Source organism: Dufourea novaeangliae, unplaced genomic scaffold (assembly GCF_001272555.1).
Source record: "Dufourea novaeangliae isolate 0120121106 unplaced genomic scaffold, ASM127255v1 scaffold99, whole genome shotgun sequence".
Taxonomy (NCBI): Eukaryota; Metazoa; Arthropoda; class Insecta; order Hymenoptera; family Halictidae; genus Dufourea; species Dufourea novaeangliae.
In genome coordinates, this window is record NW_015373982.1 from 1,110,331 (window position 1) to 1,253,532 (window position 143,202).

Sequence of the window (143,202 nt, forward strand, 5' to 3'; positions counted from 1 at the left end):
CACGCGGGGGGGCACCGTTTGTTCGCTACATTCAAGTATTATATCGATTAACTGTTGGCAACAGAAGAGAGCCAGAGGAAAGCTTGTCGGAGGGTAACGTGGCTTCGCTTGGCTTTCCTATATTATTAATCTCTCTCTTTCTCTCTCTACGTCTCAGTGATTCCCTCTCTCTTCATCTCCGTTCTTTCCCATTTCGGTCTCTACTTGATTCCTTTCTGCTGAACAGATGGATCTGGCCTGGTCTCTTCTGGTCGTTCGCGAGCTGCCTAATTCATTACGCGCAGCCGTCACGTGTCTTGTCGGTTTACGCGCGTCAAAAAGAATCCAGAGTCGCGATGGAATTGCTTCTTCGCTGCTGGCCACGATCGTTTCGTTGCTGTCGTCGTCGGTATTCTCATTGGTCCCCTGACGAAACAATTTTTTGTCTAAATAAGTTTTTTAATCCAGAAAATTTGATATACATGGACCGTTAAGGAAGTACAGTAGCGTTTTGAGCACAGTGTCTTCGTTACCTTGTTACTAGGGCTAGTCGATTCCCATTCGATTCTTTAAAAGATCGATTCCGTTGGGTACATGTCAATGGCATGTACAAGACATACACTAACGGCCAAAAGTATGGGGCCAGGTCTGAAAAATAAAGAAAGAGGAAAATATTATTCAACAAAGGATTTTACAAAAGTAATATGCTTAAAGTAATTATAAATGATTTGCATATGCTCTGGTACCACAACTTTTATTTTATCGTAACGGAATAATGTCACTATTCATCATCGATAATGAATTCTAGTCCCTTACGTAGGTGGGAATGACGTCTGAACATTCAGAGTCGAGGAGCCTTCGAACACTCATCGATGATTTACTGTTTACGCTCCACCGTGAAATTCCCTTTGGACTTTTTTCCACGTATCGTCGTGAATTTTCATTACCGATACGACACGTTGTAAAATTATCCACCTGGGCAACGCGTGACGCACGGAACGTCAAAAGCCAGCTTCGAATTCTGCGCGTCTGGCCGTGACATCTTGGTAATGAAAATCGAATCGAATCTTTGTCGATGGCTGTTCCGATCCTGTTAGTCGACGAACGTTCTCACGGTATACACATACATCCCCGTGACGCAAGGGTTAACACATGCAATCGTCGAACGTATACAGGGTGACCTACCTAACGTGAACACCTTCAATAAGTCACTTGTTTTCTACTCTGACAATACATCAACTTAAATACTATGACGAGCCTACATTTTTTCGAAGGTCATATTTTTCGAAATTTCAAGGTCATCGATGTCTTTTTTTTTTAAATTGGGCTACATATCTTTATCAGCGTGACGTAATGGTAGAGATCAAGACCAATCCAGTGACCTATAATAGTGTGACCTTCATGTGACTTTGAGTACAAACACTCCACAAATGCACGAGAGTAGATATAAATAATAAAATAACTAGGATAGAGAAATTAGTGCAAAAATGTATCAAAGCTAAAAGTCATTAATTTGTACATTTATTAAAATTAGTTCTATGCAAATTAAAAGCAACTGAGATATTACAGGTGCTCACGTTAGGTGGGACAACCATATATCTGTTCCAAAGAAATCAATTTAACTTCCAATCGTTCACTAATTTTCTTCAATGATTTCACGTCATGTGACGATGAATATGAGGGCAGAAGGGGGAGGTGGGAGGGGGGGCTGGTGAAACGGACAAAAGAGGTATGTGCGTGACATTTTTGTAATGAAAGCAAGCTAAAACGTACACGTCCGCGCGTTTCGCCCGCTAGTCAGTGTGTACGGCAGACATCTGGTCCGGTTGGCCTGGTCTGCTGCCTCTCTCGCGCCTGGCCGTTCTAATATTGGAAATTGCGTCTCCACCCCCACGGCCAACCTCCTATATCTATCCTTTCTCTCTCTCTCTCTAGCTCCGACAGGCACCGTACACCATGTGCAGGACATATGTATAAACATAAGCTCGGTCTGGCAACGACGACGGCGAGGCTGTTTCCTTCGAAACGTGTCGACGATCGATCCATACACGTACCATTACGCGGAGACTTTTTTTCCTGTGTACAGTAAATCATCGATGAGTGCTCGAAGGCTTCTCTGTGTCAAATCGACGCAAGGGACGGATGAGGGTTCAGTATTCGACTACTACTTTTTAGTAAACGAACATACCAGGAAAAGGTATACAGTAAATCCTCGATGAGTGTTGGAAGGCTCCTCGGCACTGAACATTACATATTTTATAAATTAAAGGCCTTATGTGGTTTAAACAAATATTACTGACTTCAGAATTCCAAGCTCTGTGCGAAACCTCATTAAAACATCAGCGTTACACCCGAGGACCGCTCATTGTCCTTGTCGAAGAGCTTTCGAGCACTCATTGAGGATTTACAGTACGTGGAGCGCGTTTCTTTCCGATCTTCTTTCTTTCTTTATTGATCAAGTGTCTGTCTATGTTCCATTAACTAGAGCGATCGAGAGAAAGGAACGCAGAGAAATTCCCGTTTGATCGTGTATCTTCAACGTTCGAGGGGAAAAAAGGCGCGGGCGTGAGCTCGCGTTTATATCCGTGCGCGCTTCACAGCTGCGCGCAATTACCGACGGTGGAGAGGCAGCCGTGGATTTTCCATCGTGGCACGTAGATCGTTTTCCAACGACTCACGCGCCTCTGTTTGCTTAACTAAGCGTCTTAACGAATTGCTCGGTACGCGCGAGTCTACCTAACCCCCAGGGGGATGTTTTCTGCTCGACAATCGATTGGCGATACGTTCAATTTTCCTTGTTCTTTAGAGACCACGAATGAAATTCGATCGATTATTACGTGTCGATACGAGTCTGTGAATTGTAGAAAACGGGAATATACAGTAAATCATCGATGAATGTTTGGAGACTTCTCGGCACTGACAAAGAGAGGTCCCCAGGTGTAACGTTGACTTTTTAATGAGGTTTAGCACAGCGATAGAGCTTGGAATTCTGCAGCTACTGATATTTATTTCAGCCGCGTATGGCCGTTTGTTTATGAAATATTTAACGATCAGTGCCGAAGAGCCTTCGAACACTCATCTATGATTTACTGTACTTGAGTTGGTGCAACAATGCAACGTGATGTGTCTTATCGCAAAGAATTTTTTTTTTCTATTAATTGCGACAAAATAGTTTTATTTTAATTACTGTTTATTTTTAGTAATTTCACGATTTTAAGGTGGCACGATTAAGGTTCCACTATGCACGTTCAGGCACTAGAAGAGTGGGCCATTTTTCATGTATCATTATGCTTCAAAGAGTTAAGGTGAATTTACACTTTTACATTTTGGATGTGCAACGTGGATAGTTCGTCCACAATGAATGTGAACGATGGAGCTGGGATATTTGTACTAGTTTAAAGCTCAATTAACCCTTGGAGTATGGTTCACGGGTCCAAATGGAGTTTAAAAGCCGTATCTAATGTATCGATTTATAATTATAATTTAAGCTTTTTGCTCACGAGTGTATATGCGACTGCCTCTTCACTAATATACCATCCATTCAATTCATCCAAAGTGGAGACTGACGTTACTTTGTTCTACTGGTCACTCGAGATGAAATGCAGATGAAAAGAATCTTCACACCTTTCCGTGCAGATGAATCATTCGCGTTGCACTTCCAAAGTGTAAAGTCTAAATTCCCCATTACAGTGGGTACACATACTTGGTGGTGACACTTGCGACAACCAGGCTTTCGCGAATTGCAGACATTTGTAACAACAGAGACGTACGGGCAATTAAAATTATTGTGGCCATCTGTAATAATAAAAGCCCCAGGACGGCTGCTTGGTGTTCCCGCGATAGTTTTACGAACGGTCCGCGAAAACCGTCCGCGGTGTCGTGTGACCGTTTTATTATTGCTTCGCGCGGCAAGATCGATGGAAACCGGCGCACACTGGGATGAACGTTTTTATATAATATAAAAAATTAAATAATAAATTGGTAACACAAAAAATTATAAGAAATTAGTTCAATATTTTCGTTCAAATATACTATTGTTCAGAAATTTAGAATTCGTTAGTTTATGAAATTTTACCCTTTGCAGAAATATTTACGTTTTTGTTGATATAATAAAATAGTGTAAAGAACTTTAAGAAAACTACCTATGCCACGTTAATCCCGAAAGTCTGTACTTCGAGAAACTGTAAAAACATTCTGGGACCACCTGCGACCCCGCAAAATAAATCGGGTTTGAATAAATGGAGAGAGGATATAACGCGTTCGCTGTTACTAATAGGGGATTATCCGCTGCCAGGATTATACATATATATTGTTATTAAACATTTTTTTCAGTAATAATGTTTGTTTTCATATCTGTTTAAAAAAAGAGTAGTTACATATATTCTCATCTGGACCTTTAAATAGTTTAGTATGATTAAAGAATTGTTTGCCAAACGTCTACTGGTTCAAGAAAACGTATTGTCTTGGTATAAAAACGGAAATTTCCGCGTTTAATCGATTGCAAATGGCGAAGTACTTTTATTTTTCAATCGAAACTTTTAAACTACTCTCGTTTTCTCTTTTCTTCGTATTATAATTTTATAATTTCGTAATTTAATTTCCCACCCTGTATATGTATACCAAAGATCTTACTGCCCGTTAAATAAATAAATAATAATAAAAGGTTGGCTGTCATTGCGTTAATTTCGACAAAATAGTGCATGTCGTTAAAGCTCCAGGCAATCCGACGAATCCGTGTATTTATCGGACGTTATTAAAGAAGTCAGGTATTTTGTGCCCAAGAAAAATAATAAATATCGTTCTTAAAGCTATCACGGCGACGTCGCACAGTGGTACAGAACGCCGATTTAGGAGTTCGGAAGCTTAATTTGGATGTAAAAATGGGAATATCAAAATTTTTCATATTTATTAAAAACATACAAAATTAATAATAATTTTTTTATAAACAATATAAAAACTTTTTTTACGGAGTTATCATTGTCAATCGCAAGTTCTCTTAAAAAAATTACTTATTAATTTTATTTTTTTCAAAATCAATATGAACATTAAATACATGCTTACCAAGTTTGGTTTTGAAAGTCCCATTTTTACACGCAAATTAAGCTTCTGAACTGCTGAATCGGCATTCTGTACCACTGAGCATCGGTCCGAACGTATTCGCGCGTTCGTTTATCGGCCCGTTAAAAATACGAAGGGCGTTTCGCGATGAAATTTTTCCAGTAAAAATTACAGCGTGATCTCGCCCGTCCCCGGGAGCCGTATTCTTGGACGAAACGAAGGGCTCGTTTGCATTTCACGTTAATAACGAGACCATGTGGCACCGAAGGCGGGCTGCTGCCGCTGCTGGCTGCCACGGGTGCGCGTCAATAAAATAAAATTCCGCCAGCAGGAGCCTCTGGCGCCACGTGGATCTCGAAGATTACTTCCCGCTTTCGTTCCATTTAATTCTCTTTCCTTGTAATATTGCCCCTGTGTCGCGATTGCTTGCTGGATATTTCTGGTTTCCGATGCTTTTCCCCAGGGATCGAGAACGTAAAAAATGTTCGATCAAAAAGAATTGGTTCCGAAGGGTCGACACGAAATTTTCCAAAAAATTCTGTCGACCACTAATTATCATGGATTCGTAATCTATCAGATGCAGGTGTTTAATTTGCGTTGACGATAGCACGATCGAACCACGGATCTCCCGTAAATTCGTAACCCCTCGACGTGTGTGCTCGTCGATATTCGTTCGGGACGCGACGTGGCCGATCAAAATTATTCGAAAACGTTCCCCCGGTTGTTTACGTATTCAGAGCGTGTCGGGTCGCGAATCACGATGGATTCCTTGTTGTTTAGTAAAATCGCCGCTGGCCACGGTTCCGTCGAAATCAGCGCGATTGGTATGCGCGACGGAAATTGCTGGTCGGCTCGAGAGAGCACGTAAACGAGGCAGTCCGGGTAGGTAGAATCGATCAAATATGAGAACCGTGATCAGAGACGATGACGTGCGCATACAACAGAGCTTTTCGATGTCGATCGCGGGAACATGCTTTTCGATTTTTTGGACGTCGATTCGCGATCGGGGTATTATCGGTGGAATTGATATAACGTGGTCGTAGATTTGAAAACGTTAAGGGGGAATTACACGTAGAACACTGAAACTAACCTGATTTGTATGAATTAATTACAAAAAAAAAATCTTTAATAAATCGTTATGAAACTTTCAGTACTTTGTATTTACAAAAATAATTTTCGTGTCAAAAGTGGAGGCTGTAAATGTCGATATTGAACGAAGTGCCTCGCGTGGCAATATGTTTAGTGGCAATATTGTTAGAGTCCACTGTATTCAAGTGCCAATTCTTATTGGACCACCCTGTATACTTCGTCGAAATCGACATCGTACACTCCTGAACGAAGCCCAAGCTCTGTGTCCACACGTAATGTAAAAAATGTTATTTAAAAAAAATTACTTACGAGTACCCTTAATATATGGGTTCCGCATACTGTACCAACCGAATAATCGCGGTGAATGGGAAGAGGAACGAATGAAAATTGTAAAAATGTGTTGAACAGGCAAGAAGTTGGGGCTTCGCGAGCATGAAAGTGGAGGGTGGAGTGGCGACCACGACGATCCTCCACAAGGTCAAGGTGAAGGAAGAGGCGAAGGAATGCTGCGGTTATCAGCGGTCCGCGTCGACGTCACCGTCGACATCGTCGACGTCAACGGGAACCGCGAGCATCGCGGTAACTGCGACCGCTCCGAGCGCAAGTATCGTGGCCAACGTGCCCCCTGGCAATAGCACCGTCAGCAATATAAATGCCAACGGCGTTTCGAACCCGACCACCGTCGTTCCATCGACGAGCACCGTGTCCAATGCGTGCCCCGCGACCTCAGCTATTATCTGCCATCCGTCGACCCCGGCCTCCTCCGTCACCGTCACCGTCACCGCCAACGCCGAACCCTTTCCGGTCGATCTCGATCTCAAAGCGAAGACAAAGGGTGCGTCATCAGCTTTTTCATCCTTTTTATATTATTTTACTGTCTTTTTCCAGCGTCTACATATAACGTTAGATTATAATTAATTAACTGTTCAAACAACGGTTTTGTGACACTCCTACAAAGTGATTTCCATATCGCGATCAACGACGATCGCTAACTTGGATATCGAGGAACAAGGGACGGATGAGGGTTCAGTATTCGAACCTTACTTTTTAGTAAACAAATGTATCAGGAAAACGTATACACTAAATCCTCGATGAGTGTTCGAACTCTTCTCGGTACTGACAAGGAGTTCTGTCTGTTTACGAGGTCTCTTAATGTTCCGTTTCGAGGAGTGTTCGAACACTCATCGAGGATTCACTGTATCGGCAACGAACATCGTTTTCGGGGGAGATATACGTGCATAAATTCCGAAAGGAGTAAAAGTTTCGTACGGTTAGGAGAAGGTACAGGCGAATCGAGTATATTTCCGCGCGAAAACGTTAGTTGCTAGCCGTGTGGGGGCTAGGAGGCGCATTAGTTTGGAATATTGCATGGGGGTACCCGTATATCCAGGCCCACGGGTACGCTCTCGTCCGAATCGTACATTTAGACCGAACTGGTTATCTGGACGGGCAGAAGCCCGCAGCTACCTTGGAAATGGTTACGGACAGAAAAAAAAAGACCGATTCTCTCTCTCTCCCTCTCTCGTCAAAGCCCCGTCATTGCATCCGAACCACCGCCGCCACCACTGTTTCTCGCCGGTGCCCCCCAACGATCGATTGGTTTTCGTTAACCAATTCGTCGCGACGCCGCGCCACTACGCTTTCTATCGCGACAGAATGTCCGTGGCGACTGCCTTTTCCTTAACAATTTCTGGTAAAAATATTACCATTTACTTAGAGGTGGAATTTATAAAATTGTATAAAATTTACTAGGTTTCCATTAACCCATTCGTAAATAGCATTTTAAAGGAATCATATTTAAGTACCCTTACTACAATTCTTGGATTTCGAGAACGGACCTTCGAGGGCCACAAGCATTTCCTTGAAGATACAAGTCCCACTCTGACAATAACCACGGTTACCACATTTGCATCCTCTTCTTTCTATCCTCGAACACAGACACACACTATCATCATAACGATCTTCTACACCGACAATGAGTAATAAGAGGAATGGGCTGATGGCAAACAGAAGAAGGGAAGTAAAAGGTGGCTGTAGTGCGCACATGGACGATGACGCGATCGCGGAATGCTCGACCCGTGGATGGGCGAAACTCCTCCGTGAACAGCCAGTCAGTCAAGCCCTGGTTGGGTCGGTCGTGGGGGCTCGGTGTGTGTTGGTTAGGTCGGCTTCGAGCTCTCTCTCCGGCTGACTGCCTGGACCAGACGCGATAAGGCACGTCCAACGCTTCCACCGGGATTCTGCTCGAGGCTGATATCATATCCGGTACACCCTCGGCATCCCCGACGTTCGAGGTACTATATTTCGCGATAGTCCTCCGGTGGTGTACCTACGCGGCATGTTTCGCATCGCGTACATTCTTCTCGGATCTGCTTACGACGACGGTAGAACGGGAACGAGTTCTACTAACTGCTAGAAGAGCATCGTACATCCTCCTTTTCGACCCTACCAAACCGTCTCCAATTTACCTCAAGAGTTGTAAACGCCTCGTGGGATCCCTTGAAAGGTGTGGGGGATTCATCTCTCTCTCTCTCTCACTCTTTCGGGCTTTTCGGGAAACTTTATTAGATCTCGCGACTGCAATTCCGAGAAATGGGTCTTACGTTAGACCGGTGATATTAAGCTAGCTCTTCTACCCCTGGAAATCCGATTGAGCACGCGGCAATATCTATGACTCTGCTCGCGAAACCCACGATTTCCCTTGGCTATCTCGCGCAACACCTTTCGAGAGGAATTTTGCTCGAGAACACCTTTTCTGGGTAGCTATCGGATGATTAAACTAGGTATACAGGGTGCCCCAAAATAGCTTCGATCTTTCCAGCGATTCGTTCCCAACGACAGTGTCGACTAATCTCAAAAGAAAAGCCTCCTAACCTCGTACATAGTGATCATTCATCGATCGTACTTAGATCTATTCAGTATCGCGAGAACTTAATCTATCAGATCGTTAGATTTCGCGATAATCGCGAGAGGAGAAGTAATCGCGTCACCGAGACCGGAAGGAAGCGTGCACCAAGAGATCGGAAATCGTGGACATCTTGCGAAAGGGGACGTTGTAGGTAGTGGTCGAAGGGAGAAGAAGCACTGTGAGATCAGGAAACGGACCAGGGACGGAAGAGGAGATGAGAGGGAAGAAGAGATGGCCGGGAAGGGATTGCGATCAAAGCCATCTGTTGCATTGTCCCGGCAATTAGGAGGCGACAGCTGAGTCCCAGCGTACTTACTTCCACCCAGGGACTCTCAGCCGAGTGGGAGCACGTGCGCTTTATCGATCTCTCTTTGCGCGCGGTGAAACGTCGTCTACGGGGACAACGAGCAGCTGCCTCCAACCGTTCCACCTGCACCCCTGTGTGGCTCCAGGTGCGCGTCAAAACCACCGTCGGTTTCGCGATTCGGGAACACCACCGCCACCCTATCTGTCGCTCGACACGTTCCGAACGAAGCTGATCAATTTTTCGCTAATTTCATGGAGCCTTTGATCGCCACTCGAGACACCGTACTAGGACAGAATGAAACAGAAACGAAAGATAGGGGAAAGATAATTGAAATTGCAAGAACATTCGTTCGAACGAAGGAACAAAATAACGATGGTAACAACGTTATTGTCAGCAGAGATAGAGAGATAGATGCAGTACATCCTCGATGAGTGTTCAGAGCCGCCTCGGCATTGACAAGGAGAGGTTCCCTGGTGTAATGCTGATTTTTTAATGGGGTTAGGCACAGTGATAGTGCTTGGAATTCTGAAGACAATAATATTTGTTTCAGTCGCGTATGACCATTTGTTTAGGAAATATTTAATGTTTTGTGTCGACGTAGCCTTCGAACACCCATCGAGGATTTATTGTAGTTTATCTGAAAGATGAATCATGGACGGTTCGAAGCATCGTTCAATCTCGAGGAACGAGGAAAAGTAAAGGAACGGGGCTTGATACCGTGGTTGATGGGCGGGTCGGTTGGGTGTAGCAAAGTTGATTCTCGATTGGAACGCCGCTCGCCCCCGGGGAGCGTAAGGTGCGTTCAAGGTGGAGTTTAGTTCGTTGAGAGTTCAGGTACAGGTAATTACCTCTTGGCTACCGGCGTCAGGTGGCGGTGACATGGTACCGCCGACCCTCCCACCTCTACTTCTTCTCTTCTGCGCTTATATAGCCGTGTTACGAATTCTCGCACGCCCCCACCGCGAAAACATCCGTCCGAACGACCTTTTCTTTTTTCTTTCGAGAATCCACTGTTTCTTTGTCTTTCTAATCGACTCTTTCTGTTTCTCCCAAATTGACTCTTTTTTTTCTCTTTCAAATAGAGTCTTTTGTTGTGTCCATGGGCGTAGCCAGGTTATCGGGGGAGATGGCAAAATCCAATTTTTTTTCCCCTAGGGGGGCATCCAATTTTTTCCTCTAGAGTAGTGCAGAAGTCATTTTTTTTCGTTCAAGGGGGCGGCAAGACCCCACTGGCTACGCCCATGGTTGTCTCCTAAATCCACTTTTTCGATTCGTCCAGGATTTTCCATATTCTGTTAGTGATATTTTCGCGAATGTTTACACTTTATTGAGTGCTAGCCTATCACTGGACCTACTAAACCTATTAAATAGCAGCCGGTAGGTAATGTGTTAAGCAGCAGTAATGGACAGCTGCGCCTTAACCCTTCAACTGTTTCATTTCATCTTGAAACCGTGCACTCGAGTGCTCAATTATTTTTGAACTATGACGAGTATACTCGACAAAAGTAAAGTAACTACATTTCCTGTAAAATCGAAGTAAATTCTAATAAAACGACAAGATTACTCTTACGACCTGAGCACCATCTATTGCCCCAAAAAAGTCACTGCATTATCAAACATTGCATTATTAATTTCTTTAGCATGTTTTCCTGTTTTGTCCTAAAATATTTTAAAATTTGTTTAAAATTACCAACACGTTTGTTGTTGTACCTAATTTCACTTCAGAGTGTCAAACATAAATTCTCTGCTTAATTACCGGTATACTCGCTGAACAAAAAAGAAGTACCATTTTTTCACGACGACTATACTCGACAAATACATCGAAAGGGTTAACGAGTCTATGATTCAGAGAGCCAGAGAAGACCTCAGACCGCTGGGTAAATGAAAGGAAACACGATATCCGCGTATCCGAAAATGGTTCCTGCGTGTAACATTTTCGTTATCGGCGTCTGTGTGTGTGTCTGTATATTCTATGACGTCGCGGCGTTTTGCCACGCATGCCACCAGGCCCGGGAGGCATTCCGCGAGATAACGCGGCATAGCGAGAGGGGGGGGAGTAACGCACACAGAGAATGGGAACAAGACAAGGTGGATGACACGGCCCGTAATTGCATGTTATCCGGTGCAGTCCACGCACAGAGGTACACACGTCCGTATTCGCGCAAGCGCGTCCATGTGTGCCTTTATCAGGATGTGTGTGTGTGTGTTTGTAAACGAGTGGCCGATTCGCCTGCCCGTTTCACGTGCTCACCGTGGTTGACGGCTCCTACCGCTCCCCATCCCCCAGATGTACAACCTCGAGTACAAAGGACGTTTGCGGCGACTGTGTCCCTTCCGTGTTCAACGTTCCTTTCGACTTTATCGAGAATGAATCCGTATATATTTTTATGCTTCAAATCGTTCCTTCCCCACCTATCCCCCACCCTCGACACTGTTCGACCTGTCGCCGACGGACAAAGCTATCGCGGCTCGAGTTACGAGCATGGCAGTTGGGAGCGTTCTAGGGGAGGATGACAGTAGAAAGAACGGCTTTTCGATAGCTGGGATTGATCAAGTGAATTCGACGGGCACGATCCTGTGTCCTTAGAGAACTGTTTAAAAGGTACCCCTGTTTCGGTAGCCGAAACTGTAATTTCAGACACAACCAATAGGTAACGAGTTATTGTAGATAGTAGTTCTTACCGACTCACCCTGTATGTTAGGGTCCCTTACGCATACAGCCCTTGGTGCAGTTACATGAACAGGCGATCTTACTAAACGCTTAAGTTTACGAAGACAAAATATCGTATCCGTCGACTGTACCACCTACTACAGTGATCCCTCGATGAATGCGACACGAACAACCGCGTTTTTCCCAACACTGGGGCTCCCCTTGTGGAACCAATTAAAACAGGGTAAACAGAAACTATTCAGGCTCGACTTCGTACAAAAAACAAATTTATGAGGGGCTGAATACTTTTCCGCCCTGCCATGTCGCACTCATCGAGGCATTACTGTACACAGGATAAAAGTTCGTTGGGTGAAACTAGGTAGAAACTCTGAGGAATCTGATTACAGTGGGCTGCGTCACGACGAGGGACAAGTCCACGCGGGAGGACAGCAAACCGGAAGTGCAGTCGCCTGGCGGTCATCATCAAAGGGTATCGACGGTGGTGGTTCCGTCATCTGGTCCACAAAATCACACAAACAACGCACCGCGTATCGAGCACAAGGGGCCAACAACCGGTTGCGCGAGATCCTCGGACAACGGCAGTCCTCTATCCACCCACATCCTGAAGCCCGAATTCGAGGATGGAATCGGTGGTTCTGGCGGCGGTAGCGGTGACGGCGGCGGTGACAGTGGGCCAGCTACTGTCAACTGCAGAACGGAAGAGCAGAACGATGTACCGACGGCGTCGTCGAACGGCACAAACGGCACCAGATGCGTCGCCGGTGTTTTCGCCGGTCACGGGATGTTCAAGAGGCTGCTCGGCACTCTCGTGCAATTCGCCACGGACATCTCGCCAGATACCGGCGATACCGTGCGCACCCTGGTGTTGGCGCTTCTGGTAAATCGATTTACGTTTTATTTATGTACACTGAGTTTTTCATTTTGAAAATTCTTAGGCTGCGTCTATACTGTATAGTAAAACAGTGTTAATTAAGAAATTGTTATGTAACTTTGCTGTATAACATGTATTTATACTTTGTTACAAAATTATGCCTTTTGGCGTCACACTTGATGGATCACATGTAACACGAAAAATATTGTTTCTGTTCTTCTAACACGTTTTATAACTTTGCTATATAACCTAGAGTATGATATACATACAGTGTAGACGCAGCTTAACATGCTATATACCACGATAAACGTTACGTAACATCATGTTGTACAACATTTTTCTTTCTGTTTTCCTATCAAGTCTTATAACTTTGCTACACAACCCGTTTATGATACACAGTGTAGACGCAGCGTAACGTCACTCCTCTCTCGCCCGTTCCCGTAATTCCGATTTCGCGCACTCACGAAACTCTTCGAACGATAAGAACAAGTAATGTACGTAACGCGTACACCAGCTGACGGAGTTCTAGCTCCGCATCGAGAACCGCGTACCGACGCAAATTGCATCATCCTCTTTGGGTTACACTGTTCCCTCGGACAAGAAGCCGCGTAATTCATTCAAGAAGCATTATTTAATTCTAAAAATTAGAATTTTTATGTTCAAACAAAAATGGCATTTTTTCAAATCTTTTATTCCTTATTCAAAAGTTCTCATCTAGATAATGATTTTGCCCATCTGTGCTCGTACATTGGCGGTACCATATGCCCGTGCAGAACGTGCCATCTGGTAGCCGGGTCTTAACCGTAAAACGATCGCGGCACGTGACAAACGCAAGAGCACGAAATGTATATCCACACGCCTGGCGTTGTTCTGTCTTCGGGGACGTGGAAAGAAAATCCTTCGAGATAACTTTTACGATCGTTGTGTATACAGAAACAGGTTATGGAAAAAAAAAACACGAGGAAGGTACATCGGGTAGTAGCGTTAATCGACCGGAATCGTCTCGTTTCACGTTCCAGAGCGGGAGCATGGCCGCCGAGGAGTTTCACCAGGCGCTGCAAGAAGCTACCAACTACCGTCTCAGAGGTTTTGTGTTACCGTACCTGAAGCACACCTTGCCCTCCTTGCAGAAGGATATAGGCAGTGCCGCCAGAGCATGCAACCAGGTGAGTCTATTCCTACCAAGGTTCGTCGACCTTCTTTGATCTAAGCTAGCAAATATTTTTATACTTCACGTTCAGGAACTACAGTCTAAGTGCTTCAGAAACTTGTAAAATTTCGTGAGGGAAAGTGTAATAGAATAAAATTATTATTTTTAATACTGAACATCGGAATCCAATAACCTAAATGTTTTCTTCGAATTTATTTACTAACATTATTATTAAAAGTCTGACGATATATGTATCGTGGCCCTGTCGAGGTGATCTTATCATCTGTCACTTGGATACCCTGAAATTCTACCTGACAGAAATTTTCAGTTACAATTTCACGTGAATTAGAAATTTTATTACGCGTGTACGTTCATTGAAATTTATGGAACGCGGCTGAAGAAAAGGACACGTGTCCAAGGGAAACGAGTAAAATCAACAGAGAACCCGGGCTGACCGGCTGTCGGTCTGTTTTAATTTCCCAGGTTACCCCGCGATCGTGGATGGAAGCCAGACACTGTTCCACGACTGGATAGATAGAGCAGAACTGAACGGAAAGGCTTGATAATACCTCGGAAACGCGGCTGGTTACAACGGAGAGATAACTACTGCTCGTTTATATACTTGATGGACTTTGTGTTCTTCTGGCCCCCGTTAAACAATCCAACAGTGGGCCTTGTTAACCCTCTATAATCAATGAACCACCTTTTTTTTTGAGATTTCGTTGTATAAAGGGAACAGATTGCTGCTATTCTCGTGAATCGATAATGGACAAACTGAACTGTTTGTTCTTCATCTATTTCAATGTTTACGTCGAGTATCCTCGTAATGGCTTAAAAATGATTAAACACGCAATTTCACGTTTTCAAAATGAAATAAAACACTTAAAGGGTTAACCCTTATTGGGATTTCCAAATTCAGATAGTTTTCTAGAACAATTATTTCTGGAACCAGTAACTGCAAACGAATGTGCAAACGTTTAGAAACTTGACGAAATACCAGAAAATTACATAAATTTACAAATAATTATATCAACAGGCATTGAATCTGCTTATTTTCAAAAATTGAAGAGGGCTACTGCGGCCCCTATAATTCGAAAAAGGGTTAAACCGCGACATCTCGTAACGAAAATTAGTACCATATACCTCGATTAGTGCAAAAACTTGTCTTTCGATCATCGAAACGCTATTATTTTCGTTCTCCGTCGAAACGGAGCAGAATTCGTGATTCCATCGGGAAAGAATAAGGCACGAGTCGCGGAATTAATAGAGGCTTTCCGGTTACGCCACCGCTTCCAGCTGCTGCCTGTCTCGAAAAAGAAGGAAACGAGGAAAGAACACACACAGACAGAGAAAGAAGAGGGTGGTTCCGAGGCAAGGAGAGACGAAAGACGGATATACAGGGTGTCCCAAAATAGCTTCGACTATCGGAAATGAGGGGTTCTTGAGATGATTTGAAACAACTATTTCCTCGGCAAAAATGTTAACAGAGGCTTTGTTAACGAGATATTAAGGAAAAACCCCGACCAATCAGAGCGCGAATCTGCCGGCCGAGCATCCGCGGTAGCGTTGGCTACCAATTGCAGCGCGTTCCCAATGATGATGGTGCTCTAATTGGTCGGTGTTTTTTCTTAATATCTCGTTAATAAAGCCTCGGATAACATTTTTGTAAGGAAAAAGTTGTTTCAAATCATCTCAAGCGCCCCTCATTTCCGGGAGTCGAAACTATTTTGGGACACCCTGTATAGTAGAAGCACGAGGGAACGGGTAGCAAGGCGGCTGTAACGAATTGCAAATTAATAGCGCACCGATTTACATTTTCTCGAGGCAGCCAACGGCGAAGGACTTTTCGCGACGTGAGATTCTTTTCGTAAAGGTGTGCATACACCGACGCACAGTGTGACGAGTATATGGGCCACAGGGTATAAAACAGGAAAATGTATATAAAACTATTTTCGACCACGCTTTTCGTCTCCGTGTAACTGTTGACTATTACAGCATTAAATTATTTTTTAACATTTTCATAGCGGACAGGAGTGTTACTGATACTTTTGCATAAAAAAAACTTCCATAATTTTCTTTTTCATTTTCACCGGGGATCGTTACACTGTGCGACGTCCCTGTTGTCGAAATTTAGGGGTGGATGCATTTGCACGCGAGGAAATTGACGGATCCGGTGGGAACGTCGAACACGATCGACGATCGTTAATTGAGAATCGGAGAACGCGGCCGATAAGTCGACGATAACGTTGGCCAACCCACCCCCCGCCATCCACGGAGAAACGGGCAAGGGTTCCGATACTGAATTAGAACCGATAAATCCCAGTCCGCCCGTGGTAGACTGCGCGGCACCCCCGAGGGGGTACAAGTTCGAAAAGTTTCGACGAAAGCTGCCAGTCGTAAAGAAGCCGACCGAACGAATATTAAAGATCGAAACTGATTGGACGCCAGATCGCGGGTTGACCCGAGGGGCTGTTCGTCGAAGTCTGGTTTTATAATATTTTCCAACGACGAAAGTGTACCTGCCCGAATGAATTACACTTTTCATCGCGAGAACGTTGTGTGGACAAGACACGTTGGTTCTGGAGAATTATTTTATTAGAAATATAGAGGATAAATGGTCTTCCTATTTTCTATAACCCTACGTTGTTACATTTGGTCAAATTGACCCAGAATTTGACTTTGAAGTACATAAACCATAATTTGTCGGAGTTCTTCGTTAATATCTCGTTAATAAATCCTCGAAGAACTTTTTCACTAAGGAAAAAGTTGTTCCAAATCATCTCAGGAATCACCTTTTTCAAGGACTTACGCCTATTTTGGGACACCCTATATACCGATAGCAACTATCTAAAGCGTATAGTTCATCATATTAGAAATTTATAAGAAGGTTAGAATATTCTAAAATAAATTGTTCCAAAACACATCCTAAATGTCCTGTCTGGACTCGAATACCACCGTCAATTCGATCATCAAAAAAATCGTAGGATTTTAAAGTAGTTAAGTAGATTACCTTAAACTTGATTTGTTTCGTATAATCGACAGAGTTCCGCGCAGTTCTTACGATCGAACGAGACAGCGGTGTTGGAGGCAGTCGGCTTGGTATCCGCAGGTGAGCCGGTCGAGATCTTCGGGGAGCAAGCTGCCGGTAACGGGTTAGGAAGTGGTAACGGAAACGGCGGCGGCAATCAGTGTTCCAGTCATTACGGGATGCGGTCCAATTCGAATCCCGACGTTGGTGCTATTCAACACACGAGCAACGCGACGGCCGGTTTGCACCATTATTCCGGGAACTCGTCCCACGCGCCGAAGCGACGAGCCTCCGATACTCCGTGAGTTGAACTTTGCAATACATTTTTTTTCTTTATATTGAATACGTTATAAATCGTGGACACGAATCATACTGGAGAAAATAAGTTTGAATGTTTTGATCGCTATGATTTAGATAAAAAGTACATATACAACCGTCTGTTTCTATACGAATAACTCAATAACTGCAAATATTGAGTTGTGTAATTTTTGCAGAAATTTAGCGACACACTTTCATGATTTGAACTAAAGTCAGTCAAGCGTTTCAGAGCGCATGAAGACAACTACGGCCGAAAACCACACGAACTTTTTAGTCGTTCCAATATTTCACACGATAACGACAGGCCACGCAACTGCGCGTACACGCGCTTGTGGTATATCCTGGCCACAACCCTCCATTCAGAAAAATTCTTGGCCATGGGCCTGCGTTTCTCAATATTGTTTATCGGGATCGTACCACCAGAAGAGCCAGAGTGTTAAATAAACGTGATTCGAAAGAAATTTTGACACTGACGTCGAATGACGTAGTAGTAAAGTCTTTCTTAAATAAGAATTAAAATAGTAAAAAAATACGAAAAATTTGATAAAAATTTGGCTTAAACAAGGTCTCGTCTCGCACATTGAAATATCCCTAATTCTTGTGATATCTTCAGCCCTAATAAATAAGAGTTATATTTATAATACAAAAATACAAGAACCACGAAACCACCACTGCTCTAGAGTCTGGAGTGGATACAGGTCTTATTATCGTCCCTTGCCTCGAGATTCAATGATATTCGACCACGAAACGGTTCTAACGATTGGCATACGCGTGGAAGACATTGGTATTCGCGATTAGAATACGACATGCGCGTGTACGCGGAACGGAAAGGGGCGCCGAAGCGAGCCCGAAGGCGACAATACGCGACGCGCGGGATGCTGGCAATGCCAGGCAGGTCTGGCCTTCTCTCGATACGTCTGCCAGTGACGTTTCCATATATCATCGGGACACCACCTTTCCCGAACACCCCTGACCGTTCTTCCCTCCCTCCTGCCCCCCTTCCCTCTCGACTCACACTGTGAACTTGCCTCGAGTGCTTATCGGAGGTATATCGCTATTAGGATCCTACGTCCGGCCTCCTGCTTCGACGCTATTGGGCTGTTTGCGTAACTGCAGCAGAGAACATCTACACGTATGTCTGTGACAAATTACAAAAAATCTTCCTATCCTCTTTTCTTCTCAAATCCGTAATCCACAGGCTTTATTGTAAGATAACCACAGAACTAACCACCGATTCGCAAACTAGTGTGAATCTTTGACCATGCGCGTTTATCGAGGTTATTCGAAACAAGCTGTAAAAAGGTGCAGTTAACGTGTACTTACGTTACTCGTGAAAATGCCGTAGGTACTACGAAAACGGAGTGCTCTTCGACGATGTGCCGGTGTACGGGAAAAGACTGTCGAATCCTTGGAGCCATCACCACTCGCAGCAACAGCAACAACCGCCTACCGACAGCTCCCCGTCTTACTGTTGGTATCATCCGCTTCACTCGTCCAGCGGATCGATGCAAGGTCACCGTCATGGTCACGGTCCCAGTCCAGTGCCACCCAGTCTCGTGCAAATTAATCAGATAAACGCATTCTCGGGGACGCACCATCTACCTCAGCAGCACCAGCACCAACAGCAGCAACAGCAGTCGAACCATGCTCAAATGCAAAACGGGAGTCTAGACGACGAGTGGAAGAATATTCATGTAATGTTGAATTGCATACTTGGAATGGTCGAGAAGACGAAAAGGGCTCTGGCCATTCTTCAGACACGTGGTTGCTCCAGTCCAGCAGCAGCGCCTCCGTTGGCATCCACGACCTCGATTGTGGCCCAAAATGGTACTGGAAACACAGTCACCGGAAACAATCCGTCATCGACGAACGGTTCTCAAGTAGAGTCCTCAACGGGGGATCGAGAGGGTAGCTTGAAGCGATTGTCCGGGGAGATCGTTGCCCAGACGATTAGGGCGACTGAAGATAAAGTTGCGGAAGTTAAACGAAAAGCTGGTCAGTCGTTGTTTCGTATACTTCCCGCGTTATCTGATACCATTTACCTGAACGTATCGTTTCGTTACAGAGGAAGCTGTACTGGAGGTAAAGAGAGCTGCAGTAGCCGAGGTCCAAAGAGCCGTGGCTGCGGCAGTCGCTGAGTCTAGGGCGAACGAACGTCTTCGAGTGCATCGGTTGCTCGATCTTCCGGTGTCTCAGAGAAATCACAGTGCACTTCGTCAGGGCTCGTTTGTTCGAGTTCACGGCAATCCGAACGCTGTAGACAGTAACGCGAGAACAGTCGCAATGCCAATCGCTAATTCGAACTCAGTGCCATCTACCATCGAGGATGAGAAGGACACACACTTGCAGACCATTTCGGGATCCGTGAGTATTTTCATTAAGGTAATCCGCCCTCGACGATTTCGTTATTTAATCGTCGTTTTTTTAGAATTGTTGGAATTGTGGTAGACCCGCTTTGGAGACCTGTGGAGGTTGTGGAATTGCCAGATACTGTGGTTCCTTTTGTCAACACCGCGACTGGGAAGCCGGCGGGCATCACGCGACCTGCAACAATGCTCCACCACGTGAAACTAGCAGGTCTGCGTCTCGTAGCCCGCCGAGAATCACAACTGGGAATCTTTCGTCGAACGTCAACGATGTGGATGTCGCCGCTCCGCCGATACCGATCACAACGCAATCCAAAGGAAAGTGACATCACGATGTAAAATATAGTCTTCACCGTCAATTCACGAAACCGATCCACTACGATTCGCGTTAATCGTTTCTCGAGTTGACACATCTTCCGTGTACTTTATTCGACTTTATTTACTTGAAAAGTTCGCGTCAACGTTGATCGCGTGTCGTTCACGATTGATTAGATGCGAGTGTGTGTTCGAAAACGAGACGAGATCGTCGAGGTTACGTTTGAATGGGAATTGGCGCGGGAATGCGTCCGACCTGCCGCGCCACTAAACGGCGAATATACGAACTTATGGGAACAGTGCATTATGTATGATGTATGTATGATGATGTATGAATGTATATATGCATGCATGTAAACCGCGACAAATGTTTACCCTCTATGATCGTCGTTGCACAATCGTTCGTCCAACTCTTTTGCCTAGCGTAGTATACGACGTATGTATATCTTGACGACTATGTCACTTTTCTTCTTGGTGGAAACGAAAAGTAGAGAGAAATTATCGAGGGCATCGGGGTATGTTTATATGTATATATTTGAATGCATGTATCTGCAGTCATCAGAGTATTCCAGATCGTAGAGGGTTCAAACGAGCAATAACCGCAACAGTATCAAATACCGAGTACAAGAATAACGATTACATATTCCTTTTATGAAAAATATCATGAATCAAAGTACCGTCGATTAAGATTCAAACGATCCGTTAAAATGAAGTCAGTATCGCGGCAGATTCTCAGAAAAGAATTAACATCCTTCCCATTTCTACAAGAGTACCTACAGTACCACACGTTTCCTGTATGCGTATGGGATATTGTAACCCTCAAATACTTCGTAACAACCAAAGAGACGATACTGTTGAATTGAAAGGAAATATACCGGCCAGTTAACTCATCGATATAATTTTAGAACAAATACCATGCGATACGAACTTCCCAACCTTTAAGGAAATAGACAGAAATATAAATAATTGTTTTGATACTTTCCTGAATATCTTCGATTTGGCATGATACTCGAAATACTGTAACGGTCTTGAGTTGTCAACAGATGTGGTTGTCACTCGATCGATATATCGCGCGGTCAAGCACGATAAATCGATGTTTTCCTAGTCAATTGATAGATTTAACCAGAAGATCGCAACGAGCCGTGTAACGAAAGCTGCTAAAACTTTCCCTTTGTACGCGTACATGTAATTATCGCATAAATTTAAATCTAGTCACCGTCGGAAGCTAATACGAATTTACCGATCATACACATTAGGAAAACTTTGCTCAACTATAGATTACGAATCATTGTATGTTTTTCTTTCTGGCTGCATTCTGTTGTAGGGATGTATGATGGATTCTATGAATTGTATTTATGAATTCACGAAATATATATAATTATCCTATGTCTTAACGCTTAAAGAATGAGCATGAACAAGCACTTTCTCTCTCCTCTACATAATAGTTTACGCAACAATAAAAATTTATTTACAGCAACACGTAGAATATTTTACAGGAAGTAATTTATTCGTTTCTCTTGGCTGACTCGCCGCCTATTATGTCTGCGAAAAGAGCTCTAGTCTTATCCTCCTTGTCTAAGGCTTCCGTCCAGTCTTTCCTACTTCTCGCGAACAAGGGAACATTCAATTTACTCGATATAATTTGTCCGGTTTTTGTGGAACGCAAGGATTCTCCAACCGCTGCTAACTCTTCCATGATTAATGTCCTCTGATTTATACGCGCCCACTGCCATATTCTCTCCAAACTTCTCGAACCGTGCGTACTGCGGGCCAATTCAGCCCAGTGGCCCTTCAACTTCTTCGCAAGTTTCTCCCTGCTTTTCTCACCGATGTACTTGCTATCCATAAAAGCATCTACGATACGACTACCTTTTGGATCGCTAAATAAGTTGCACAATTCTGTACCGTCTGTTTCTAACAACGAGTTGACAATTTTAATCGGCTTATTGAATTTCAGAATAGCCTGGACAATTAAGCTTCCGTGTAGATTAAGAACATAATTCGAACTATTCTCTTTTCGTGACTCTTCCAATTGATCCAATGGCTTTAAAGTTACTATACACAGCACAATTTTATGCTGCTCCTTGGACGCTTCGCAACAGAGCGCTTTCAAAATGTCAGTGACGAATGCACCCTGTTTAGTTTGTAGCCTCAAACACGCATTCCCTAAACTGACTAAAATGCCAGTATAACTCTTGCTGAGAATTTCAGAGAGACAAGCTGAAATTTCTTCGAATATTTTCTCAAGAATTTCCTTTGTACTACAATAATCTATCAGCCTTTGCACACTAAAGTTTGTACCTTGCATCAAAGACAATTCTTTCAGTTTATTTGAAAAATAATGTTTGTAAATTTTATCGAACAATTTTGGTTCTGTGACAGCTAAACAAGCCTCCAATAATCTGGACGAACATTCCGTGTCAAAAACATTTGATATTTGCTGGTCCTCTCTAGGTTTGAAACATTCTTTTGTAATCTTTTTAATGTATATTTTCAACATCTCCGGATACATATCTTTCAAAGAATATAAAATACTTTGTATCAATCCAGATGTAAGTTCATCGTTACCAAATTCTAGGAACTGGGGCCACTTCTGCAGTCTGTCACAAGTTTGCAATAACAGATCTTTGTATTCTTGTGTTACTGTTCGTCTAGCTCCATACACTGTTTTCTTCTTGTCATTGGACTCAGTCTTATCGATTAATCCACCCAGACATTCTACAACAGTCCTCAATAGATGGTTCGCGTATGTATCGAATACAAATTCCTCTATATTATTGACCAAGTATTTACTTAATTTCAACACAATATCATTATAAAACTTCACTTCCGATTCTTCTACCTCTATAACAGCATCTTTGCCTTGTTCAGAGTCCGATTTCTTGGCTGTATATCCGTTTCCTCTGTCTGCAGAAACCATTATAATCTTCTGTATAACGTGACTTGCGAACCTATCGCTACTGAGCGGTCGTAAAGAAGACGCAAAAGTGTCGACTAACCTCTGAATCGTTTTTAAATTCGTGTACTTTAAAAGCGAATCCAATATCCTGGATCCAATTTGATTTCGAGCATACTCGAGTTCGTGGCCAACGGTCTGCTCGTATACGTTATTTACAAATATCAATTTCTCCTCCGAAGTTGGAAACTCGCCCCTCATCAACTCCAAAATTCGTACCATATACTGATACGTGTCTGAATCAACATCGGAACCATGATTCCTTTGTCTTGCGAATTTCTTCGCCATCTGCATTTGAGATCGTTTCTTCTTCCTTTTTTTACCACTTTCATTGTTTCCATGTTCATTAGACATCCTTTCAAATAGTTCCTTAACTCTTGACGTGCCCAAGGCGCAAAACACTTAGCACACACGTGAACATAACCTCTTCGTAATAGATACGTGTGGAGATTGCACGGTAGCGACATCTGAAGGGAAGGGTCATTACTCTATCTTAATTCCGTTAAACTAGCGACATTTTCAAACTTTGAAGGACTTGTTGAACTGTTTACGAAAACAATATTTTAACTTACACGAAGTCTCGTTTTAAAGCAAGGTAGGTACGAACGGCCTAGTGTATACTCAATGTAAATTTTGCTTTCCATATTACAGCTCGTTTATTTGTACCTCGCGTTCTATCCTTTATTTTACACATTCCAATTAGTTTACATAAAATTTCATACGTCGTCGTTGTGCAACTCGACGGTTCCTGTTGATTTGTATCAGCGCATATTTATTATTTTCTTTATTTGCATTCCCATAAGAAAGGAAATTCTGCAATGGACGTAATACAACGATGGAGACATGTGGAAGAGAGAAGGACTTTTCGAACGCAGTTCTTTGGAACTCACTAGCCGTTTGTCGATTCGCGATTCGCAGGCTCGGATCCCTTGCAGTTGATATTCAACGAATAATCACGGGAATGCTTAATTCGCGCAAACGGTTATCTACTATAGTTAATGAAAGGCCCCTTCGACTGCTATCACAAATAGAAAAAAGAGCACGCGTTCAACTAAAGTAACTCTTATCGAGGATAATAGATTTCTTCCTTACCTAAATACGAATTATGCGTTACGCGGAGGATCGTTGTGTCTTCCTGAATCGATATCGTCAGTTTCTTTTTTTTTTTTTTTTGGTTCAACGAACGATGGCATGCGGTTAAGTAACTTGTATAACACTGGCCTCCCACTGGAGGTTGCTTAGCTGATCAGTCGCAACGAGAAACGCGATTTTCAACGAACAAACTTCGCAATGAATTTATAATACAATTCATCGCAGGTACCCTTTGAACAGCAACAAGTTCCTCGTAACAATTACATTTAACGCATTTCATTGCATATTCGTTCGATTCACTTGGATATTTCAACGGGAACGATTATTTGGCAGCCAACCAACAATCGATAGTCATTATCGGAATTATCCATTCAATTTGTCCTATCTGTTCAATTTTCCCTAAATCTGTCGGACAAGTAATGTGTTCTCCATACGAATATTCGTTCGTTTAACGATTCGTGTCGACTCGACCGACTTCATACGGCTCCGTACTCCTCGCTGGACGGTGATTCGTCGCTGGGTGGTGGCCTAGGCGGTCTCGGCGGCCTCGGTGGTCTGTGATGATGTACAACAGGAGCCGATCTTCTCGGAGGTGGTGGAGGATGAGTTCCGTAGGAGGTGTCGTCCCCTTCTTCGCTACTAGGCGAGGGCGACGGTGCTCTGTCTTCTTGTTCTTGCAGAAGCTGTCGGAATTCTTGAATGGATTCGTTCAAAGACCATAATTGAGAGAGCAAAGAGAGATCCAACTGTCGAAGTCCGAACTGCGAAGCAAATCGTTCACGAAGAATGATTATCATTGGTTCGTTCCTGAATTAGGAAAAACTTTCTATATATATTTTTTATAGAAAACAATTTCAAAGGAGCGTTACATTTAATTAATTTCTAATCGTCCGCCAAAGTAAACGCTGGTTTACGAATTGAAACGACGTGTATTTCGAACCAAGCGAGTGAGTAAGCAAGAACCAGCGGCTCGCCGGCCGTGGGAACGAAGAAAGAGGGAGTTGCATAGGAGGCGCAAAATGGGAATGGAAATGAGAGGTGTCGGCGTACCGGTGTACCCGAGAAGGAAGGTAAAAGAAGAGGAGAAAAGATGGAGTAGAGGCAGGGAAAGAACGAAGGTGAAAGAGAGCGGTCACAAAAAGGAGGTGAAGGGGGGTGGAGAGGGGGGAGTCACGCCTGAGGGAATGCAGCGTGGGAGCGGCTGTGCCAGTTCGCCTCGTGTCTGGATTGACTATTAAACTATTAGCCCAACTTCCAAGCAAAATCGTGTTTATGTTCTTGACGCCCGTTAATTACTGTTTTTCTTTACCACATTATCTACAATCTCCATCTCCAGTCGATTTAAAAAAAAAAAACCTGTACAGTTTCAGCATACAGAACACGATGATACAAACGTTTATATTTAGTCGTACCTTCCGCATATTATCCCACGCTACGAATACATATTCATCGCGGTTCCGCGGCTTACTCACGCGATAACTTGGGCCCCCAAGGTAACGAATCAGTCTGACAGTACCAAAGCGAGAAAACGAAGAAGAGGAAAGATCAGAAAACAGAACAACAGTCGAAAAACATTCGTGTGCGACATACATATGGAGAATTTTTTTTTACAAGGAAAAATACCGTAACAATCCAGACCAGACCTATTAAGATACGGTACGGATTTTGGTCTTCCGTTCATGGAAACTCGTAAATCGTAAGATTTGCCTGACAGCTAGTAAATACGACTCATAGGACCGCGAGGAACGAGATGACTAACGTTTCCCATTAAAGTTAATGCGTTTCATCCGAAAAATGCGTAAATATTTTTCTACTCGTGGATATTTGAAATTTCGAATTTCTTCATTTTCAAAGGAGTTTTCCACGACGGATATCGGCGTCTGAGCGGCTGAAGCGCGTTACGTAATATAAAGAGAAAACTGTTGTTTCCATCGCGCGCCGTAGCTGTGTCGCAACGCGCGCGCGCGCGCTCGCTTACTACTGGATTCCAAAGGAAATGTAATCGTTTCCTAATATCGATCACCATTCCTCGACAAATTGCCCGCGGAAAACTCGACGTCCGTGGCAACAGTTCCGCGGCGACAGGGTGGTTTGCAGATGCCATCGACGAGGTATAAGAATAGACTTTTCATCTTATGGGAGATGGTGGCCCACCTAAACTGTAGTACCGACACCTTAAAACGCCTATCATTTTAGCGACCTCTACGTTATGAGAACGGTGAATCTGCAGTGGGTAGTGACACTAAAATAGAAATGGGGTAACATAACCCCAGAAGAGTGGGCCGTAAAAATACATTGGATGAAATGTTTACTCCTATACCTCATCTGTGCAGGTGCTTAAGAAACTATTCGGCAATCACCATTTCTCTTCTGAGTATAGCCAGCTGAGTGTCCAGGGTGGTGAGCTGTCTGGCAGGTGGTGATGGTCTGGACGACGATTGAATGGTTGTTTTACCGCCTCTCTGTGCTTTGCTAGATGATCTGGTGGGCGGCGGCGGTGGTTCGCAACCCTCGCCCCGACCCCCGCTCAAATTGAACCCGCTGAGGCTCCTGGGTAACGGTGGTAGACCTTGTAGGGAAGACATCGCGATCCTCTCTTGTAGACTGGAAAGGGTGAAATTTTTCACATCAAACTACGAACCCGGTTTGTTAACACGTTCTATCAAATTCTATCGAACGGGTATCGACCGCCTGGAATCAATCGCAACTCGGAATCACGAGTGCGTTTCGAAAATCTTTAATGTAAGGAACAAATCTACTAAAAGGTGGAAGCTTCTTCTTCGAAGGATTATATCGAGAGGACTATCTTGAGTGCACCATGTTTACTCCAGGAAGTCGTACATCGAACCGTTTTCGTATGTTACGTTCCTGTATCTACCTTTTAATTGGTTGGACATCTATCCACCAAGTTCGTACAAACATCACGGTTTTCTTTGATAAGCAACGCGTTAGAACAGATTCGAAACACTATACATTCATGAGAAGTCAGCTGACATGGAATCACGACTTTCCGTTTCCTCCATTCAGAAGCGTACGAACGGAAGATATATACAGGGTGAGTCACTTAACTGTACCATAAATTTACACATAAACTACTTGAATAGTGACGTTAATAGTAAACCATTCATGTTTAAGAAATGAAATATCTTAATTGATAATGTTAAATTAATAAAGGCGACGATACTATTTTTGCACCCGGGCGGCCAACAACCCAGGAACGGCCCTGTATACATGGTATCTGAGCGATAGAAGAGAAACATAAACCAAAAATATCTTAACACGCAATCTTCCCGCTTTCCGTTCGCGATGGCGTTACCTCAGGAAATTAAGGTCACCGATTTTCTCGTTTTCGCATCGATCCAGCCCGTTAACACGATCCCCGTCGACGGCGTCCGCGTCGTCGCCAGACAGCGTGATCTGCGTGGACGAGTACTGTACACCGGCGTCCAGCCAATCCTGCCGATGAATGTTGTCGTTCTCGTTCTCGTTCGCGGTCCCATTCGGTTCGTCCACGTCATCGGCGTCGTTTGAGGAAGCTTTACGCTCTGGTTCGTCGATAACGACCACCGTTGCACGGTCGACGCACGAAATCGCCGCGGTCGTCTCGACATTCTCATTCACGCTCGACGAGCCCTCCTCGATCGCGGTACTCTCGAGTGTTTTCCTCGTCCCGTCTCGATTTTTCGTGAGGCACGATCTCCGAGTGGGAGTCGGACGAACCTCGATCGTCGCTCCGTTTCGGTCCGAAGCGCCGATTTTCTCCGTGTTCGACCTCGAGATTTCGTTCTTCGCCTCAGAACTCGACGAACATTCATCGGGTGTGTTCGACTTCAACAATACCGAAGACTTTATTCCCGTCTCCACGTGTTTTTTCACAGAAGATACCAACGTCTCGCCTCGAAACTCTTTCGGGTCCGTTACATTCTCCGCGTCGTGACTCGGTTTCGCGAGAGATCGAAGGAGCCCCCCCGAGTTACTGGTTCGTTCTTTAAATTCACGAGAATATCCTGGATGCTCGACACGTTGAGTATCGCTGCTGCGATCGGTGTCCGGAATCTTGGTGGAAACTTGTTGATTCCCGGTGGGCTCGATGGAATTTTCATCGACCGACCGGTACCGCCTTTCCAGTGGATTTCCATGTTGATCGTCCTCGTCCACGTTCCTTTCACCCGCGTCTCGAGCAGCTACGCGATCTTTGTCGCTGACCCGAACCGTTGCGTTCACGGAGGTGGTTTCGTTCGAGAGTACTGATTCCTTGATGGTCGTCGACTCGTATACAACCGTACGACCGACGGTGGCACCTGACACCTGTTTTCCCTGTTCCTGATCGGATCGCCAGGGTCGGGTATTGGGCGGCGGCGGGGCCTGTCTGGTCGGACAGGGCGGCCTTGGGGATCTTTTGAGGGCCTCCGCGACCACCTGCCGGCTCGGTCGCGGCGGCACAGGCGGTGGATGTGGCCTTTGTGTCGCTGCCAACTGCATTTTTTCGTCGTTCGAGAGCTATCACGGCTCCGATCTATCCGCGACGCGCGTCCCATGAAACGGGCATGGCCCCCTTGAGTTTATCTAGACGCCAACACTCGACGCAAGGTCATCTGTGATAACGCGAATCGATAGTATTTTCCTTCGTCCATCTCTACTCCACTCGAGATCGTCGTTTCGCTGCAATATCTCGTGATAGTTTAGAGGTACCATTCATCGTTATTGAGTCACAACAGTTCGTACGCGAAACGCTTACTGCCCGCCAGCGCGCGTTCCTCCTCCTCCAAAACGGTACCGTTTCCAGAGTTGTTTGTTAGCGTTTCTAGCGTTTCCACCGTTTCTGTAGCCGACGACTTCCTCCACTGGTACGTCGAGGACCGCTGTTGATTTTGAAAAAAACACGGCGGCAATTACCGATGGCGATACACCGTTTCTGTAGCCGACGACTTCCTTCACTGGTACGTCGAGGACCGCTGTTGATTTTGAAAAAAACACGGCGGCAATTACCGATGGCGATCACACAGAAAACTTAGATTCCTATTGAAACATATAAAGATCGAAAATCTACTTTCTCTCTTCTACGGTTTTAAAAGTCCTCTTTACGACAGACATCGAAGTGTTTCGTTTCCTCGATGTTCCTCTTCGCTTTCTTCTTTGCCATTTAGCCCGCAACGAAGCGTCTTCTCGCGATCGATGACATCGTGGAACTCACAACAATACCACTCCGAGAATCTCGATCACGCTGAAAATCTTCCAAAACTCCGAACGTTTCGTTCACTCACAATGTTTGTTCACAGTGCCAGTGTCCAGTTTTATCGCGGGCCGCACGAAACACACAACAAGCTGTCGCTACGCGGGCGAACGCGTTAACATCGGCGGAGGACTCGGTTGAAACTTGGGAGCGCGAGGTATCCTCGATCCACCTACCGCCACTCTATCCCCGTGTGTCTCCTATCCCCCCTCTGCCACCCCCTTTCCCTATCCACTGGTTCCTGTCCCACTGGTCGACCGCGGTAGCGTGTCCTCCTAGCTTGTGTCTCTTCCTTTCTCTCTGTCTTCTTGCCAGCTGAACGGATTGTCGCGAACTAACTTCGCGATCCCACAAACATCCTTCGCCCGTTCGGAGAGAAAGACCACGTGACTCGGGGGGCCGAGAGCTCAAGCTCTTCGAGGCAGCAGGTAGGCAGTAGAACAGGGTATATACACGGTCGGGCCTTTGTGCCTACCTACCTACGAGGAAACCACGATGTGTGTACGTGTATGGGTGTACATACGTGTGTATACGTGCGTGTGCACGATCCCCCACGTGATTGTGTGCGAGGGAGTAGGAGGTGAAACAGAGAGGGGCAGAGTGAGACAGAGCGGAGGTAGAATGGTATGGGAGAACGAGAGAGTCCGGGGGAACACGCAACGTGAACGAGACAGAGAACCACTGACCGCGCGCAAACGAGCGGTAACGTAGGGTATACCGAGTGTACACCAAGAGATGATCTGCTCCTGTAGAACCGCGAGTTGGCTCGCTGGTACGGTTCCCGCGAAATACGTTCGAAGGTGTTTATGCCTGTCACGCTTTTTAAACGTTTTCAGACGAATATTCATCTCGAGCGTATCGGGGCGCGTCGTTGATTAGGAGCGTGCTGGCAGACACGGGGGGATAAATGTTCGGGCGTGTATATTATTGTTAATTTATTTAACAGGCAATAAGCCCTTTGGTGTACATATACAGGAGGGGAAATGAGATACAATATTATAAAAGAAGAATTAATTCAATAATATACTTATCACGTCATAAGTATCGTAATTATTCGATGTATGTGGCCTTGCCCGTCAATTCTAAATAAACAATAAAAAAGTATACGCCTGGCGGTGCAACGAAAGAAGAGGAAAGAGAAGCCGGGCAGAGTGTATGAAAAGGAGGTCACGTGTGTGTGTGCGCCAGAAGAAACATCGATCGAGTATATCGAACAAATGAGAATAATACATAAAATGAATGGAAGTGGAGGAGATGCAAATTCGACGAGGGACAAACATAAACGTGCTACGAATTGTCGTGAAATAATGTAATGCGGTTGTTGCACGTGTATGGAAGAAAGAGAGGCAGAGAAGTCGTGAATAATTGGCAACGCGGTTCAGATTCAGAACGGAAATGTGACAATGCGCGCCGGGAGGCTCGTACGATATAATGTAATTTTTTTCGTTGAACCACTACGGAGAGAGAGATATACTGTATCGAGCCTCGGGATCGTCGTGATATCGCGTGAGAGTGTAACCTAGGGACGGAGGATGGGAGAGGGGAGCCACTAAGCGCGGAAGAAGGAAAGTGGAGAGGGAACTCGGTGGTGGAAAGAAGATAGAAAGAAAGGGAAGGGGCCCATTAAGTCTCCTTGCCTCGTTCAGCGTGAACTCCATCGCTAAGGTCTGTTCCTCCGTTCTCCGTTCCTCTAGTACCCGCTTCCCAGCACTCGCAACCCTTCTTGACCCGTATTATTATCATTAACACGTAACGTACTCGCTAAAAACGAGCCAATCAACGACATTTTGTCCGTTTAGCTGTCGTGTCCCTGAACGTTACTTACCGGAATCACTTTTTTCCATAATCAAAATAATCGAATAGGGTTATGTTAGTCATAGGGCTCGTTCGTCCCTATTAGACGATGAATTATTACAGTCCATCGTTATTATTCAAGCACCTTTGAATTTCGTTCATACTCTATTTCCCGACGCGGACAAGAACTGCTTGTTCTACTTTCACCCTAATTCGCCCGTCCGAAGCACAGATTAGCATCTTCGTATTGTGGTCCATCGACGAGAACGGATTCATAATTTCTCTGCTACACGTATGATTATCGTACCGAGAAATTCTAACGACGGAAAGAAGATAGAGTCATCACTCACGCGAACAAATATGTAGAGATAGGTTTGTTAGATCGGATAAGCGTGGTTGAGTCGACAATTCTCTAACCGTACGAACAGCATTCATTGAAAACGGCGTCGAATAACGCGTGCTCGACAAGCTCGGTGTCACGGCGTAACACGCTTTCCTGCGATGAGCAAAACCGCCGAGAAAATCTGTTACGTAAACGTACGCGATACGTGAATCACGTTAAAGCGTTATACCGCATTCCGTTACGTTTGTAATCCGGTACGAATCGACTGGATCAGAGTTCACGTCGTTTTCTTCTCTTATCATTGCACTCGTATCATTCCACTATATCTTGAAATGTAAACTCAAAAGCGTCAAATGCACACGTTCATAAATACGCGGTTTGTTCGAATGAGAATGCTGCGGATGACGTTCACTGTTACCCGCTGAGAAATTTCACCGGTGAAATTGCTCGCGATACAAGAGCAGCAGGTCATTTAATCGTGAGCCTCGGGAACTAAAATAGAAGTCATAGAAGTGATCCCCGTGAATTACAGGGGGAGAACGCTCAACTGTTGAGAGGAAATTTAAACCGTGGAATGCACACAAACACCGATTATACTTTCGACACTCTTTTTAGCTGTTTCTTTTCATTTCGAAACGAACGTAGAAAACGAGTCAATGTGTGTGTGTGTGTGTGTGTGTGTCCACGGAATCGAAGCTCTGGAAATCAACGCGTGGATGGAAAAGTCGCGTTGCAGCGGCGTCATCGATGCAAACAACGCAACGCACGATCCTTCGTCATCGTAAGTATCAAAGTTCGATCCGATCGAATTATCTCGCGGGTACGTAATGCAATGTACGAGCGTTACCTGATTATTCGTTGCGTGCTGACACCTGCGGGACCATCGGGAAACCAGTTACTCCTTGAACTTCCATTCCTGACGACACATCGGACATAGATGACTGGTTTGTTGAGAGTGCAGCCACTTCATGATGCAGTGTATATGGAAGCAATGCGAACACTGGCCCCAAACTGGAACAACATATTCGGTATCGTGGGTTCACGATTGAAATGTCCGTTTGTTCGAGTCAGCCGTTCGGTGGAACCACACGCGCAGCTTGCGCCTCGTTTAACGACTGTCAACCGGCGTTCGTTACATTTACATTGGCACGCGCGAGTACGCGTGCCCCCACGAACACGGTGGTGTGTGCTTCCCGTGCATTCGCGTAGTGTGCTAGGGATCCGTTTCGTTTAACACACCACCGATCGATATTCACATCCGCACCTGCGCAGACATCGCGGCGGCATTTTTCGAACGATCTCGCGCGATTTATTCTGTGGTACTAGTTACTGCACAATTTAAAATGACGGCAGAACAGACGTGTTTTCCCGGACAATTTAATCGACAAATGTCGGATGCAAATTTTTATACGGGATTAAGAGCCACAAAGTCTCCACCATTCCAATGAATCTTTTCTCTTTAATTGGGCTTAAAATAGTTTTGACCAAAGTAAAATGTGATACAGGTTGTGAGTCTATATCATAACAATAATTTTACTGATTTTTATTTGAGCTCTCCAGTAAATCTGAGTAACGTTTAATATTAGGTAAACTTTCCACATTATTTACCAGTTTAACAGCTGTGATAAAAATTGAAGAATCGATCAAAGTCAATGGTAAGTTACGTACCCAAAGGACAGTCATCTCCGGGAATTTTACAGTCTGGACAGCTGGCATCAAAAGGCATTCTACATATACCGCAGTTGTCGTCGTTCGCTATCCAACGCCAGGTGGCAACACCGGTCCAACCTAGAAAAATATGTACGTTAATTATTTGCGACTTATGTCGTAAATGTACGCGTTTAAACAAAAAATAACAGCGTGAGAGCAGTGGCCATACATGTATCATTAGTAAAATCTTTTCCACTTTTTTAAGTTAGGACAGAGAAACGTAAAATACAAGTAAACATTGTCAGTTACAGTATCGTACTCACTTTTTATTATAACTTTCATTTTGGATACGTTGCTACGTATTAGAGTATTAGAAATAGTGTTGGTCGCGATAACGTCTTAAAACGTACACACCGATCGCATGTAAATCATCAGAATGAGAATGTTTCGTGCGAAGAAACACAACGTTAGGTTGAAACGTCTAAACAAATGTGATTGACAATTGCGTTTGTCACGCCATCTCGAACCTTTCAAATGGCTACTGATCCCCAAGTTGTCATCCTTGTTTATTGATCATCTTTATAAGGCCCATATAAATTACTGTTTTACTTGTGTATTAAGTTCGCGTGTATTCTTCAATATTGTTTAGATACATCGAAAATCTTACTTTGATAAACGCATTTGAATAAAAGAGTAAGTACACTAACGGCCAAAATGATTATCCTGCCAACTTTGCAAATAAAAAAATAACCAGCTGCAATGTTGACCAAATATCGATTTAGGGAAATTCCTCAGATAATATAGGACTTTTTGAAAAAGTTTTAAGTCGCAATTTACACGATTCCTCTCTGTTTTTCAAAATACTTTACGTACTATTGAAAGATTGAATATCACAGCATAAGAGAGAGTTGGGGCCTGTCATTGTGACTGAACATCTCGACCTGGCATCGTGGGGTGGAAAATAATTTATTTAAACACATTTTCATCGCCGACATATGTATATAGGGACATGTGAAACTTTGTCGTATTAAAATCCTTTGACCTGTGCTATTAAAATGGCGGTGTCGGTCGTATCTAGTGTTTTGTGTCATATGAAATAGAAACTACTTTATTTACTGAAAGCCATATAAAATGTTACTCAGATTTTGTAATTTATGTTGTAAGAGTGTAGACTCCTCGTTTGTAAACGTTTCAAGGCATTATGTAAATACGTTTACTATCTATCTACTTTGCCGGATTCTTCATAGGTTAACTTTGCGTAAATTTTAATATAGGCTAGAGCAGCTACTAGTGCTCGAAGGAAAGAACAATTACACGTTGATGCAACAGAGGCTCAGAATAAAAAAATTCCGATTATATTGACCAGAAGGAAAGAGTACAATTTTTATAAGGGTCAAATGTATGGAAAGAAAGAGGTTATACCGCTACTTACCAAAGGATGGTCTCACCGTAATTCTAGAGGCGATCACTTCTTCGTCTATCCTTATGATAATGTATTATCCTATACGATAATCATCCGTTGCTAGCGAATTTCTCTTGTGATTATAATTTCTCTTTTAGGCTGTTCAAAACCAAACAGAAAAACAATATCAATTCGGTACCTTTAACGATTTTTGTTTGGATCCTTCTATAATCACTCAGTTGGAAAACTTGAACATTAAAGATCCTGTGGAGATTCAACAGATGGGTATACCAAAAATCCTTGAAGGTCATAATACATTATTGACAGCAGAGACAGGTTGCGGAAAAACATTAGCATATCTTTTGCCTTTGATTAATCAAATTATGGAATGGAAAAAAATTGGGCAAAGAAATAGGAATTGTCCCTTAGGTTTAATTGTGACTCCTACTAGAGAATTGGCAGTCCAAATTGCAGTTTGTATCAATAATTACATGTACAATATTTATTTCTCTCATAATGACATTTGAATCAGAAGGGTTGTATTTTTCAGTTAGAACTAATTAAATTGTCTAAATGCCTTGGTATTAAGACAAAAATGATCACGGGTGGAAAGCTAAAAAGAACAATTTTACATCCTCCAGTTGATAATGTGGATATCCTTGTTGGTAGCTTTGGAGCTATTAGTAAATTGTTCACATATGGTATCTATAATCGGAATTTTATACGATGTTTAGTTTTGGACGAAGCAGATGCTTTGTTTCATCATACATTCGAAGAAAAGTTGAAAGTTTTTCTGAATAAATTGCATGTACGTAATTATGCTTTAGTGTGTAGTGTATTCTGAAAAGACATTGTAACGTCTTCTTTATGTTTAAGCAGATTGGTTATTGTCAAGAATTCGATGAGAATGGATTTCCAAAATATGTTCAACTTATTTTAGCTTCGGCCACAGTACCTTCTCGTTTAAAAAATATTTTAAGTAATATCGTAAACGTAAGTTTACCATAATCTAAATAATGATTTTCCTAAGATGATATTTTAATACACGATACTATGTAGGTTGACTCTGTGGCGATTGTACAAACAGAAAAGCTGCACAAAATCCTGGTTCCACAGAAATTTATCAGAATGGGTCCAAGTGAGAAACCAGTCGAACTTTTAAAATATGTAAAACCCAAAGTAGCAAATAGGGAACCTGTAATTATATTTAGCAATACCAGTGGTACATCCTATTGGCTTACGTTGTTTTTGAACGAGTGTGGTATAAACGTTACGAATTTAAATGGTAAAATGCCGTTAAGCATTCGAATGGGGAAATACGGGCAATTTTTGAACGGTCACGTGATGGTGTTGTCAACGACGAATGCTGGTTCCAGAGGTTTAGATACAGTGACAGTTAATCACATTCTGAATTACGATTTTCCAGTGGACACGGCTGATTATATTCACAGGTAGATGATCGAAACAATTATCGGTGTGGATGACGCGCTAAAATAAAAAGTACTATATTTTCTTCAGGTGTGGTAGAACTGGCAGGATCGGTACAACGGGTGATTGCCGGGTGACAAATTTTATTTGCAAGCAGTGGGAAGTCGCTTTGGTTCAAAAAATCGAAAAGGCCGTCAGAAAATTAAAACCTATACCCATTGTCAACATTGCAGATCCAAACAAGGAATTAGAAATGGAGGATGAGGTGTTAGGGCCAGAGGACTATGAAGAACCAATAATCGAAGACGTGGATGATGTGGACAATATTCCATACTGAAACGTACAATATGTTTTACACGATGCGAATAAACAAAATGACCGTTAGAATTTATCATTTATATAAAGTTCGTTTTCATTTCTCTCCTATTTTCTGTATCTGTTTAGAATGTAGAAAGTTACTCTGACCAGAACAGTCTTCAATGAAGCCCTAGCAATGACACTTGATAGGATCAAAGAATGGATCGAATGTCGTCGCCCTTAAATCTATTCGTTTCCACGAAAAAGTTCAAACTCTCTTTTCGACAGTGTTCATATTTAACGGTATCCTATCGTGTCTTACTTCTCATAATTTTTTTATTAATGTTACGATAATTTTCATCGAAAAAAATTAAGAGGAAGAATCCCTAGAACTATTGCAAATGACCTTCTGATACAAGGATACACTTCATCGTACAAAATTTCCGAATTCTAAAGTTTTAGTCGAATAAAGGAAACCGCGACCCACACATGCCTGTCCCTCCATCAGGCAATTCACTATTCTGCCATGTCCGTCGGCACTCCCACACTGATCGCCTACGTATGGTAAATAGAACTTCTGTAACCCAGACCATGTGTCTAGACCAGTTTATTAGTCGCATTGTGTTTTAGTGAAATTAAAATCGTTCGCGCGCGCGGACGTTCGTGCTTTCCTGTACAGGGTGTGCCGACAATTTCTATATTCGTAATACTCGTGAGACTACTACCGCGTGCGTGCCTGTACAGTGGTCTAAAACCAATAAGTTTCGTAACCCATCGTAAAAATTGTGGCTTCGAGTAAGATGCTTATTTACTTATGTAATTTATTCGCAATACCTTTAACTCTTTACCTGCGTGAAAATCAGCACACTCGGAGTCCCCGATTCCCTTGTCACAGATGCCTCGAGTTCGTTTCTTTCTCATCAGACAATACGTACACGTAAGTTTCGATTCGACCTTAATTTTCGTTAAAGATCAGACGCACATGACCCGTATACCGTATAATTGATCGAATCACAGACAAAGAGAATCAGATCAGAGCGTTCATCGCGAGGGGTTAAATCGAGTCAAATACGAGCACGAATGAATGTCGATCTGAGCAGTCTACATCGATCGATTATCGATATCGATCTTTCAAAGGACGACGCGATAATTTACCTCGGATAGTAGGAAATTCATTTCTACCTATATAACACAGTAGATCGTTCTCTTTGTTCGTATTCTCGCGTTAGAAAAGCAAATGTATAATGCACCTGTATTATTCATTCGAACTGCTTGCAAGGATCCTCATGAGTATCCAACGCTACGCCACGCTATAGGCATCGAAGGCACGCGCGCGTGTTGGAATGGAGGGGAGTCTCGATGACCGGCCTACTAGAAGCAAACTCAGTAGAGTCGCGGCGTGCAACCTGTTAGCGTCGTTTCACCGTGTCCCGTTCCCGGCTGTGTATCACGTCGACTTTTTCGCACGATTTCTCCATTCAGCTGCTGCGTCACAGTGATTTACTCGCGAATACCTCCGCCTGTGGTTGTTTCTCGGATCAGAAGCAATCTAGAATCGCTGGTTGAACACGTCACAGAGGAGAAAAAGCGAATATAAAACCGATCAGCGAACACGGTAAGTCCCACCTCCCCCCCGCCCCCCGGGTTGACGAACCCTCTGAAGAGGCAAGGGACACGGGGGACACACGTCGTCGGTTCCCCTCCATGAAAATGCATTGCGTTGTTGGAACGCTGTTGGGATGAGAGGGCACGCGGCGGTGATACGTCTTTGCTTGCCGAGGACAATAGGAAAGTCAACGGATGAGGTAGGAGCACGAACAGGAGTGTAATACAACGCTTCGTCGACGGTTGTACGCCTCTGGCGGAAAGGAGATCGACTAAGACTGAAAAAAAAGGATCACGACGACAGTAATCGAGACGAGACGCGTACCGTTGGGCGATCGACGACGCCACCACGGGAGAGTTACTCATACCGGAGGGGTTCGAGCACTTGGAGAACGACTCGAATTCCGGAGCGGTTAATCATGCCCCATGAAGTTGCCCGCGATCCGTCGTCGCGCGACCGACAACGAGACACGAGTGCATAGAATTTCGGTGGATCGCAAATCGAAACGTGGATCGAACGGCTCGCGCGAATCCACCAGTGACGGAGGTGGTGGTGGTGGTGGTGTGTTGTGCGAAGAGAAATCGGGACAACAGGAAGGGCCAACAGCCGGAGAGATATCGGAATCGAAGGTGTGTGGTGTGTACGGGCGGTACGGATGAGTGGTGGTGATAGTTGCCGATTTGGTTTATTTTGTGCTGACAGAGGGTACCGGAAACCGCTATATTGGAGAGGAAACGGGAAAGCGGCGTGCCGCTATTCTGTGTACCACGGCAGAGGCGTTCGTCGCAGCCTGAAAATGTAAGTCACCTCTCGTTCATTATTCCACCGGTTTGGATCGTTTCGGTCCCTCGTGATTTCGAATATCTTATCGTTGTCCACGGATTTGTTCCGTACTCGACAAGAATGTTTGCTGAACGTTGACGAATACCGATAAGAGATGATCGCTGGTGTTCATTCAGTGCGAATACTTGTAGCATGATAGAGAATTCGCGTTCTACTAGTGCGTACTCGCTCTGCGATCACCATCGTGAAATTTACGCTCCGTTACCTTCCTTTTCTTTGCTCGTGGCTTCCGAGAGACTGTTAAGAGCTGGATTACCGTGCATGTTTATATGTATACGTATACGTATACGTACCTGTTTGCGTCAAACGGGTACACGCGTTTGAAACGTAGTTTCTGGGTGGGAACCTTTTTTCAGTGATCAAGCTCAATCTACGTCGATGGACAGCTTTAAACTAACATTTTCTTTAAAGTTTGAAACGAAATCGCGATTAATTGGGACTCGTCGAAAGTTTCGTTGAAGTCTCTGCGAACGTATCGGTTTCAGGCCTCGTATAGAACAATCGTTTAGACGTGCTACTGACCTTTTCGTGGGCGCATCGTGTTCACGATCGAACACAGACATTTTCTCCCATCCGTGTGTTTCTGTTACACGACTGAAAGGTTCGTTTAGCCGCATTCGGGAAATCTCGGAACCAGCCATTTCCATGTAACTCGTGCAGATATGTATACATACCTCAACGCTATTCTCGTACTACGCGACGTTCTTCGAATGCACGTAACCATTAATACCGGGATATAACTTGTAATTCGTCATTACGTTCGAACGTAATTTTCGTTTCGATAAGCGGTCGCGTGGGCCGCGAATACCTACCGCCCACGTGATCTCTCGACCAACGTGCCGTCCGGATCTCTCTCGAATTCTACTGTAAGGTTTCGAAGGGTCGATGGCGTCTACAATTTTACGATAACTCTATCCCTGACTTAATGCGCGCACTGTCCCTTCGTGAATTTCCGAACGGCGGAAAATTGGCTCGACCATCAAGATTAAACGGAATTTGTGATAGGGGAGCCTGCAGAGATGGGCAAATTCATTATCTGGATAAAGAATTCCGAATTATGAATAAAAGATTTAAAAAAAGGATTCCGCTATTTCTAATCGATTAAACAAGGTTTGGATAACGATCTTAGATATCACCGTTTCCCTATATTTATTATTCGAGTAAAATTGTGTTAAACTCTCTGGGTGCCTGCATCTATGGATCATCACGGGGCTATGGATTTCACAGACTTTCCGTAAGCGTTTCGAGAGAAAACCGACGCGCGGAATTTGTGCGTATCCAAGAGTGACCGTTATGGGGAGAGAGAGAGAGCGACGCCTTTTGTGTCTAGCGTACAATGTTATTGTATTCACGGCACGTATAGCCAATGGGAGTTCGTTATTACGCCTACTTCCGGTTGTTGGATCGTCGAGCGGACCTCGCCTCGGGTTTTATTGTTAGCCCGCGGTGCTCGAGCATACGAAATGTAAGTTTCGTCACGATCGAATCTCCCGCGGTAGGTAGGTACGACGAATTCGTTTCTGGAAACCGCGTGGGCTGCTGGGATGGCGGAACATTGGATTGGACCGCGCGTGATGTCGCAAGTTTTTCCAATGTATTAGGGGTACCCATAAGTAATGAATTATTTTCCCAAATGACCTCTCATTAGTTCTGTGACAACCGCACAAGTGTAAGCAGAAATTTTTTTAGTGTTATTCTTCAATCAGTTTGTTAGTAATTTATTCCCAACAATATGAATTTTTTTTAAAAAACGACAAAGTGAACAAATGTCGCCGTCGGTTCAGATTTTTTTTAAAATTTTATTTTGAGTCACGTCCGCCAGACTTTTACAAAAGGGGGATTGAACTTTTGCAGAAACGATGGCAACAAGTTATCGATAATGACGGTGATTATGTAATCGATTAAAAAATAAAAATGTTCTTTAAAAAAAAATTTTGTCTATGAATGCAAAATAATTGATTACTTATGGGTATCCCTAATATTTTCGGTTGTTCGATTCGAAAGGATGTGAACACAACAAGCAGCGTGGTATACAGTAGGATCGGCGTGGTTGTATAGTCTGAAAGACGCGACCCGATACTCAAAAATACCATAGGCGAGAGAACGGCAGTCCGTCCCGGCTGGAATTTTCGAACAGCTGCAGCCGCATACCTAAGCGATACCCGACCGGCCTCAGGTCTACAGAAAAGACCGCTCGTAAAGTCGACTCGAGGATATTCGCTCGCCTCGAATTCGGCTTGGATCGGTCTCTCGTCGAAATACCCCAATCGTCGTCCCATTTGACTTGTAATTTATGTATTTAGTATATGTAATGTAATGTCGACTACCAGCGATTTACGGTGACCGTGTACCCTCGCTTTTACCCTTCTTGGACAGCAATGCATTCGTTTGACGAACAACGCGTGGAACGTACGTAGAGTCGACTGTATGCGGAAGTGTTTCGATTTCAACGGTTTGTGGAAGTCGACGAACCAATAAAATTTAGTCGAGGTAACGCAGCTCGTAAACTTTATTTACGATTTCCACTCGATTGGACTTTCTGAAGGGACAAAATATATGGGGAATTAGGGAATTCCGACTGCAGAGGGCCTACACGTTTCTGACCAATCGGGTGAATCTACAAGTTTCGCAACATGTCGCTGCATGACCGATCAGGAAGATCTCCCGTTTCGATTACCGACATATTTCGCTGTTTTTAACCGACTTGAAAAATTAGAAGGTTATAAGCTTGACCTGTGTAGATATTTTTTGAAATATTGGTTGTAATAAGTGTGTTCAGGTATATTTTTTATGGTTACTCCAACAGTATAATAGGGAGAAGTACCGTAATCTAAGTAGCTTTCGTAATACCTACCGAATCCTCTCGTCTGAACGATAAAATCATTCGAACGATTCAAGTCGTGGTGAGAAATGGATAGGGCCATATGGTCGAACGGATTGAGGTCTTGAACTCGAAACCGTTTGTTTGTCAAACAACTGCCACGGGCGATACAGTTGCACGATCTGTCCAGGAGATTCTTCTTCCTCGGTTATTGAACAATTATAGCTGGTGACTATTAGACGATGCTCAGGGTGTACTGTTATATACCTGGAAATGTCCTTTCATGCTGCGTTTCGACTCGATGTTTTTGGAACGTGCATCACCGCGTCAGTCGTGAAACGCAACTTACTGAATTCTATTTCAATTTAATTGAATTTAGTTAATATAGGTAAAAATCCGATTCTACAGTATACGATTGTATTTTGCAATTTTATTTTGGAAGGTTTGTTATGACTGTAAGTCAGTATAGTTAGGTTAGAAAATGTTTCGATTCTTTTCTTTCGATGCTCGTCCAGGCGACGCGAGTTCCGTTTAACGCGCTGTCAGGAATATTAAGAAAGATCGTCCCGAGTCCAAGGAAGATGAGAGTGAAGGAGAAAGAGTTGCCCAACGACGAAAAGATTCGCACGTGAAACAGAACTAGCACGCTGAAACAGATCTTGAGCAAAGTTTTCGAAACGGTGGATTCATTTTTGTCACGGTCTCTCGACCAACCGGACAAAGGACGAGCGCCGCGCTAGTTTTGCGCGTCAACTCTTCGAAAGTGTGCGCAGTACCCCCTCGCTGGTATAATTACTTAGTGCTCCAATTACCGTTGTCGTAACGGTCAAGTTAACGAGACCTAGCCTATGACTCGTTGAAACGGAATATCAACGGTCACGATTCGTCGGCAGCCACGTTTTTGTTTTCACAGAGATCAGTCCATGATACAATCGATATCAGTCCTTGATACGATCGAGATTATTGAACGGTTAAAAATCTGCCGATATCGGCTCGAAACCGTGCACATTATCAGCCGACGTGTCGGCTTATTCTGTGATTAATCGAAGAAAACGTAAAGATAACAGGTATCACAGCAATTCATTTCATTAATATTTCTGCGTTTTCGTGACGAAGATCGTCGATCGACTAGACCATTTCCTGCGACAATAATAACCCCCTCTCTCTCTCCGTCTGTGGTATAAAATTATTGGTAGTGATCGTGCGGCGTCGGGTCGGCAGGATACAGGTTCTTTAAATGCAACCAAAAGCAATTAATTAGAGCCGGATGCGTTGATTGACCTCTGGATAAGTTTGTCAGGGTCCGAGCGGTTGGGGGCTTTAGCCCTTTCGAGTTTGCCTCCCGTCGTCGTGGCGGTAAACGAAAGCGAAACACAGACGACGCGCCTCCCATTTTCTCTTCCGAAACGACATCGTCGTCCCCATCGACACGATGAACTCTTTCGCCCTCGAAAACGAACGATGCGATGTAATTAGCGTTAGCGATGCAAACTAATGAACGACACCTTTCTTGGCGCTCGAAGTCTGTATAAATAAATATTTTCTGTTTCGCCACCCTTTTTTCTCGCCGTACGACCTATTTCGAGCTTATAAAAATATATGATCTAGATAGATGATAAAAATGTCAAGAGGACAGGGCAACGATCGTTTGTGGAACTTTCTTCGATGTGTTAACCCTTTGTTACAGACCATTCGTATTGAAGACGAAGATTTTTGAATTTTTCTTTCACCAACGCAATCCAGAGGAGAATTTTGGAAAAGTGTGATTAAATTAGTTCGGATTATTCGTATCGAAGACCGAGTCGTCTGCAATTAACGGCTAATTCTCCCACAGACGTAGTTAAATGTAGCTGGGAATCGAAGAATCGACGATTGATCGATTATCAAATTTCTGAGCAGGGGAAAGCTGAGAATGTCCATTCTGTTCGATGCAGGATCGTTCGTGCCGATAGGGCACAGTCAGAGACATCCCGCATTCGGTGCTCTTTACCGTTGCATTGTTCGCTCGTGAATGGTGAGGGCACAAAAGGAGGGACACATTGAACGGGAACCCCCTAAGAAGACGAATCGCACGAAGAATGCGGTGTTGCATCGCAGGCGTTAGGGTGGAAAATGCTGAGGGCTGCGCGTATTAATTTTTTCGGGGATGAGGATGCGCAGGCGGTGAATCTCGAAACACGTTTCGGAGAAGCAACCGTGGCGTTTCTTTGCGTTCACGAACTATCGTTTGATAGTTTGTTAACGGGAAAGCATCAGCAAAACAGTCCACGAGGAATCTGTCACGCGCTTTTCCTTCTTCAACGGATATCGCTAGTTTCGAAATCCACCACGAAACCAGATCGGCCGACTTCTATGGGACGCAAATCATGCGACCTCGGAGGGAATCGTTCCGGGAGATTCGAAAGCTCTTGGCGATTCTTCGGAACCAAACATTTGTGAGAAGGTATAAAATGGGAAATATTTCCAATAGCAGCGGGAAAAAAAGGTTCAGGTGAGTGACAGGAGTTGAACATTCACAAATCTCGTCTATACGCATCCATTTCGAGCCTATCCACGCTTTCGCAAACGTTTCACGACCATTTCCAAGTATACCAACGTGGTTAAACTGCATTTCTCACGAAATAGCTGCTTGTTACGATGGGAATGATCGAACCTCGTCTGTTTTATGACGCAGGCTAAATTGGGACACTAGAGACGATACGCGCCCGTTCCTTTCGTGGAATCACTCGTTTCGAGGTTATGTTCGCGTACATCCAGCGTGGGACGTTCGTAGGGACTTGGAACGCGAGAGACAGGCCTGGACCGTATTAGGTCAGTAGCATTCGGGTGTTCGCCCTCCGTGAAAAGGGGAATAATAAATACGAGTGGAATGCAGCCCTCTCTTTCCACGTCATCCTCGTTTCTTCGCCGGTTCTCGGTTAGGCTTTGCCCCGAGTGACTCTCCTGGAGTAACGGCATCTTGGATCCTCTTCCTCCTCCTCTTCCTCCTCGCTGCATCGAACTCCTTTCCCCCCTTCCCTATATACTCTTGTTCGCGCCACGCCGTCGCGCGACATTGCCTCTTCGAACGATCTCAACGTTCGCCGTTTTTCACAGACAAGAATTCTTTCTTTTTTTTATATTTCCTCCGTACGTGTATTTCCACAGTGATTACTTGGCACAGCTACCCCTTCGTGGGGCCAAACGAGGCGCATTGGAAGAGGTTGGCCACCACTGCTCTAAAGTTTCTGTCCATGTCCATTGAACAGAAGTTACTAACTACAGAAGATTCTCACCGATCACCCGTTTGTCCGTATAAACTTTCCGTGAATTTCCGGCTGAACGGTTCTCCTCGAAGGAACACGGCACCCTACATCTGTTTGCAGTCTCGCTCGATCGCGTCCACGGTCAGTTTTCGATGCGATAGTTGTTGTTGTTCGCGTGCGTGAAATACCTGAACGATACTGGTCTATGATGAAGAAACGATCACTCGATGAGTAATCGGTATAAAGCGGTGACGTCACCGGTTCCATCGATGGGAAGACGTGATTCCAAATGGTACAAGCGAATCGAACGTGGAACGGAACCACACTCGGATCCGGAATAATCGATCATTCGGTCGAGATCGCGACACTAAGGAAGTCGTAGAAACGACTAAGGACAGACACACGGAAATAATCAACTTATTTCTACCTTCGTGTCCCGTTTGGACTTTCTGGGTCACGGCACGGAGAGATGCTCTTCCTCCCCCGGCCTTTCCATATCGTTGGCTCTTGTGCTCTCCTGTTTCTTCTATATACGTTCTCGTCCTCGCAGCTCGCGCGTTACGCGATATAGTCTTTCTTCGAAACTCCTACCGGAGCTAATGTATAACCAGAACTTGTTGGAATTGTGTCTCACTGGAAACCTGGTAGGCATCGTGGAAAGCGTACATATGTTGTAAAATGGCAATGAGTTCAGAGCCCCCTCTATGCTAAGTTTTATCGTCGTAGCCTCAACCTCAGCGCCTGCGCAAAAGCTGTACGTGTGAAGTACGTGTGAAGGGGAAGTGCCTAGCGTGGCAATATATTTAGTGGCAATATAGTTAGAGTCCACTGTACACTGCGAAAGTTTCCCTAGTCCGTCTCCGATTCTCGCGGTAGAGCGTGAAACTTCCCCGATCGATTTCGGTTTACGATCGCGTAGAAACTCAGGAAATCGAGACGATGGTAATAAAGTGTAGCAGGAAGTCTGATCGGAAGGATTCCGACACACACACACACACACCGATCCCGGTATCCCTCGATCGAAAATTGTACGAAACAACGAATGTTATGCGATCATTGTTGCGTCGAGTACATATACATGTATACATATATACCGGACATGAATCGTTACGTCGAACCTTTCGTCGTTCCAGCGGTGCTCAGGAAGATCGCTGCCAGTCGATAACGAAGCAGCGGCGGTCGGAGAGCTATCACCGGAACGCACGCCTATGAATAAGTCGTTTTCCTTGCGCAACGTATCCTCGGACACACCGCGGCCGTTCGTCTTTCTTCGTTCTTTTTTCCGGGATGTTTATCACTAGATTGCGGATTTTACGCATTTATAGCCTATAGGTCTCTGTGAAATACAATGACATTAGTTTACGAAATATTTAATGTTCAATTCCGCGGAGCCTCGGAACACTCATCGAAGATTCCCTGCACCTCGACCATAATACGAAAATTTCACGTGTGACCGAGGGAATTTCGTCTGGTGATCTCTGGTTTCTTTCTTCCGGTATTGTGCTTTTCTCACAGTGGGAGAGGAAGAGCCTGAAAACATAGCTGAAGGAAGCCTTGGATCGCTCTCGGATCTGTTGACACGCCGGTACGGTCACACCGTCGCAGCCCGTAGGAATAGTAGCTTCGATCGAATTCGATTCGTTGAAAATTTTCATGTCGATTCATTCGAATTCGAGATTCTTTTCCCTGATTATATCACCATACGCGGTGCACGGTGAGAAATGGCTCCGTGTCGACAAGAGAAAAAGATCGAATCGAGTGGATGCGCTGTCGATCGAGCTTATTGTCGGGGGTGGGGAGGATTTACGTTGGATAGATAGACGCCGTAACCGAAGAGCAAGAGGGGCCGGACTTCCGGTGCTCAGGGACGTAGCCCTCGCTGCCTTTTGCTCGGTTCCCTTTCTCTTGGGCAACACACAAAGGATTCCTCGGATGCTCCCTGGCGGCGGCGGGGCCACGGTCTTCTCGTGGCAACAGACCGTCGCTAAACATGGGGGCGAAAAGAATCTTCTTGCCAGATGACGCGCTTCGTGAAAACGGAAAGACTCTTAACAGTCGTAAGGTAAATGTCCCTATTTCTAATCATATAACAGTTTTGCTATCGCAGAAATTAATTTTTATTATTTACTTATGCAACAATCGACAAAAAAACTTATTAGATATCAAATTTAAACGAAAGCATAAAGGAGTACGTGAAATGCAATAGAACACAAAACTTTTACACCATATTTAATCTACCTAATTGTATTCTAAATGCAATCAAAACTTTCCAGGAGCAAAAGGAAGTCTCTAATTTTAAATTCTGTCGTTGTAAATTATTCTATTAAATTTTATTTCGCCTAAAGATCCTCAGTCTAGTTATGTACTTCCCGGAGGAAAGTCTCCTCCACGACTTCCATTCGTCGAACTCTCAGACCGGCGTTGTTAACCTTAACCCCCTTCGCCTCCCTCGGACCCGATGGTATCGTCGAAGAAGTGGTAATCGCCAAGGCATTGTATTCAAATGTCCCACCGTGACAGAGAAAGAGAAAGAGCGTGGGAGGGGGAGGGAATTTACGGAGAAATACGAGGAGGATATCGCGACATTTGTTCAATCTTCTCGATTTTCTCGACTGTACGAACGAAATAACTGTTACCAATGCACAGGGAGTGTTTCTCTCATTTCGCAGCGGGAGTCCGCTGAAACCCACCGCTGCGATTCGAAGGAAAGGGAAAAGATGACGGCGGGAGCATCGCCGTTGCTTTCCCATTTATTTTCTTACTGAATTAATCGCATCCGTAGACCATCATCGTTTCCCATCGCCAGGAGCCATGCCTCCCATCTCCACTTTATGGATACACTAGCTTTTTTCCGAATTTCGGGATTTGGTAAAATTATTTTTCAATCAAAATTTTTAAATTGAACTGTAAACAAAGACGAGATATATATTTATCACTTTCCAGACATTTTAATAAGTAGCATTTTAAAGTAAAAAGCAGTGGGATATCTCGTCGAGACTAACAGACAGTAAAGATTCCGAGAAAATACATTTTACCCTTTTCCACCCCCTTAGGGGTTGAATTTCGAAAAACTAATGGATGCCTACGTCCTATAGGGAAGCTATCAAAACTTCTTGGTCCTAAGTTAAACGGTAAGAGCTGGGCGTTTTGATGAGTCAGTCAATCAACACTTCTTCTTTTATAATACAGATTAGAAGAATGTTATAGAGACAGTCCAAGCAAAGAATCAAGCGCAACGAAACGTTCATTCATCGTTTCCCCAGTGAGTAGCGTTATCGACACATATGTATCTCGCCGATCAAACTGGTTCGTAGCTCCCAGACACGCGAATTCCCATATGTTCCCTCTCTGTCCCTCGTGTTGGTTTAGTTTCCGTTCTGCGGTGTGTGTGTGTGTGTCTGTCCACGCCGTACGACGCCACATGGTGGCGTGGTTTTGACGAGCCAGGTATATACACGCAGCATTGTGGAAGAAAAAAAAGAAAGAAATGATTGCACGACGAAACGAGGGTAACGACCGGTAGGTATACCGTGGCTGAGAGCGTATAACGTAGTCGAGTAACACTACGCGTTGTACTGTTCAGCCAGCTCGCAGGCTCCACTGATCGTTGCGTGGACGGCTGCCAACTTCACCTCGCGATTGCTCGATCCCTTGGAACGGAAGGGTCAACGATCGAGTGTGTACAATCGTCTTTCGTCGCCAGAACGGAAAAACCGGCCCGATCAAGCCCATAGCGATTCTTTTCCTTACAGAAGGACACTGATTTCCCTTCGAGTCCTTTTCAAGTATACATATACCTACTCTGAAGAACGAGGAATAGGAGATCGTGTGTGGCAGAAGGATGACCGTGGATGCACGATCGAACTTTGAGTCTCACGGACTTATCGGTCGCGATAATTTACTCGGTTGTCGGGCTTTGTTTTGTAACTCTAAGCTCTCGCTGATGGACTAGGGCACTGTGGAGGATCCATTAACGGGGGACTCGCGGGGGATGTGTGGACTATAAAATGGTTTGGATAGAATTTCAGAGAGAGTAAGGAAGCTTTTTCTCCTGATGCAAGTTTGTCAAACCCAGAAGCGTGAAACGCGTTAAAGGGTTAGCCCACTCTGACCGCTTGAAAGTCATAGGTACGTTTTTGAATTTTTTTTCAATAGAATAAAGTAAACTGGAAATCAGTTGTTAAACTGATGAAAGCAACATAATTTTTTTTCTCATAATGGCGGTTAACGTGTCAACGAATTTTCCTGGTTCGATTCCAACGTGAGCAGAAACACAAGCGTTCTCCGCGTGGTCCATACGGCGCGAAGGTATTTATAGTTTAACCGTTAAAAACCGCGTAACCGAGTCGCGGCGGTGGCCACGAACAGGCAGGGGCCGTAGCACCAGGACCGGACTGTTAATCTTCTCTCGAAATAAACGCCCTCCGTGCCCGAGAGCCCGTGTGTTCGTCACGTCTCCTCGACCTGTCTGAAAAGCTCGCTTCCGTCTTCTGGACTCTCTCAGCTTTACTGGTCTGCTAACTCTAATTGACGCTTGTATCTGCGAAAAACCTTGTTTTGCGAAAAGAGCAATTTAGTACTTTAAATAATGTCAACCAAATGTTTCTTTTATAATAAACAATGTATCTACCTAGGCTAATTTTGTTGCGACTCAATGAAATCAGTTAAAGTTATTTGCATTTTTTTAATACGCCAGATTCGTTTGTCTTACGACAGCAGGTAAACAGTGGGGCATACATAAAATTCTCGTAGGCAGTTACAGTGTTCGTACCCTCAGTTAGCAGGGCAGTATAACGGACAACTTCTAGAATCCATAAAAGACGTCATATTTCTTAATATAGCTATTAATAATGTTTTTTATTCTTGCCCTTTTACTGTTCCTCTCGAATCGCCCCACGAAACGCTTTTGAATGCAACACATTGTAAGCCTTAATCGGGCGATCGACAAAAGTGGCATACTCGACGTGCCTATATGTATGGTAATAATAATTGTGCGGCCCGAGTAGGACTCTCAACCCTCCCGTCCCGAAGAACAATCGTAACGAAACCGATTGAGGGGCGTGGAAACGAAAGGGTTTGCAATTGAAATGAAAACATATGTCGGGGGGACTCCTGCGGAGAAAGACACACGGAGAGAGAAACGAGAGTGTCTATCGACATATGCTCGTCTGGGAGTGTTATTTAACGTCGTCGATTAACCCCTCAGAAACCACACCTCGCCCCTGGTTTTTTATACAAATATAAATATTTATGGGGATAAACTGCACAAACTGGAGTCAAACAGGAATTTGTTTATGTTATTTACTGTTCTATCAGGTTCCAAATAATCAACATATTCGGTACAGACTCCTCTCGATTATCGTCCCGAACTCGCGTTTATCTCCCAATAATCTTATAGGGAGGAATGCTTCAGACCATCGTAAATTAATTTTTTGGAGCGGAGGGGCAACGAGGGTGAAATTTCCTCAGAAATTCAATGGTAATAATTAGACAAAAGTAAGAAATAATTGTTTAACTATGAAAATTTGAAATGTGCTACCCAGATCGATTACCCCATTTGTACTAGGATGATGTTTAAGGGTTTAATAAATACCTTGTTTTACGTAGGTTTTCATGAAAATTTATCAATTCGAACGCCATGTTGGAACGCACGAAAGGGGAAGAAAAAAATTTTCGAAAGCAACTCGGAGGTTTAAATGCGTTAACAGCGAGATAAGCAAGATTTCGGATAAGAGATTAGGAGGTACTTCGTGTGTATACCTCTTTGAAACGTCGGTACGATAACACGGTTCTGTCGCATCGTGAACCGTAACATCTCACCGATTACCGTCGCCGTTTATATCACTCGTGCACGTTCTGCTCAATGCGTAGAATCTTATGTAGATTCTATTCGGAACAAAGGAACGAATTTCTTTGACAGGTGTCCGAGGGAATAGAACGAATGGAATCTTCGTCGAATCGATCGCGTTCCATATTCTTCAGGTGCTTCGCAAAGCCGCACACGGCATTGGGGTCGCATCTTTATGGAACGCGGTTGGACCTCGATGCAAAGGACTGTTTACAAACGTGTGTACCGTGACTAGGGTTGCCAACCATCCAGGATTGGCCTGGATTGTCCAGGAATTAAAGTTGCTGTACAGAATCCAGATTGAATGTCAAAATGTCCCGGTATTTCAGAGAAAGCTATCGACCAATGTCACCTATACTCCAAAATAGTTAAAATAAAAAAACAAAAACAAAAAAACTGTATTATAATTTTTTACATATTTTTTGTACATAAAAGAAATTTCCTCGGAATACTAGGTATGTTATGTTAAGTGTTTTCTCAGTGGAGAGTATTGTGAAATTACATATATATTCCTATATTTCAGTTTTAGGCAATATGTCCAGGATTTGTCTGAGAAAAAGTTGGCAACCCTAACCGTGACAGACTAATCAAAACCTATCCAAAACGGTTGATTACGAGGAATGACTATCACGAATTCTTTCGCGATAATCTTTCGCGATAATCGACTCGAATCCCTTCAAGACCTGTCCGTGTTTGCGCAACAATAATATATCTCGATCAATATATTTCGTGGCTGGCTTAGATTGGCCGTATTCGAAATGCCACAGCACGAAAAGGCACAAGGCGTTCTTTGTCCGTTATCTTTTAATGGTTTATTCCCTTTCGTTGCGTCGCGAATAACCGGGGGAACAGTCGACGCCCGTGAACATCACCGAGAAAGATTTTGACAAAGCGTCACTGTACGATCTCGGAAGAGAAATCATCGTGAAGCTTTTTCATTCAGTTACTGATTCGAGGATCTTTCCGATCTATCCCTAAAATTGGTCCTCGTCTTCGTACGTTAGGTGAACGTTAATGCGTTTATCATTTCTAGTCGATTAATTTCTGCGTTCGTATAAGGAGTCTCGTTCCCTGTTCAGATACTTAGAAAAAGAAAGTCGTTGACCCGATACGCCGTTGTTGCGTAACGAGTGCCTTAGACACGTGACCCGTAAGCTAATCGCATCTACGGATACCAAAGGAAAGAACGAAGTACGAGGTTTGATCGAAAAGCTCCGGGAATTTTTACTTATTTCGAAAGGTATTCATTTATTCATCGATATTGTTACGGTCCCCTTCAAAGTAGTCTTCATCGGATATAACACAATTATGTCAGGGTTGTTTTCAATCCTCAACGCACTTTTCGGTATAATTTTTCTTTTTCTCATCTTTGGGTCGCGGTGGGCCATCTCTGGGGAATACTACGTCTGAGGCGTCATTGCAGCGTTGTTCTTTGAGAAAAATTCACGAATATCTAGTGAAGTGTAGTGAAGCGACCATAGAGGAGATAAAGGAAAAATCGCTGAACGAGCTGAAGTCTATACTGAAAGGTGCGTTTCACGGTGTTTTGGGGATTGGAAAAAACGCTGACATAAGTGTGTTGTATCCGATTGGGACTACTTTGAAGGGGACCCTGTCAACATCGATGAATAAATAAATATTTTTTTAAATAAATCAAGATTCCTGGAATTTTTTAATCAACCCTCATAGTTTCGGTATTTGTCCCTGTCCTCGATGAGGCAAAGTGCCCCGAAGAACCGTGCCCCAAAATAAAAAGAGACGCGTAATACACTTATACCAGTTGGGGGGAAGCTTGTGTGGCCTCTTTGCAGGGAAGATGTTCGAGATCTTAATTCGCCTGGATGATTCGCCTCCTACTACATTCGTTCGAACTGGAACGGGGCCGAAACGATAACGTTAATGGAATTCGAAACGCGCGCGTCTCCCCCCTTCCCTTGTTCGCCTATTATCTGCATCGTGTCGCTGGGGCCCTCGGTTTTCCCTAATCGATTCAAAGTGTAGACACCTACGATAATGCACTTCTATGTATACATATACGCCCTGTTCGTTCGAACGTGAACCAAGTGATCGATGTTGTTCGATGAAGATCGAATTCGACGTATACAGTATTAGGTTCCCTTTAAGTTTCTTTCGACGGGGACATCGTTTCCATCCGTTTCACTTCACCTTCGTGAATACCATCGTTGTATACACATCCAGTTTCGATCGATTTTATCGACGTCGAACGAAGTTGGAAGCTCTTTTCCCCGTTCCATTGGTAAATATTTAATAGCCTGACCGATAAGCCGGTGATGATGGACGTTATTTATCGTTACCGTGTAGCCGTTTAAACCCTTTCGACGCGTAATACAGACGAGATTGGACGATGGCGATTATGGGATGGATCTCTTCGGGAAAATCGAGGTTTGTTTTAGATAGATAACAGTTGGAACGATCGTTAGGCCCTCGATCTCCTTCATTTAACCCTTTAACCACAGACTGTTGTCAGTAGACGACGAAACCAAAGGGACCGTTTAATTCCTTTTAGTTCCTTATACTATTCCTACTCTATTGCACTTCTACTACATCGATACTTTTTCTATAAAACAAGGTGAGGATGGAAGGGGATTCTCAGTTTGCATCCCCGTGTATAGCGTACGTTTTTCTCGGTCGAAACGTGTCCGAATGTCTTCGACGACACCGAACCTGCTACTACGCGCGTCTACTACCGTCGACCGGTAGATATTCCGTTGTTTGCCGTCGACTCGTGCCAGTCGAGCGACAGAACCCATGCAGAAACGGTACAACGTTGAACGGTGGTACGTAAACACGAATGTGGACGATGAAAATCATCTGTGGTCTGATCGACGCGATGATGCGTCTCACGCCGTCCCCGAGAAAACGGAAGGAATCGAGAAAACGGGAGCTCGCGAGACGCAGAACAATCGAGAGACTGTCAATTCGAGAGACGGGATCCTTCGAGTGCGAACAAGTGGGTATAAATTATAATCGTATACCTAAGAGGTGAGAACTTTCAACATTTGAATTTCATCGTTTGACGTCCAAGAACTCTCGGTATACATATAGTTAAGGTCGGTGCGAATTTCAGAGAGAGAATACATACAGTGGGGGACAAAAGTATTGGTACATCCTTTAAAACGGAACAGCTTTTTTCAAATTGCTTCGATTTTCGATCGTTTGTATCTCACAACAACGTTAACCGATTTTGATGAAATTTTCAACATGTGTATAACTACCATAAATTTTCGATATGTATTTATGAAATTTTCATTGCACTGTCAAATAAACAAGTTGTAAAAAGCAACATTTACTATTTTTATCGCGATTCGGATCAATTGCAACTTTTGCCAATTTGTTTTCAAATATCGTTTAGTAAACTAATGCTCCTAACTTCATAAAAGAACTCAAGTTACTGAGATCAATTTGAAAAAAGTTGTTCCGTTTTAAAGGGTGTACGAATACTTTTGTCCCCCAGTGTACGTACGGTGCAACCGAGAGTCAGTGGTTTCGTAAGTAGACTCCCTGCGAGATACGTTTTGTGGATGGTCTACGAACCGTGGACGAATGCGCGAGGGTGGCGGAATGGAATGCGACGCGTTAGCAGCGGGAGGAAGAGACTGTGTTCGTCGTGTTACGTAACGAAAGAAATATGTATGTATCCATGGGGCTGCGGGAACGTCGCAATTCGAATTAAGGCGGCTATAGCAGTCCAAGTAACATGTTGAATGATGATGATAATAATATTAATAATAACTAGACTGCGGATTTTGTGCATTTATTGCGTATGCGGGATCTGTGGAATACAATAAAAGACAAAAATTTTGTCAGATACAAGTTTTCTAGTTAAATTTGAACTCAATAAAAAAGAAATTCCTATAGTTGCTCTGGTCTGTATGAATCACTTTATAATAAGTTATTTTGTTAATAAGTTTTATTTATAAATATTAACAACAATCAATGGTTTCAACTTACCGTAATGTGGGGGTCACCGGTGACCGGCACTGGACGTGCCAGTGGCCATCACCAACATTAAGTAAAATATTTATATCAAGTAATTTGTAATATTTGTATAGACATTTTGGCTCCAGTTCCGAAAAGGTCCAATCTCCGATTTTCATAAAACTCGATGAAATCGTCTCAAATACTTCCAAATGAACATACGTAAAATGTGCAAGTGAAAGTTAACTGAGATAACGCTAAAACAATGGGTTAATTATTCATTGTCATAACAGATATGGTAATATAACGATAACAACACAAAAAGCGTGTTTGGTATCGCATTGTATGGATGGGTCATACGTACGGTAATTGGTTTGGGACAGTTTTAGAAAAAATTATTGCAGTAACACGTGTTGTGTGTTACGACTTTAGCTGCAAGGTGACTCGGTCGTTCGACGTGCTACGTCATTTCGTGTGTTTAGTATATAAATATATATATATATTATTTTAGCGTTGTCTCAATTAATTTTCAAACATTTTAGTATTACTCCGAAATCTCAAGCTAGAGTTGATAATCGCTACAAAGAATCCTCCCGGTTACCAAAGAGAGGTTATAAAAAATTAAAAAATTAAACATAACCAGAAAAATATCGATACAGTACTTACAGAGGATTAGACATTGCGTATTCGATCGTTCGATACTCGAATTCGATTCTTTAGCTAGACATCGTAAGAACAAGTGGTATATTATGGTTGTGTACGCCCGTGGGACAGTACAGAATATCGATGATCGAAAAAGAAAGCCTCGAATCCGGTCTTGTTCGGACTCCTTCGCCACAGCACGCTTCTCCTATTCCGTCGGGCTCCTCCAGCTGGGTCCCGCATTCCTCTTCAATTGTTCCAATTTGAGAGAATACATTCCTGAAAGAGGCTACCAGCATGCGTCGTCGGGGGTCGTGAACGCGAGAGGAATGTTTTCGGTCGTATCGCTTCGACGAGTCTCGGAACTGATCTCTCCCAGCGGGTTCCAACACACATCCCAGTATAACCGTGGCCTTACGGGAGGATCGCGTTCCCCAGAGAGAAACGGATGAAAATATTTTCTTCTAACTGAAATACTTTTGATTAGGTACCGTTACGTCTTCACTGTAAGTACCCACAAAGCTCATTTTGATCACTTTGTTAGTTCCATAGTTATGATTTATTGATAAATGGTTGACCCTAAATTTTAGACAGCTGTAAAATTAACAATTTAAAAAATTTTCACATATCCTTCGAGATACGTTTACATATAGCTAAAGACTACAATATGTCGAAATTTGAACAAAATCCGAAATGGTGATCCAAAAAGTGTCCGATTCCGCATGGAATGACCAGTTCCGTAAAGAGAAATGGATGAAATACGGTTTGGTTACCCCGTTCGTAACGCCACGAAAGAGTATCGTCGATGTTCCGGCGATAAATTGCCTCTGCCCGCGAAGTTTCCGTGGCGGGATCCCGGCTTATCGGCCGGTAATAATATCGCCGATAGAATTTATCGTCCCGGCGACCACCTTGTAACTACCGTGGCGCCAATATTTCGCCGTGTTGCGCCGCGTGAGACGCAACTTTTCCTTGGGTTTAACGATCCTACCCGTGAATTTACAGCAACATGTGGCTACCATGCGCGCACGGTAGCTTAACCCCTTCTGCGTTTCCTTCGTCTCTCTGTTTTTCGCTTTCGAATAACTTCTTCCTCCCTGCCGAGAACCGTGGGTCTTGGTGTTAAACTATAAAAAAAGGAAAAAAGCCTCGAATCGCGACTGGGAGTCTCGACGATACCGCAGACCTCCTTCGTGGACGATGCTGAGAAGATCTTCGCGTGTATACGTTTCTGACTTCGCCTCCACCTCCGCCTTCGACGTCCTCCTCCACCTTCTCCCCCTTTTTCCTTGCCGTTGAAGCCACAATGAATGCAAACCGTGTCGCATTAGCCTTCGTCTTTTCTCATTTTCCAATCGTGTTCTTATCCTCCGTTAATTCTTCGAAGCACAGTTTTTTATTTGAATATATTTTTTATCAATCCCCTAGTACAGACACGGCGGACCTATGGCACGTACGAAAACTTATTGGTATCCAATGTACAACAGCAAAAACTTCATTAACGAATAATTGATATTGATTTTTATTCGACAAAGTTTAGGGTTCTAAACCTACCAAAGCCTAGGGTCCTTCCAATAAATACAAAAGTTATAAGTTCATCTTTATAAAATGCTGTGTCAATTTTTAAAATTGTTTTGATAAATTTCCAAAAAGATGGGGAAAAACGTGAGAGAGCGTGGCAATATGTTCAGTGGCAATATAGTTAGAGTCCACTGTACTTCGATGTCTTCCGACAGCTTTCATCTGTCACAGAGATTCGAGCGCATAGATCCTCCTATGTGGCCCTTTATTGAAACAATCTTCTTGCAATTTTCTCTGCTTCATTGAAATAACGCGTGATGAGAATAACGTGTCAGGTTTCGAGGATTCGCTGTAACTAATCGTGTTCCACCCACTGGGTCTCGTCCGTCTTAAGAAAGCCCAGAGTGCGTTCAACTACGACGTGGATCCAGGCTACAGACGATCGTTTATAATTGCGGCATAATCAGTTACGTTCCCGATTGTAAATCGCGAACAGCCCACGGAGCCTCTCCTCGCCGTCTTGGGGGGAAAACAGTTAACAACGAGCGTTTGTTCCCATGCACGGTGGCGTGAATTCGAACGTTATATATATTCCGATGGGGGACGTTACATTACACACCTTTCAACCTGTGTAAATACCCACGGTAAATACATACACTGGTGTTCTAAAGTATTGCAGACCTACAAAAAAATGCATAGGAAGTGCATTAAATGTCATTAACCATCACTCGACAGCTCCTACTTTGTCCTTGCATTTATCACCATTTATCACTAGTATTCTATAATTGAAATTTTAATATTAAGTTTAATTAATATTTATATGTTAATAAATTATTTAAATTAAAGTTTTATATATGGAGTTTAACGCGTTAATATTTCGGAAATCAACTGGAAAATGCTTCGAAATGATCCGAGACATTGGGGAAAGCGTAAAAGAGACACTATCTCGCCCAGTCTACGAAACTTTCTTTCGTCGACTGGAATTCGCCCGATTATGGAAAAAAAAAGAAGCATAATTACCCGCTGGTTGCATAGAATTTCAGAGAGGCCGGAGTTGTGTTGCATCGTGGCTGCGATCAACGGGCGGAAACCCCGACAGAAAAACTGGTATTTTACCCACGGGTAATGGGCGCTCGATGTTATTACGATCTCTTGTGCCAACCTCGTTTTGCGATCCCAGAAAAGGGTACGAAATAATATTCTATCCAGACGGCGTGGCTTTATATGGCCACGCGTTTACGCTCGAGAGGATCCGCGAAGCGAGAAGAAGAAGAAGAAGAAAAAAAAGAAACATTATACGCGTGTGCCTTACTCCCTTCTACGTCGGAAAACTCGCCTGTATGGTGATCGCGAAGGATAGCGAAAAAAAAATGAAGGAATTGTGTTCGTCGGTTCCCAGAGGGGGAGAGACTATGGTTCGGCTGCTTAAGCATTCTTTACGAATCCACACACGGTCGCAATTAGCAGTTTCCTAGACGTTTCCACGGGGCTAGGTTTATAATCGCGGCACGGAAACCTCGAAGACAGTTTCATTCCCGAGCGTGTAGCCGGAAATGATGTTAGGGGGGGCCTTCCTGTTACAGTGGACTCTAACTATATTGCCATGGTCGGGGCTGTAGGGGAGTAAAATGGCAATAAGTTCAGAGCCCCCTCCATGTTCTATCGTCATAGCCTCGGCCTTAACACCTGCGCAGAAGCTGGGTCGTACTGGTGCACCGTCGTACGCAACGTGGTCGAAATCGAAAAAATAACGGTATTTACGAAAGGGTTTGAGAAGAAATCTCTCATTGATTAATAATAAGTTGATGTACGTTTTTCGGGAAAGTAATAGAAATTTCTTATCGACCCCATTCGACTTGTTAAATTTTCATTCTGGACCATTGTGTGTCGCTCGTGGATCGGCGTTTGAAAAGAAGAGGCTTTGCTCGCGGTTACACCGACAGACGAGGAATGCACGAAAGAAGAGAACGGGGGAAAAGAATCGAGAGACAGGACGTGTGTGTATGCGTGCCCACGGTTATTCTTACCGCGCTCGACGTGACTCGCGATACACTCGTAGATCGCGTCAAGAATGCAAAGCTATTTACATAACTAGTTCGGATGATCGGCGATCTATCGCGTTCCGCGCGCTACATGTAACAACGTGAAATTGCGAGGTATAACCTCGTGCAATCCAGACGACTGGAACAGTGGACTGTAACTATATTGCCATGGTCGGGGCTGCAGGGGAGTAAAATGGCAATGAATTCAGAGCCCCCTCCATGCTAAGTTCTATCATCGTAGCCTCAGCGTCTGCGCAGAAACTGGATCGTGCTGGTGCGCCGGCGTACGCAAAGTGGTAGGATAGCGAATTCGTATGCTTGTAACTCGTGAAGTATCGAAGATATCGAAAGAAAGTTTCGATAAATTTTGTATCGTTTTTAGTTGTCCGTATATAGGTAGAAAGAGATTTTGGAAAAAATTATTTCTCCGGATAATCAGAGTGGTTTCTCCCACAAAGTCAAAAAGTATCACCAACCAGTTACGGCAACATTCTCAGGTTGGTCCCATAAAGAATCGAGCAAAGTTCCGGAAAAATCGGCGTCTACCACTTCGCGAACATCCCACGCGTCGCGTAGCAATATGTTTAGTGGCAATATAGTTAGAGTCCCCTGTACTAGGGAAACAGGAGCACATTGTTACCATTCGCGTCAACCCTAATTGAATTCTGATCTGTCTCAGTAGCCCGTCGAATCGTAATCAAACAGGAAGGAATGCGTTTCTTTCTTCCCAACCGGAAGACTCCGAGTGTTTTCGGGTAGGAACTAGCTCGTCGTTCTTCGACACGAAACAGAAAGGGTAGGAGAAAGAGAACGGTGGCAAATTGGGGAACGAGGAAGTTGGATTACGCAGAGATCGTGCAGTCTACCTGAATGAGCGCAGTTATCGCGAACGGGCCATCCGTGAAACTTACCGAACCAGATATCCTATGGACAACGGATACTCGAATGTTGCCAGTTTTTATAGTTCGTGTAATGTTGGCATAGAATTCACAGGCTTGTCTTGAGCAATTCGAGAGGCAATTTCTTTCGTAGCATCTTGAACAAGTAGAACCTCTGTAGAACACGGTGTTTAGGCTATTAGAAATTGTCGCTTATAGGAAACTAAGAACTGGTATGCAGTCGACATATAATATCCAAGAAAGAGAGTTAGGTTGTAAGAACTAACGCAATCACACTGTTCTACACAATTTACTAACTGTGTCTATACGGAGGTCCCTCAATTTTCTGACCGTGTTATATGACGGATTCTTCCATTCTCTGACCGTGTTGTAAGAATCCCGTGTTATTCAAATATTTTCCCAATTTTCTACCCGTATTAGGGGAACGCCATATTATACAGTGATTGCCGCTATTCGCAAGGAACATCGCGAACCATTTCTTTCGATGACGAAAACGAGCTCGGGATCGAGTTCGGAAACGGGTGCATCATCCTCCTTGCACATGCACTACCGCTGACACAAACACACATTTCTTGATACATGAATCCGTGGATACGAAGGGAGGGAGGGACAGACGGACGGACGGTTACTGCGGTTGCACGCATCTCGAACGTTCCCACAAGAGAGACGTGTAAAGTCGTCGTACGAGTTCGATACCTAGGAGCACCGGCCACGACTCCGCGACGTCACGCTCGCCGATCGTCGAGGATGAGAGAACCCGATACACTGGACACCGATGAAGAAGAATGCTCGGGAGCAAAAAAAAAACCATTCCCTTTGGATCTTTCATCCTTGATCGTCGAACCGTTTCTAGTCGCGCGATCGTCCGCGAAATACGATGCGTTACGTATCTCTACTTGGGAGTCAATGATTGTCGTTCCACAGCACTATGAATAGGAAACGATGGAATGAAGGATAAACCTAGGGATGAGTTTCTCGAAACGTTGAAACTTCGAAACCCACGAAAGTTCCAAGAATTTTCCAAAGCTTTGCACTTTTTTTCTTGATTCGAAATTCTTAAAACCCAGGAAAAAAATATAGAATCGATGAATAATCATTGTTTGTAAGGATATCAAATATAAGCATGAGTAGTCAAGAGTATGTGATTCGTGAGACCTTGACTGCAAAATGAGCATAAACAAGGAGGGAACGGACGGACGGGCGTTGGTCTTCGGGCCAGAGTGTACTACTTCCGCTGCCGAGCGGTCTCACGGCTGACCGGATTTCAGGCTCTCGTCTCTTTTCCCTAACCTGTTTCAATTCTGTTATCTTGGCTCGCTACAAAACGGGAGGACGAGAGGCTTGATCGATTCGCGGATCCGTATCGCCTCGCACGCGTGTAGGTAGTGGTACGATGTTACTCGAGAATTTTAGCGAACCGACACGGCTGGAGGATCGAAGCCGCTTTTTAATTGGATCTGCTGATTCGTCCGGTGATTTCCTGCTTCTAAGCGAAGTTGTTACGTAAATCCGCGCTCGTACGATCCGCAAGGACGCGGATCACCGTTATTGGAAAAAATCTGAGAAACCACGGAACCGAATACCGGCTTCTCTGTTTTCTCAGGAGCGAACCAAGAGCACCGATCGACCGCAGAAACGACGTACCGAGAATTTATCGCGCGGTATTTAATTCTGTACCGAAGTAGAAACATCTCGAAGACGAGCATAGGTGAACAGTGGTATGGTTGGTAATGGATCTTAGGTCCATTGATCTAAGTTCTTGTAGATAACAGGAACAGGCATGAAAAGCACGGAGGCGTATTCAGCAGCAAAGTGATCCGTGGAATTTCAAGAATGTAACCGAGACTCTTCGTGTGAAATATCTTCGAAGCTCTCGGTCCTTTTAATCATCGTTTGCATTCTGACTGCACCGCCGCATCGGTCGTCTCGTCGCTCCACGCGCCTCGAATGCACGAAACGCTCGACATTTCTGGCCGTCGTCCCTCGAATTCGCCGACGTCGGACCACGTGTGCCATTTGAAAATGCGCGCGATTCGAAAACACCCCGTGACACGGTTCGATTACCGCGATTCGAGCCGCGAGCAGTTAACCTGTAGAGGACGGGAAGCCTAGATTTAGGTTAAACTTGTTTCAAATCACCTCGCGAGTCTCCCATATCCGGGTCCTCCAACATTTTTGTTACACCCTGTATGACACTACAAGAAATTCTGTAAATGTTCCAACTCGAATATACATAAAGTCACGAAAACACCTGCCCGTCCTCTATAGGTTAATCTCTAGGGGCATGGACTCGATCGTATCGTTCCAGGCGTATACGTATGTATACCGAATGCGGATACCGGTTCCCGAGTTAACAATGGAATCTTGCCCATTCACTCGACGCATTTCGAGAATCGAGCAACGGTACACAAGACTAAAGGCTGATTCATGTTAGTGTCCCGTGTATTATTACGGGACATGATCTTCACCGGTGTATGATTTACCGATTACCAACGGCGAAACCATATGCATACGCTTGTCCCTTTTCCGTCGTCTGCTTGAACAGTTATAGAATCTCAGATTCACCACTTGGCTTGTAAGTCCAGACATGGACATTAGAATCGACAAGGGGACTCTATAGTCAGTTCACCGAGGAGAGTCGATAAAAATAACCAAAACATTCGCGTGCTAAGCCCAGCTATTGGCTAACAATTGTTTCTCTGTTCCTAACCTGAAAAAGCTGTATCTTGAGGAAGATGGAAGAGGGGTGTTACTTGAAGACGCCTATTTTACAGCTATTTTAGGTCTTAGGCGCCTTTAAGCCGTCTTCAAGGCGTCATTAGGCGTCACGTGCTATGTAGGATAGAGAATTCGAGAATGAGAACACAATTATTTTTAAGATTTATTTCAAAAGATCAGAAAATAATGTAACAATATTTCAATGTAGAAATAATTACAAAATAAAATAAAACGTTATTTGAAATAATATTTCAAATAATATCATTTCAGACGTGAGACGCCAGTGTGAATCGGGCTTAAATCTCGCACGGTCAATCGCAAAAGCAGGCAGGTGCATAAGCGCGCGGCCGCGTCCCGGTTTTCTTCGTCAATGCGAGATCACGCGTGGCCGCCTCTGCGCCGCGTATCGCGTTTCAGACAACAATAAACGGCTTCGTGCTTCGCGGGCTGGATACCTCGAACGGAGTTAATTAGCATCTTTCTTTCCTCTCCCTTGTCCCTCATTCCTCTACCGAACAAGAGCCGTGCACACGAACGATAGAGAGATATTTTTTTTCGTAATATGAAATAAACATTGTATGTATATTTAAATATTAAAAAGAGATTGAATCTCTATAATATTGGATGAATATGTATTGAATATTTTGTGCTACTAGGGTTCTTCTCGTTCGTTTGGAAATAACAAGCACTACTTTTCTGACTGTTCACAGAATGAAGAGATGATCGCGAGCCTGTCTATACATGGCGGCGGCGGCAGCGGAGGGCCGAGCAGCCGCGTGACCCGCGGATTGGCCCTTCATAGATCGAACTCCAGCCTGGAACTTCCGCACAGTCCTGATCCTGGCTCGCGAACTGTAGAAGCGCCATTGAGACGGGAATATGGGTCCCACGGTAAGTGACACAAATACACTGTACTCTAACTATATTGCCACTAAACATATTGCCAGTGCGAGGCACTTCCCCTTTCCATGTACGTTTTGAGCACACAAATCCCCTCCCCACGATCCAGTTTTTGCGTAGACGCTGAGGCCAAGGCTATGACGATAGAACTTAGCATAGAGGGGGCTCTAAACTCATTGCCATTTCATTCCCCTGCGGCCCCGACCATGGCAATATAGTTAGAGTCCAGTGTATGTAAAAGGAGATCACGGAGTCGATCGATCGATCGCTCCACGAAGGATGTACGCGAAATTGTAGACGCCGATTTTTCTGGAACTTTGCTCGATTCTTTATGGGACCAACCTGAGAATGTTGCCGTAACTGGTTGTTGGTACTTTTTGACTTTGTGGGAGAAACCACCCTTATTATCCGAGAGCGTCTTTTTACTTATTCGCTTCTACGTTCGTTTTTACGTGGTCCCTGTTCTCGTAGGAAGCATCGACGTAGTGGCTCAGTCTGTGACGGTCGGCGAGAATTTGTTCGCGATGCTTCAAGAGCTCAGGCCATCGTCATCGTCGTCGGACCAACGGAATTCGGTTGGCGTCGATTATCTGAGACGCGTCTCAGTTCCAACAGACGGACAGACGGCGGACACGGACGAGGTCTGCGGTCCGACCGGTGGCTCGAGCCCGAAGTTACGACTGAAATTGAATAGATTGTGGGGCGCGAAACCGCCCCGAGCTATGGAGGAGAGCTGCAGCAGTCCGGTGGTTTCGGCGGACGTCGAGGAGAGGCACAGACGCAGAGCGTTCGCGCATTACGACTGCCAGTCGCTGACGGCGAATCTCGGTTACGCGGCAAAATTGAGGGGAATTCTGTTGGCCAGAAGGCGAAACACCGCGACTGGAGCTTCAGCTGCGAGTTCATTTAGGGCGTCCACTCCCGACGAGACGCCCGAAGAAGACGCTGGTGATGGAAAAGGTACATATTGTCAACAGCTGCGGACTGACCAGGATGTCAGCTTGCTGGAAAGTGGCCCCCCTTAACCCTTTTATTGCCAAATTATATAAAAATGAGCGAAGAAATATTTTGTGGTATTTTTTTGTACATACTAGGCGACATACCGGGTGAACAAGTTGCGTGGACCATCCTGTATAAATGATTCACAAGAACATTCTAATATTTTGAAACCATAAAAACAAATTTTATTCTCGTGAAATTTATGAAGTTAAGTACTCTAAGAAAATATTAAATTTTTGATCGTGTTTAGCGAGGGACAGTTCACGAAGTATATTTTTGAAATACTGAAAATTTTACTTTTTGTGACTGTGGTCGTTTTTTCCTTGAACTCTTCATATGTATAGTTATTGTTCCAATTTCCACTCGAACGATCCACGATCGTTGAGACATGGACTGCAGAATACCGTGGCAAGGCCTTCGAGTATATCTTGGAATTGATTGGAATTTTGTCATTTAATCGATCGCCGCAGGTAACGATCTCCTGGAATCCTGTCCCTTTTTCCGAAACGAGACTGGCGGCGAGGGCGAACGAGACGTGAGTTTGACACGGTGCTCCCAAGGCAATGGGGTCCATAGACCGCCTTTGTCATACGGGATCGCAGTTTTGGAACCAGTGCCCGGGGAAACATTGTGGAAGCATGCGTGTCCGCTGCAGAAGAGGCCGCTACCTATCGAGAGCGTCGATGAAGGCGCTCATTATTACAGGAGATATTTCCTAGGTAAGCCAAGGACCATCGATATGAATTTCGTTTGAATTTGGTTCGAATATAGTTTGAACTTGGTTTGAATATGGTTTGAATTAGGTCTAGATTAAATCTCGATTTATCCTGAATTTGTTTTGAATGTGATCTGTATTCGGTTTAAATTCATTTTTTATTTGGTCTGGAATCATTTTGGGCTAATTCAAACGCGACCTAACGACCGCGAATTTAACCGTGTTTCCAGGTCGGGAGCACCAAAACTGGTTCGGTATGGATGAGCAATTGGGCCCGGTGGCGATCAGCGTTCGAAAGGACGTCAGTCAATACAGAATAATCGTGCGCACCTCGGAACTGTTGACGCTTCGGGGCTCGGTACCGGAGGAGGCTCTCGGTATAAGGCCGCAGGGCAATAGACTACCAACCAGAGAGCTATTGGAACTGGTCGCGCCGGAAGTGCAGCTTGGCTGCCTCAGGTTAGGCACTCCCGCCGCTGAAGAGGCTCTAGCCAGATTGGACGAACAAGGGCTATCCAGCAGGTACAAGGTCGGCGTGCTCTACTGCCGATCCGGCCAGGGAACCGAGGAGGAGATGTACAACAATCAGCACGCTGGACCGGCATTTCTCGAGTTCCTCGACGCTATCGGTGAGCAATCGTAGAACACCACGAATATAAAAATATTTAAAAACAGTTCGTTGTTCATCTTCATTCAGTTATAACTTTTTTTAACAAAAGGGCATTTACATTAATTAAATAAATAAATGTAGGGGAAAGTTGTTCAAATTCGGCAATCTTCCTCTACGAGGATAGGACGATAGCAAAAAAATGTTGAAACATACATAATAATAGTAATAATAATAATGTTTACACGTTACGCGATAGGCCAAAGAATAAGACTGCGAGGATTCGAAGGTTACAAGGCCGGTCTCGACACTAGAACCGACTCGACCGGTACCCACGCAGTCGCCGCGACCCATCGAGGGGCGGAAGTGACGTTTCACGTGTCCACGATGTTACCCTTTACGCCGAATAACAGGCAGCAGCTGCTCAGGAAGAGACACATCGGAAACGATATCGTCACGATAGTTTTCCAGGTAAGAAGAGAATAATGGAGCGCGCCCCGGCGATAACTCGCAGTTAGGCTGAATTGCTTCCTGCCGGTTCGGTCGCCGTGCAACCTTTTCAATGGCAGACTCGCGCTCTGGTTGGTCGGAGGTTTTCGTTAATATCTCGTTAACAAAGCCTCGAATAACATTTTTGCTAAGGAAAAACTTGTTTAAAATCATCCCAGAAACCCCTCATTTCCGGGAGTCGAAGCTATTTTGCTACACCTGTATAGCAGAGCAGTGTTATATTAAAAATTGTTATACACTGCGTGGTAACCTCACGAGTCTCCCATTTACTGGCCCTTCAACATTTTTGGTACACCCTGTATATGTTCTGTTTCGTTCAACAGGAGCCTGGCGCGTTGCCGTTCAGTCCACGCAGGATACGCTCGCAGTTCCAGCACGTGTTTATTGTGGTACGAGCCACGAACCCGTGTTCCGATAATACTCAGTACAGCCTGGCCGTATCACGAAGCAAGGAGGTGCCCGTTTTCGGCCCACCTGTTCCACCTGGTGCCACCTTCGTCAAAGGAAAAGCGTTCGCCGACTTCATTCTGGCGAAAGTGATCAACGCTGAAAACGCTGCGCACAGGTAACACGTCGTTCTCTTCTTCCACCTTCTTTCTAATTGAGCATAATCACGGAGAGAGTATAAAGAATACATGCTTGTTCTTGTAGGTCGGAGAAATTCGCCACGATGGCGACCAGAACGAGGCAAGAGTATCTGAAGGATCTGGCGACGAACTACTCTTCCACGACAGTGGTCGATACAGGGCAGAAATTTTGTAAGTTCCTTGGCTGCCCCCTGTGTCTTGTATCTCTTGTTTTGCAATCTAATCAGCGATTAGCAATCACCCTTGAAGCCACGATATTCACGAGAACTGTTCTTTTCCGGCACAGCTATGCTGTCGTTCAGCAGCAAGAAGAAAGCGACCGTGCGACCGAGACTGTCCTGCGACGCTTCGCAACGTGGCGCGATATGCTGGCAAGTGATACTGGAGGACAGTAACCAGAACACCGACTGTTACCTAGGAATCAGTGTGGATACTATCGTTCTGATCGAGGAACATTCCAGACAGATAGTTTTCGTCGCACCGTGCGTGAGTGTCCTTGGCTGGCACGCTCAAACAAACAGGTATTATTTCTACATCCACGAACAATGAATTTCATTTTGTATTTCACTACAGTACTTTTTGTACTTCACCTACTTTTCATTCTTCGTCCTCGTTGCAGCTTGAGGCTTTACTATCATCAAGGGGAGTGCATCACCATTCACGTGCGCGGCGATTACGGCGAGAGGGACGAGTTAATGGAGATAGTGGCTCCCAGAAACAGTCTAGGACAATTGGGTTTCCACGTTCAACCGGACGGGGTGGTGACGCAGGTCGAGAGCATGGGACTCTCCTGGCAGGCGGGACTGAGACAAGGCTCGAGGCTTGTCGAGATCTGCAAAGTGGCGGTGTCCACGTTGAGTCACGATCAGATGGTCGATTTGCTGAAGACCTCCGCCCAAGTCACGATCACCGTGATACCGCCAAATAACGACAATAATCCAAGGAGGTAAGCTACATCCCCTGGACAGGGTTAGGATTAACCATTAGGCAAAATATGCACGTGATTAGGGTATTAAGGGAAGGGGGACAGAATCCAATAAACGAGTATGTGTCTGAATACATGTATTGTAAACGTCTTATTCATTCTGATGCAGAGGCTGTACGGTGCAAAATTGCCAGTACTTGTCGAGCAGCTACGAGGGAGACTACGAGAACGTAACGAGCCCGGATAACACGCCGAGTCAGCAGACAGCGATGTCTCATCAGAGGCGATACGAGCGTTCGTTCAGTCCGCCGAGATCGAGCAACAGTTCCGGCTACGGAACCGGGTCCAGTTCCAGATCGTTCAACGATCCCCGTTTCCCCATGGAGGGAACGATGACCAGCAGCAGCGGTCACAGCAGCACCGACGATCGCTGGTAAGAATAGCAATTTCCGGATCATCGATCTCTTTCACGTTGTATCTCGGTACGATATATCGATCATAAAGTGTCGCGCCTCGATGTATGTATTACGTGTCAGACTTTTCTCGCGGCAGGTACGAACTCCTGGAGCCCCAGGACCAAGAGAACGGGCATCGGGCGGATAGTACACCGCCGCCGCCTCTTCCAGCCAGACAGAATTATCAAGTGATCACGCCAAAGTCCTCTCAGAGAAAAGACAAGGAATCCCATTACGCGAGCAGTAAACAGTTCGCGGAGAGCTCGAAGCACCACGGACACGACAATTACGGGAAGGAGGGCAATTACGTGTCGTCGAAAGCGTTACAGGAGAGCCTCCGACACGAGAGTTACCAAAAACAATTGGAGAACGCTCACCGTAGTCAGGATCACGTCCCCTCCAATTACGTGAAGCTTCAGAAAGAGAAGTACGAGATCAAGCAAGAGAATCTATACGCCTCCCAGAGGGAACTTCACAAAAACGACGGGCATCACGTCTCTCACCAGAAATTAACCGCGTCCAGTTCGCTTCCTCTCGCCCAAAACACGACCTACAGTCTTCCAAAGTCAAACAGCAGCAGCGGTAACACCACCAGCAACAACAGCAATCTGGGTCGATACAGCGATTACGAGCAATCCAGCAAATACGATTGCGACGGGAAACCCGACAGATCCTCTAAATACGAAACGCAAGACGAAAGGATGATGGATCGAATGCCAGGGAAGTACGAGCAAGAGTCGCGTGTTCACGAAAAGAGGACGATCAGCGGCTACGATTATCCCGAGGAAGTGTACGAGAGGCGAAACAGTAAATACGACATGGATATCAACAAATACGAGATGACCGAGTGTCCACATAACGCGAACGAACGAAAGCACACCGATTGCGGCGAGCAAAGTCGCGATTCTATCAGATACGAGATACCGCACGAGTTCAAGGTAGGCGAGAAGGTCACCTGTTTGAAGACGACCATGACCGAAAGGCCTGTACCTCACAAGATAAACGTCGAGTATCGACAAACCAAGGACTTCACCGCCAGTCTACCGCCCGAGATGCGTATCTCTGACGCAAACTGTTCGGAAACGACCACCCTGCAGAGCGAGGACGAACTATCCACCGGTTCCGGTAGTGTCTCACCTAGACTCAGAAGAGCAAACAAACATCGAGGCGGGAATCTGACGCCGTCTAGCGGCAGCTCGCGAAATCAAAGCCCTAGACCGAAACCGGGCGTACGGAATTCACATCGGAATTCCGCGAACCTTACGTCCAGCACGCTTCAAGAGGACCTGATGAAACTGATCAATCCTGATTATATTGCCGACGACAGTCAACTAGCAAACAACAACCTGAATGTGACCACCTGGATCGGGAATCAGAATCCGAACAAGATCAACAACAATCTGATCGAGTTCCAGAACCGATGCAGATCCAGGGAGAACCTGTGCGGCAGCGGCGCCAGCACCCTGACCGTTATGCCGACAAACGGGCAAGAGAACGAGAACGGGAACAGCACGGGGGATGGGAACGGGAACGGAAGTGGGAACAACGGAAACGCCTCGGAGGTGATCCTAACGATGGCCAGACCGGCGACGGTGATCTCAAACGCTAGCACCGCGTCCAGTCCTGCGCCCAGCGAGAACAAGCTGTCGAAGGAAGAGAGGTAAAAACGATACGTAAATAATAGAGACGACGAAGAACGAAACCGAACGTATTGACGCGGCGTGAGAAGAGACGGGTCTAACGGTTAGAGTAATCTCTCGTCTGTGCGTTACACGCGTGTTTAGATTGTCGCCGCGCGTCACCAAACCGTCCCATTCGATGACCAAAGCACCGAGCAACTTAACGTCGATCAAAGACCCCAAGAATCACAACGACGCAGACGTAGACCGTTGGAAAAACCATCTCGTTGACGGTAGATCGAAGCAGCATCCCCAAGAATGGACCGACGAACGGCTCTTAGATAGATGCGGTGCCATCGCGTAAGTTCAGAACGTTAACAGAAACGGAAGTGTTCGATCGTGCTTTGGTCGCGTTGCGTTCCTCTCGCGTAGTACAAATGATCCCGTTACGGACCCAGTTCCTGATCACTTGCTATAAAGTAAAATAACCAATAAGCGTATATACCCGTTAATAATTGTAACAATACTCGTGAGGTGATTTGAAAGAAATTTTTCCTTAGCAAAAATGTTATCCGATGATTTGTTAACGAGATATTAACAGAAAAACCCCGACCAATCAGAGCGTGAGTCTGCTAGCCGAGTTCCCGCGGTAACATTGGCTACGCGCTGCGATTGGTATAATATCCACTGAATAGCTACTTATTACAATATTTAACAAAATTTTACCTTATTGTCAATATAAATATTTTATTGTTGTTACTCTTGAAGACGCCCATTTTACGGCTATTTTATCTGGGTAGTATTTGAAGATACAACCGTTAAGAAAAAAGAAACCAAAGTTCCCGAGTTAAGACTTAAAAGGATATTTGTTGTTTTCTAGGTTGAATTTTCATTTATATTACGGTGAATTTGTATTCTTTGGATCAAAATGGATAACCGAAATTTCGAAAAATCGGGCGACGATGTGTCTGTATATCATCCTCAGCTATCAAATTTTACATACATATTTCGAAATAGTTAATAATTATTTAGTAATTTTTAGACTTAACAATTCATCTTAATAAACTCATTACATCTGTATCTGTATACTGAACTGATCAGGAATTGGGTTCAGATCAGGAAATAGGTCCGTAACGATACTTTCGTTTCGTCGTTTCAGGAATTCCGTGACGGACCTGCAGTCCCATCTCTCCACTCTCGAGCTGAGGGTAGCCAGAGAGACGCGACGAAGGCTCTCGCTGGAGGACGAGGTGCGTCGTCTGAGGGACGAGAATCGTCGTTTACAGGACGAGAGTCACGCGGCCGCTCAGCAGCTTCGACGTTTCACCGAGTGGTTCTTTCAGACGATAGATCACCAATAATCGTTATCCGTTTCTTTCTATTTTATTTTTATCTTCAATTCCCAACGACGATTTAAGAAAATCGATCGTTCGTATCGTTCTCTGCACTCTTTGTCGGTCCCATATGGACGAAGTTTTACGCGTTTTTTCTTTTTCGATCGTCTGATTGAATTGTACGATCGCCTCGTAAGAGCAGTATTATAGTATCGCGCGTGTGTCTCTCCTCCGAGCATCGTGCCAGCGTAGAGATTTAAGGTGTCCACGAATCAAAGGTAATTTAGCGTAATAATATGCATAAACGATTATAATTCGTCGAGGATGCGTGTGAAAAACCGGTTATGTCTATATCCGTGGTACAGTCGAAAATTTTGTACGATAGAATCGACGTGTTTTATCAAACGTGCAGTTTGTAAGTTACCCGTCTTGCCCCCCTCATGCTCCGTTCGATTCGTGTTCCGAGTATTTTTTTTTCGAAGGTGTAACCGAGATACCTGTGGATTTGAGGAACGGTGGAATTTCGTTCCAACGAATAGAGCACGTTAGAGATATACGGTGGTACAACGTTTTTACTTCGAAACGACCAAATATTACTAGTTGCGTAAGAGTCACCCCTCGATTCATCTGTAATTTATTACGTATTTTTTTTTTTTTTTGTACGATCGTTCAAGGTATTTATCGCTAATCGAGAGCCTCGTACGCGTCGCGAGAAAGCAAAAGAAATAAAGAAAAGAGAATGAAACATTCCTTCCCCCATGAACGCGTTATTGTCGTCCGTCTTTTTGGAACGCCGTGTCGAGGCTCCTATGTTCATTATTCGCGATAAAACCGTTGCCTTTAGAAAGTACCGAAGACGTCCGTCGTGAAAAAGTCTGTAACTTGGAAAACAAAAATAAAGAGAAAAGGTATGCACACACACTCGAGAGGGAAAACGTTCATTTTTTTGGTTCATCGTGGAGAAAACGTGGGTGGATCAAGGAATGGGGACACAGGACGTTGTTGTTTTACACGAAACTAACACGGATAGAATAAAATAGTTTATTATAATCCACAGAAAAAAAACAAGACGTTTCGATGACGCCTGTAGACTCGCTGCTGCGTGTACCGGTTAACAATATAGCTGTGATTACACATTATCTCCATGTTCAAGACCCGACGGAAACGCGAAATCTCGTGTATCGTGTCAGAACGTCGAGGTGAGCAATACAGAGCATTCGTTTCGATAAATAGTCTACGAAAGAATTTCTTGTTCACGATAATTCGCTTTCTTTTTTTTTTTTTTTTAAATAGCGCGTAACAGATTCTGCATTTATATATCTATATACATATATATATATTTGTTTTTTTGTTCATGTATATACATATACACGTTATATATGTATATTATGTATGTCGGAATACCCGTTATAACGGAACGAAAAAACCTAGAATCGCTCTCACACAATACCTACATCGCCCACGAAAAGGCGCCAATGATCGTTGTCGCGTGCTCTCGAAACAAACATGGCCGCCCGAGTGTTCCGTCGCCACTGAACAAATACCGTGAATACATTCGTCTCCCATTTACGATATTCGATACGATCGTCGTTGTTTAAATTTAAAACCTTGTTGTGTTCCATCCAAGCATGTCACCTGTACGCAAAACACGCCTCTTGTATTAAATCGTGTCCGTCTGTCGGTTTGTTCGTTAAGTACACTCGAGAGAAAATGTTTGAATACCGATCATAGGAGCATATAGTATTCGTTACTCTCTGTAATCAATATATGCCCTGTGGAAGATCGATCTTGATCGAAAGAACACAGGTGCGCGAGTTATCGTTTTCGATCACGAGCGATCCTCGATAATTCGAATTACACGTAGTAATTTCTCGCGAACTGGGGCACTCACATCGAGCTACGATGCTCGCAAATATCTCCACAACCCGTGCACACAATAAATCGTCGATGATTCGTTTTAAACATTTCAGTGGAAACTGCAAATCGAGCATGAGTATATAACAATATCAGATGTAAACAGATTACGAGGACATACTGCAAAGGGTTAACACATCTCCTGCATTTTTCTTTCTGTCCATTTATTTGAGTACAAGGTTCGGCGCGTGGATATCGACTAAACAGTTTCTAAATGGAAATTCGTAGTCCCTTCATTTTATTCTCGACGCAAATCGCGAAGAAACGTTCGTTTACCGATTTTCATTCTATTCGGAGGGACCATGGATTTTCGGTATGGAATTTACATTTTTCTCACAAAACACTGGAGAAACTATATATGGTTTCGAGGAATTTTCAAGGTTCACGGAGCAAACGGTTGGAAAGTAGTTCATTCGAAGCAGTATTGATATAGAAAAGGATAACGATATCGTTTCGTGAGAGACGAGAATAGTTTAACATTCGTGAGAAACGAACAGAGAAATTTAATCTGTTGCGCGTGCAATAGCGTCTATGTTCTATCGCTTTCGCCAAACGGGAGTTTCCACATCCCCGAGAGCACCCTTTTCATGTTCGTCTCCGTGTGTTTTCTTTTTTTTTCGAACACGCGATCATCGATATTGTGAGAACGAGAACGGATGCTGCCAAACACTTTGATCCCTAAACGTTCGAATAGTACGAATAATAATAATTAATATCGGAGAGTAATATATCCCTCTGCGCCCATAGCTAATACAAAAATACTGTTTTGTTGCACCATATTTCTTCCTACTAGTCCTATTATCAATTACGCACAATAATCCCTGTAGTTCTTGAAACGCTCGTTTTATCGCTGACAAGGAAAGAAGGAAACATTGGAAATACCGTATGAGGAGTGTTCAAATAATTACCGATTGATTCAGAAAACCTCGTTTCTTTATCCCCCAACCGAAATTGTGGAATTCGTAATCGGTACGAGAACAACGATGCTTCGAAGAGAAGCTGCGGACGGGAAAAGAAACTTGAAATGTGTCAGTTTTCGTTTGGAAAATATGTATAAGAATGCATATAGGTTTTTGATACGATAAAAAGTCAGCCTCCTCGTAGTCGTACGAGCGTCCGAGGATTTACGTATACTTCTCGTTAACTCATTTGCGCACGTTATTCTCATTTGCGGATTCGTCTCCGCAGCGATCGATAAACGCGACGATATAATTTCTGTAGAACGAATTCACCGCGAATGCCGTAACGTGCCGCGTATCTAAAAGAAACAGATACCAATAGAGTGAAAACACGAACCTAATAAACGTCGATGGCCGATATTTTCGCGTAAAATCTCACAGAATTACCAGTCGTTGTGATATGCGCGAACGAGACGGGTTAGCAGACTATTTTTATACTTTTCCCCTTTTTCCTCTAATTTTTCCATATTCTTTCTACGTAATATCCGTACGATCGTTTGAATTTAATTAGAATCAAACACGGCGCGCAAGGGACTTCGTTTCGTTACTTACTACGATTAAACCATTTTACATTCACTCCCGTTAACAACATACTCTACAAACAACACTGTCTAAAACATTATATCCGAATAATGTAATTGCGACAATCGGAGGTGTGGCATCGCTGCCATTGCGTGTACACTGATCGGTGAATCGTGTCCGCGAACCTGGTCAACGGCAACCAAAATGGCTGAACCGTGGAAAAGAAGAAAAGTTAATCATCGGTAGTACGCGTCGGATACAGAAAACACACTGTGTGCCCGACAGAAACGATTATCCGTTAACAACCGATCGATAAACTCTCGTAGCAGCACGCGTGTACTCTAGTACCTATGTATACAGATATAATATATGTATATTACCGACAATTTCGTGAAATACTGCCCCACCCACCGGGGTGAACGCGTGGATCAAAAAACGTCAACGAACGTGTGCAGAGTTTCTTTTTTTTTTTTTTCTTTTTTGCGAATGCTCGGATAAAGGTTATCTCGTTACAGCCCTAACTCTTATCCCTCCGGTTTTGCAGTCGAACGAGTCACGAAGCGCGCGTTTAACTCGGAAAAGGAAGAAACGTATCTCGTTTCCACCGAGTGAAATATATAATAGACGAGCTCTCTACTGGCATCTTCGTTCCATACTGTAAACACACCGCGGAGGTGAATATACAACGGAAGTAACAAACATCTGGCTACGGAACCAATTGACGCACGATATATCGTTCCCTCGTGTTTTTTCTTTCTTCGTTACCTGAATTCAATGCTAACCAATATATAGATCGTTGGGAGGAACTGAAGTTTTTTTTTTCAAAAGACGCGCAACTGGTTAGCAGACCCGGAACAGACAAAAGATTTGAACCAGGGCTTGTAAACTGTTACGATATCGACTTAGGTTCTTCAGAACAGTTATTCAGAATAAAGATTTTTCATAACTAGACTGCGGATTTTATGCATTTATAAGCCTCCAGGACTCTGTGAAATACAATAGAAGGCAAACATTTTATCGGATCTAACGAGTTTTCTATTTTATTCTGAATCCAATAAGATACTCAAGAGGAAAAATAAATTTGATCCTGCCTTTATAAATCACTTTGGAAAATGTTATTTTGCATAAAAATCCGCAGTCTATTCATAACTGTTTCAGGCGGAACCTTTGTATAACAGTTCGAAACAGTTATTTTCGGGACCGTTTCAAGCCCTGATTTGAACAGAAGGGATCTTTGATCGAACAGCCGATAAATTTTTCTATTAAGTACAATGGCAAAGCACTCGTTCGGTAGCAGATCTTGAACAAGTGACACCGATTTTCTCTCGATCGATGGAAAAGTAACGCTTCTGAGAACATTTCATAATTCGTTCGTTCCACGAACATATTTTCAGACGATTCACAGAGCACGATCCTCTGTTCTCCTTCTGTTCACGCGATGACTATCAATGATCATTTAGTTTCAAGCCCGAATATTATAGGCCCTGAAGGACTAGCTGGATAGCGGGTCTACGCGCGTGTAAATTGACGTCGAACGCCTCTGCGTGGTACCTAGCTTTCGGTGGACTCTGTCCTTACACACACGGTTTCATTCCGATCTATATATCCGTTTAAAGTAGCGAAAAAATCAGTTCTAGAAATAGATACTTATAATTACTTTGAAAATAAATAGTTACAAAAATAAGCGAGCATTTTATGCTTAAAAATATACCTTAGGTAGAAACTTAATTAATTTGCACCACATTACGGAGTGGAATGTGTGGTCATCTAATTACTAGAATCGTAAAAAGCGTAATTCTAACAAAATCATCAACTACTACCTTGTAAAAAACATTAACGACAACCTTGTCTATCGTATAATTGATTCGTAGTGCGACAGCTCGATAGAAAAACAAAAAGAAGAAGAAAAAAAAATAATAAACACGTGGGTCAATAAATAAGAGTGCAACAAGAGATTAGAAATAGGATAAAAGTACGCGATCGAATCGTTGGTACGTCGCGGAATAAATAACTGTGCTGAAAAAAAAACCTGGTATTCCCCACGAAGATTAGGTACATTTGTTCGATTTATCGTCTTTCTTTTACCTCACGCATCCCTCTCCCTCCCACCCTCCCTAACCCCGACCCATCCCTGATTCCCTACCCATCCCCGTGTTCTCATTCACAGTTCTTGTACAGTTACAAGAAGACCGTGGAAGAAAGAAGACGTTCGCACGCTAGTATATTTTTCATCGTAAAAAATACGAAACGCAAGCATTTCACGATTTCGATAGTTAACCTAAAAATCGAGAAAACTGTTCTTGTTTTTTTTTTGTACTCTTCTACAAACTTTTTCGTGTTCTACTTTATCTACATCTACACGACAATACGCCCGTACGAGCGCGTAAACGATGCAAGAGGACACGGTGTGTACGCGCTGTGATACGGGGGGAGGAGTGTGTTTAAACGAAACGGCACAAAATTCATCACCACATGTGTGGTCGCCGCGCAACCGCGATCATCGAACCGCGAGATGCTGGAATCGGCAACTAATACCACTCGGAAACAAGAAAAAAGACCACGAGCGAAGACTTGAGATTCTAACGATATATATATATATGGAAAACATATTTCCATATACGGGTGGTTTCGTTTCCGTGCCACGGTCCTCTATCCCGGTGGCACTGTGTTCAATACTTCACGATACCGAAACGACGGTCGAAGATCTTATACTATTCCCGGCGCGTTCTTTTAGGGCGTTGACTGACACCAACATCGTCGTTGCCCCGCGACTTCTTACCGATTTGTACCTGACTCTGCGCGGTCAACTGCAACGAGATCGCGTGCGTGTTCAACTTCTCGGCCAGCAGCAGATCTTTCAGGCCCTTCATCTTTTGACTGTACAACGTGATCCTCGGTTTCTCGTTCTCCGAGTCTGTCTCCACCTCGGGATCGAGATTTTCCTGAGAAGTCGAGGGTGCCGGTGGAAGCGTGTCGTCAGGCGGAGCGACGAACGGTTCTCCGCCACCTTGGATGAGGTAATCTCTGTTAAGTATTTTTTCGCTGCACGCCGCGGTCAACGCTTGAATACTAGGATGCGTCGGCGCGGGGTTCGAAGGTACTTTGGACTCTAAGCTTTTGATCAAATCGCGGGCCGTGTTACCCCTCTCTTTCGTCTTGCAGTAATTATTGTTGTTGTTGTTCAACGTCTCCTCCGGGCTGGTTTCTCTCTTCTGCGCTCGTTCCTCCTCTTGCCTCGCCTCCGCGTCGTAACACTCGATGATCACCTGAGCGCGTATACCGGCGTCGAACTTCGAGATCGTGTTCACCAAAGGTCGGGCCCAGCCGATGTGCAGAACCGGCGTGTTCGCGCCTTCTTCCCACTGGCATATGCCGTCGTAAAACCTCAAAAGATACGCGAAACATCGTGGTTGTCTTAACAGACGTTCGTCGGCCCGTACCGTGTGCGGTATCAATTCGTTCGCTATTTCCAGCAGCTCCTTGTATATTTCTCCGTCGTCTCTCGAATAATCGTACCTGGGGCGCGTTAAGAAAAGCGGAGAAAGAAACCTCTATAAGCGATCGATCCCTGGTTACGTTTCGTTTACCGTTTAGATACTTACTTTCTCAAGACATCTGCCGCGTCCGCCCATGACGCTAACGCGTTCGCGTGGAGTCCGTGTCTGTACAGGTAACCACCTTGGTAAGTGTACGGATACACATGAGCGTTTCCATAATACTTTCTCGCCGATCGAATGGCCTCCTGGAGAAGTTGGAGTATCGTTTAAGAAAGGCAATCGAATGCAAGTATGCTACAGGGAATAGTTCACAATGTATACCTGAAACAGGTCTATGGCAGGCGGTCTGCCAGGTGTTGGCGCAGCCTCTTCTAAATCTCCTAAATTACCTAAAGCCATAGGATATTTCGCCAGATGACCTAAATCGTACAACAACCACAGCAGTTCCTGCTGCAGCAATGCCACTTCTGCGGCATCCGCGGTCGCGCTTAAACTAGGATTTATAGCTGACACTATAGTGGCTACTTCCATGGCCCTCGAACAGACAACTGCTTGTCCATTCACGTACAGCCATGACCTCGAAGCCACGCCAGGCTCGACAGGCTGGCCACGCTTATCTTCATTTCCCTTTCCTATAAATGCATAAATTCTGTTGTTATTCCAGTCAATAGGTTCACAGAGTTCAGTCCTCAGCACAGTATAGCATGGTCGTAAATTAACACATAAAGCGATGGCGCCGACTAATGTCAGTCATAACATCAGTAGTATCTTGGATCTAAATTTGACACTGTACAGCAGTGAACGTCGTTCGAGCCCCTTATCTCCCCATTTATCTTTTAAATAGTTGTTCCGCCGCTCGAAACACACATTTCATTCTGTGCCCGAATTATTTTACGACTACGCCATATCCTGGTGAGAACTATAACGGCCACAGTAAAAACCTACCGTGCCACGTTACTTCTGCCGTTTCTGTCCCATCCTCTCCGTAAACGACCCAAGCATGATCCTCTGACATAGCCAGATGCACGTCTTTGAATCCCAAGACCTGACAGCCAGCAACCACCGCGAATGCGACTCCGAAGCAGTCGAGTTTGTTTGCTGTCAAGTAGCTATAGAGACTTTGTAAATGCGCGCGATCCTTGTAGTAGCTTCTAGTGAGAGAATTCCATATCACGTCGGAGACCTTTTTGACGAGCTCTCTGGTCGCGTATTTGGTGTCGTAGACCGTAAGATCGACCGCCCCTTTGATCACCGCATGGAACTTTGTGTAGAGAGCCTCGGCGATGTGGAACTCGACTGCCGGCAGCTTCGGCTCGTCGTAAACAGTGGTCTCTTGCGACGCGAACGTACGGTTGCAGGTTAGGGAGTTCTCGACCGCGCCGACAAGGATCGAGAGCAACGCCAAGTCTGGCTCCGTACTGTTTTCCAGCTGATTTTGGAAAATCTGAACGATAGAGGAGATGCTCCGTATAGGAAACAGAGCCTTGTCCTCGTCCCGAAAACCCGCCATGTCGCAAGTGGCAGGCTACACGCGAACGGAACCGAGATCTTCTCTCAAACCACGAGTGTCATCCTGTTATCACTTTATCCTGACAGAAACCTTCGGCGAATTTGCGCGATCCGTTCGGTTCCCCCTTGTCCGGTTAACGTCGCATGCTAGTCAATGTCGTTTTTCCCGTTCTCAACCCGAAACTCTTACATTTCCGCACCATAAAACGTATCACAACCGCGTATCACCTAGCGGCGCGCCGCCACTAGGACCGTTTCCATTGCGTTCGTTCCGTACGTTCCGTGCTGTTCTCGACAAAGCGAAAAGCCGAGTTTCTCTGTGAGCGACGCGAGTCTAACGTGACTGTAAGACGCAACGGTTCCCGTGATGCGCGCGCGTTTTACGTTCGAGAATTTTCCAGAGTCATGGAAGCAATTATTTCTATTGCGTCGTAAATCGGGGAATCTGTTTTTTTGTTATACAACGCTTGAAACCATCGTTGTTTTATCGATTATGTACACTGTCCGTTGGAATACTTGTCCCCACTGCACTCCGATCAGTAAAAAGTCATTCACCAAAGCGACAGCTGGCTGTTACGTCGTGGATTTTCCGAATTAGATTATCACAAATTGGAATTACACAGATATTTCACTGAAGCAAGTAAGCAATTTTCTTTTGTGGGGTTTACGAAGGTATAAATCGGAACAATAATATCCACGGAGATGCACAAAGTTTGTATACAAATGAATTTTTCAAAGATTCTGGTAAATGCTTAAAGCGAGTACTCAATTGTTGAACTTTTAGAAGTTGAAACTTGCAAATACAGAGCAGATAGATATCAGCTCTATAGATAAATATACAAAGTAATAAATACGTTTAAATACGAATAGCAAAGGTTGATATAGTTTTTAGTATTTAATAGATTTGTATAACCACAGACAAGGTATTGGTTAGATTCACCATCGTATGGGACTAGCAAAAAATCTCTTATTTTTTGCAGGATTTGCGATGTTAGGATAATCTTACATCATGGCAGAATCGGTATTTCAGAACATGAGACACGAAGTCCCATAAGATGTTAGGTCTATTTTATATTTAGTTTGTGGTCAAATGTGATTAAAAAAAAAAATAAACTGGTGGTGTCATCTACGTTGAAGCTCACAAGCAGCTAGACAATTAGTGCCATTTCTTGTCCGCTAGATGTCGTTTTTACGTATTATTGTTGCTCGTCTTTTAGAACTTCAAAATAATGATTCATCGTAACTTTGGAATCTTAACTAATTCAATGAAAACAACGCAATACACGGCATCACGAAAACAATTAAAGTCACAATTGATCGTCACAAATGCACAAATCAGGATCGAGATATCGGTAAATTAAAAAATCATTTCTTATTCAGTATAATTATTGATTAATATTGCTCATCGTACACCTCGACCGTCATTTGCCAAATCGAACATACAAAGACGAATCACGTCTTTTCGTGGCTTAGAAAAAGAGAAAACCTTATTTTCTTCCAGTTATAATCCGAAGTACCTTAAGCTTATTATATCAGACATGCAATCAACCAAGAACGTTCTCGAAGATAACAAAATAAACGTATAAAAGGGATATGTATTATGTATTGCACTGTTAACACTTTCCAGTGTTACACATAACTTTTGTAATATGGAACTTCATAACGGTATGCACGTAATATGAAAGTCCTAAAATCTTTTGAATCCTAAATCTTTATTTCATATATTTCACAGTTGAATTGTAAACTTGAAACTACATAACCCTAAATTTACTTCGCATTCGTATAGGATTCATCTCGCACACCATTCATTTTCCAGCGAGAGATGCAATGACTGCTGGATCTATAGGGTCCTAAAAAGTAACGTGACTAGTTCAAGGTTGTTCGTTAACTTCACTTGATATTAAATTTATTCGTAATTAAAGACATATTACCGCATCTGGAGTAGGTTCGGCTGTAGCAGTGGCGCACATAAGAGAAATGGTAGCGATCGCCAAAGTGAGCGCAACGTTAAGCACGATTCTTGCAGTTCTCATGTTGCTGTCTATGTTTTGACTGTATCGAAATGAAATTTCTCAAGCTCATTTATACTTGGTCGGTAATCGTGTCAGTGAACAAACCGATCGTTAAAGAAGAATATGTAAAAGATAATCATGTGTATCGTTTTTTACGTGACTTGAACGCTATTTATTAACGTTCGCACGATTTTAACAGCACGTGTATCGTACAGAAAAATCATAAAATTCGGTTCGTTTATCTTTAGTTTGTTTTCCACGTTTATAGTTTTATTGCAAGGTCGGTTCAGTACAACCTGACATGTCGAAAATAATAGTAGTGTAGATCTTTGGGGTGAGAAAATCGGATCGAATCAATTTCAAAGTAAACCATTTATTTCAATAAATTGCTGTCATACGCGTTGGAAGCATTCTGCATTCTACTGAATCGAGAGTGCATAGGCATTACTTCACTGTATTTTCGGAAATATTCATTTCCCTATTCGAGGTATAAAGGGCGGATGCATTGCTTCGGCCTCCTGGGAAAAGAAAAAGTCTTACTTTATTCATTTTAGAATGCGAAGTACCTTAAGCATCTGACAATAGATCAATCAAGACCGTTTTCCAAGAGAACGAAGTAATAAAAGGGATGTTATGTATTGAACTCTTAATGGTTTGTTGTGTTATACATAACTATCATGGTATGGAATTTGGTAATGGCATATACGTAATATGTAAGTCGTAAAATCTTTCGCATCCTATATCTTTATTTCATATATTTCACAGTTGAATTATAAACTTGCAACTACATAACCCTAAATTTACTTCGCATTCGTAGGATTCATCTCGCACACCATTTATTTTCCAGCGAGAGATTTAAGAGCTGCTGTACTTATAGGGTCCTAAAAAGTAACGTGACTAGTTCAGGGTTGTTCGTTAACTTCACTAGATATTAAATTTATTCGAAATTAAAGACATATTACCGCATCTGGAGTAGGTTCGGCTGTAGCAGTGGCGCACATAAGAGAAATGGTAGCGATCGCCAAAGTGAGCGCAACGTTAAGCACGATTCTTGTAGTTCTCATGTTTCTGTCTATGTTTTGACTGTATCGAAATGAAATTTCGCAAGCTTATTTATACTTGGTCGGTAATCGTGTCAGTGAACAAACCGATCGTTAAAGAAGAATATGGATTAGAAAATCATGTGCATCGTTTTTTACGTGACTTGAACGCTATTTATTAACGTTCGCACGATTTTAACACTACTAAGTGTATCGTACAAAAAAATCATAAAATTCGGTTCGTTTATCTTTAGTTTGTTTTCCACGTTTATAGTTTTATTTCAAGGTCGGCTTAGTGGAACCTGACACGTCGAAAATAGTAATGCTCATAATATTTGGATCATGGTGATGACAAAAGGTCTGGTTGAATCAGATTCAAGGTTATCTTTTTATTTTCATAATTGCTGCCACGCGTACGTGGTGAAAACATTGTGTAGAATCGAAAGTGTTCAACGATTAGTTTACTGTGTTTTCGACAATATTCACTTGCTCATTCAGGGTGTTAATGACGGAGGTAGTTTCTCGACGTTTTAAAAAAAGAAAACGTTTTACTTTATTCACGTTAGAATGCGAATTACTTTATTGAGTAATCATTTATTAACACTTTACATAATTGCACCTCACTCGTCATTTCCCCAATCGGATTACTATATCCGGATCCTTTCTCGTTCCGTTCTAGAAATAGAGAAAACCTTATTTTATTCAAGCTATAATCCGAAGGATCTTACACATCTGACATGGGATAACAAAGGCTGTTCTATAAGAGAATGAAGTAATTTGTAGAAATGGTATTATGTATTGAATAATTAATACTATCGAACTTAGTAGCGGTATAGACGTAATATGTAAGTCGTAAAATCTTTCGAATCAAACATTTTTAACTAAATACATAGCCATGTAAACTTTGAATTACATAGCCATAAGTTCATTTCGCTTTCGTAAGATTCATATCGAACATCATTCATTTCCCACCAAATGCAAGGACTGCTGTATCTATAGGGTGCTAAAAAGTAGCTTGCTATTAGTACATGGTTATTCGTAGGGGAACGAATTATATATTAAAATATTCATTTCAAATAAAACCATTTATTTTTTAAGGATGATTGTTTCATTCTATGAAAATAAAAATTAAAAAATATGCCATTTGCATGATAAATGTAAAAACATTATTTACATATACATGTAGATATAAAAGTAAACACTGCATATCAAATTCTTAATTGAATAATATTAAATTAATAAGGACGGTGATACTGTTTCTACAACAACCCAAGAGCGGCTTTGGTTATTCGTTAACCTAACTCGACATTAAAGACAAATTACCGCGTCTGGAGCCGGTTCGGCTGTGGCAGTTGCGCACAGAAATGCAATGGTAGCGATCGCCAATGTGAGGGCCATGTTAAACACGAGTCTTGTAGTTCTCATGTTCGCGTCTATGTTTCGACTGTTTTGAAATCAAGTTTCGCAAGCTTATTTATACTTGGTCGGTAATCGAATCGGATAATATATCGTTAAAGAACATATAAAAAAATCATGTATGTATATCGTTGTTTACGTGACTTGTACGCTATTAACTACGATTTCAAGATTTAACGGTGCTCAATATATCGTAGAAACGGATTACAAAATTTACTTCGTTTATCTTTGTAGTTTCATTCGAATGTCGCTTTGGTGCAGTCGGACACGTCGAAAATAACAGTGCTCATAAAGGTTAAGGTTTTGGATCATGGGGATGACAAAAACTCTGGTCGAATGAATTTTCAAAGTAAACATTTTATTTCCATAATTGCTGTCACACGTTGAGTAAAAGATTCCACATTGTGTAGAGTCAAAAGTGCATGGATATTAGGTTACCATGCTTTAGTCAACAGTCTAGCTTCATTTGCAAGGTGAATTTTTTATTTCCATAATTTCGATTATACGTACACGAAACAGACTCAAAAAGTGCATAATTGGTTTACTCTTTTTTTTTTTCTGACATGGTTTATTTTATTTACGACCCACAAGGGATCCTAGGAGTTTCGGATTCAAAGGATCTGCGTTCTTGAAATAAAAGGAAAATTTGTATACATTTCAAATGAATCTCAGCGAATAATTCGAATAACGTTCATGTGGAGAAATATATTACCGCATCCGGTTCAGCTGCTGCATACGGAACAGACATAAATATAATCGCCACCGAAACGGCCACGGCGAACACCAATTTCATGGTTTTCATTGTCATGTATTTTCTCGTTGACTGTTGCACAGGGAACCATTCCGATGGTATTTATAGTTGAACAATAACGATAACTTCTGTCCATAAATACGCGGGAAATAAAAAAAAAAAAATTTTGTTACCCATATCCTTCGTACGGATAAGCGCAATCACGAATACTTTCGCGGTGATCGACAATCGGTAACGGTACCGTCACATTTGTTATAAATCACATCGATATGACGAATAATGTTCGTAACATATTTATCCACGGAAAGACGTAAAACGGGAAACGTTAACATTTAACGACGCATTAACATTCATTTCTTTCTCAGTTAGATAGGTTTCTCAGGACGAATAATAAAGTTCAAATTCCTCGTTATTACATTGAGAAATTACCACTTTGCTGGCAACAGAGTTTTTGCGTTTGCAAATATAGAAATTTAGGTGTCCTAAAATATTTAGAAACTACCGCATAACTTTTCTTTGTCAAACTTTACATTTATTTATTTATTTAGGGGTTAATTCCTATTAGAATAGAAGATAAAAAAAATGTAAATATGTTTATATAAAAGGAAGTTTACATATAGTTTACATATAGGAAACCGATTTTTCTCTATTTTTAACTATTCCAGTTCTTATTTAAGAAAGACATACCACTACAATAATCGCTTTTGTTTTTGGAAAGTCGTACTATAGTCATCCAACATTAAAGTGTTAATAGTTAACAAGTTAAAAGTTAAACTGTGTTCGCTTATGGGTTTAACGTTATTCGACGATGAATTATAACAAAAAGAACACCCGAAAGGATGACACGATCGGGAAGAATCGACGTAAACGTCGAATCGTTCGGAAAGATGGCCGCTGTTCGACACGGAGAAGAAAGCGTCAGAAAGCGTTGCTTTGCATGGATCGATGTTACTTTCGATTATCTCGAGGTTCGCCTGGGTGGTTGGTCTGGTTTCGCGTCGACGCTCTCTGACCCTCACGGCTGAAAACGGTTTTCCCACTAAGGGACGCGTCGTATTACGACGTACACGGGGTGTCTAGACTACGAGAAGTCGTTTGTAAAATATGCTAACAGAAGGTGAATAAAGTGGTTTTCCAAAACGACGAAAAATGTCGAGCGACGAGGAAGCCGAGGTGGCCACCAGAGGGGAGGTGGAGAAGGAAACGGAGACCGAGGAGGATCTGCGAATTTTCGAGACTCTCTGTATATCGTCCGCTGGAAAGGTCGTCACTTCCGTTCATCGCAGGCGAGATTTATCAAAGAGATCGAACACGCACTGATTTATAGCACAATCTCTATTTCTCGCAGAAAAAAAAGAACGCTTCCACCGCACGTATATACGCACACGAGTTGATCGTATCGAACGAACGTTTGTAGCTTTTATCAGCGTGGCTGGTGGTCTCGCCAGCACCGCTGGGTACATCAGTTTTCCTGTTCGAGGCTACAGTAAATACTCGATGAGTGTTCGAAGGTTTTTCGGCATTGAACGTTAAATATTTCATAAACTAATGGCTATATACGGCTGAAACAAATATCATTATATATCATTATTTTCTTATATTTAAGTCACTTTACAAAAGGGTTATTCCCGTTTATATACAGTAAAATATATAAATAAATGAATAAATCATTGACTTCAGAATTCTAAGCACTATCACTGTGCTAAACCTTATTAAATGTCAGTGTTACACGTGGGTATCTCTCCTTGTCAGTGCCGAGGAGCCTTCGAGAGCATTCATTGAGGATTTACTGTATTTGAAATAGGGTCGACAGTCGATAGTAACTGATGATTTCTATCTAATGACGTTTCTTATATGGGAGAAGATCGACGAACGAACCTTTCTCTATGCTTTTCTATGTTTCTGTTGGATTACATTCGATCATGAGATGTATCATGGTGTTCACCGTTTCCGTGGTATCGCACGTGCTCAGCTGAATCGAGAGGGTATCGACTCACGCGCAGAGTAAAGGCCTCGGTTGCCATAGCGTTGCACAGAATCGATTCCACCTGTCGTCGTGCACACCTTCCTGTCGCACAGTGCTTCGATTGATGTTAACTAGCCGTGCAAAACGCATAATTTATTACCGCCAGGAAAAGTACTCGATGTATTTTGTAATATCTAGACAATAAGGAACAATTGAATTTTATTGTTGGATTACCTAAAATTTCTGCTTTATCGATAAGAATGAATTAGTACTCTAAATAATACTTTTAATAGATTACACGAGCACCTCATAAGAGTTCTTCCTTAAAATTACTAGTGATGAATAGTATTAATTGAATCTCTGAATTTACTATAATTAACCTCAAATTTAAAATTTATGATGAAACCACCCGACGAATATATGTAGTATTATTTAGACTAATTTATTTACTGGAAGCTTTCAATAAACAACAATAAACGCGAAGATTGTTGTCACTGATATTAGAGTAGTATATATAATCATTCTCCTAGATCATAATTAATTTGAATAAAGGTAAAAAAAATAGTTCTGTCCAGCTAACATCTGTAATCGCAACACTGTGCATCGGTAGCCCTCCCCAACAACAACGTTCGACCTTTCACGATATCATCGTGTCGCGTTAAACCTTAGCAAATCCCCGAAATTTATGGTCCCGCAATGATCGATCGATCTCGATCGACTCCCAACCAGAAGCTTCTGTTGAAGAGACAAACAAATATACTAGTTTTACTCTTTTCAAATGTATTCTCGGAATTGTTCTAATCTAAATGGGGGGTTCCCTATCGAGCCAGAAATCGTGAAAAATTACAAGCACCCGCCACATCTACAGTTCGCGGTGTGAACGTGTTCTCTGGGTACATACAAGTTTAAGATCCGACACTGTGCCTTATCTTACTCGACGAAGAAATGATACGGAAACTCGATGTCAGAATTCGATTGTTACGTGGCAACAAGATACGATCGTGTATTTTCAATTTTTTTTATTGTCATTCGTGTCTGGTTAATTGCGTTACGGTTACAAATACACGATACGTCCGTGTATCGATGACGCGTGGTCGTCGACGATAATGGAAGGATGATCGAAACGATAGCATCGTTGCAAAGACGTACACCGTCCATGGTACCACGATCCTAGTACTAGATACAAGTGGCTGCTAAAAATTGCTAAAAGCTAAAAGAACAGAATATTTTTATGCAAGAAAATTTGTAATATCGCCAAATTTGAAGAAGCATAGCAAGAGTTTATTGGTATTACAGTGAACTCCTGATTATTGCCGCTCGATACACTGCCACGCGAGTCACTTCCCCTTCGCACTCTCGAAACATTGCCGTTTCTGAGAGTAATTCCTCTCTTACAACCCCAGCCGAGGCAATATATAAAGAGTCCACTGTACATATTCTTACAAATATACGTTGAAATCTCAAGCCGGAAACTTTTTAGCAGCCACTGTACATATGGTTCATTTGCTGAAAAAATTAGATAACTCTAAAATTTGCAGTTTTTGAGTTACTAGTGTAGAAAACACTATTAACTGTATTCTGTAAGTGAGCTTCGAAAACTTACCACGTCAGGACCGTCACTTTAAGACTGACAGAAACATTCAAAGTCCTAATTTTTATACACGCTATTATTATTATTATTATCGTCTTCTTTGAGCAATTATGCCATTATTGTAGCAAACGAGCATTATGTACCAGGTGAATTTTGTAGTGACCTTCGTACCTGGACGTGTCCCGATGAAGCCGAGTCACGTAAACCCGCGTCTCGTGAACCGACGAAACAACTTTCGACACGCTTCTGCTGGAATTCATGGAATCTTTGGAGTTGATTCGACCGTTGCAGTCGAATATTCCACTGTTAACGGTGACATGTCGAGCATCGTTGTCGAAAGATTCGGATCAGAGTAAATCGGGCCACTATCGGATGTAAGCAATCTAACACGCGTGTGTGTGTGTTTGTGGAAGTGTTCGAACGAGTCGTAATATCGATTGTTTTCACTTGAAATTCGATCCGACCCGACGCAACGTGACGCAACAGTGTGGAAGTTTGCTACCGAGACGCTCCACGACGTTCTCGATTCCCTCGATATCGGCTTTAAGTTAAACCGAACGATGTTTTAATCACCGAAACCTCTCGCGCGTGGGACGTAATTACGAGGCGACGGTATCATGCATGGTTCGTTGCAGCTAATGCCATTCATCGATCGAGACAGCGATGCGTGAATAAAAACGAATCGGGAGAGAGCAATTATACACTACCGTTCATAAATATTAGAACATCTGGTCAGTATGAAGAAAGTATGATGATTCGTGAAAATGATATATTCTAGGCCACGGTTATTAGAGCTGCAATATTTTCTAAACAATATTTATTTTAGACTTTCACCAATTTCGTAGTGTCTTGTAGCATTTACCGCATACTTTGGTCGTAGCACCTAACGGCATCTTAACCCTTTAACGCCCGTACCCTTATTACAAATGATTAGATTGATATATATGTTGTATCTTGTCATTCCGAAGTCGAAAATGTCGATATTAAACAGACGTGTTTTCTTCATTTTAACTTTTTTGTACAAAGGTGTTATTGCCCATTTACACACAATTAAATAAATAAGTAAATGTTCGATAAGTGTCCCAGTACTTATGAACAGGAGTGTACGTAGATGCGAATTTCTGTGTTCTCCCACTCTCTTTCGTTTTTAGTAGTCGAATAGCCTCGAAAGTGTATCATATGGAGATATGAAATTTCTTGCCTCAGGTCCGCCATGATGAAGCGATGACTCACGAGCTGACAACCACCTTGAGGAGCGAGCTGGCTGCTCTGGAGTACAAACGGGACCGTCTGGTGTCCGAGGTAAACCAATCCGCCAAAGCGAAACCTTTCTTCCTATCGATCGATCATGTTAATTCATGTGTCCACGTCGTGGTGCAGCTCCAAGAGATGAAAAGCCTCGTGAGATCGCGCGATCAACGAATCGTGGAGCTACAGATGGAGGCCGATCAGCTTCGGGAACAAGCTGCCCGACAGAACGCCATCGTGTCGAGTCTTAAAAATCGTATACAGGTTGCTCATTCCCTGTATCCTTTTTTTTTTTGTTTCTTTGTTCTTATTTTTCGATCGATTCTATGTAGTAGAAAAGATCTACAATCGTGTACCGTGATACCAGGAATTGGAGGAACGCGAGAGAAATCTTTACGCGACCCACGGCCGGCACGAGATCACGATACAGGGTTTGCAGCGTGATCTGAAGTATCGCGAGGAGAAGATACGGGAATACGAGAAAAAGATTCGTCACCTGGAGCTGAATATATCCGAAGACTCGTGAGGTGATTTGAAACAAGTTTCTCCTTAGCAAAAATGTTCCCCGAGGCTTCGTATAACGAGATATTCACGAAAAACCGCGACCAATCAGAGCGCGTGTCTGCCAGCCGAGCTTCCACGGTAGGCTTGGCTACGCGCTGCGATTCGTAGTCAACGCGACCGCGGATGCTCGGCCGACAGACCAGCGCTCTGATTGGTCGGAGTTTTTCGTTAGTATCTCGTTAACAAAGCCTCGGAGAACATTTTTGCTATGGAAAAACTTGTTTCAAATCACCCCACAAGTCTCTCACTTCCAGTTCCTCCAATATTTTTGTTACACCCTTTATATTCCTTTTGATTTCTCGACGATCCTTGGTATCGACCTTACTTACCGATCTCTTTGATACACTCGTTCGAAGGACTTTGCACGGCAATTGGCGCACGCGTTGAACCTCGAGTACTGCGAGACTGTTCATCCCAGCGTCGAGATGGTGATCCAGAAAGCAGAGGAACTGGTCCAGGAGGCGAATCGTCTTCGGGCTAAAACCACGAACGTCGAGACCCAATTGTCCACCGTTCAGACGGACTTCCGAAGCTGTCGTGACGCTCTGGATCGCGCAGTCGCGGACAAGGAATTGCTTCATCGACAGATATCCTCGCATTTGCTCGATTTGGACCGTTTGAAACAGGTACCATATGTTGGGGTAACTTTGACTCGGTCAGGATAACTTTGGTAATTATTCGGAATAGGTCAATCCTCACCGATTTCAATGACCTTGAGATACGTTGTCAAGGTCATCATTCTGAATAACCTTTCCCTATACGTGTTACCTTGACAACATATTTCAAGGCTATTGAAATCGCCGAGGATGCACCTATTCCGAATAATTTTCATAACTTTATCCTGAAGTCGGAAAATAATCATTTGCGATTTTTGCAGCTCTGAAAATTATTAAATTCAGTTGATTTTTACGTAAAACGGTATTTCACGTAAAAATATTAGATACACAAATTAATTAGTGGCCTTCTTTACATAGATTCGTTGTTTATTTATGAAATGCCAAAGTACAGTCTAGTCTTGAAAATTAATAGTTCCTATCACTTTCGACATATTTACGCTATTTCTGGGGCAGTTAGTTGAATCAAAATTCGAAAACATGTTCGCGGTTTTTAGTTGTTGCGACCCAACGCAGGTAACATAAATTTCAGTACTTTCCGAAGTACACCACTTTTTCCCCTAGCAGAAGTCAAGTTGCACGTCAGTGTACATTGCACACTCGAACTAGAAACATACATAGACTTCTTTTTACGACAGAACTCTCTGAAGTGTAACTGTTTAATAGGACAAAGAGTGCCTAGAGATGCAGTACAGAGTCGCTGAAAGGGAACTGAACGATCTTCGGGACAAACTGGTGAACGCGAACAGGAGCATCACGAGCGCGACCGGAAACATATCCAGCCAAGAAACGCTGATCTGCCAGTTGAGAGGTAAGAATCACCCTGTATAACAGTTATCCACTGGTACGTGTTTATTTACTGGTGCATCTCCATCCTATGCACAATGGATTGGTCGTCCAGTTGAACGCGAAACAATGCCAAGATTCGTCTGCGTTCGCAGATGATCTGAAGCACCGGGAGGAGAAGGTGCAACGGTTGCAGAGCGAGTCGCGACACATGCTCGAGTCGTTCGCGATATTGGTTAGCGGGCCGAACCGATACGTCGAGTCTCACGAGAACGCCATCAAGGATCGTATCAGGGAGATATTGGCCGAGAACAAGGATCAGGCTCTTGTATTTCGTCTTTTAATTATCCGTAACTAGAGACCCTTTAATCAGAGTCACGAAATCACGTCCAAGTTACGTCGATGAACGCCATTTTTGGGCAAGAGTGTGAAAATGTAAATTGCGGTATATGTGTAGAACGTTGCTTTGAAGCATTATAATTGCTATATTAGAAAAATAATTGCACGAAATTGTACCAATTCATCGCAGGAAGGCTATACAGTATGTCCTCGATGAGTGCGACACGAACAACTGCGTTATTACCACCATTGAGGGGCTCCCCTTCTGGAACCAATCAAAAAGTAAACAGAAACTAAGCAGAGGCTTGGCTTCGTGCAGAAGAAAAATTTATGAGAGGTTGAGAACGTTTGCGCCCTGCCATGAATGCTCCGAAGCGGACCCGAGTACGTCGCACTCATCGAGACATTATTGTATTATAAAAATGTTAAATGAAAATTATGTTATACAATTATGTTACCCGATGATAACAGCAATTAGCAATGAAATTAGTTGACAAGTTTAAATTATATAGTTTCAGTACAGCGTAATTCAGATGATGTATCTCAGTTTATTTCTGAAATAGATTTGTTTTGAAACGTGATTTCGTGACTCTGATTACGAGGTCTCTATCCGTAACGTTATGCAAGCATCGTAGATGAACAGAAGATTCGTGACAGGTTTCTGAAAATCTCGTCGTCTCCCCTCTCTGTCTTTCTCCCACATCTAGAATATAGAGAACTTGCGGGAGAAAGTGACCGTGGCGACGGAATCGACGAATCGACAGACGGAACTGATCGAGACCACTGTCTCGAAGATACGGAATCTGGAGGAGGAACGATCGAGCCTCGAGAACAAAGTTCGCAAACTGGAATCCGAATTGACCGGTTGCGAGTTATCGAAAGAATGTTTGAGCAGAGATAAGCAGGCGGTAATAAATCAGATATTACGTAAATATGTATGCATCTATATCGAGGTGTTCCACATTCTGGCGTTTATATGTATTACCTGACAGGGGAGGACGATTCTTCTCGAGCTGGACGTATCTTTTTGTAAATATTTCATACAGTTATTACTAGACTGCGGATGTTAATGCATTTATAGCATTCTTTAACTTGAAAAGTCCAATAAAATAAATAACAAAACAAATGTTTTTAAATAAATGAATAAAATTCAGATAAAATAAAGATTTTAATAACGTTTAGTACTATATGTATTTGTTATTATTAACGTAGTAAAGCCTTTAGTGCAAAATTGAAAATTTTGCTCTATTTGAATTTTTAAATATTAATATCTGAAATTATGAATTTACGTAAACGTACGCAGTCTAGTTATCACTGTTGAGGCTTCAAAATTAGTTTTTTCAACGTTTCGCAAGCATTGCAGCTAGCTGCATCAGGGGGTCGAATGACATACCGATACACAGCTGCAATGCTTGCGAAACGTTGGGAAAATAATTCCACTAGCATACGGTCCACATCCGAAAGTTATAGGAACACTGGGATTGCTCGTTGAGTTTAATTACTTACGAATTAATTCTTTATACTTAATGCGTAAAACTATCTTTTTTTTTAACGAAAGTCATGTTAGAACGAAAACTGTCTTTGGCTGAATTAATTTCTTACTGTATTTCAGTTCGCCACGTTCCTGGATCGACTTGGAAAAGCGATGCAAATGGACGAGATCTCCGAGGGTATGGGCCTCGAACTACAGACCGAGTCGCTGTTGGTGCGAGCCGAGCAATTGGTTCGACTGGAAACCGACAAGCTGGTGGACAAGGTGCAAATATAACGATTGAAATCCCTTAAGTTGACTTTCAAGGCGTCACACGGTCTCGAATATTGTTGTTGTGCACTTTTTCGTTCCCGCAGTATCCGTACTACACCACTCTACCGAGGATTCGACGCGAGCGGTCCTTCCATGAGCTTTCTTCTACGAAAGAAGTAAGCCTTTCGCGTCACGAAATCGCCTCCCATAATATCTGTGGTCGTTAGGAGAAACGCCGATATTTCGAGATATTTTCGTTTAATGTTCTGAACACCGATTCGTTTTATCAGTAATATTTCCTTGTTCGTTTTTTACAATATAAATGTATATTTCCTTCACTTTGCATAATATTCTTCTTTCTAAAATACAAGTTACACGTTCATGTGTCACGCGGTATGTAATAATGTGCATGAGTAATCGTCGTATTGTCAAAAATTTTTGGACTTACGTTGTTTTGCTAAATGCATATGAATTGAATATTGGACTTCGGTAAAAGTGCACTATTTCTTTCCAAGCATTTTTTTTTTTATCAATACATAAATCCTAAATTCTACAGCTCGAGTAATGCATGATCTGAAATTTTTGGAAATTGTGACGTTTTTCCTTACAGCCGCACGATATAGCTGCCCGTAATTGCCATAATTTCGCGCGATCCCATGGAGTTACATACGTAGATTTTTTAGAAACGTGTCAGAGACTGGCTTATCGACTAGCTGATCTTGTAGTCTCAGCTACGACTATAAGCAGTTTGCTTACAGTCGTCAGCGAGCTGTTTCTTTTTCCCTTTGTTTCCATGTCCAGACCTCGGTGGTCTATCAGCTGCAACGTCGCGTGAGAACGCTTCGGGAGCAATTGCAGCGCAGAGATCTCCATCTGGATCTTCTTCGTAGAAAGCTGTCGCTGCAGGAGGACAGCGTACGGATGAAATCATTGCTGCAAACCGAAAGGGACGAGGCGAACATTCGGTACGGCTTCCAATAAACACACACGATTTATTTTACCTTTCGTTCGACACTAGAACTACCAACACTGAACGTACACTAGAATAGATTTTTATAATACATCAATATCTGAAGTATACAGGGTGCTGCATTTAAGTTGACATATAGAAATATCATAAAAACAAAACATTTCATAAGAAAGTACCTATCTTAGACAAAAGTTGTTTGGTTTTGAGGGGGAAAGAGAATCACAGTATTTATTTTCAATCTGGTGAACGTTTTGAAGGTGATTTGATGGTCAACTTCGTTTTTTTAAATGGATAAAGAAATTTAACAAAAGTTCAGCCGTGAATTTTGTGTTGTTTAAAGGGCGAAGAAGCTGATGAAGCAGATCGATCGTTTGCAGGCACAATTGTCGGAAGAAAAATTGCGGAATCGCGAGCTGAGCTCGCAATTGACAGAGGCGGCTGATTACAAGGCGCGTATACGATTGCTTTTATCGATGTTTATCGGCTCGATGATAATCTTCGAGCTGAGACTGCATAGGCGTGTGTACCGGTGGTGCTTCGTGGTTTCTTAGAACGGGCGATTTCTCGGAACGCAGATAGCCGCTTTGGAGCGGAGCCGTAAGATAGAAGAGCTCCAAAAACGTCTGGTCGAGAGCGAGACGTTACGGACGCGTTCCAACCGAAAGTTGACGCTGCTCAAGGAGCAGCTTCGTAGCACGACTGAGACTGCTGACCAAGAGAGATCCATAAACGATCATTCGTTGCAGTTGCTTCGAAACGAATTGGCTCAGGTCAAGCAGAATCTCTCTGAGATTACCAAAAGGGAATCCCAAGTATGATTTTCGTGTAACGTAAAACGTGGAAACACCGCGTGAACCGACACGTAACGCACGCTTAGCCGTGGAACAAGCAAATCGTTCGCTTCCTGTTGCAGCTGCAAAGCTTCCGTATCTCCGTGGTCAAGTTATTGTCCGAGCCAATCTGCACGCCAGACTACGAGATAATTTCGCGGCTGCAGAAAATGGTCGCGGCGCATCGGGACTTCACGATGCTGTCGCGTAGATACGACGAACCATTGGACACCAGTCCGTCTAGATGTACAAGGTAACACATAACAAACGTTTTACCACCGACGAGGTATAAGAATAGACTTTTCATCTTATGGGAGTTGGTGGTTTACCAAATACTGTAGTACCGACACCTTAAAAAGCCCGTGACTTTAGCGACCTCTACGTTATGAGAACGGTAAATCTGCGGTGGGTAGTGACACTAAAAAGGAAATGAGTTAACGTCGCCCCAGAAAAGTGGGTCGAATAAATGTCTACTCCTGTACCTCGTCTGTGGTTTTACGTTTTCCAATTTTCCATATCGTTTCGTTGAAGCATATTTTTCACGAGTCCATCAATATTGGGATTCGGTTTGTTGTTCGTCTGGCAGCGTTCATCCCGTTCATCCCCCGAGATCACCTGGGTCACGATGCACCCGTTACGAGGACAGCGGTTTCGCGGACCCGCCGGATCTCCACGATATCGAAGACGAGTATAACAAACGACCGGTTCGAAGCAGCCTGCTCCCTTGACCAGACGATCCGAGAATTCGATTCCACGACGCTATAGTGCGAGATAAATTTTCGGAATCTTACGATCGAAATCGCGATCTGTAACGGTGTTACGTAAAGCGTCGCGTTTACGTTGCGTAAACGTGTGACTTTTACGTGGAGGGATGCAAAAAACACAATCGAACAAAGGATTCAATGACAATACATATATATATATATATATATATATATATATATATATTATTTGATCGGGCTTCTCTCGAAATAACCTTAATGCGAAATGGATAGTGTAGAATGAACAATTAATGGAGAATCTCAAGTGTATCGTGTTTCCTATCTTCTGTGAAACAAAAGAAGTGTTAAGTGTTTCACTGATATCCTTGAATCGGTCACGATTCAGTCATTTTCCCATCAATATAATCTGAACGATAGTTTTATTACATAGGTTGCTTATAAAAAAATAATACCGCTAAGGCAATTATTTTTAGTGGATTTTGCTCGGTATAGATATTAGGGTCGCGGGTAACGTCGACGTACACAGAGGAATGGCCTCCGCGTTTCGCACCTGCGACACGTTTATACATTATGGAAGTCGAATTGCGCCCGACCCAGAAATTTGTGCCGGAAGGAAGGTCAAAACAAATCCCGAAGCGGACGACACGAGTCCTCGAGAGGCTTTCTCCGTTGGAGCTTTCACCCGATTCCACAGTTCCGTTCCGCGAATCTCGTTTTATGGGTCAGACGTGCGAGAGGCGGTCGTCTGTATACTCGTCAGACGGAAACGAGACGGAGGTGTTGCTTGGTTGCTCTAATCGGTGACGAATCATCGACGAACCAGTTATGCAAATAATAACTGATTTCGATCGAACGATCATCCCCGTGTATTCTTGTTCGACGAACTGACGCGAATTTGTTACTTCATTAATATACATATTGGTTACCAATATCCGAACGAATGAATTATGCAAATTGGATTTAGTTATATTTTCCTTCATGCAACGATTCGAGGCCGTTTGTTATCAGGATTTTCATGCGAAATGGTATTTTCTAAAGCAATTTATACAGAGAAGAGCAAATGTAGGAATTTCTTTTCTTGAGTATCATATTAGGTTCGGAATAAACTAGAAAACTGATTGGATCTGATGAAAGTTTGTATTTTACTGTATTTTACAGACCCCTATAGGCTATAAATGGATAAAATCCGCAGTCTAGTAATCACAGACTTCTATATAAGTACTAGGCAGCTAAATTCCTTATATATCGCTTATATAAAATGTACCCAAAAAGCATGCACAACAGTATCTCATTCTGCTTCAAGTATATTTTCTTTGCTTTCCGCGGGAAATGAACGACGAAACGTATGAACTAGCAGAAAGTCCATTTTCATTATGGTCTGTGAAACTTTTAAAACGATTACGCTACTACGAGTGGAAAACCACGGAGAAATATTACATTCTTTTTGTACCCGAGGATCGATGGGGGCAACTGCATGAATGCTCTCGGAATTTTTATTTTCGTAACGACCACGATAACACGAACACGATTATCTCTGGATATCTGAAAATTGCGTATAGTTTCTTTTTCCTCGGAAGAGTCTTTATCGTTCTGGGAATCCTTGCATGCAACATATAATTTCGTTCGCTTTGCGTTCAAATAATTTCATTTTTATCGGCAAGATTTTTCGTTCGGAATTCGAAACATTCGACGGAGACAGAAATGGGGGACGATATTGTTGTTCAGTCCGGAAAGAATTGGCAAAACAGAGTGCAATTTAATATACCACCGTATTATATAGACATAGACGACTCGATCGAGAGTAGTAATTTTAATCGACACTATTTCGCTCTACATCGAACTCCTTAGAAGAAATGCGACAGAGCACAATTATTACGCGTGCATGGATATCTTATCATTCTGATTAATAGAATCTAGTTTATCAATTATATTCAAAATAAACTGTCCTCCGAGTTCATAGTTCAAGTGTACCACATTTTACTCGTACACGTACAAATCGATTCGCTTAGATTCCGAAGGAAGAGGAAAGACAAATATTTTGCTTCAGGAATGCTTGTATATTATCAGTATCATAAGCTTACAGTTTCGACAAATATCCTGGATTGCTTATCCCTTCAGTACTTTGGCCAGTACATCTTTCCATCCTGCTACAGGATCTGCGTCCTGAAGGAAGGAATACGACGAATATTACGAAAAAAATTCTATTAAACATCAACGAAGTGCTCTACTCACCGCATCTGGCGAAGGATCAGCTTCGGGCTCCGCGTTGGTCATGCAGACAAACACAATCACTAACATAACTGCGATGTTAAACAAGAACTTCAAGTCCACCATATTTCTCGTTGCTTCTTCTTTCGGTTTCTTGTTCTGCTCCTGATTTCTCTTTGCTTTGTCGGTGTTACCCGCGTTTCTAATATTTATACCGAGGAAAATCCACTAAAACAGTTGTCTTGGCAGTATTATTTTTTTACGAGCAACCTGTATGATAAAAATAACATTTAGATTGGATTTATGCGTAGATTACTGCGTCGTCACCGGTTCAAGGATACTAGTGAAACACTCGAAGATAAGAAATAAACTTGAGTTTTTTCTTTGATTCTCATTGCCATACTGTCCATTTTGCATTCCAGTTGTTTCTGGAACGGCCCACTGGTAATACCTAAAATTACTAAAATGGAGAAACGACAAGTTCCTGTTCGATGGAATACCGTATACTCGCGATTGAAACATTTAAACGTTCCGTAAGTATTTCCTCACGTCTTTTCACTGTTTTCTTCTAAGTTGCATCGACTTCTGAGAATGATCTTCCGGTTTGAAAGCTTCGAGAGAGGAATTGTTCACTATGGTCGATCTAAACAGAATGAAATGACACACGAGTTTCGAAGAATCAAGGAATGTCTGCAAAAAAAAGAAGATAATCGACAACGTTTAAGTGAGATTTTCCTGTTTTGCCTTCCCTGGATGATAACGACGGATTTATATTACATTGTTGAAAAGTAATTCAATTTTCTTCACGATAAAGTCTTCTAGATAGTTAATTATTTTTATCGGCCAATAACGGGTGTATCGATTGTATCTTTGTTTTCGCATTTTTTTCGAAAACGAACGTTTTGCTTGTCACGTGAAATTGCCGTTTACAAGAAGTTCATGCCTATTCGATGAACGATTCTTAAACGACGATCGAATAATAAAGATCGTATGAAAAAAATGTATCTTTAGACACATATGAAACCCGATATTGCAGTAAACGAACGGGAAGCTTGGTGACTTGATGAATATTCGACGAAACTCTCGATGTAAATTCGTGCTTAAACTTTCGGTCCGATTCCTCAAGTTTCCATGCTCACCGGGAAAATTATTCCGATTCACAGCGTATATTTCAATTGCAAAAGAAAATTGTCTTTATCGAGAGAATTATCTTATCGACTCATCGATGACTAGACTTTATTTCTCTAACTGGAGAAAACGCGATGGACGAGCAGAAACAGATAAAGGGGAACAACGGATCTACGATATCTGACTTTTTACGTACGCGTTAATCGTGTCTCACCAAGGCAATGGTATTGATTGGAGGTCTCTATTGAGATAAGTATAAAGTTTATCGTGATAAGCAAGGGAAGAATATTCCTATTTCGCGAATCTCCACCGCACTTGCGTATGGGCGGTCACGGTATCAACATTCATCGTGGCACGAACATTTGGACAAACATGTTCAACAAGTACAAACCTCTGGTATTCCTGGCCCTTATTGGACTTGTCGCACTGCCCTCGGGTAATGTATCATTTCATGTACAAATTTGTGATTCGACGCGAAATCGATCTAAAATCTAAATAATACTCTTCGATTGTTATGAATATCTTATTTCTTTAAAGTGTTGCGCGCATATTATGATAAAAAAATTGTTCGACTACATATCAAAGCGAATGCTATACGTACATTGGTATAATACACCATTTGAATTTGAATTCATTGTATTGTCCTTGTAGTGACTTAATGTATGTTTCTCTTGGTTCATAAAATTAGATGCAGTGTTACGTATGCCCGCCTGGGGAAGATAGTGATTGTACCAAAGTACAGGACTCTCAGGTTAAGGAGTGTACACCTGATATAATGCCTTCGACACCCACTAGTCCGACTTCAGAAACGTCACCCACTAGTCCGACTTCAGAAACGTCACCCACTAGTCCGACTTCAGAAACGTCACCCACTGGTCCGACTTCAGAAACGTCATCCACTGGTCCGACTTCAGGAACGTCACCCACTGGTCCGACTTCAGAAACGTCATCCACTGGTCCGACTTCAGGAACGTCATCCACTGGTCCGACTTCAGGAACGTCATCCACTGGTCCGACTTCAGGAACGTCACCCACTAGTCCGACTTCAGAAACGTCATCCGCTGGTCCGGTTCCCACCTCGGCACCTGGTAATTCATATAATGGTTAGAATATGAATAACATTAAATAATTTCAGCAATATTTTGTTCTATAAATATTAAGGTACTCCGAGGCTATTGAGTGTGTTTGAAAGTTACCAAAAGTTTAACGGCATTAGCACATGTTATTAGATACTAATTTATCGTTTGAATTTATAATTTATGTTTGACTTCGTTGAATCCGGGGCATTTTGTTATCGTTATTATTATTATTATTTCACCTGAGATTGATTTCAATGTTCATGCTTCCCGTCTAAGGTATAACATTAAAAGGATTTATATTGTACATTCAACTCGGTGTATCGAACATATCACGAGTAAGCGATTGTTAGCAATATGCGTTGTTACATGTTTTTTTTGATAATACGTATGAGTCGTTTAATACAATTTTATTTACTTGTTACACAGCGAGGGAACGTAGGAGCGTGTTGGACCGATTTTCACGAAGACAGCCGTTCGAAGCTGATGACGTATATTGCTTCACGCGTAAAGGTAAGTAAAACGTTGATCGTTATACATATAATGTTTGCTTCGTCTCTTCATCGAAGTATTTTTCATTTCCTTTGATCTGATTCTTTAAACAATTGGTCATAGCCGGATCATTGATTGTTGTTCTTTTACAGTTAACGACACGGTGGTTGCGAGAGGTTGCGGAAACAAGGACATGCAGTGCACCGATGGTGAATGCGTAAAGTGTACCACCGACAAGTGCAACTCCGCATCGTCTACCACTGTATTTACATCGATGATTATGTTTGTAGTGGTAGCCATATTTATGACAAATTAATATTACTAATTTATTCGTTCGGAGCGGAAACCATTAGAAGAACTAACAAGATCTTACGAATGACTTATTGTGTCCTGAATTCATTATCATTTGCCAATTGTAGATTTAAAAAAAAAAAGACGGCAAAAGGCTGAAAAAGTTGATATCGACGCTCCAATTAGAAACTGCAGTGTAATTACCGATTTTATATAATTAAAGTATTGAATATCATTAAGCGACTTCGGTGCTGTTAGTTCCAACAAAAATTTGTACACACACGGGTGTTCGTTGTATCGTCTGGAAAATATCGGGCCAATGAATTTCGTTCACCGCGATTATGACAACTACCTATTACAATTAATTTCGTTCGATTTTTTCATTACACTCGGTCTGTACAGTAAATCATCGATGAGTTTTCGAAAGCTCCTCGGCACTGAACATTAAATATTGTAGGAATAATATTAAAGTGGTGGTTGTATTTCGTAGAAATAAAAGGTTTATTCTAAAATGTGTAACATAAAGAACTCGTTAGGACACGCTTACAACACTCTAGCTCTTAAGACACTCTCGCTCTGACTAACCTACCTCTTATACTATATCTTCTTTCATACGCGGTCACACTCGGTCATAGGTTCAGAATTCCAAGCACTATCACCGTGCTAAACCTCATTAAAAAGTAAACGTTACACCTGAGGGCCTCTCCTTGTCAATGCCGAGGAGCCTTCGAACACTCCTCGATGATTTACTGTATGCATACATCCACGAACCTTGCGTCCTATGTTGTTCGTACGTGTTTTCTGTGGTCTTACGCGAAGAAGCACGAACAGTTTCGAATCGATTAAGATTAGATCATCCGAAAATATGCGAAAACAGTTTACGTGACCGTGAATCTTTCAATATGAAGAAATATCCAATACCTGTAGGAACGGAAGGCAGGGCAAAAGCTTACTCCTGTCATGGAATTCTCGTTATTTGCTGTGTTACGGTGAATCAGAGGTATATTGATTATTCTCGAGGGTCACGCACTCTACAGAAAGGTGGAAATGAAACGGTAAATGAAAGTCTATTCACGACGGTTAATTAACTGTTCGGCTAAGCAGCCAGAACGACGAGCCGGTTCGCAGTAAGGGTAACGAACTCGACGGGTACATATACGTGTATACGCGTTCCGGCCATTATCCGTTCCGTCCCAAGCTTTCGATGCAAAACTTTTCTCGCGCGCGTATGTAACGCTGGTGGTTCGTTACGCTTGATTTTTAAAAGATAATTACCCCGTGTCACGACACTGTTCGTCGCACGAGATTTCTTTTCATTTTCCTATTACGACCATCGGCGTTTCGTTAACGTTTCGCCACGATTCCTGGACTTTATTTACGTTCCTCATCACAAATAACATTTCACCTGTATCTAAAATAGATACAGGTTGAATAGTAATCCTCGAGACTCTCCTCATTCGTCATAGATCGATGAGAAAAATCTGTAACAATTACAGTGTAAACGATTCTGATCTTTCTTCTGGAAAGAGGGTTCGAATAATCGAATCGTATATCCAGTTCTGTACTCTTTCGATTTTTCCCTGTGAATCAGGCAACAGGTGGAAGAAGTTGGAAACGCGATCGGCGGCAAGGATGGAATTCGTTTGTCGATGTAGTGTGCGTTATGCGTATGCTATAAACGCATAAAATCCGTCCAAAGCTGTACTGAAACCGATACATTACCGAAAACCGAAATAAATGCCGGTATTTTTTCGATTTCTATAAGGGTAGGGCTTATATAGGATTATATAGGGCGAAGGTACAATCGAAAATACCGGTATTTTACGTTTCGGTAGAAGTATCTGGTCTAAACACCCTTTTTCTCATCGAACACCCTGTACGTGGTACGGGAAGGACGGTGCATACGGAGTTGCGCACAAATCGAATCGTGGCCCTGCCGGTTCCGCGGGTTCGTGGTTCGCGCGCACGTTGAACGGAGCGAGGCAACTCCATTCGCCGGAGTTGCGCCCCCCGAGCAGCGTCCTCGCGCGGGCTGGACACGAGCAACCGTCTCAGTCCAGTTTCTCCCTTGGTGCGCGTCGGTTCGTTTTGGGACGCGTTCGTGAACGTTCCACGGGGACCGTTTTGTTTCGCCTGTGACCTCGTAGCTGGCGACCAGACAATACAATCGAACAAAAAACTTTATTTGTTGTTCAAGTTAGCTAGAGGAAAAAACGGGGTTAACAGAAGATACAAAACTGGTGCGGATCGCGTCGATCGGTAATCAAGCTACACACAATGCTCTTGGATCTGCCCGTTTGAACACCACCACCGAATTCGTTCGTTTCGAGCCGTGGGATTTGGAGTCTTTCGAGTAATCGTGCCGATTCACGGATCCTTACGGAGAACTTGTGAGTACATATTTATATGAGTTTGTTTTATCACTCGACATTGTGACTATTCTGGCGGGAAGTACGATCGACGAATTTGTTCGGTGATTCGGTTAGGTATATGTCGTCGTTGAACTCGCATTACGGTCGTGCAATGGAGAAAGCTGGGTCAATCGACGATGTACGTAGGACGCGTATTCGTGACGCGAACACTCTTCAACCGACACTCCACGCGTTACATCTTCTAACCTATATTCCGTAAGGAGCGTGATATCGGAGATTCGTCGCGAGAGTAAAATCGCTTTCCACTTTACGATTTGGTATAACCTACGTTCGCCGTGAAAATCAGCGACACAAATGCTCCGGGCAATCGAGTCGTTCGAATGGTTCTGTTCCGTACGTGTTTCGATTCTCTGGAACAAGATCGACTAGCACTTCCGTTCCAGAAAGTTTTGTAATTGGCAGGCCTCCGTGTGTCCCGCAGACCGAGGAACGTTGGAAAGTTTTCCGCGTTCCGTGCGCTTGTTCGATCGGCTCCGGAGGCCACCAACCAGTCCCTGGCAGGCAGAGAGTAGGCGGACAGACACCTGTGCGCATCCCCGCTTTTCACCGAATTAGCTCGAGGTGTGTTTGTCCTGTCGCAGACTCACCCCTCATACGTTCGTCTAGTATGTATGTATGCGAGCGTATACCTACGAGGGGATCGAAGATTTCCGGCCCGTTGAGCTCTCGTCTGGACCGAACCAGGATTCCATAACGTGTTACGAACGGTTTCCGTTAACGAGAACGACAAAGTGTGTTCGTTAACCGTGCGCAGGAGTCGTGTAATGCGTTTTCTCGGTTGTTTCGACGTCGCCGAACGGAAAACGTATGTACGCTTATACGTTCGTCGAAGCGAAAGGGACCGTGTCACGCTATATCCACCGGTGCAACGAGGGAACGCTGGAACTGTGATCGAGGAGAAACCATTTAGGTTAGATGTCCCAATTACTGCCACTTTAAGATCGTAGGGTAACTTTATTTAATCGTTTTACGCGGTGCTTAACCTAAAAATCGTCTCAGTTTGGGGCATAATATTATTTAACATCTCTTTCACGCCGACTGAAAGCTAGATTTCCGCTGGAATCGCGGAAAAGATCGTATAGAGTATAGAACACGAGTGAAACAGCGTTCCGTTTTCCGATTCGTGGGAATCAGGAAAGAGACCGTCGCCGTTCGAAATAGGAAGAAAGAAAAGGAAAGAAACGTGTATATTGCTTTGCCTATTCGTATTCACGGCTGGTGAACCGTACAGTATACGTACACGTTTGCTTATCCTGTTCTCGATCGCGGTGTAGCGTGGTAGCGGCGTTAAATCGCGGCACTATACATGTACGTACAGCCGAAGCGTGACGGCGCGCACGGTGCGTTATCCGTTACAACAATTCATTTTCGCGCGCGATTCTCACGCAGAGAAGACCACTGACTCGCGTTGTTTTCGTTCGTGCATGCGCGTACAGCATTTCCTTTTCGTGATTCGACGATGTGTTCGAATCGATACAGCGCCAAAAGTTTATTTGTTTGTTTTTTTATTTACGGGTTCATTCCCATTGGAATACAAGAGAGAAAAATATAAATCGGACGAACATTAAAACTAAATGAAACATAACTGGTAAATACAAAAGAGAAATACAAAATGATAATTACAAAGAGAAAAGCCAAATGGTAATTACAGGCCACTATGAACTTGGTTTTGTCTCGACAGAGCCAATAAAAAGAAGGGGTCGATCAAAGTTAATAACAAAAAGTTATGGTCCCTAGGTTGTCCAGCTCTCGATGATCGTTTTTTTTTTTTTTTTGGGAACAATCGATCGATCGAAACGGAAGGGAAGGGAAAAGACGAATAAACACGTGGAGGTTATTGCGTAGTCTTAGAATCGACTGGGCAATACAGCACGCATTGAAATTGGATCAGTGTGTCAGAGGCACACCAAGCGTGTCAGCGATTCGTGGACTGCTGGAACCGATATCATCGATTCAACTAGCAAGATAACATAAATCATTTCTACCTTCGGTTACGATTATACATATTAGTACGCGTCAGATCGGTACATTAGGTCACCAATATTCAGTGTTAGTCGTTTCAACCGTTCGAATAAGACAATTCACGAAACAAGATGGCGGCCGTTTCATTCTGCGCGTGGGAGATTCATTCGCTGTCGGTAAAACGGCTACACCGCAAATAAAGGCACGGCGCACGTTTTCTCGGGGATATTAAGAATATTAACCGTGACGTCATCGCTTTAACGCGAAAAGCAAACAATATATTCCCCTCCGTCATTCTAGGTAGATCCAACGATCTGGAACTCGTGGTTCCTCACTGATTTCGTCGAGAGATAAGATAACGATAACGATAGCGACAGTTCCGAGGGCCTGAGCAGGAAGTAAAAGCGTCCCTTACGTCGAGAATATCGCCTTAAATGTCTACTGCATAACCTTTACGTGGTGATCGATTTAAACGAAGCGTTCATCGGGTCTACCCAGCTTGTTTCTGATTATTCGATCGATTAAGCGTGCGCGAACCGTGACGAATCACAATCCTCGTTGTACAAGAAATATAACCGATATAATTGCATTAATCGTGTAATGTCAATAGATTCTGTGAATCGCTGGACTACTTCGGTTTCAAAGCCTCTTTTAGGCATAGAATATACACAGGGCCGTTCCTGTGTCGTTGGCCGCCCGGTTGCAAAAAATAGTATCGCTGCCTTTATTCATTTAATATCATTTAACTAAGAATTTGATATACAGTGTTTCCTTCGTATCCATAATATTTTTTAAACATTTATCATGCAAAGGGGATATTTTCTAATTCTTATTTTCATGAAATGAAACAAAGATCCTTAAAAAATAAATGTAAAATCAATGTATAATGCTTGCAATAATGATGGTATGATTGATAAATAGCAACCATTAATTACCTACACGAATTTAATCCAATAAATATAAATAAATGTCATATTTTGGGCTGTCCAAGATAGTTTATTCTTGTATACGTGTAGTGTGTTACGAATAGTATATATAAAATGAATTTGATTGCACTCCCGTCAGAAACGGCCCTGAATATACAACACGTTGTGACCTAGAGTGAACGTCATGGGGTAAAAAAACAATGGCAACGTTTCTTTCGCGGATACAATTGGTCGTTCGCAAAAGGCAGACGACGCCAACAATAAACGATCCATTCACGTTCACTTAGCTCCGTCGTGATCGACTCGATGCAACTCCAAGAGTACATACATCGTACGGAGGTTCGATTCGTAAAAGTCCCCTCGACTCGCATGATTCACGAGCCGGTTTCATTTTTTACTTCCGTTCCGTCGAGTTTGCACGCGGCATCGCTGACCTTTCGCCGCCTTGTAAAGCGCCAGGAAATACAAGCCGAATACCGATGATACGTCTTCTGGTCGAAGGTCTGTTAGAACCGGTAACAACGTCCGTGAAAAGACCCCCAACCGGTTCCATACGATTACCCGACTCACGGTCGGAGAAATCGCGAATCTAGGATTTCCCGGGAACGACTAGCGCCAACAGGTACCACGATATGTATGTATTCCGGATATCCGTTTCTGCCAGGAGCAACCGAAACTCGCTCTATGCCCGTTCGCCCACGACACTGAAAGTTACAGACACCAGAGAAATCGGGTGTTTACGTTGTTTTACCGGAGCGTCCGCGTCACGCCGCGTTGCCTTGCACGGAGATCGGCACATTCGTTATGTGGATGAAGGAGTTTCGAATAGAAGATAAAAAAAAGTATTTCTGAATTTTTCATTGGTTAAACAGTGAAAATATGTATAATGAAATGATATTATTTCTTGAACGAGTGGAAAGTTTGGTAAAACATTATTTAGTCTCGTTAACTGCGCACCCTTTCGTTCCATTCGTTGTCATTAAGTTTATGTCAAATCGAGTATAATATGTGTTACACCCAAATATGACTAATACGTACATTACAAAAAGGACTAGATTATTTAAATGTCATTACAAATTTTTGCGTAAAATTAACATCGCAATATATAATTTAAAACAAGACCAACAGCCTCCATTAACCGAACGTACAAATTTTCGACGATTTATAACTTTAAAAAACGAAATAGATCGTGTCTGGCTACGTATGGCCTTTTTCACTGTGGCAGTCAACGTGCGAAAGGTCAGGATGACAATTTAAGATATTGCTGCTTTTCACTATGTATCATTCGAACAAAACTCTGCCCAACTCTATCTATGTAATTCGATCTACAAACGAGCAGCCGACACGTCGAGTCAGCGGAATGGAGCTACGACATGCAAAAACAATGAAATTGATTCCGTTTGCAAACCATCGTATGTGGCCGAGTCGACGCGACTTTTCGTTACGTGCACGCATACCGTGAACAGTGCAGACAACTTTTTCGTGAGAAAATACCAGAGGGAAGAGGGACCGTAGGGCCCAGGAGGGCCAGGGGACCCGTGTTGCCCGGTTCATCGACCTATCGGCCGGTCTCTTTAGTCTTTCGTTCTTCGTTATACAAGGTGTCCCACCTAACTCTGCCACCCTTAATTATTCTCTTATTTGTCACGGTACTAAAAAATGGTTCGGGAGATAGTTAGTGTATTTTAGGGGGGAAATTAGGCTATGAGTTTGACGATCATCTCAAGATCATGTCTTGTGAGATTTCTCTAACGGTAACGTTTTTTTAAATGGAATGAATAAACTATTATTTTTTTCTTTGCCATTACAAAGAGAAGATCAAAACGTATTCAACTGTTTCTACAATTCATTTTCTGTGAGCTTCCACCTCAACCAGTTACGTGCGAAATTTTCAGCCCAAGGTCATTTCAAAGCCATAGTGTGATGCATTATCGGATACGATTTAAAAATATGGCATTCCATTTAAAAAAAGGGTAATCTCAGAAGATATGACCTTGAGGTGACCTTCAATCTCATAGCCTAATTGGCCCCCTAAAATGCACTAACTTTCTCCGGAACCATTTTTTTGTACCGTGACAAATGAGAAAATAATTAAAGGTGGCAGAGTTAAGTGGGACACCTTGTATAGGTACCTTTCGACCAACCCGCGCCCAGTCTTCTTCTGGTATGTTTTCTACTAACCAGCAAGAGCGCACGAAACTCTCAGGCCCTTTTCAACTTGAGACGAAACAACCTGGAGGGTTCGATCGTGGAACGTGATCATCGACACAGCCTCGAGGAAAGGAAAGTCGACGATGCATTAACACGTTTGAATATTTTATCGTGCCGATGGGTATTGTCGGCTAGTCACGTGATCGAACGTTCGAACCACGCGATCCTTTCTGCTATCGCCTTTTCATTTCTGTTACAAACGAAACGAAGAGTCGATGGTGATCGCTGGACTGCGAAAGTGTATGCAAATTCACAATTTTCGATGGGAATATATCTAAAAATTAAAATGGGACAGAATTTTGAATTCCACGCCAGAGGTTTCTCTACGTTAATAATAACATAGATAAAATGAAACTTTATTTAAACCTTTTGCGTGTCTTTATCCCATGTTAAGGGACGCTAAAAATGTATAAACATCCGCAGTATAGTGATCACAGCGTACCATATCTACAGAGGAATGATCGATCTATCGTTCGTCTCCTGTTCTCGGAATTGCACGTGTTGGCCGATGCAAAAAAGAAAGGTAAATACGAATTTATCGTTAACCTTTCCCGGAACGGCTTTTAATTATCAGAAACGTGTTCCGTATCGTGCGTGTCGAGTAATGAACTATGAGTCTCCTCAATGGAACCAAGAAGGCATAACCAGGGAGAGCTTGTTTGGGAGATATAATCACAGACTTCTATATTATACTAGACTGCTAGTTTCCTTGTATAAAATAGCCTCGAAACCCATATAGAAAGTATCTCATTCTGCATATGCACAGAAGCAATGTGTTAGATATAGTTAATACATTCTTCATAATACAGACCTCTCTCGATTATAGTCTGCCTTGTTCTGTACAGTTAATCTAACCTATAATTATAAAGAACAATTATTTTTAAGAGAATAAAATGATGAAAAAATGTATGTTAAAATAATATAATTCTAGATCAATAGAACTATATAAACTGTTTAACTGTTTTATGAAAAATGTTTTTAACTAAATTTATCATATCTTTTGTATATGCTTTTTGTATAGCAGTCTGGTAGATATATAGAAGTCTGTGGAGATAATACAGATAAATGTTACTACATGACGTGGTCACAGCCTTGAAGCTTTTGCTCGTTCCGAGTACAATTCGATCGTGTTTTTTTTTTCCTTTTTTTTTCTTCACAGAGAATAAAGGATGCATACAGCACGACGTTTCAGTCAGAAGGGACGCGAAGGAGGTCGTCATAAACGAGATCCGTGTGAATGCATCTTTCCCAGAGGTTCGCCTACCTCCTACTCTTCACTCTTCGTTCCTCTTCGTCGAGGCTTCTTCGTGTTTTCTTTTCTTTTTCCTCTTACACAACGACCATGTGTGTCTGTATAGTGGTGGTATCCTTGCAGGAAGAATAATCGTTCGTCTCTGAAGTCAGCCACTCTCAAGGGAGCTGTACGCGCGCGTCCACGCACACTTTGAAATTAATCGGCGCGAAATTAAAACCGGTTTTACGATCCCTTCGGCTCTCTGGCCGTAGGTCCACGATGGAAATTAACGAATACTTATCGGTTTCGACCGACACGTCTAATGTTCGCGAAATCGTTCGAAAATGAAAATAAATACCGAGGCGAAAAGAAACGGGAATTGATTGGTCGGGTGATGGGAATATTTTCTCAACGGTTACGAACAAATTATCCTGCGAAATATACAGGGTGGCTCGTTTAAGCGTGATCCCCTGAATATCTTTTTTGAGCGTATAGATTTATATATTTATATATTTTTCTAGAGTATAATTTACATTGTAATATAAAGTAAAATCCTATATAGAGGTACACAGAGGTCACCTGTATATAGGTCTGGCGATACTTATCTATTAAAGATATAAAGAAATAGACTTATATAGTAAGTATTATAACTAAGAAATGGTTTCTTTTGCAAATAACTACTGGTCATTCGCAGGTCACATTATAGAACATATCTGAATATATTTTTTCATGAGCTACGCGATACAATAGAAAAAAAAATGCATAGTTATTTGGAAAAGAAAACTTCGAGGAAAAAGCAACATTTTAATACAATTCAAATTACGTATAAAATATTTTCTGCGTATTACGTATAAATATTTTTCACAATTAAAACAGATATTTCGGGGGTCACACTCAAGTGAGACACCCTGTATACATAGGAGAACGTATAGACGACTTTTTCCCCTTTATCGACCAACCAGCGATCGTATACGTTCCAGTTTCAATCTGACAATGAGATATCTTCCGTTCTCTCCTTTGGTATACATATATATATATAGTTCTGAGTGCTTTAAAAAACTGGTCTACTCTTACCGAGCAACCTCCGGCCCACATTCTTCTCCCGACAGGTGAAATTCGTGGTACACCATCGAGTCCACGAGGTGACCTAACTTTTCTTTCCTCTTGATACCCTGTATTACTTTCGATTTTTTGACAGTCGATAGAATCGACACCGAATCAATCTACATTGTCACGATATACAGAACAAATTTTCTATTGTCGATTCTCTGTACTCTGAGATTTTCTCTCACGAAACGTTTACCTCGTTTCTTCTGATCGTCGAACAATACCAGAGACACAGTGTACATGTGTACATTGTTCTCTCAGCGTCGAAAGCACTCCTCGTCTTCTTTCTTTCTAGAAATGATTACTCAGGTCGTTTTTGGTAGTTCTAGTGTTAATAGTCTATTAATAGGCTACCCGTTAATAAAGTGTTAATATTCGTTTCGTACGGTTATCCTACAGGTTTATTGAACCGAACTCGGGTCAAACGGGGAGGGAGGCTAAAGTTGCCTCTTCGTCGGTGTCCACGGGAATGATCAACGAACGGTGAACAGCGGCGATCCTGGTAACTAATGAATCATTAGTGGTCCTGTTACTCAGTTAATGCCTCTTAACCCCCGGGAGTCTGTTTCGTATCCGGTTGGATCGTGGTAAACGGAGGGCATTTGCGTCACATGCGAACCGTATAATTGCGAATCCACGAAGGGCGCCCCACAGGCTGTTTTCACTCTTACTTGGCAATGTCGCTGGATATCCACTACGTGTCGTCGTGTCGTATCTCCTCCAAGTTTTCACATTTTTCTATACACCTTGTATACTAACGATTCCACATTGGTGCCATATAACATCAAAAGTGGGGTAGAAGAAAAATCTCACAGCACTTACCAAATTTGTTTTAAGTACAGAAATAAATATTACATTAATGTGACATAAATTTCAGTAACTCCCAAAATTAAAATTGGTAGAAGGCCTTTCGCCAACCTCATTTTTTTCCCTTGTGGAAGCCTTTGCTCGTTGGTGTACGTGCTTGGAGTTGTTGGGAAAAAAAAACCTTGATAACTGGATAGCGATTTACCAATCTAAGCGTGTTTTATCATCGGGACTGTTCTTGGGATTTGGCCAGCTGACGTTATGAAAATGACCGTGGGACAAGAGGACATTTCTTTCGCGTACATTACCCGCCAAAAATATGGGACCAGAGTTCATTGTCGATGAAACACAATACTTTTATCGAATCTTTGTAGAACAATACTTTCTGTTTCTTTAATTATCCGACTTGGTCCCATACTTTTGGCCGGTAGTGTACTTACAATTTATACGCGAACAAATAACGCTGTGCCGTGATTTTTCGTCGAGGATGATAACGCACGCACCTGGAACACCACGGAAACGACACGTCCGCGACTGTTCCGTGTTCGAGTGGACACGGGTCTCGCGGACGATGGCCGTTTTCGTGATCTGAAATCGATGCACTGAACGGGTCACACACGATGTTAACGATATAGGCAGACGTTTCGAGAAATTGCATTTTATTTTATACATATTTGGTTAATAGAACTAGAATAGTTAATTTTGAAAATAGTATGGAATCTTCTCACGGAGCAAAGTGTCAGGAATTTGAAATGTTCGAAGAAGTTTGAAAGGTTCCGGAGGCAGGAGTAGGGCCTGGAATAGGTCATGGTTTAGGTATGTTCAACGGAGAACACGTAAGCAATGGGGGTAATAAAGATAATGGTGGTTACGGAACGGATGAGTCCACATTTCCAGTTACGAAAATATACTGTCGTTCGAGGGTCAGTTCATTAGACCTTATCAGAAAATTTAAATCGACGAAACAATCCCACGCGTGGTCGTAATACTCAGATTTTATTCGAGGAAATTTATACGCGGATCGCCGCCAAGGGACAGAGGCCAGGTTTCGTCAACGAAACCAGTAAGAAATGCTAAGAAACGGGTTGGAGTTCTCGCGAGGCCAACTCTGAACGATAACCTCGTGAGTACAGGGAACGATGACGTCACGCCGTGGTAGACTCGCGGTATCAAGGCTCCTCCGCAAACGGCGACGTCTGAAAACTGGACTCGAGGTTCTCCCCTCTTCCCCGACAGGTTCTCCGTGTCCCCTCGGATCCCGATTCTTGATCCTTTGTATTCACACGCCTGTATCCTTGCCCTCGTCCCCGCTGTTCTCGTACACATTCAAAACACGTTTCTTTTTACCGCGAAAATATCATAATCCTTGGATCCGCAAAGGGACCATTTGAAATTTCATTTACAGAACGAGATTATGGTGGAGGTTATGTTTCGATAAGGTTAACCTTTCGATTTTAATAAAACTTGGTAAAATTATCTTAAATACTCCCTGATGAACATATGTGACAGGTTTTTCGACGCATTTGAAAATTAATATATTTTACATATACACGTTCAAGTAGGTACTGAAATAACTGTTAAATCGAATGTTCATTTGGCATAAATTATAGTAATTACCGATACCAAGTGGTAGCAGGCTTTTCCAGTACACTAAATTAATATTCAAATGCGCCAAAAAACATTTTATCTATATGTTCATTTGGAAGTTTCCGTTGACAATTTTATCAAGTTTCGTAAAAATCGAAATGTAACGGGGGGGAAATCAGTGAACCTCTATTATCCGAACGATCCAGATATACGAACTGTTTTTTCTCCTACAGGTTCAGATACAAAAGTGGCGTCTTCCGCCGTACTACAATTTAGAAAAACAACCACACGATTGTTTGCATAGATGTTTTTTCGAAAAACGCTTCGTAAGATTCGAAGCGTAATCGCGCCACGTCGATCGGCTCCTTCCTCCGCGTCGCTCCGCACGGAACCACGCGGAAAAAAACTTGTTAGGTAACGCGTAGCCGCGAAAAATTTTCCAAGAACGAATCATCCGACGCGCTCTAAGCAGATATAATTTTCCTCGTTCGTGTTCGCAAATCGCCGCGAACAAACGCCTCGTTTCTCGTTCGTCTTACGTAATTTCTTGCTCGCCGGTGTGTTATCGTCTCGACGACTACATAGCCAGCATTACCTTTCGCAGTGTAACTTTGTTCCGCGCAAGGCTTGGTTCTGTCGTCGCGTTACTGAAACCACGTGAATCGTTAAACTAATTAATTTGTTAGTTAAAAGATATTAAAATTAATAACAATTCTTTATGGTCTTGTCTAAAATAGCAGTTGGTGTATTATAGGAAGGGAAAACTAAGAGTTTCGGAAAAGTATGAAAGTAAAATTATCTATGTTTATCTAATCTGTCAAAATAGGGGTATAAAGATTGCTTAATAACCGCGAATATTTTGATAAAGTATGAATTATTATTCTACTGATCAGTAGAAAATCACACGCAATTGGACCGCAGAAGTTTTCCAGACAGAAGGACAAACGGATTTTATTGGAAGAAAAATTATCACGTTCATTGAGACGCTTCGCTCCGATCCGACTCACAAACGAAGAGGCTGCTGACGGTGGGAAACTTGAATGGATCGCAATCGGAATACGTCGATTACGATGACTAACCGCGTGAGTAAGATCCAAACGCGTGACGTGGGAAATTGAATCGAGCCGGTATTGCGCATCTCACGTGAAGTAATTTGCGAATGCCCAACGCGTGTTAGATGCCCCTGTGAATTCCTTGTCCTCGTTGGTTCGCGGTGCGCTCTTTGAACGTGGGACGAGCATCGAATCATGATATTCTTTCGTTTTTTTGAGTGAAGAGGAAGTGCCGTGGCAATATAGTTAGAGTCCATTGTATCAGAGATGGGCACATTGATTATCTAGATAAAGTGTCTCTAATAAAAGATAAAAAAAGTACTTCGTCATTTTTAATAGTTTAAGCATAGAAATTCTAATTTTTATAATAAAATAATACTTCATGAATGAGTCGACATTTGGCAAACAATTATTTAATATTATAAACTATTTAAAACTGAGAATGATGCCCTTAAATACTGCAGTTGTTCACTGTGAATTATTCGAATAAAATTGTGCCCAACTCTCTGTATTTGTATTTTTCACCACTGTGGCGATGACTCCTCGGTAGGGTCGAATTTCGAAGACGTCTGATCGTCCGGCTGATGTTCGACGTAGGGGACTCGATGATGACTAAGAGGCCGACGTAGGCGGAAACAAATCATCAGCTCTAAATTGATATCGCGAGCGCGTGCGTTCCAACGGTATACACCAGATAACCGTGTTCGTATCTTCTTCGCGTGCGCAGCTCGAGAACGACTCGACGCGCGAATCAAAGTCCCCGCGGGACATCCTTCATGATTCCGCGATAATTTCTTTTGTCGGTTTCGCCAGTGCGTAGCAGGACCGATTTTTGCTGTGCCCTTCCGGCGGAAGCGTTTCATCGTCGTCGAACGAGTTTAAGAAATCTTGAACCGCCATTTATGGAGCTAGAGAGAGAAAATGTTCATTGGTCCTTTAATCCTAATGTCAGTTGCGGTACCTTTAATTCGGTCAGGATAACTTTGTCTTAACTCGGAAAACGATCATTCTCGATTTTGCGGCTCTGAAAACTGTTAAATTAGGTTGCTTTTAAGGGGAAAATTTTTCACTTCTCATTACGTTTATTTACTTCAGCATTTTTCAAACTGAAGCTGATTACTTCGCCTTCAAGGTCATGGTGTGTCGTTGAACTGATCTTGATGCTGACTGCCACATCGCGTTATAAAAAAATACGATGACCTTGAAAAAAACTCGTTAAAATGACCTTCACAGGATTTTTTTATCGTTAACAAATGCACGCCTTAAAACCATGTACATCCTATATGGTAATTTTTCCTTACTTTCAATAGTAGCAGAAATAATTTAGGTACTCGAATTAAAATTAACACCCTGTGTATTATTCGAAGAAGATTTTTTCCTGACTCTGTCCCCAGGCTTAGTCAAAGTTACACCAACGTACGGCACCGAGAATGATCTGTTCTTCGGTCAAAGAATTTCATCTAGGTCAGATCTGACTAGCCAAGCTCCTACGAGTCACCAGCAGCTAGGAGGGGAGAATTGAAAATAAAAATGCAATTCTTCGTCGGCGATCGTTGACAGCTGGTGACAACACGGTCACCCGCTTGATCTCCCCCGATGCTCTGCCAGCATCGTTGATGAGCATGACGCCATACCTCGTTACGGTCGTTCGCGTTTCCGTCATAATTACGTTACGCGTCTCTTCACTTTTACTCGAGCTAGCGCGGCGGCGGTATGTCAGCCAATCTAGTCAAGAACGACGATCTCTAATCGACGTCTACCGAATCGAACGGGACCAATGAATGTCCCTTCATTCGTGAAAAACGGAACGTTTTTAAATGATTCGATTATAGTGCAGAGGAATAGGTCTAAATATGGGTTAGTCGAAAGTACAGACTCGTCGCGATTATTGTCCCGAAACTCTGGTCTAATGATCTTATAGGGATTTATTAGAAGAAAACTCCACACGTGAACGCGACCTATAGTCGTGAAAACGTGACGCTAAGCGATCCAAGACGATCCGTTTTCCATTCGGAGACAACAATCGAGTTTCCCGCGGTTCTTCCGCAACCGCGAACGAAAACTGTCTCAGCGCGTCGTTCGGCCTGAAAGAATAGAAAAAGGCACGCAAACGAAGTATAATTCCGTACCCACCGATGAACAACTCGGTCGTGGGAACGCGAACCTAATTATCGAGCTCGTCGATCTATCTCTCTTATCTTCGGCGAAACAATGGGCGCATCCTCGAGGCGAGCTGCTCGTCGCCACGCACAGACAATAGCATTTCCGGTGTAGGTTTCGCGGGCACGAACCTTTTCGTCGTGTCGCTTCTCGAGCGGTTATATTGTAACTGAAAACACCGAAGCGATAACGTGTCGCCATGCGGGCATCTTTCGGTCACATATTCGATCCTCTAACGACACTCTTTGGCACACACACATACCCCTTTGATGCTGGTTTCGTCTTGGTTCCCAAAAGAATAAAATTCTCTGAATAGGAGACAACGTGTCGTGAGAAGGGTCATTGGTCGTCACGCTTCAGGACGCGTCGGTGAACATGGGATCGTTACGATATTATACAGGGTGTCCCATTCGACTCCTTCAAATGAGGGGTTCCTGGGATGATTTGAAACAACTTTTTCCTTAGCAGAAATGTTCTCCGAGGCTTGGTTAACGAGATATTAAGAAGAAACTCCGACCAATCGGAGCGCGAGTCTGCCGGCCGAGTTCCCGCGGTAACGTCGACTACCAATCACAGCGCCTAGCTAACGATACCGCGAGCACTCAGCCGGCAGACCCGCGCTCTGATTGGTCGGGGTTTTTCGTTAATATCTCGTTAACAGAGCCTCGGACAACATTTTTGCTAAGGAATAACTTGTTTGAAATCATCTCACGAGTCTACCATTTCCGGGTCTTCGAAGATTTTTGTTACACCCTGTATACGTGTTCGAGACTAGGCGTGAAAGGGTTAGGATGAGCTCTAGCGGAGAAGAAGAGACATAACATGCCAACCTACGGATCGTGACTAATCGACCGATTCGTTAAGGGCCTTTGTTACCATGATTGAATTAAGGTCGTAAACGGGGGAGAACGAGAGATTTTCTCGCCTCGATTAAGTGGGTCGACGGGAACCATCGATTGCTCGATTAACGTACGACCATAGCGTACTTACATACTGTGTCCTCTGTGTCTCGATGGCAATGCACCGTGTATATACAGTAAATCCTTGATGAGTGTTCGAAGGCTCTTCGACCTAAAATATATAGAGATTTCCAGGTGTAATGCTAATTTTTTATGAGTTTCATTACAATGGTAGAGCTTGAAATTCCGAAGCAAATGACATTTGTTTCAGCCACATATAGCGATTAGTTTGTGAAATATTTAATTGTTCAGTGCCGAGGAGCCTTCGAACACTCATCGAAGATTTCCTGTATACACCCTTCTTTACTTGATCTATAAAGTTCGTTGAGGTAGCAAACAAGGAAACACCGATACAGTGATTCCTCGATGAATGCGACACGAGCAACGGCGTTATTCCCACCACTGGGGTAGTCCTCCTATGGAACCAATCAAAACAGAGTAAACAGAAGCTAAGCAGATTCTCGGCTTAGTACGAAAAAACAAACTTACGAGGAGCTGAAAAACTTGATCGTCTTGCCATGAATGCTCCGATGTGGACCCGAGTACGTCGCACTCATCGAGACATTATTCTAGAACCAGAACAAACACATCGTGCAAATACACCCAAATAATCTTTCGATTCTGTTCAGGTGTCGGTTACGGGGTTTTTCATGAATTTCAACGTGCCCGATAAACGGGTCACGGTTATTTATAGAACGATAGCACCACCGTAGCTGCACACGGTGGGACGGACGGGTGTGTTCGGTCGCGAAAAATCGATCAGGTCTCTGGTTCCAGCTCGTGCAAGGAGCACACCGTTACGCTTTTTTACTATTCCTGATAACCGAACGATCTTCCTGAATTCAGATGAACCATCACAGCTAGAGAAAAAGTGGTTTTTGTCCCACCCTATAAGAAAGAAATTGGATTTTGTTCCTTCCCTTTCCAGAGTTACAAAATTTTTACGTAATATTTAATATTGCAATATAATTTGAACCACGACCAACAGCCTCTATTAACCGTACGCATACATTTTCAAGGATATAGGATTTTGAAAAAAAAATAACGAAATGACTTTGAAAAAAAAAACTAATGTCCCGTGATAAATTCCACTTAACATATTCTCCTCGATTTCAGGGAAAAATGAACGCACCGGTGTACGCGTCGTCCTGCCCGGCGTTGCAGTCGAATCTCTCTTTGCACAGTTCCTCGTACTACAGCGAGTACAGCGGCGCCGCAAGGAGACGTTTGTCCTCGACCGGCGAACCGGACACATCCGCCACGTCGAGCTACGAGGGCAGCGACAGCTCCGAGAACAGCGACGAGTCTCGTCTCGAGCCTGTCAGCCAGGTGGAGCGGGAACAGCTCGAGACCTTCTTTCGGAGCTTGAAGTCCCAGGTAAACCATGAATCCTTTTTCCGTGCTGTGACGTCACCCTTCGCTATTCGATTCATCGTCACTTTACACAGATCGAGTCACCTAAGAGTTTCCCCTGAAGTATCTCTCGTTGTTTTTAAGGTTACGAGAAAATCTGTTAAGGAAATATTTCCCAAAGGAATAATTTAATTTGTGTAACGTTATAGCTAATGAAATGAAAAATTCAATTATGTATAATATGTTAACCTTCAAATGACCTTCGGAGGAATTATTCTTAAAAAAACGTATCTTAATGTATAAAGGCGATTTTCTTGCTTCCTGTGCCTACTTCTAGTAGGTAGAATGAGTCTACTGATGGACAACCTTATCGACAGAGTCCACTAGCAGACCCACGACCAAAAGGCTCCCTTTCCCTTTTCACACACCTTCCACTGTGACCGTCACAGAGTGCCTTGCCAGTGATTCATCGTCGGACAAAGGGGAAATATTATAGGAATTCCTCCGTGAACACAGGTATTCGTCTGCGAGTCGCTGGCGAACCTTTATCTGGGAAACGCATCCCAGACTGAGCGATGGGAGCTCCGATTCACCGGGATACCAGTGGTTGTTCTGGATCTCGGTGAGACGCGATCGAGATCCAAGAGACGGATCCAAATTCTGCTGGCGGAGCGTGGCACTTGCTTCACTCTTTGGCGGGAGACCATCGACAATCTGTCATCGTACAAGGTAAAAGAGGCGTTATGCTTCTTCAGTCACATCGTAGTTTCAGTTTAATACTTTTGTCACGGTCGAACCCAAAGGGAATGACAGTTTCATTTGTTCCGTCGACGAGTGACCTTTGTATCACGATTCAATGACTAATATAGGTATAAACATTTACTAAACTTCACGTTTTTACTGTGACATATGTATACACGTGAACACGTGTCGGTTCGTTGTGAATTCCAACACGATTGAATGATTTTCAGGTATCGGGCCCAGCTTTCCACACGATGTGTTTATCATCGGATCACACGCGTCTCGCGGGTCTCAGTTTCGACAATCCAAAAGCGGCGAACGAGCTGTGGCAACACATAGAACGGCTGGTCTCCTGTCCAGAGAACATCAGCCTCTCGGTGCCAGGGAAAAAGAAGAAGAAACCAACGCCGAAGAAGGTTGTTCTACCGGCGAAGAGCAACATCAGCCAACCGTGTCAGTTTCAACACGTGACCAGCGTGGACGCTGCCGATCGAACACGGTATTTCTCGCTTCAGACCCTGGTCCCGGCCCTGAACGAGCTAGAGAATTCGTTGGAGGTGAATTTCTGAGAAAAAAAAAAGCTTGACGAGCGGTCGGATTCATAATGTCCCGTGTACCCTCGTCCCTTTTCCCTCCATTCTGCCCAGTCAGCCAAACGTGCAAAGCGAAATTGTGTCCAATGCCTGTTATAACGTTATGGCTACAAGTTTGATGCAAGATTTGCTACAAGCAACTTGCGCGTATATTAGCAGCAACATAGGCAGCAAATTGGCAACACCCAGATACCACATTATCTGGGATTCGGTAAATTGGCTGGCGCAAATCTTGTTCCCGTTTTGCGCTCAGTTTGACATCGGTCATGTTGCAAGACTTTCTGCCAATTTGCTTTACCAGTCTGCTTACCAGTTGCCTGCAAAACTTTTAGACAACTTTTGTCATTTATTGTTGGCGATTTGCTCGAAACTTGTACGCAACTGGTTATCAGGGCTGCTCACGGATCATTAGACCGTTCGTTTTAGCTAAATTTCCATCGTTTCTTCTTTCTTTCTTTTTTTTAAATACCAGCGTAGAATAATTAACGGACTCGAGGAAGCACGAGAATCTAACCGATCGTTTCATCCAGAAAGACTGATGATCGCCGTTCCGAAAACGGATCGGTACGACGAACCGATCGCGCGGTTCTAGCCCGAGGAATTATAGCCACGACCACAGACGAGGTATAGGAGTAGACGTTTCATTTTATAGGAGCTGGTGGCCCACCTAAACTGTATTACCGACACCTTAAGCGTGTGATTTCAGCGATCCCTACGTTATGAGAACGGTGAATCTGCGGTGGTAGTGACACTAAAATGGAAATGGGGTTGTATAGCCCTAGAAAAGTAGGCCGAAAAAATACATTCGATGAAATGTCTACTCCTGTACCTCGTCTGTGCCATAACGAAAGAACCGAGTCATAAATGTGATTCCAGCGTATTTTAAAAAGGGAAAATACATCTGGAAATCCGCGGGACTGTCCCGAAACACTTCGAAATCGCGTTGGTAAGGTTTTGTTCGCGATGACAGATTTCGTAAGAGCGATCGAGGAGACAACGTGCAACAGACTCCTTCGAAAATCTCGACGTTACATGTGCATCGGTGAATGCGCTCGACGAGCTACCGCACGCAATCACGAAGCTAACTGGCCGTAACTAGTGGCGAAACGGTAGCGTATCACGAATAGTTGGATCGCGAGAGCGTCGTGGAAATGACTGTAACCGCCTGAAAATAAACAGCAGACGTGTCGTCCGATCTTCGTTACGAATTCCAGATTCGATCGGAAGTATAATTCCGTGAGTTATTTATCGTTAGTTTGGAAAATTCCATTTATTCAGCCGCTTCGATTCATCGTGTAGCAAGAGTGTCGAAGCACTCGCTGGAAACGACAACTTTCTGCGGATCATTGACGATCGTTCGATCGGTCGCTGTAACGATTGTAACTAAATCACAATTTAGCCAGCTTAGATATAATACTTCGCGAGTAGAAAGTTTTCGGAAGATATCTGTTTGAATTTTACTTTCCCCTCGAGACCATGTACTCTCTCGGAAAGATCGACCGTAGGCGACGGTATTTCGAAAATAGCTCCACGTTGCACTTTACCGTGTACTGTTCCCGCTTGAGTTGGATGGGAGCAGGAGGCGCTGTTTAATAATTGTGCGTGAAAAATTTCCTGATCTTCCATACTTTAAACGATTTTCGCGTAGCTATCGTAACGATGACGATGTCGTTGAAGCGTTTCTTCGTTACTCGACAGACGATTCTTCGATGCCGAGTTTATAAGTACTCGATCATTTCGACTACAGGGGTCTCGTGTATGTTGTATTGTGACCTGTAGGTTTCATGGTTCACAGGGGAAGGGGGCATACACGAGTCTCTAAAATATTAAAATAGAGAATATTATATTATATGTATGCGTCGATCGTACGCTCGAGGTCGACGAAGCTTCCTGCTGGATTTTTTAGAGACTTAAGCGTACTCGAAGCAACTTCGATATCGATTAACTTTAACATACTTTTGGTTTCTCTACGACTGTGATATAAATATATGTGTATAGTTTACGTTTCGTAATATGTATTCCAATCGATTAATCATGATCTTTTATATATAAGTTTACCGACCATTACCATCGTTACGTATGTAATAACTGTGGTAATAAATAATGTGGTAATTTCATGAATCAAAAAGTGTATCCTGCATTTCCGTTTCTCTCCTTCCTGAACACGGTCACGATGTATGTGGATTCTAATCATGAACGGTAGTAGAAATACCATTCCATTGAGTTTACCAATTACTATATATTTATATACGATCAGGAACTCCATACCCAACGAAGGTTCCGTGGAGCAGTGGGTAGAGTCTCTGCTTTCGGTGCCGGGGGTCGTGAGTTCGAATCCCGCTTGGACCCTCTCGTTTTTCCAACGCTCCCACATTTATTTGTGGAAAATATGAGATAGTAAGGTGCAGGCTTAATAAACAACACACATGCACCAATGAATTTTTTTTATTCAAAAAATCTCAAGAAAATACACTTTACAATAGTATTTGAATAAATTTGACAATTGTCTTAAGTACCTTTAACGACCGGATTTCCACTAACCACCGGCCTTCCAGTAAATCTCGTAAACCACCGGCCTTCCAATAAATCTCGTTAACCACCGGCCTTCCAGTAAATCTCGTTAACCACCGGTTAGGTTAACGAGATTTATTGGAAGGCCGGTGGTTAACGAGATTTACTGAAAGGCCGGTGGTTAACGAGATTTATTGGAAGGCCGGTGGTTAACGAGGTTAACCACCGACCTTCCGCTAACCACCGGCTATGCTTAAACACGAGTGGTTAGTAGAATCCTTAACCACCGGTGGATCAAGCGTAAGAGACCTCGTGTGTGAGAGCGTGGGGTCATAGAACCCCAGTGGAGGCGCCAGGGACCCCGTGTAGAGAGAGCGTGGGGTCACAGAACCCCCAGTGGTGGCGCCAGTGATCCCGCGTGGTGAAACCGTGGGGTCACAGAACCCCCGCTGGTGGCGCCTTAGACCCCGTGGAGAGAGCATGGCGTCGTAGAGCCCCCGCAGGTGGCGCCAGGGACCTCGTGTGGAGAGAGCGTGGGGTCATAGAGCCCCCAGTGGAGGCGCCCGAGTTCCTTTGTGGTGAGCCGTGGGGTCACAGAACCCCCGCAGGTGGCGCCAGAGACCCCGTGTACAGAGAGCGTGGGGTCATAGAACCCCCAGTGGAGGCGCCAGAGACCCCGTGTGATGAGAACGTGGGGTCACAGAATCCCAGGAGCATGCGCAAGAGTTTTGAAACGTAATCCTTTATCGTTGTGTTTAATTACTTTCTAATCTCGACCGATTGTACGCAAAACTTGACGTGGTATTGACGAGCCGGAAATCGAAGTGGCGCTTTCATCGTCGTCCAAATCAGCGGCTAAACTTTCTTCTCGCAACCAGTAACGTTTGCGAGTACACGTAAATCGGATACCCTTCCCTACCCGTGCGACCGATCGCGTATGTAAGTACATGAAGACGGTTCCGAATTTCGGTTCCCACTGAACGGGATGTGATTTGCATTCCACTTTCACCCGTTCTAAACGGATGTGAATTGCATCGTGATACTCTTGGGTCCCGGAACGGCGAAACGAACTGAAACACTGGAAGAATAACGAATACTTCTATCCAAACCGACGAATTTCGTATTCCGTTTTTCCACGGAGACGATGATGACACGACGCGACAGCGCGGGGGTATCGAGAGAAACGTGAAAAGGATTGGAAAGGGGCCGTCGCGTGCCATCACGTATTCTCGTTTCGTGACCCATACGACGTATATCGCGATTCTTTGACTCTACGCGACTCGCGCATTCCAATTGGCGAACATCGACGAAAATCCACGACTGATTTATACAATAACCTTAACTTGCATCGTGTCTTTGCTACCCCGTTTGTTCGATCGTTCCACGTTTTTGGAGGTTAAGACAGATAGGGTAGGCTGAAAGATCTGTCGTCACTTTCGATCGTCGACGAAAGGGTTTTCGACTGGTATCTATAGGCAAACATAAGTCGATCGATAAAAGTTCCCGTTTGAATCGTTCGTAAGACTGGATCGTAGTATTCTCGTAACGTGTGAATCGAAGAGAAACGAATTGGCGACAACGGGAAGCGTTTGGCATGCCGGACGAGGGATGCCGGCGAAGCCTTTCTGCGAGGAGACAGGCCGCATCTATCGATACGAGAAATCGAGCAGTCGTCAGTGTGTTTCTGGAACTCACGTACCATTCTGACGACACGCGAGATGGAAAAAAAGGGGAAACGAGAAAGAAAGAGAGAGAGCTCGAGTCTAGCTTGCATCGAACGTATTCGTTCTTTCGCTACCAATCTAAGCAACTGCACCGACGAAGGTAGTCCCCCGGCTGCTTCCGCGCAGGCTGTCGCACTTCCACCGCGATTCCACCGAATTAAGAACGTCGCTCGACATATCCGGATGCAACTGTTCGAAAACGAACGGAAATGTCCACCGAATATACTTGAAAAAATCATCCTTCTTTCTATACTGCTATCCACTATTGCAAAATGAAGCATCTCAATCCAACCGGATGAGTACTCTGAGGATCGAGCACTAACGGAAGACGGTATCGATTCAAACGTAAACTCTTCTTCTTCCTTTTCACGTCCTTTAATCTTTATTCACTCGGAGCACAACTTGGGAATTGTTGGAAACACCTCTCGTACGAATGGAAAACAATCTTTGCATCTTTCTACTGTAGATGAATTTCTGCGTTACCCATCAAAAGTGCAAAATTTAATTTCGCCTTTATCTGAAAGTTTGGCTCCCAATTATCCGCGTCAGTTTTCCGCACCATTTTACACGACTTCCTTCGCGTATGTACGAGGAATATGGGCCGAACCAGATGCCAGAGGCGTGGGTTCCGAGTACACCGGAAAGGAACGGAACGGAACGGAACGGAAAAAGGAAAGGAAAGGAACAGAAGCAAGACGACGACTAAGGCGAGATACGGTACGAGGACACAGACATTGGGCTAGTTTTTTTTTTGTTTTCGCGACTGGTGTTTCTAGTTTCCCGAGCGGTGCAATGAGGCCTGCGCTTCCCGTAGACGAGCACCACGTTCCAGATTAGAACTCGCACCGTGACGCGACGAGGACGAGGACGAGGACGTAGGATCAAGAAAAAGAAGCGGTTTGCCTAGTGGTACACACGAAGACGAGGCGGTTCCCTGGTGGCCTGCCGTTATGGGAAATTCGATTCACGATTCGATCGTTCGCGCCGCTATCGTCGCCGAAACGAACCCCGCCCGGCGTGAACGTGACTACTTCGATAAACGACCGTCGAACATCTAGCGATATAGAGTTTCTTAACCAAAAATAGTGGGACACTTTCACAAGGTGGATTCTAGATGCTAAAGTAAGACGAAAATCAAGAATGACAAAATTACGTTCGAGGCTTTATTTTCGAGTTATATTAATTATTGTAAATAGGGGAGAAATACATTTCTTGTAATAAATACTGGGGCATTTTCGGATAATTTCCAACTGTGGGCAAACTGCGGCTTCCGAGACGATATTGGGTTTCATTAACATTTTTTCTAAACTTCCATACTAGTTACTTAGACTCATTGACAGTCGTATTATGCAACGAATTACTTCCACACGGCATTATCGGTGAAAATATAGGCAAAAACCATGGGAAGGGTGCGTATGATGGATCGAACCGCAACAGGATGCAACCGGCGCGATCGTTCGTATTCGCCTGGAATGGCAGGACAACTTTTTTCCCCGGCTCCCCTAGAAATAAATATAACGTCCCTCTCGATTTAGCCTTCGTACAGGTTCGCGAATCGTTTAACCCTAGGTGTTCATAACCGAGTACCTTTGTGTCCACTTGGGACTTTGAACTCGACATTTTTGATGATTCCGATAAAATATCTTTAAGTCCCTTTAATATAGTAATTATTATTGATTAAAAGGCGACTAAATTTGATCGATTAAAGACACTAGAGTTAACGCGATCGAAAAAATCTCCATCGAGAACGAATCGGCGAGATCTTCTCGACGTTGCATCGTCGCCTGTATCTTCGTACCGTCGATACACCACCGGTATTATAACTCCTAACGGTATGATAATGCCGCCGCCGCCATCTTCGTCGCGGACCCATCCACACACGCGCATTTAACTTTCATTAAGGTCGAAGGGTACGCGACCTTTTCGACGCGGTTCTCTGTCTTCGTGTCAACCCGTTGAACCGTGCAATTTTTCCCACGTTCCGTGTCTTCCTTTTACCGTCAACCCGCGAAGAGGATCACGCCGTGAACGTGCGCGCGACAGAGAAAATTATAGCGAGAAAAGAGAGACACACAGCGACGTACGACGATGGCTCGGAGCCTTCGAAATCGTTTCGTCTCCGAACACGATTGCAATCTCTCGTCGAGTAACGTGTTTAAATCTTGGAAGACGGTGTCTGGGTCCGTTTCGACCCAATATTTCGGAGTCTTCACGCACCATTTCCAGCTTACAGAAACCGACCGAAGCGTACAACTGTTTAAATTAGTATTCTACATACGGTGACTCACAAGTTTGTTCATGAATGGCTGTCACTTTCTCGTATTTGACCAAATTATTTGCTAAAATACGAAAGAAATAATAAGGAGAATATATATATATGATTCGTTTTAATTTTAACCGCAATACATAAGGATGATAATATTTTGTTTAAATTGAGGGATCTATCTGGATTCGATCGTAATGAAACGGACGATTGGACCGTTCCGAGCGTGTAAATTGCCCCCGAACAATTAACGTCTTAATTGTATTGATCGATTCACTTCAAAAATCACGTCCCCTACGTACGTGAGAAAAGTAGGACCGAGGATGTAGGTGCGAACCGGTCACCCAGTGTGTCCTCCGACACAAGGGGGTGGGGTGGGAATCAGCTTAATCTCTGAGTGTGAAATCCATAAAAAACGATGTTTCGACGTTACCTCCCCACTCCCCCTAATCTTTTTCGAAAAATCGTGAACCATCCCGATCCCCGCGAAACGTTTAGAAATCGGTTAGTGGTCCGTGATCGGTAGAAAGAAAATCGTTAAAAATCCATTAACCATCCGTTATCATCCGAATGAAATTAAATCGGGCCGACAGTCGCGGTGGGAATCCGAGGTAAGCAAAACCAAATCATTAAGAGGGAAACGAAGAAAAAGAGAGGGGAGATGTTCCTCGGGGATGTGGGAGAGAAAGAGAAAAAGATATTACCGGTGCTGCAGTCGCGGCCGGTTTTGGCTTCTACGTGCCGGTAACTTTATTTCGTTGACTTTTCTTTTTCGTTTCTTTTTTACTCTCGGCAAGCACGTCGCGGGGCCCCTGGACCCCTGCCCTCCACGGGAGATTTATGCTACCGACATTGAAACTAAATTACGCCATAAATTAACCTTAAATTCGTACTTTCGGTTCATCCTGATCGTTTCCCCTCTCTTTCTCCCTCTTTCTGACTTTGTGTCTGCTGCTCCCTCTTGGTCCCCTTACCGTTTTTCATCCTTCACCCTTCAACCTTGCAACCTAATCGTTTCTTTTTTTCTTTTTTACGCCGTCCTCCCCTCCACCCACTCCTCTTTCTCTTTATTTCTCTCGTGCGAATTCATGCGTCCTGGTGTTTCGACAAAGGCTGACACGCCGTTGAAACCGCTTGAGCGACGCGTTACTCGAGGAAAAAACAGAACCAAGAAGTAGGTCTTACCACCGTCTGCTTGGGCTTGTAAGAAGTCGAAGGCGTGAATCAAGGATCGTTAGCGGCGGGTAAATCGAGTCCAAGTGCATTATATGTGTATGTATACCATTCGCGGCAGCTTTAATCCCACCACGAAATATATTCGATTTTTAGTAGCGGTGGATCCTGGTGTTTTGTAATTTCGAGAATTTATTGACAAACGGAAAATCCAACAGAACGTGCGACCGTCAGGTACAATTATCATACGCAACGCAGTGCACACACACACACACACACACACACACACAGACACACATCCATCCATCATAATTCGTAACGCGAGAGAGACACGACAGTGGTTGGGATTTCGTGCCACGAATCCACCATTCCACCCGTGTGTGGCTACCAATTTTTATGGAGAAAAACAGATCGACACCAATGTTCACTAGGATACCGATGAACGTAAAGACTAGCGTTAACAACACGATGTACGCAGTGTCGAGGATTTCGTTTGTCGAACAAGATTTATATAAATATAAGGCGGTGTATTCGATCGATCGCGTGTCTGTGTAACAGACTTCTATATTACATACTAGACTGCCAACTCTCCAAATTTCGTTTATATAAAATATCCTCAAGAAGCATGCGCAGTGAATTCTCGATAAATGCTCGGAACTATACCTACGTCAAATGCTTTCTTTGTAATCTATGTCGGCCACTGACAAAATACAAAAGCGAGGTATCGAAATTGGGCTTGAAATTTATTATTTTTTTGTTTAACTTTCGAGCATTAGTCGAAGGTTTACTGTACTTGAGTATCACATTCTGCGCATGCACAGAAGCAACGTGATAGATGTAGTTAATACATTCTTCGTAATACTAATTAGTCTAACCTGTAATTCTAATCTTTCTTACGTAACCCCACTTCCAACACTTATCGTTGATTTACTGTATTACGAAGAACGTGTTAACTATATCGATCACGTTGTTTCTGCACCTATACAGAATGAAATACTTTAGTATTTTTTTAGGATACTTTATATAAGGAAGTCCGCGTAGAATACTGGGGGAAGGGGCCGAGAAGCGAGTACAACTCCGCGGGACAATTCCTCGCGTCGAGTACGATAAATACGTCGATCGTATACAATTATTACCTACTACGATAAATACAATCCTATACAAAAGCAATCGTCCCTGACGTTCAGCTTCTCGATAAATATATGTATATATCCGCCGGGTGGCCAAGAATCATCGATCACCGTCGTCGATCGACGAATCGTAAAAAATTTCGTCTACAGTCCTACGAATCAATGCCACGAATCGAAAAATAACAAATCGATTTTCTCGACGACGATCACCCACGCAGCATTTACCATCAAAAACTCGACACACAGTAAATCATCGATGAGTGTTCGAAGGCTCCTAAACACTGAGTTTTCAGACGTCATCCCCACCATTGAAGGGGTGTGTCTGTGGACCCAGTCAAGCGCCCAGAACACTCAGGAGCCTTCGAACACTCATCGATGATTTACTGTATATCGTGCGTAACCCCGATCGCCACCTACTGGAGCCAAATTCGCAGCTGCGCGTCAGAATTCGTTGAGCAATATCTCTCTCCTTGTACGCGTGTATATGCGTGTTGCGAGTGTGGTGTACATATATAAATATATATACATATATATTGGCACATTTAGAAATAAACGCGCCTCCTCTCATCGACGACGAGGAAAGACGAAGAGGCAGGAAAGTGTGCGCTGCAAACCTGCCGCGTTGAGCCTCTACAAAAGTGACTGCGGAATTACACGATAAAAAGAAGAATAAATATCGTAGAAAAACATAAAAAAAAAAAAAAAAAAAGAATCGTAATAATGATAATAAACGAATATTTCGCGGATAGACCACCGCCAAGTGGCTCTGACTCTATGATAAATCTGGAACGCGTTTCGCGACACCTGGCTAGCGTCGCTATTCAGCATCTATATGTCCTCGAATACGCGTGCACTTATCGAATCGCCAGGATCCACGTTCCAGAACCCCAGCTCGCTCGCCCTACGGTCCGTGGGAAAGTCGATGACCTTTCGGGCGACGCGAAAACTAATCCCTCGAGGAATTACCGTTCGTGAATCATTCTAGTTTCCATTGATCTCGATCGTGGTCACGGAGTTCGGCTGATGTTCCTCCTCGGTCGCGTAGGGCGACGGCGACACGGTGAAGCTCCCCAAACCGTTCTCGACCAGGCTCATCAAGCTGTTCCGATGAGCTTGCGCGATCTTTTCGGCCCGCGCCTTATCCTCCGTTTTCTTCTTCTCGATCATCGCCGTCGCGGCTTCCGTGCTCGAGTTACCGTTCCTCGTGTTCTCCTTGATGAATTGCTCGAGCTTAGAGAGCTGCCTGTCGGTCACGATTTCGTTCTTCTCGATCGGCATCCCGTGTTTGGTCACGGTCGGCTTGTATGTTTTGACCTTCGAGTGGCCTTGAATTATCAGGTACATCGGGCCGCGTATGGGTTTGGCGGGTTGCTTGTAATGAGAGAAGATCGGATCGGTGGTCAGACTTTGAACGGTGGTGATTCTGGTGGTGGTGGTCGTTGTCGGAGGACGCGGCGATGCGGTGGCCTTTTCCTCGCTGAGTATCGTCCCTAGAGGAGAATTTTCTATAGAGCTTGGATCATTTGTGATAGAGACGAAAGACGGATGCTCTGTCGAGGAAACTGCTACAGGGAAAATAATCGACGTGGCGAATGGTGTGGTCGTTTCGGGCATTCGGTGTCTATGTCGATCTGGAGCACCATGATCCTCCGATTCTATTGGCTGCGAAGTTAGAGAAGAGGGCGCTGGTGGGTCAGTGAACATCATAGAGAAATCCTGCATCGGTGGCAGACGCGACTGATCCATACCCATTGAGGATCCCATGTGATTCATGGATGGTTTCACAGGCGGAGGAGGTGCGTGCATGTGAGTCATCGGCGGGAACATCATCGACATCGAGCCTGCCGGTCGGAAGCTCATGTTTGGACGCATGCTACCGAGGAACTGCATCATCGCGTGACTAGGTCTTGATTGAGGATGCATCATCGATTGCAGGGGGGCTTGCGGGAATCCAAACGAGTGAACTGATCCCGTGGATGGTTGCCGTGGGATCGAAACAATCGGGGCAGCTTGAGAATAGGCGGGTTGACGATGGGAGGGAGTGATTCGATTCGGTGAAATGGCTGGCACCAGCGGGGCTTGATGGTCCTCCGATGAAACGGTTGAAACAGACGAACCAGTCGCAGAGGATCGAACCGGTGACTCGGGTCGACTTCCGGGCGCTTCTGTCTCTATTGTGGAAGCATTTTCCAGCACAATGGACGTTGCTTCTGGCATTGGAGTATTCTCAGAGGCAGGATTCACCTTTTTCTCCGAATAATTCATCGGCATCACCAAGGCAACTGGCTCCTTTCTCGAGTTCTGGGCCTCCCCGTCAGAGCCACCTGGCGAGTTAGCCATAACGATATGCATCTTTTCAGAAGATGGACTCGACTCCGTTTCTACGTTCGCTTCATCGCTGCCCTTGATGGGATCGGTAGAATTACGTGTGACGTTCATTACCATCGACGAAGACGTCGCATCTTCCGACGAAACAGCCTCCTCCTTCTGTCCCACGACCACCTCACCATTCCCATTACCACCCGCGTCGACGATTATATTCGCGTTTTGCTCGACCACGACCTCGTGATTCGAGGAGGCTGCGGCTACGTGGTGATCGATATCGTAGAGATCACGAGAATAATCGGTCGACTGCCATGCAGATTGACTCGTGTCGGACGTGATCGGCGTCGACGGGGGACCGTTACCACCTGGCCAGCCGCCGGAAAGCGTTTGGGTCGATTGGTAGATCAAATTGGACTTCTCGAAGGAGACAGACGGCGTGGCAGTGACAGTTTCGTATCGTGATTTCGTTGTCTGCGCCGACGAGGCTGCGTGCACGCTCTTTATCGTCTCGACTATAACTGCCTTACTGGGGGATTTCGAAGGGTTTTGAGACTGCTGCGATTTCGTCGGTGAGTGTTGATTGTTGTAGGTCTTCGATGGTAGCGCGTAGAATTGCGGTGAATCCCCCAGCAGCGGTCCCTCCTCCGTTTGCGTGCTGAACTGTTGGGTCGGCTCGACGAAGCTGACGATCTTCTCTTTTTGGACCAACGGAGGCGGTAGCATCATCGTGTACGGTTTCGATTTGTGCCCGTAATACGAAGACGGATAATAGCTGGCTGGCACAGATTGTATTCTATTTTGGTTCCTGTAGTCGATAGGACCGTTACGGAAGTTGGTCGTTCGCACGATTTTAGGCGGTTCCGCGCCGGTACTTCCGGTGAAATCGTTTCTGTGAGGAACATCTTGGTTGGACTTTGTGAATTTCGGCCCGTCGACGAACTTCAGGAACTGTTCCGGTATCTTGGGGCTGGTCTTCTTCGCGGTGACACCCAACACGAGAATGTCGCGCTTCGCGGACGGCTCGGTGGTGTGTGAATCCAACCAGTATTGAACCCTGTCGAGAACCGGAGGAACGTAATCGAAGGTAGGATTGTTCTTCAGAGGATCACCACGACCCAGTGGCGTCCACTCGTCGTAGTCCATTCGGGGCGAGAATACACGGGGCTTGCTCTCGTTTTGTCCTGCGAACAGAAAGATCCCGGGATATCAGGTCGTTTTTTTTTTTTTTTTAAACCTCCAACGTAAACGAATATAATATCGTGATGTATAGTAAATTCTCGATAACTGTTCAGAAGGATTTCTACGCTGAATGCTTCCGCTTCGTCCCTATTACTGCTTTTAATTTTTTTATTTATGTATCTTTTTATTATGTACCTTGAATAACGACGCGCTGGTGCGGTGATTAATCGTATCACACGGTTTTATTATACGGTTCCCTTTTATCACAGGTCTCACGATTCTCCCCTAATTTATCATAGACAGATAATATTCTCGTTTCGTACAGGAAAACCCCTCGCAGCCCGCCACGCGTGTTCGTTTCGCCATTTTTCTTTCCTCCGGTTTTCTTGTTACGAGCACGTACGGATAAATGTTTCATCGGTATGTCGCTGGAGGTATGAACATACGCAGTGGGCTGCGAGGTTCACCGCACGGTTGTCTCCGAATGTCCCATGGGGACGAAACGGCCTCTGCAGGCGCCAGGACTCGAGTCGTGTCGCATAAATACACGTGTCGTGCGCCGCGGCGGCAGCGACATAAACCCACGGATCGTGTGTATATACAGGGTGTTAAGTTTAACAAGAGCACCAATATTATTTCCGCTACTATTGAAAGTAAAAAAAAAAATGACTAAATAGGATGTACATGATTTTAAGGCGTGGCAACTGACGGTGATAAAATTTAATGTTATATTAAATAAAATGTTAAATCGAATATTAATTTGGCATAAATTTCAGAAACTTCCGAAATCAAGTGATAGAAGACCATACGCCACTTTTTCCCCTAACGGAAGCCAAGTTTCCACGTCAGTGTACCTTTACGTGGGGTACAATTTTTACGAAGTCTTTTTCTGGTTTATACCTAACGAACGATTCCAGAAACGGCGGATATATCGGCGATAATCACAGCAGAGGACTGTTCTGTGACGATCGTTCTCGGCAGGTATTCACAGCGTGCACGAAATCGGAAGATTGCGAGGTAGAAGTAGAAGACGGACGGAGGCTGTTTCGAGGGATCTAGTGGTGGTGCTTGTGCCTCCGTTTCTCGAGGACCAGAGCAAAGATTCATTAAGGTTTAAGAGCTTGCAGTTCGTGCCGTCGTCAAGAACGAAGGGGAACGTATTTCTTCTTTCCGCGTCACGGATTTATTGTTACGCGTCTATCAACTATCGCGTCGAATATTTTCTGCATTTCTCGCGATCATTCGGTCGTTCGTTGTCACGTCGACGAAACACTTCTCACCGTCCCGTCGTTGTCTTTACTTTTCGAGATTACGATTGCGAAAAGAATTATGGAAGAGTTAAAAAAATAAATTATGATACCGTATCGAATAGTATCGAACATATAGGTGTCGAATATAAACGATATGATACTTCACGAATGTATCAATACTCAGTTGACACCTTTCAAAATTATAATTACATTTTATCGATTAAACAGAAGAGATGCGAAAATGATTACCACAGTGAAAATTTCTATTGGTTTCACAATTTTCATTATTCTCGCGTAATCGAGAATCGATTCGACAAAACAATCGATACGAATGTACGTAAATATACGCAAGGCCTAAACCCGACACGGGAATCAGAAACACTCGAGACGATGTTACACGAGCGTTTTCCTATGTTGCACGTGTATCGACACACGCGCAAGTGTGTGTGTTTTTTTTTTTAGCGCCGAGCCGACGACTGACCTACTGACCCGAGACACACACATATGCGTTCGAATACACACACACACACACACACAGTTGCGTATTCTCGCTAAATTTCTCAAGCACAGAGATATATTTTTATGAAAAAAGAAGAAAAAAAACTTCGCCGGATAGAATTCACGCGGAGTCTGCTCTCTTGCAGTTTCCACGTTCGTGGCACCGGAACACGTTTTCCCGCAGTTTCCGACTGCATAGGACAGTTCCATGTATGTATGTATCCGCAAGGTCGGTCGCAAACTCGATCACGAATTCTAGATATCTCGCGGCGAACCGCGTGCAGGTTTGTTATCGTTTGATTCCAAGCTCGACCAGTGTAACCAATTAATATGTATAAATATTATTACAATGTAACCCATAAAAATAAATATTATTACGAATCAATGTTAATGCAACATTTCATTCGCAATTTTTTGTCAGTTTATTTACATTATTAAACACTATGTTCTAACATTCTGATAATTCTGCTACCCTAGCAATTTTACAGACAGCGTATCTACTTGTTAATGTATATTTTCACCGACCCTTCAATACTGTCAACCTAACTCAGTCCATTTCTGTCATACTATTACACGTAGTTCGCTTTTCATATTCCTGTTAATATAACTTATTGTACGAAAGGACTATGCCAGTTTAGACATTGAGTAAATTAGTAAATTAGTAAATTAGTAAATTAGTAAATTAGTAAATTAGTAAATTAGTAAATTAGTAAATTAGTAAATTAGTAAATTAGTAAATTAGTAAATTAGTAAATTAGTAAATTAGTAACTTCGTAACTGAGTAAATGAGTAAACGAATAAGTGAGTAAATGGGTAAATGAGTGAATTAGTAGATGAATAAATAACTAAAGAAATTTTCGCGGGAAACACGACAATCACCGGTATTGTCTAAAAAAAACAATTACCATGCGCAGCATCCAAACAATCCCCGGTGATACATACCGACGACAAAGCCGCGACGATACCGTAAACTTACCAGCCTTATTATCGAAAGTGGGCGACACGCTTTGACAAGGTGAACAGCAGATAAGACCGGCCAATAGTAGCCACCTATACAGGTCCGCCGCCGCCGCCGCCGCCGGTCTTCTCGATACCATCTGAAAGCAAGAAAAAAACAAGCAAAACTCGTATTGAATCCGAGAGAGCTCCTTCACAGCGCGGTGAGCCGAGCCGATGGAGGGTGTGGGGCGGGGGGGAGGGGGAAGGGTTATATACTTCCGATGTCCGACGATTAATTCGAGAAAGGTCGCGCGACCTATCCGAACCGAGGCCACGAATCACACGTTCCCACGTTCGAGACATCCGCGAGAAGCGGGCCGGCTTGACTCACAAGCTCTCGAGACTCCGTTTGATTTGTGCGTGTGGCGACTTGCACGGCGCATCCTTTTTCTCGAGACGGGTCCGAGAAATCGTTCTTCCCCCTCCCCCGCCCCCTATGTTATATGGCCGATACACCTTTCATCGGCGGTCACTCCGAGAGAGATACAGTCGATAACGAGAGAACGCCTTGGTCTGCTTGAATGGACCAACGACGCGGGACGCAGAACTGTAGCCCGCGAAAGTGGGAGGGGGGGGGGATGGGAAATTGCTATCGTCGACGAGGGACACATTGGGTTAGGTTGAGGAGGGACGCTGGTAAAAACCTACGAACAGCACACGTGCGATTCGACTCGTTTTTTTTTTTGTTTCTTTTTTCTGTTCCACGGGCTTTCTTCGATCGCTGGACACGTCATTGTCCTATCTCGCGTTGCGTAACCGAGTTTCCTGGATCGTCGGCCGAATGAACCGTAGGTACGAGACGGTTCGCTCTCGCTCTCGATATCCGCGCGGGACAAACTGGACACACGCAACCGATCGCGACGGTGCTCCGCGGCGGTGGATCGAGATAACGTTGGTGGAGTTCGGTTTTCGGGAAAAACGAGTTTGAAAATTCATCCGACACACGTGTGTTCGTCGTTGGTAGTAAGTAGAAATGGAATTCAATGAACAGACTTATTCGGCCGAATTTGCTCGTGTCGTCCCTCGTCTGTGGGAGGCGGTTTGGAAACACGACGGAAAGGGGGTCGTTCTCGTGCAGAGAGGGATGCTGGCTCGCAAGGGGCCCACGGAAAGCCTGCTGGAAGCAACAGCGGTTTCGATCGTATTTGCACGTGGGGTACCTACACGGTCGCGTGTATATCGTCAAGACAGACACGTGGTAACGGTAGACGATGCTTCGGGCGGCAATCTCCTCTCTCTTTCTTTCTCTCTTTCTCTCTGGAGTAAAGATTCCCAAAGAAAGAACGTGGTCGGCATGGACGAGCGAGCAAAGAATGCCGCCACGATGGAGGCTGCCTCTAGATCCGACGAGATTCGGCGAGATTCAACCTTGAGGATCGAACCGACCGCCACGATATACGCTCGATCGTCGAGACTCGACGATTTTCTTATCGTGCGTTCAACGATCGGCGAAACTGGATCGATCGTGGACGGTTTAAACTCGGTATTATAGATCGTTTTCGAAATTTAGAGAAATCATTAGCGTCGCCGTGTGAGACACGAGACAAGGTGCAAGGTGGATTCGAACGAAAGTTCGGGCAAAAACGGAGCGATCGAGTGTCGTTAATGAGAGTCAGGCTTGAAAATTTGCGGACATTTCTGGACAAGCTAGCCTGAACGAGATCGTTCCGGAAATTTAACGGGGGAAATTAACATCGAAACGTGAGACATGAGATTTGGATGAATTGCAAGGTGGATTCGGATGAAAGTTGGAGCAAAACAGACCTGATTGAGTCTGTTTACTGAAAGTCAGACTTTAACATTTGCGGACGTTACTGGACAGGCTAGTCTGAACGAGATCGTTCCGGAAATTTAACGAGGGAAATTAATATTGAAGCGCAAAGTATTTGCTGATATTACTTTCTTGTACAAAATTACAATATTAGTAGATTGTAGTATTCTCTTAAATGAAAGAAATTTCAACGTACCCTCTGATGCAGCCACGCACTCCAATCTATTTTACCCTACTTCCTACACATCCAGGTGCAGTCACAACGATACAATAGCCAGAATATTCAATGTGACCAAGAAATTTAATAACCAAATTGAATTTTTCTCAGAATCAATTAATACGTTGATTGCCAGCTACGAGATAACTCGTGGTTGAAACATTGCAAACATGCTGGATTATTTAAATATCTCTACAAAATTTTTACATAAGATTAATATCACAGTATAATTTAAAACAAGACAAGCAATCTCTATTAATCAGACGCATATATTTTCAAAGATTTATGACTTAAAAAAACGAAATAAAGCGTGTCTGGTTACGTACTGCCTTTTCCACTGTGGCAGTCAACGTGTTAATAAGGTCAAAACTTCCATCCACCGGATACCTCGAGAAGAACAAGTATACTTAAATCTACTATACATAGTGTCATGCGATGATAATATTAAACATTCGTATAAAAATGGTATTCGTGTTAATGGTAATAAATGAAAATTAAATCTAATTTAATGTATTGCCATTAACGGGAAAACTCATAAAAAAAAAATTAAAGTCGAAGCGAAAACGCAGACCATGCGACGTCTAAAAGTCGTCGGTTGAAAGTTTCTGTCGATTTCCACGGCCTCTACCTTCGATTCCCTTAAATATTTCTCGTGGTTGTCTTCGCGAGTCGTATTTCTACTTAACTGTAATTTATGAACGCGCACGGATAGAATGCCTGGAGGATATACACGAGGAAAACGGGAAGACCGGAGAAAGTAGTATAGCTCCATGAGGATTCTGCTAGCGATTTACCGAGCAATTAACGCATCGCGACTGAACAAACTAGAATCGATTGCGCGGGTCTTCGCTCGCCGCGACAATCATGTGTTTGCGGACAAATATTCCGAGAAACAGAACACCCGTGTGTCTCATCTTCCCAAACAGGACACGAGCAATGTATAATTACCCGTTTTACATCGTTAGAAAGTTATTGTCGGTGCGCGCAGCTGCTCGTGGATCGCGCGTTCTCGATCGATATCTTGTCGATAGGATTGTCGACCCGTGTGTTACGCGTTCGTTGCTCCGTTCGTTAACCAACCGACCCCACGTGTCCCCTAGTGATTAATAAAACAACATTCCAGGTGAGTGCATATAGGACGCACTGAGGGATTTTACATATTACAGACTTCTCTCGATTATTGTCCCGAACTCGGTCCACATCGAGACATTACTGTACTCGGATCCAAACTCTCCGATTTCGATTTTAACAGGGTTTTAATAATATGATACTGTACAGGCTCCTAACGACACATGTGAATGATTAGGTGTGGACACTCGATCATTCTAAAGATAAAACAACGTTGAATCCCAACGTTAAAATCGAAACCGAACAATTTGGAACCTTCCGTCGTCAGGGAATAACGGCAAATAACGATATAGGTGAGCAATGACGAATCGAGTGGTCCAACCGTAAAACTAACTCTGTGGCCTAACAAAAAGGAAAAAGAAAGGAAAAAAAGATATGGAAAAATACAACGAAACGTGACAAAGTGCAAGGATCGGTGTAAGGGCAGCTACGGTCGTCGAGGAGGCAGATCGTCTTCTAGAAGAAAATCGGAGCGGCAAAGAATCACGCGACGCGAACGGCCCTGAGATCGAGGTTGAATCGCGAGACAGCGTGGCCCCATGGTTTCACTTTATCTCTCTCCTGCGGACCACACAAGGTTACCGGGTGAGCACGCGCGCGGGCCCTCGTCTGTGAGCGCGCAAAATCTCCGTGGCAGTGTATCGGTCAGCCAGCCAAGTGTGCGCGTATATCGACGTGTTCCGTGGACCACGTTGATGGGAATTAATGATCGACGTTAACGTCGACTTACGCCACGGGTTTCCGGGAAACGAAACACAACCGTCGCGTATCGAACGAAAGTGGTCTCCCCCTTCAGGTGTGTCCTCTTCTTCCCCGATACCGAGGGAATCACAGACTATCGAGGTTAATAGCCGAACGGAGAGGAACGCTGGAACGGTAACGTTCCCCGCGATGTGTTCGGATGCAACAAACTGTACGGAATCTTGATCGATTCGATTTCCCGTTTCCCGCAAGCTGTTCCAAAAACGTCTATCAAATAACGGATGCAATGGTTACTCGTGACAGAGGAAATTAACGATTCCAAATCGATATACACAGAGTGTAAGAAAAACGTTAGAGGTCCTGGAAATGGAAGATACGCGAGGTGATTTGAAATAAGTTTTTCCTTAGCAAAAATGTTATCCGAGGCTTTGTTAACGAGATATTAACGGAAAACCTCAACCAATCAGAGCACGAGTCGCGTAGTGATTGGTAGCCAATGTTACCGCTGGAACTCGGCCGGTAGACTTGCGATTGGTCGAGGTTTTTCGTTAATATCTTGTTAACAAAGCCTCGGACAACATTTTTCCTACGGAAAAACTTGTTACGCATCACATCACGAGTCTCCCATTTCCGGGGCCCTCAACATTTTTGTTACACCCTGTATACAGACGAAAATCGTATCCTCGTATAATTCGACGTTGTGTACGAATAGATCGGGGCGCAGAAACAGCGGGCGTTCGTTTCATCGAAAGGAGAAACCTTTAACGAGACACATCGGCGGCAAGAAGGTCGCGAGGGGAGCCGTGGCCCCAAAACGAAACCGGCCTATATTAGCTAAGAAGGTGTATTACGTATGCATGCCGTTCGGTCTCGCTACCGCTCCTCTTCTCGCGTGCGATGAAATTTTCATCGTCGACTGGCGGAGGGCAGTGGCGAAGCAAGGGGGAGCGGCGGTGGGGGAGGGGAGGGGGCCTTACGGGATACACTCATGCGAAACCGTACCGATACGCAGTCCCACGAATCTTCCTCGATGGGGCCAACGACGCGGTGGCGGCGTAGCGCGAGCAATAAGAGGGCCGCCATAAAGCGAGAAAAAGTTGTCGGTCCCCGTAGGCAGGCAACCAGGGCTGGGGGGGGGAGGGAAGGGGAGGGGACTGGGCCCGTCAAGACGTTCGGAGAGATAAGCCCGACAGTTCGATCCGAGAAATCGATTCCCGGTGCTTGTCGTTGCATAACGTAACACCGATCCCCTGCTTGTAAACGCTGCCAACGGGGGGACACACCGATGCGAATTAAACAACGCTGCAATTTGCGAGGACAACTACACCATTGATACTAGATATGGTGTGCTAAATCGGTAACATCACAATTTATCACAGTGATCGCAGAATCACGATCATGATATAACTTCACTTACGTCTGTGATTGTGATTTTTTTATCTTCGGTGGATGTTCTCACTGTGATCTTAATTCTTGATCTTTAAAGAAACATATATTCAGTATGATTTGCAAAATGAATTACATTAATATTCGCGTTTTGAAACAATCAGGAGAGAAAATGATAAAAAATTTGGTATAATTATATAACGTATTTATTCTTCATTGTTTCTCGTTGTTCGTTTACTTCATACGATGTAATTATCTAGCAGTTTTGTTTTAATGTAATTAATATATAATACACAGGTTATGCGACACGTGCAAGGAACTGTTGTTGTATTCTCCACCAATAATCTCTAAACGATACTGATATTTCCCGTGTATTCCACGAATGCACCCTCGCGAACAAACTCGGCTTCCGCTAGGGGAAAAACCGGCGTAGTAATAAGGGCCTCCTACCACTTGGTATCGGTATTTACTGTAATTTATACCAAATTAACGTTCGGTTTTTTTGTTGTTGTTGTTTTTCTTTCTTTAAGCAGAATTTTCCTGTCTTTTCGGATGGGTCCACGACATCGGGATCGGACGACGCTCCGAGGAGAAAAAGAAAGTAATTCGACGACAGTCCTAAAGTCGGAGAATGTAGCTGTTTCGTAGAGTTCGCGAGGATATTTCCTTGTACTTCGGTCGGAATCGTGTCCCGAATAGGGGTCACGCGATTTACATGTGTTCGGTGTGCTCGCATCGACGAGAATTTCTCCAGTTCTTTTCTAGGTGGTCTTCGCAGCCGCCACCTGATCGGGAGAAATGACGAAAGTTATGGGCTCCCGTGACCGGCATCAATCCCAGGAAATAAATTACAAGCAACCGGACGGATATATACGCGCGCGTCCCATCGATGTTAAAATTTGCACTGAAACTTTTTGAACATGGTAGTATTTACCATTCGTGGACGAGACACAGGAGATCGATGCATCGATTCACCTCTTGGCCGAGTATTCACCGATTCTGGTGAAACGCGCTGTGTACCTCGAGCGTGCCGCGTGCATCGCGTGTCTTTCGATAATTGCTTAGCGGTTATGTCTGTGCTAATTGCATCATCGAAGGGCGGAACGAGACAACCGTTCCCACAGGAGCCACGAAACCCGAACTGGAACGTTGATTTTCGTGTCCCCCGACATTACCAGCGACGTCCACCGATTCAAAAACCCATTGAGAAACCATTCGAGTTCACGTCGTTTTCAATGATCCCTTGCCTTTTAGGCTATTCAAGATTTTGTTAAACTTTTATATAAATGATAGACATTTTTTTCTAATATTTCACTAGATATTATACATCTATGATAAAGAAATAAAAATAAAAAGTACGAAGAAAACGTGAACACGAATATAAGAACGAGACAACTAGAGTGTTTGCGTTCATCCTCCGCACCCAACTTCCCTCGGGATTTATGAACGCTGCTCTCGATGGCGAACGTGCCAGTGCTCTCTCGGTGCTCGGTTGTAAACGGAGATATATGAACCTTAGGGGTGACCGTACATTAAACCGGAAACACTTTGTGTCCGAGGGCGCTTGCGTACACACGGTACCGCATCGGGAAGACAGAAAGTTATCTGCACCTGTGAAACAGCGACGCGATTACGCAACGAAACGTATTTTAACCCCCATCCGTTCCTTGTGTCAATTCGACAGATTTCTCTCGTAAGAAATGATGTTGTTTTCTCATGTGTAGGTAAATTCAGGCTCGGATTAAGATTTTTGGTGGCCCCTTTGGTTCAAACGGGGGGTGGATTTTTTGTAATACAGCACAACAAAATACATAAATCTTCAGAAATTAAAATTTATTTTAAATATAATTAAATAGAATCAAATCATAACGAAATGGAAGGTGCATAACGGGTCCCCCTACAGCCCCCACTACCACCTTCCCCTTGATCCTGCGTTGGATAAATTTGACTGAGTCTCGGTGACTTTTATTTTCAAGAATTTACTAACTTAACTGTTTATCTATTTATTATATTAAATTGTTACCACTGTGTCAATTTGACACCGAGGGACAAATTAAGATTGGAAATGTTCAGTCTCTGCGACGGGACTCGAAGCTGCTCGGTCGACGTACCAATATCCCATCTATCAAAATCGTGATACGTAACGGTTCGATTCCGACACGAGAGAAAGGTATACTCCTATCGTCGCGGAATCTTTCAAACGGTTCCAAAGATTACTCTATGCTCGATCAGAGATGAGACAACACACACACATACATCGTAAAAATCGGTATAAAGTTCCAGGAGAGAGGAACAACGGTCTCCAGGTTGCGATCGAACAGAGACGAAAGTTTTTGGCACTCTTCCTGAATACCGATGTGGAAACAGATGCAATTCCAACACTCGGCCGGATTGGATACAAGCAGTGGATACTGCGGAATAGGGAAAAAGAGAGAGAGAGAGAGAGAAAAAAAAACGCCAGCAACGACCTAGTTCAAATAGTTTCTATACGTATCATCCGGAAACGTCGTGTCTTTTAGGCTGATCCCTCGTACGTGAAAGAGCTGATTTTAGTAAAAGCCTTGCCAAGCCGCGCGCGCGTTGCGCTGTCACGGATTGCATCG

General features: G+C 43.6%; 10 protein-coding genes and 4 long non-coding RNA genes across 17 annotated transcripts; 6 read left to right on the forward strand and 8 right to left on the reverse strand.

Annotated features, from left to right (window-relative positions):
- Window positions 1–6,558: 6,558 nt before the first annotated feature.
- Window positions 6,559–20,071, forward strand: LOC107187295 (protein CBFA2T2). Its single transcript, XM_015575359.1, has 7 exons — window positions 6,559–6,961; window positions 12,399–12,889; window positions 13,903–14,049; window positions 17,076–17,362; window positions 18,725–19,374; window positions 19,445–19,743; window positions 19,808–20,071. The coding sequence occupies exons 1-7, from the start codon at window positions 6,559–6,561 to the stop codon at window positions 20,069–20,071; spliced, it is 2,541 nt and encodes an 846-aa protein (XP_015430845.1).
- Window positions 20,072–21,564: 1,493 nt separating this feature from the next.
- LOC107187139 (nucleolar protein 9) lies at window positions 21,565–23,421 on the reverse strand. Its single transcript, XM_015575147.1, has one exon. It carries the CDS (start codon window positions 23,368–23,370, stop codon window positions 21,565–21,567), a length of 1,806 nt encoding a protein of 601 aa, XP_015430633.1. The 5' UTR covers window positions 23,371–23,421.
- A 3,216-nt stretch (window positions 23,422–26,637) lies between these two features.
- LOC107187196 (anaphase-promoting complex subunit 11) lies at window positions 26,638–33,623 on the reverse strand. Its single transcript, XM_015575221.1, has 4 exons — window positions 33,452–33,623; window positions 33,147–33,266; window positions 32,326–32,489; window positions 26,638–26,712 (listed from the first exon to the last, which is right to left on the reverse strand). Exons 1-3 carry the CDS (start codon window positions 33,468–33,470, stop codon window positions 32,374–32,376), a joined length of 255 nt encoding a protein of 84 aa, XP_015430707.1. The 5' UTR covers window positions 33,471–33,623; the 3' UTR covers window positions 26,638–26,712; window positions 32,326–32,373.
- Window positions 33,624–34,197: 574 nt separating this feature from the next.
- Window positions 34,198–36,356, forward strand: LOC107187265 (probable ATP-dependent RNA helicase DDX28). Its single transcript, XM_015575303.1, has 7 exons — window positions 34,198–34,331; window positions 34,403–34,621; window positions 34,689–35,003; window positions 35,081–35,338; window positions 35,410–35,523; window positions 35,590–35,981; window positions 36,049–36,356. The coding sequence occupies exons 1-7, from the start codon at window positions 34,260–34,262 to the stop codon at window positions 36,293–36,295; spliced, it is 1,617 nt and encodes a 538-aa protein (XP_015430789.1). The 5' UTR covers window positions 34,198–34,259; the 3' UTR covers window positions 36,296–36,356.
- Window positions 36,357–37,987: 1,631 nt separating this feature from the next.
- On the forward strand, window positions 37,988–71,945 carry LOC107187140 (signal-induced proliferation-associated 1-like protein 2). The gene is made up of 15 exons (XM_015575148.1): window positions 37,988–38,490; window positions 38,564–38,659; window positions 63,090–63,270; window positions 63,751–64,239; window positions 64,749–64,997; window positions 65,224–65,622; window positions 65,860–66,071; window positions 66,434–66,675; window positions 66,762–66,868; window positions 66,984–67,218; window positions 67,317–67,643; window positions 67,792–68,055; window positions 68,175–69,737; window positions 69,862–70,056; window positions 70,856–71,945. Exons 1-15 carry the CDS (start codon window positions 38,287–38,289, stop codon window positions 71,055–71,057), a joined length of 4,965 nt encoding a protein of 1,654 aa, XP_015430634.1. The 5' UTR covers window positions 37,988–38,286; the 3' UTR covers window positions 71,058–71,945.
- A 5,191-nt stretch (window positions 71,946–77,136) lies between these two features.
- On the reverse strand, window positions 77,137–79,465 carry LOC107187237 (menin). Its single transcript, XM_015575272.1, has 4 exons — window positions 78,868–79,465; window positions 78,244–78,554; window positions 78,028–78,167; window positions 77,137–77,941 (listed from the first exon to the last, which is right to left on the reverse strand). Exons 1-4 carry the CDS (start codon window positions 79,430–79,432, stop codon window positions 77,137–77,139), a joined length of 1,821 nt encoding a protein of 606 aa, XP_015430758.1. The 5' UTR covers window positions 79,433–79,465.
- A 1,659-nt stretch (window positions 79,466–81,124) lies between these two features.
- Window positions 81,125–81,498, reverse strand: LOC107187276. The gene is made up of 2 exons (XR_001516206.1): window positions 81,363–81,498; window positions 81,125–81,281 (listed from the first exon to the last, which is right to left on the reverse strand). It is a non-coding gene; the product is annotated as an uncharacterized LOC107187276 (long non-coding RNA).
- A 281-nt stretch (window positions 81,499–81,779) lies between these two features.
- On the reverse strand, window positions 81,780–82,621 carry LOC107187272. 3 transcript variants are annotated; one of them, XR_001516203.1, is made up of 3 exons: window positions 82,406–82,621; window positions 82,277–82,324; window positions 81,780–81,961 (listed from the first exon to the last, which is right to left on the reverse strand). It is a non-coding gene; the product is annotated as an uncharacterized LOC107187272 (long non-coding RNA). The 3 variants fall into 3 exon arrangements; XR_001516204.1 differs by having other exon boundaries at window positions 82,248–82,324; XR_001516202.1 differs by lacking the exon at window positions 81,780–81,961 and having other exon boundaries at window positions 82,170–82,324.
- A 1,615-nt stretch (window positions 82,622–84,236) lies between these two features.
- LOC107187275 lies at window positions 84,237–84,727 on the reverse strand. Its single transcript, XR_001516205.1, has 2 exons — window positions 84,612–84,727; window positions 84,237–84,526 (listed from the first exon to the last, which is right to left on the reverse strand). It is a non-coding gene; the product is annotated as an uncharacterized LOC107187275 (long non-coding RNA).
- A 1,072-nt stretch (window positions 84,728–85,799) lies between these two features.
- Window positions 85,800–96,030, forward strand: LOC107187141 (coiled-coil domain-containing protein 170). The gene is given in 15 exon segments (XM_015575149.1): window positions 85,800–85,913; window positions 89,414–89,509; window positions 89,588–89,719; window positions 89,823–89,996; window positions 90,376–90,645; window positions 91,300–91,444; window positions 91,575–91,747; window positions 92,466–92,666; window positions 93,371–93,514; window positions 93,607–93,678; window positions 94,304–94,467; window positions 94,813–94,921; window positions 95,048–95,284; window positions 95,386–95,555; window positions 95,889–96,030. Coding segments are annotated over 15 exon segments (2,343 nt in total).
- Window positions 96,031–98,060: 2,030 nt separating this feature from the next.
- LOC107187261 lies at window positions 98,061–98,428 on the reverse strand. The gene is made up of 2 exons (XR_001516201.1): window positions 98,257–98,428; window positions 98,061–98,187 (listed from the first exon to the last, which is right to left on the reverse strand). It is a non-coding gene; the product is annotated as an uncharacterized LOC107187261 (long non-coding RNA).
- A 1,253-nt stretch (window positions 98,429–99,681) lies between these two features.
- LOC107187142 (cell wall protein DAN4-like) lies at window positions 99,682–101,458 on the forward strand. Its single transcript, XM_015575151.1, has 4 exons — window positions 99,682–99,756; window positions 100,049–100,448; window positions 100,866–100,949; window positions 101,081–101,458. The coding sequence occupies exons 1-4, from the start codon at window positions 99,682–99,684 to the stop codon at window positions 101,242–101,244; spliced, it is 723 nt and encodes a 240-aa protein (XP_015430637.1). The 3' UTR covers window positions 101,245–101,458.
- A 2,073-nt stretch (window positions 101,459–103,531) lies between these two features.
- Window positions 103,532–120,397, forward strand: LOC107187245. Of its 2 annotated transcripts, none has more exons than XM_015575280.1 (4): window positions 103,532–103,609; window positions 118,773–119,033; window positions 119,526–119,738; window positions 119,981–120,397. In XM_015575280.1, the coding sequence occupies exons 2-4, from the start codon at window positions 118,779–118,781 to the stop codon at window positions 120,317–120,319; spliced, it is 807 nt and encodes a 268-aa protein (XP_015430766.1). In that variant the 5' UTR covers window positions 103,532–103,609; window positions 118,773–118,778; the 3' UTR covers window positions 120,320–120,397. The 2 variants fall into 2 exon arrangements, with proteins under 2 accessions (XP_015430766.1, XP_015430765.1); XM_015575279.1 differs by lacking the exon at window positions 103,532–103,609 and adding an exon at window positions 114,111–114,567.
- A 9,728-nt stretch (window positions 120,398–130,125) lies between these two features.
- Window positions 130,126–135,493, reverse strand: LOC107187143 (polycystic kidney disease protein 1-like 3). The gene is made up of 2 exons (XM_015575152.1): window positions 135,373–135,493; window positions 130,126–132,650 (listed from the first exon to the last, which is right to left on the reverse strand). Exons 1-2 carry the CDS (start codon window positions 135,491–135,493, stop codon window positions 130,126–130,128), a joined length of 2,646 nt encoding a protein of 881 aa, XP_015430638.1.
- Window positions 135,494–143,202: the final 7,709 nt, after the last annotated feature.

What these genes read in the sequence shown, in the direction of transcription:
- LOC107187295 (XM_015575359.1), top strand. Translation starts at nt 6,559, where the DNA reads ATGAAAGTGGAGGGTGGAGTGGCGACCACGACGATCCTCCACAAGGTC. An exon ending in CCGCCAGAGCATGCAACCAG is followed by an intron (nt 14,050 to 17,075) that starts GTGAGTCTATTC and finishes TATAATCGACAG; the next exon opens with AGTTCCGCGCAGTTCTTACG. An exon ending in CGACGAGCCTCCGATACTCC is followed by an intron (nt 17,363 to 18,724) that starts GTGAGTTGAACT and finishes AAAATGCCGTAG; the next exon opens with GTACTACGAAAACGGAGTGC.
- LOC107187139 (XM_015575147.1), bottom strand. Translation starts at nt 23,370, where the DNA reads ATGTCTAATGAACATGGAAACAATGAAAGTGGTAAAAAAAGGAAGAAG.
- LOC107187196 (XM_015575221.1), bottom strand. An exon ending in CGGAGATGACTGTCCTTTGG is followed by an intron (nt 32,490 to 33,146) that starts GTACGTAACTTA and finishes ATGTTGTTCCAG; the next exon opens with TTTGGGGCCAGTGTTCGCAT.
- LOC107187265 (XM_015575303.1), top strand. Translation starts at nt 34,260, where the DNA reads ATGTTACTCAGATTTTGTAATTTATGTTGTAAGAGTGTAGACTCCTCG. An exon ending in TTTTTCTGAATAAATTGCAT is followed by an intron (nt 35,339 to 35,409) that starts GTACGTAATTAT and finishes ATGTTTAAGCAG; the next exon opens with ATTGGTTATTGTCAAGAATT. An exon ending in TTTTAAGTAATATCGTAAAC is followed by an intron (nt 35,524 to 35,589) that starts GTAAGTTTACCA and finishes GATACTATGTAG; the next exon opens with GTTGACTCTGTGGCGATTGT.
- LOC107187140 (XM_015575148.1), top strand. Translation starts at nt 38,287, where the DNA reads ATGAAGTTGCCCGCGATCCGTCGTCGCGCGACCGACAACGAGACACGA. An exon ending in GTTCGTCGCAGCCTGAAAAT is followed by an intron (nt 38,660 to 63,089) that starts GTAAGTCACCTC and finishes GACTGTTCACAG; the next exon opens with AATGAAGAGATGATCGCGAG. An exon ending in TCGTCACGATAGTTTTCCAG is followed by an intron (nt 66,072 to 66,433) that starts GTAAGAAGAGAA and finishes TTCGTTCAACAG; the next exon opens with GAGCCTGGCGCGTTGCCGTT.
- LOC107187237 (XM_015575272.1), bottom strand. Translation starts at nt 79,432, where the DNA reads ATGGCGGGTTTTCGGGACGAGGACAAGGCTCTGTTTCCTATACGGAGC. An exon ending in CTGCCATAGACCTGTTTCAG is followed by an intron (nt 78,168 to 78,243) that starts GTATACATTGTG and finishes CAACTTCTCCAG; the next exon opens with GAGGCCATTCGATCGGCGAG. An exon ending in GCGGCAGATGTCTTGAGAAA is followed by an intron (nt 77,942 to 78,027) that starts GTAAGTATCTAA and finishes AACGCGCCCCAG; the next exon opens with GTACGATTATTCGAGAGACG.
- LOC107187142 (XM_015575151.1), top strand. Translation starts at nt 99,682, where the DNA reads ATGGGCGGTCACGGTATCAACATTCATCGTGGCACGAACATTTGGACA. An exon ending in TCAACAAGTACAAACCTCTG is followed by an intron (nt 99,757 to 100,048) that starts GTATTCCTGGCC and finishes TCATAAAATTAG; the next exon opens with ATGCAGTGTTACGTATGCCC. An exon ending in GGTTCCCACCTCGGCACCTG is followed by an intron (nt 100,449 to 100,865) that starts GTAATTCATATA and finishes CTTGTTACACAG; the next exon opens with CGAGGGAACGTAGGAGCGTG.
- LOC107187245 (XM_015575279.1), top strand. Translation starts at nt 114,526, where the DNA reads ATGGATCGCAATCGGAATACGTCGATTACGATGACTAACCGC. An exon ending in TTCGGAGCTTGAAGTCCCAG is followed by an intron (nt 119,034 to 119,525) that starts GTAAACCATGAA and finishes CCGTGAACACAG; the next exon opens with GTATTCGTCTGCGAGTCGCT. An exon ending in ACAATCTGTCATCGTACAAG is followed by an intron (nt 119,739 to 119,980) that starts GTAAAAGAGGCG and finishes AATGATTTTCAG; the next exon opens with GTATCGGGCCCAGCTTTCCA.
- LOC107187143 (XM_015575152.1), bottom strand. Translation starts at nt 135,493, where the DNA reads ATGGTATCGAGAAGACCGGCGGCGGCGGCGGCGGCGGACCTGTATAGG. An exon ending in CACTTTCGATAATAAGGCTG is followed by an intron (nt 132,651 to 135,372) that starts GTAAGTTTACGG and finishes TTCTGTTCGCAG; the next exon opens with GACAAAACGAGAGCAAGCCC.